Here is a 141,225-nt window from a genome sequence, read left to right as displayed (position 1 = left end):
CCAAGCCTGGGTGAAGCCCTGCTGCTGGCCCTCCCCGTGGCCGGAGCTGGTGAGAGGTGACTTGGTGTTGGTGAGCTCCAGGATGCTGGTCCTGAGCCCAGCTCTGCCAGCTGGGCCTGCTGCCCATCCCTCACTCTCACCACCACAGCCCTTGGGTCCTGCTGCACGGCTTCTGCCCTGGGAAGGACCCAGACTGACACATGACAGGGATCTCCTCAGCTCTTCTCTGCTGACATTAGTTTCAGACGAGCCTCTTGGGCGTTGATGGACACTCTCCAAGCCCAGCTGCCTGCCAAGAGCTGAAGAGGTTCACTTGCCTTTTCAGGTCAGATGGCAGCATTAGCTTATGGATGTGCGGGGGGTGTCTCCTGGCACCTCTAAGTTTTGAGGAAAGCTGCCTGCTGTTGATGAAATGAAGTTCTTTGATTCTCTGCAACAAGAAGAGCATCTGCTGCCAGCACTGACCTGAGCTGGTCTGCTGTCAAAAACCCTTTGATGGAGCTGCAGCCCCTCAGGAGTCTTCCTTTCCTGGGCATCTCTTGCCAGCCTCGTCCTAGCCTCAGATTTCACATCTCAAACCTGCAGATCTGTGGAAGTGAGGCAGCATTACTCCTTTGAACAAAGATTCCAGGAGCAAACTTGCTCTTCACCAGCTGAGTCCAGGGGAGCCATGCAGCTGGTAGCAGGTTTTTTTTTTTCCAGTAGCATCCTGAAATGAAGATAAACCCTTGTGAAACTGGCTAGGATTTTCTCAGTTAATTATTTCTAGTTGGAAATAGGCCAGCTGGGGAAGTGCAACTTTTTTGGCAGAGCAGTGCCAGCTTCTGTAAGATTTTGATAAGTGATTTTCCTGGTAGTTCTACAGTAGGGCTCAGCTAGTAAATAAATAAAAAGGCTCCAATTTGGCACAAATGCAGAGAACACAAAACTTTATTTCTGACCCCAAATATTTGTTTTCCAGCTTTTCTGAGTTAGTAACAGCTGCTTGATCTGAATCTTATCCTCAGCCAAGTCTGGTGCTGCTTTAAACCATGGTCCTACCCTTAAAACTGCTGAATTGCTGTCAATTTTGTAAGCAAAGAAAGGGAGAAAGGGTTCTTGCCATCATTTTTCACCAGGAATTTGGGGACAAATGGGTGGACTGACTTGGGGTCAGCAGGAACCCCCATGCTGCAAGCACTGGCTGTGCTGATCCTGCCCTGTGTGGAGGAGCTGATGTTTTGCTGGTGTGGTTAAAAGTGAGGATCAGGTCTAAAAAGCCCCCAGATGCTTTCCCTGTCACCTTCTAGACCAAAATACCACACACAGCTGCTGGCTTGGGTTGTGAGGCTTTCCTGGAGAGCCATGAGTAGGCCCCTATATTCACAACCCTACATCAGATTTATTATGGTCTTTCTGCTACAAATATTTCAAATAAAGCAGCTCCCCTAATTGTTCCTGCCTGAAAAACTGGGACCGGTAGTTCTCCTCCAAAGAGACAGCCAAAGCCTCTGATCCTGACCTAACAGAAAAGATGCTAATTAAAAGCTGACCTCCCATATTTTTCTTTTTGGTATATTTAACCTTAAATTCCTTCAGGCACCTCTGGTTCACTGAAGCTCGTCAAATTAATGCTACCTAATGGGAACCAGTATGGAATAACAAAGAGGGACTGTCTCAGTTTCTGACTTGGTTTCAGCTGCTCTGAACAAACATGAGGCTGATTTTCCCTGGCAATTGGGGTGCCCATGGGCCAGCTGGGAGCCAGGACAGTGGGACTCCCACTGCAATTAGCACTCAGCAGTGAAGGCTCCATTTGCTGGGGATGCTGCTGGGTTAAGCCCTGTGAATTTTGCCACCATGCTGCTGGAGGTGAGGATTTTGTCAAGGCACTATAATAAAATCCCAATTGCTGGGGCAGCTGGTGGTGCCTTGTCTGGCACAGAGCTCTGGGCTGTCCTCAGCAGGAGGGAACAGCAGCCTCGAGTCTCTGCAAGCCAGGACCAGATCCCAGCCCTGTCCTTACTGGGGGTACATGCCTCACCTGAGACCTGGTGGTAGAGCTGAAGCCTCATACTGGAACTTTGACCCTTGCACTGCTTCGGTTTTGGTGGGGACAGGGAACCCCGGCCAGCATCATGAGGGGAGGAGCGCTTGGCTCCCAGGAATCACATCAGCTTCTGGAGTTCCTGGTTCTGGTCTATTGCTCAATGAAGTAATTTGCATCTCCTAGGGCTGTTCTAAGGTTTATCCCAGTGCAATTTTGGCCGGGTGTAAATCAGAGAACCGAACTCTGCATCACCACTGAGCTGTCTTTATCTTACCCACTCTCCCCAAAAGCTGTTTTGCTCTTCCAGCCCAGCAGGCCTTATCCTTTTTCCTCCATAGCCCATAATTGGTGCTGATGAGGATGGGAGAGCCCCTTGAGCCCCTCAAGGGTTTGTTTGGTGCAGAGCTGCCCCCAGTCTCAGCTCCTCTGGAGGGATGCCTGGGGGTCCCAAGGCAGGTTGATGGGGTGACAGCCCCACAGGGCTTGGCAGTTGACTTGGCCTTGCTCAGGAGGAAAAAAAGACTCTTTGCATTTGTGTTTTGTCACCTGGGAGGGGGCTGTGACAGCAGGGACCCTGTGGGCTGGCTGGTGGCTGTAGAACACTCAGAGATCCCCATGTGGAAAGAGCTGGTGAGAGATGAAATTATCACCCAGAGCTGCCAGCATTGGCACAGGGAAGGATTTGGCTCTATGAATGCTCACACAGCTGCTTTGGATTCACCTTGCCTCTCTTTTTCTCCACGCTGTTGCTTCCCTAGTCACAACCACATCCCTTGCTGCTGCTGGCAGGGTTTTGCTCTCCCCACCCTCAGGGAAAGCCATTCCCCTGGCCCTGGAGGCACCATCCTGACCTCTCTGGGCTTGAGCCTGTTACCTGCATGGATAGTCTGATGGCATCTGACATCTTCCCTGAGCTCCTTCACACCCACCCTGCCCACTGCCCCACTCTCTTCAACAGCAGCACTGACCCCAGACCACGGCTCCCTGGGGAGTGGGAACTGGCTCAGGGGGAGTTGGCAATTCCCCCACATTCACAAACCAGCAGCTAAGAGAGTTGAGTCTGTGTGCCCCAAGACCTGAGTGCTTCATCCTCCCCACACGTGGGGGAGCAGAACACGGAGGAGGTTGGAGCAGTGTGTTAATGCCACTGCTGTGTTTAGACAGCGGCAACTACAAAGGCTCCAAAGGGACATCCTGTCCTCACAGTGGCCTCTTTTGGGGCAACTTCCCCACCGTGCTGGAAAGCAGGGGAGGAGGAGCAGCTGTGTGGCCCGGTGTTATCTGTTGGTGGGAGGCAGGCAGGCTGGCACCGCTCCCGGCAGCTATTCCTGGGGTTGGGGCCTGATGCGAACGTGCACGGCTGCGTCCCAGGGACAGGGGATGGGGGTTTCCTTGGGGGGAGGAGGTGCAGGCTGTCCTTGCAGGAGGGCAGAACACGTCCATAACCCCTCAGCCCTGGCTGTCAGCTCCTGTCCCAGCACAGTGGCTCCAGCGGTGCTGACAGAGGCGAGAGGAACCCTTATCTCCGTTTTCCCAGTAGCAAATGTCAGTGCCTTTATTTTAAGCATCCTCTATCCAAACTGATGTCAAGCAAGCTTGGAATGTCCCTCCTGATTTAGACACATGATGAAACTGAGAACCTGCAACTTGTTTAAAATGTATTTTGACTTCTGCAAACTTTTGCACGGCTGCTGCAGCAGTTGTGTTTTCCCTGGTGTGTTTGGTGGTTATTTGCCTGGGTGAGGTGGGAGAGCAGGGCTGGGCACTGCTGCCTCCACCACCTGCTCAGCTTCCTGGCCAAGCTGCCTCACCACCAGCTGCTGGATGTCCTCTGCTCTGCCCCCAGCCATGCCTGAGCCTGTCCACGCCTACTCCTGCCCGCTCTTCTGGACGGAATACGAAGGCCACTGCTACCGGTACTTCCCCATCAATAAAACCTGGGCTGAAGCCGACCTCTACTGTGCCGAGTTCTCCATCGGCATCAGATCAGCCAAGCTGGCCTCCATCCACAGGTGAGGTGTGCAGAAATGTGTCATCCCACCTGACACAGCCTGGGGAGGAAGGGAACTGGGGGCAATCCCATTCCCACATCACAGCTCATGTTCCTACACATCCCTCTGCAGCAGTGGCCCAGTCAAGGCTGATGCACAGGTCACACAAAGGCAGTAAAATAAATCCCTTTTCCTGGATGGGCAGGGAAACTGGCATAGTATTCCCTAAATTGCCCCAGGCTGCAGTTTTTTACTCTAGAAAAAGGGATAGAAGTACACGATTACAAAGGCTTTTTTCCCTATTCCGTCTCCCCCAGCTCTCAGCAGCGCTCCTCTTGCACAGAGCCAGGAAAGGAACCAGCAGCAGTAAGAAGCAGGGGACCCAGTTGCCCACGGGCCCTGTGGTAGGGTGAGTGCTTAGGGGCACTCCTGAGCATTTGCTGACATCTCCTCTTGATTGCCCCGTGCTGCTCTGTTTTTCCAGCTGGGAAGAAAACGTCTTTGTGTACGACCTGGTGAACAGCCGCGTGCCCGGCATCCCCACCGACATCTGGACAGGACTCAACGACCTACGGCAGGTGGGACTCCCTGTATCATGTGGGAAATGGCTTTGAAAAACTCACCCCTGTGCTTCCCCCCTGGAAAGCCACTTGGTTTTCTTCTTTGCCCCTTATACCCCCTTTAATTAGGAGGTGGCATAGAGTCTGTGGTGTAGAGCAACTTGTTACTTCACCCATTCCAGTCTGCTTTTAAAAGAGAAGTGTTACTAGAATTAATGGATTAATCAATAATTACTCATATCACATTTGATTACTGGATTGATAGAATGAGTATTGTACTGCTGGTCCAAGAAGAGCAAATAAACTGAAAGGTCTTCAGTGTCAAACATCACTAAGTTCCATTGCTCTCTTATGATCCTCTGTGACTTTTGAAAGCTGACATATTGGAAATATATAGTCTTATATGTTAGAAAGAAAAATTGAGACCCTAAAAATTGTTAGAAAGAAAAAACGAGAGAGTCTCATGTCTGCAAATTTTTTTGCAGATACTGGAAAAGGAATGGAAAATGAAAAGGAAAATGAATGCAGAGCTGGGTGGGAGTGTTAAAAATATATAGATTTAATTTCTGGGCTTCCCCTGGTGAGAACACTGTGAAACCTGGGGCTGTTCTTGGCAGGTTTCCAGTTGTAAAACCCAAACGTGCTGTTTGGGCTTTGCTGAGTGGTGTCTGTCGGTGTCCCTGGGCTGTGTGGCACTGGGGATGGGGTGGGGTCACCATGGAGTGGGCCTCCCACCCTATGCAGTCACAGCCCTGTGGTGACAGCCTCTCTCCACTGGCCTCGTGTCAGGAGGGTCACTTTGAGTGGACAGATGGCTCCTCCTTCGACTACCACTACTGGGATGGCAGCCAGCCTGACGATGGGATCCACTCCATCCCGGAGGAGGAGGACTGCGTGCAGATCTGGTACAGACACAGCAGTGGTGAGCGCCCAGGGCACCTTCAGTGTTATTTGCATGTCAATAAATTCAATCCACTGTGGCTCCTGCTTTTCTGAAGAGTTTGCTGGCAGGCAGGATTTGCATTTTAATTTTTTAGTATTATTTTCTTTTTTTTTTTTTTTTTTCTTTACAGTGAAAAGGTGTTTTCCCTTTCACCATGTACATACATACATACATGCTCATCTTCCCTCTGCTCCCAGCCCATCTCCCTCTCCCACAGTAGCAGCAGGACAGGACCATCAGCTGCCTTGAAGAATTACCAGATTTAGTCAAAGGTCAAATTTTTCCATTTCCCCTCCCACACGGGAAACCTGTGGAAACACTCCCTGGTCTGCCAGCTTTTCTCTCCCATGCTTGGGCCAGGACATCTTGCTGAAATGGAACAAGACCCTGCATGTGCAGAAATCCCACTTCACACCCTCACTGCCAGTGAGACCAGCCATGTGTGTCCAGGCCCCCCTGATGTGCCTGAATGTCCTGTCCATGGGCAGCCCTTGGATAATTTTGGGGCAACAGGACTGTGTTTGCAGCTGCCCCTCCACTACCAAGTCCAAGCTGGGGCCCGGCCTCCCCTCTCACCTCCCCCAGATGAGGGTGCATGGTTCTCTCCTTTTGCCTTTTTTCAGCTAATGCCTTGGTGGTTTTTTTTGGAGGGTAGCACTGCGCTCCTGGAACGACAACGCCTGTGGCAGATCCTTCCCCTTTGTCTGCAAGATCCCCTCCCTGGCCCTGGACTGAGGCTGCTGGTGCTGCCCACACCCCACTTCATTCTGGGTCACCTCTCCAGCTGTGCCAGGAAGAGCAGTCAGGACATGGCCTGGGCTGGGAGAGCCGTGGAGCTGCTTGGATCCCCGGCCAGTCCCCGGCTGCAGAATCCCTCCTGGGAGTATGGTGGGGATGAACCTGGCACTGAGCAGTGACAGGAGCTACATTCAACAGCAAAGGAGTCCCCAAGCCCGAGTCTGGCTCTGGATTTCACATCAACTATCAAAGCGTGTTAGAGGAAGCCAATACACCAAACTGTTAGCACCCAGTAGTAGCCGTGTGTAGGAAATGCTTTTGCCTGTTGATCTGTGAAGAGTGGAGGAAAAGTGTTATTTTCTGTTAAGTTATGCAAAATGCCTCTTGTCCATGTTATTTTTCTCTCTGCTAAAATAAACGGCAAACAGCAGCTGGAGGCTCCGCTGTCTTTCTTGCCCTGGAGTGGCAGCAATTCCCTGGGGACTTGGGGTTTCATGTGAAAGGAGTTTTCCCCCCAACCTGCTCTGTATTACAGAGGTGTGTTGGGGGGAACGGCTGCCTGGGAAAGTTCATTTTATTTTCTCTGTTTTCTGGGGTGTGTGGGGCAGCCTGTGTGCTCACCCTGCCTGGTCCCCACAAACAGAGCCCCCATGGAGGGTGACAGTCAGTGCCCACAGCTCAGCAGCATCCCCGAGCAGGCAGGGTTGGCCAGAGGACTGAATGAGCTGGAGGGCAGGTGAGGGGCTGACACAGCCTGGCTGGGGCTCAACCCATCCTCACAGCCCGCTCCTGCCTGGGGAGAGCTTGCAGTGTTTGCTGCAGCCCTGCTTCCCAGTGAGATGATGTTTTCTCCCTAAGTCCTTGCTGATGTCCTGTGCTGCACTGGCACCACAGCAGTACTTCTGTCTCCCAGGTAAATCATTTTTGTGTGCTTTGGTAGCTGCCGTGTGCCTTTTGGAACTGCTCAGGAACTCCTCCTTGGACAAGGGTGGATTTGCAGGGTTTGGGTGTAAGTGGGGCTGTGCTGGTGCCAGGGAGGGCCCCAGGGAAAGGTAGGGCTATTGAGGGGAAAAAAGGCTTCTCCTTTGGGGGACACAGCTCCAAGGGCACTGCAGGACCCAGGCAGAGGCAATAAATCCAGTGCTCCCCAGGGAACCCCGGGGTGTGAGCTCTGGTCCCTCACATCCCCTTAGCATCCAGGTGGCTTTGCAGGTAGCCCTGTCCTGGGAGCCAGGAGTCCCTTTTGTCCCTGCTCTGGCAAAGCCACAGGGGCTGACCCATCTCAGCTGCAAAGATGAGTATTGTCAGAAGCACTGTCATAAAATTGTCTGGTCCCCCTTGATGCCACCGTTTTAGAAATACAAGATTCCAAAATGAAGGCTTTCCAGAGTGATTGCACTGGATGCAATTGAGGTCAGTAGCTGAGGCTCCACTGGGAGCTTGGAACTGCTTCCTCAGATGGCAGTGGAGCTTTTGGCTAAGGTATGTTTCCACTTGGAGAGGAACTGGAAAATTTGGTGGGGGTAACAATGGTGTTGGAAGTGAAATGTGTGTGCTGGAGCAAGTTTCTAAAACAAGAAAGTGCTGTCATCCCTGATTTTGTATTTTTATATATAAAAATACTTATATAGATATAAAAATGGATAATACATATAAATAAAACTATTATTTTTATTGGATTTTTAAAATTAATATACACCCTATTCATATATTTATATGGAAAGTTAGCCATTTGTGTAGTTTTCAGTTCTGGATTTCAGCATTGGATGTGTTTTCTAGAGGCTTTTGTTTCACCTGAAAATAATAAATTATGTATGGAAGTATGTAAATAAAGCAGCTGCTTAAAAAGAAAGCTCTTGGATGCAGCAAGCCGGATAAAGTTGATGTGGTCTGTGGCAGTTTGAAGAGCCAAGCGTGGTGCAGGCCACGTCTGCTGAACTCGTGGTTCTGAGGGCAGATGCTGAGCTGTGGTCCTGTGTGGGATGGAGCTCAGCCCCAGCACAGGGCAGGGGACAGCCCAGCCCAGTGTCCCCTCGGGCTGGCCGTGCCCGAGCCTGTCCCAGGGCAGGGCTGGGGGCTGCAGGGACAGCCACCCACCCCCAGAGCTGCTGCTGCACCGTGCCAAGCTCTGCTCCAGGCTGCCCCTCCCCATTTCTTTTTCCTGTTCTTCCTGTGTCTCCTGTCCAGAGGAGCTGGGAGTTCATCAGGGCTGGGGATTGGTATGCCTCGAGCCAAACAACTGTCTTTTTTCCCTGCAAGTGGTATGAGATGTTTCAAAAGAAAGGTTAAAACCTTCCCTTGGGAAAGCGTTTGAAGACCTGGGCCCTACTGTGGTTAAAAATATTGCTAATGGGGAGCCCAGTGAAAGCTGTCACCTCCAATTTACATCTTCATTTCCAGGTAAAAAGAACTGAACATGCATGACCTGAAAGTCAGGACCAAAGTTAATAGGGGCTTTGTTTCCCAAACCCCCTGTCCTTCTCCTTTGGCTCCAGGGTCCTTACTTAAAAATCAACCCTCTGTCCTTGCCAGTGTCTTCTGTTTCACAGTAATCAAATAAAATTCGGAAAACAACAGGAGTTTTCACCTCCTTAATGAACTTCTAGTGGGTCTGGCTTGATGAAAGATGGGCCACGCCCTTTCTCTTGGCTTGGATGGTTCCAGACTCTGCATGGCCTGGAGCAGCTCCAGATTCCAGGATGAACTTCTTTATTTTTCTCTTCTCCTTGTCCCATAACCCCTCACTCCCTTGTTATCTTGAATTTCTCCCTTCTGACTCGCTCTGTGGTACAGGCAATGGGAAGAAATCTGACAGCAGCAGGACTCTGACACCTCTTCTGCACATCACTTGCAAGTGATTTATTCCCGAGGGTCTTTTTATGACACTGGTTTTCTCAGGGGTTGAACACCTTCTTTTGTAACTCATGAAAGCTGGGATGAGTGTGAACAGTGTGTGATACAGCCTGGGTGTGGAGCAAAATAGGCTTAACCCTCCTGTCCCCTGTTTCTGAGCTGTAGAGGCAATATTGCCCCCAGCCCCAGATGGGCCTGCCTGCACCTCTGACCTTTGGATTCCTTTTATTCCTACTTTGATTATTTCCTGAGATGTGCTGTTGGATACTGTGATACAGGGCGTGGATGTCACAGCTTTTGGGCACGCTGGGGCTGCCCTGGCACAGCCTGGTGAGGATTTTCCTCCGCAGTGATTATCTTGACTGCTCCAATGCCTGCTTGGGCTGTCCTTTCCTCTACTAATTGGGTTAAGATTTTTTCTCCTGTAAATGACTGGGAGAAGAAGGCTGAATCATGAGCTTTTTGTTGTGCATTTCCCTTGGATTTAATTGCTTGAGTAGTGGCTCAGCTCCTGCCCTGAGGCCAGGATGCCACAGAGTGGTTCCCTTTGACAGAGAACAAAAATATCTTGGGACCAAAAAATATGCTTTGAGCAGCTCAGAGAGTACATTACAGACTGGCTGCAACAGTGAGCCCCATCACCAAAATACCCCAAGCCACAAAGCTCTATGATAAATGCTGGTATCCATCTGTGCAGTGGGGTTAGTGTTAAATCCACAGCTTTAGTGCATCCCAAATGTCTGGGAGAGATGGAGCAGGGGAAGGTGAGCAGGATTTGGCCCCGTGCTGTGTGGGTCCCAGTGGATGTTGGCTTAACTGAGCTGCTCCTGCTGTTCTATAGGAGGGCTTTCCCAGCCCATCTCATACCATCTGCTCCCTGCTGCTGCCAGGGAATGATCAGGACTGTGGGAACCAGTGGGGACAACCCTGCTGGAAATGTATCTCCTTCTGGGCAGCCTGAGGGCTCAGCAGCAGCAGCCATGCCTCCTGAAAGAGGTATGAATCAGGCTGGGTTTATACACCCTGGAAGCTGCTGGTGTGTAATGGCACCTGAACTAATTGCAAAAGCTCAGTGAAACTTCCAGCAGCACCAGTTCCCCTCAGACGGGCTCAGAGCTGCCAGGGGCTCCCCCAGCCTGGGAGACCCTGGGATGGGGCTGCCTCAGCTCAGGAACCCTTTCATGCCAGGGCCCATTGTGCTTTTGATTGTTCCCTTTTGGTACCCCAAAAGTCTCCTCCTCTTTTGTGGCCAAGGATTTCCAGGCCTCCTGAGAAAATTGTGTTGGTGGGGAAAGCTGGCTGAGGGCCAGTACCCGTCCCTGATTGGCACAGACTCTGCAGCACAGCCACCTAAAAACAGTGGTTATGTTTTTCATTAACCACTTTGACTTTCCTGGGGCTCAGTAGCTTGGCTGGAAACTTTCATTCCTGGGTGCAAATTGTCAGAGCTGCCACTGATCAGAGGTAAAGCAAGATCTGATGGGAACACAATTCCCACTGCGGTCCCTGCTTGGAAAGCCGGTCAGCCTTGAAGGACACAGAGCCAAAGCACAGGTGACGTGAGAGAGGAAGGATCCAGAGCTGGCACTGTACATGTGAGTGCCTGGAGCTGCTCAGAGAGGACAGGGCTGTTCTGGGCTGGTGTGAAAGAGCTGATGCTGCTCAGCAATCCTGGCTGCTGTCCCCAAGCGGGGTCCTGGGCACCACGTTCCTGCTGTGCTGGCAAAATGTAGCTGTATTTGGCAATCTACCAAAAAAGTCTAGTCCAGCTCTCAGGGTTACCATGGCAACTAGATATTTGCTCATTTGTGTTTCTTGAAAATTATACTGGGCTGCTGATTGCCTCATTTGTGAAGCTCTTTATCAGGACGCCAACAAATCCCTGTTTGTCAAGGGCTGTGAGGGAGCGAGTGGTGCTGTTGTTGAGCAGATTTCTGAATGGGAACTCTGCTGGAGTGTGGGTGTGTTATGACAGCATCCCTCCCACAGACACCCAGAAACATATCCCTGGCCTAGGAGGAGGGTGCTTGCTCTGCTCATCCCCTCTGACATCCATTACTACTTGTGCCATTGCTTGGGTTAATATAAAATGTGAGTGACTTGTCATGGGAGACCACACTCAGGATGGGACGGGGAAAGGCTTGACAGGAAACTGTCTTTTTGCAAGGAAAGGATTCATAAAATATCTTCCTCTGGCTGTTTTTGAGAATCAGCCACAGGGTAGGAAGGCAAGAGGTTTAACTGTGTCCCCTGTGTTCAAGGGAGGAGGTGAGAGCCACACGAGTGGAGGGGCCCCAGGAGCAGCACCCACCCACTGAGATGTGGCTGTGATCCTGCTCACAGGGAAATAACCACCATCCTCTGCTTCCAGAGTGCACAGAGACTTGGAGGCTTGGAAAGATGCCAGCTCAGATTAAATGCTCACTGGGTTTTGGTATTGCAAAGCTGGCACTAACTGTGGAGCAGTGGGAAAGGATGATGCTGCGGGGCTGGCTAGAACTTTCAGAGGTGGCTGTAAAAGAGCATAGGGCAGGCTTCTCTTTTCATCCTGAAGGAAAAATTAATTTGATTTGGATGCTGTTTATGCTCTATGGCCCTGGGTTCCTGAAAGTCAATTGACCCACAACCCAGCAGCTGTTTCAGAGCTCAGCATTCCTTATCAAGTATTTGCTTAGCTGCAAAAAGCCACTTGCCATGAGCTCCTCTTTTGTCTTGTTGAGATAATTAAATGAGGAGTTTGTCCACATGAGGCTGTAAGACCTTCATAGGGTCCCAGTCTGCTCAGCAGTGCTGGCATGTGTGGAGCTGACATGTGGCTGCCCATGTGGAGCATGGGGGCTGCAGGACCTCATCTCCATCGTGGCCAGCTGCCTCTGTCCTCAACCACCAGCACAGGCTGCACTCAGCAGACACTGAATGTGAAGATCCCAGGCAGAGGGAGAGGAAGGAAACAGCAGCAGTATGGGTTAAAGCAATTAAATGTGGTATTTTATCAGTGTGGAGGGCAAGTGCTTACAGGAAAGGGCTGTGGCCTTTATTAATCTCCAAAGCATTATATGAAATCATGGTCCCAAATAAATGCTGAATGCAAATGATGAATGTAATAATCTGGAATGGATAGCTGCCCTGGGTTTAGATGGGTTGTCAAAGTGATTGTAATATAGTAAAATCAATAAGATTAACAACTCTAACAAAATCTTAAATGCCAACTTTGCAACCTGCCCTGTTTTCTGCACTGACTCCATCAAGGGATCAGTGGGGTTCTGGGTGTCCCTTTGCACATGATCCCTCTGATCCCCCATGTGCACTGCCCGACTGGGATTTCAGTGTTGGGGCCCCATATCCACACAGGTGAGGCAGAGCAGCTCCTGCCCTGGCAGTAACACAGTTTGGGCACCAAAAATCCTTGCTCAAATTTGATGGTTTTGGATGTATTCTGCATCTACAGCAAATTCACCCTTCATTTCAGGTTACCCTGGCCCCTTGGGTGCTCCCTGCTGCAGGCACATCCCTTGCAAGATGAGTGCCAAGGCAAAAGCCACCGGGCTCCCAAAGCATCCTGGTGCTGGTGGCTTTGGTCCCTTTGACCCTGGGTACCCCCAGGATGTTATTTTTGGGAAAGGACTGGTGAATTTTTGGGGAAGGACTAGAGAGTTTGTGGCTTTGGGTGGAGTGGGGTGAGGTGATGATGAAGGATGCTGCAGTTCTTGCACTCCTGGTTTTAGGAAGCAGCCATACAAGACACAAAATGCCTGTTAGGTTGGGATTTTTAACCCCAAAATGTCATTGTAGGCTCTCGCTGCTCATGATGTCTGGCAGCTGCAGCCACCACATTTTCTCTCCCATTACTTTCTCGATTTTTCTGGTTTAAACTGGGCAAACCCCAAAAAAAGCTGCTGTTTTGTTTGAAGAGTTCAGTGTAGTGAATGACCCATTTTTCTTCTTGGATGAGTCATGGATCCTCCTTTGAAAGATCTCATTATTAATATGCCATTTGGGGGATATGTCTGAATTTTCCAGCAGTGGCAGCAGCCTTGTCTGTGCTCACCAAGGAACTCTCACAATGAGTGGCATATGCCAAATGGCTTAATGCACAAGATTTAGTGCCTATGTACTTTTAAAGGATATTGCTTTCATGCTTAACACATTTTCTATATTAGAAAGGTATTGGAATTCTTCTCATAAGCAGGAGAAGGGGATCCCTTCCCCTTCTCGCCAAAGAGAAGCAGAAGAGGAGAAGGGAGGTATTTTTAGGTGTGCAGAATGGTCACAGAGTGGGGTTGCAGCTCAGGGAGAGTGACCACCCACCACATTTGGGGTGTATCCCAGAGCCCTGCTCTTTGATTCTTGCACAGACCTCACTGAACTGTTGGCAAAATGAGCCCTTGTGACAGATGCCCCCATAAAGGAAAATGCAGAGTCCAGCAAACAGAGAACAGTGTCAAGTTATTTTGGGAAGAGGCCAAATGAACCATTTGGGCTGTCTGAACTCCACCTCAGGTGGAGCCAATATGCCCTTTTAAAAATGTTATCTTTATTTATGAGATATATTTTCCCTAATATTTGTGGAGCTCCTGTCTCCAAAACACCACCCAAAATTGACTTTACAACTCCATTCCTAGTCTAGTGGGTACTATGGTAACTCAAGGGTACCAAATACAAGTTGACAGAGGATAACATTCCTCCCATTTTCAATTTGCTGTTTTTTCCCCTGAACTGCACTTTCAAGATGTAACTTCTCTGGAGCATCTTGCCAACACTCAGTCTCAGCAAACCTGGTGAAAACACTTAATCATGGAATCACAGAATGATGTGGAATGGGCCCTAAATATTATCTCGTTCCACCCCCTCTGGCATGGGCAGGGACACCTTCCACTAGACCAGGTTGCTTTGAGCCCACCTTGTTCTCTCCTTGTCCCACCCTGTGCAGAATAACCAGCATCGAGGTCTCCCATGGACATTTCTTCTGCAGTTGAGTCCAAATTATATGATTTTGAAGTTCTAAAGATGTATTTGGTAAGATTTACACTAAAACCTAATTTCAGGCTGATTGTATACCACAGGAAGTTGTGGTGCATTTCACCTCATTAGCCTGATTAGCTGGCTGAGCTGAACCATGAGCACTTCGTGCTCTGATGAGAATAGCTGAGAGAAACAGAGCCCAGTAGTCAATAAGGTTTTTGGCAACATGGAGATTTTGGGGCTATCCAGGTGTTGGAAAGGCCCTGTGGATAAGTGGCTGTGGAGCTCTGCTCTGCTGGGAGACTGGGACGTTCTCCTGTTCCATTGAGCTTTGCCTATTTTTCCCCCACCCCAGTCCCTTGGTTCTTGTGTATCTGCTGAAAATAACAGACCTCTGTCAATTCTGGAGTGGGGCTTGTGCAACGGGGAGAGCCTGGCCATGTTTCAGTGCTCCCTGACTTCCAGGGGGAGCATTTGGGTGTGCAGAGGTTTGATGGATGGGGGGTTGCACATGGGAGCAGAGGCCACACAAATTATTTCAACCTGTATCTTAGCCACTCAATTTAGAGACCTTTTAATTATAAATTGAGCTGGTATCCATGCACTTGTCTGCCCCAAGACTCTCAGTGTGTTCTCAGAGCACCCCAATTTAGTGGATCAATACTGATTTAGTGGATTTAGTGATGGTGCTTGCTTGGGCTCCCCAAGATGGAGAGTGCATTGTGGGCTCTGACCCATGTTCTGATTTGGGGGGAGCTGTGGGATGGCACATACCTCTGAGATGAGCAAGAGGTTTTAAAGAAGAGGTTTTTTTAAAGAAGTAGGTGGGAAGGGAGGCAGGCACAGAGCCCTGAGGGGTGGGGCAGTTGGCGCCTGCTTGGGAGAATGCTGGAATCTGCTGAGGATCCTTCCTGGCCATGTCCCACCTCAGCCCCTCATTGCTCAGGGAGCTCAAGCACCAGCTTTCTGGGGCAGCTCGTGCTGGCCATGGTCTCTTCTGCCCCCTCCAGCGTGGTGAAGTCTGCCTTGAGCTTGGCTATCCTAGGAAGCAAGGCAGAGACAATCCCATGTACAGCTTCATCAAACAGAAAATTATGTCAGATTTGATTAAGAGGTGGGATAGAGAGGGAGGAATAAACCAGCCTCTATGGTATTCATCACCCAGGGAAAGGCAGTGCTGGCAGTTTGCATCTCTGGTGCCTCCTGGAGTGCCCAGCAGAGCTGGACAGCAGTTTTCCATTGCAGGCTTCAGGGATGGAATTTTGGCCTGAAAAAAGGGAAATCCCATCTGGCTGCTCTCTGCTCTGGCAGTTTCTGCTGGCCCTGGAGAGCCGTGTGGGTCAGGGGCTGTGCAGGGGCTCAGCTGGCACACGCCTGTCTCATTCTCCAAAAGGCTGGGGCTGCTCTAGGCTGTTGTATTACAAGCTATCATCATGCAGACAGTGCAGCACATCTCCACTGCATCCCTGGCAATGTCTGGCATCAGTGTGATTTCCCCTACCCTCCTTTAGAATATGATTTTGAACAATCAGCGTGTGATTCAGCAATAAGAATGGTAATTACATGGCACAACCACAGGGTTAAATTGGTTTCAGCCATCACCAAGGACTTACTGAACGTTTGTACTCCTGAACAATTATTGTGATTTTCTTTAAATTATTTAGTCCTGAATCCAGCGTGGTTCCCTTTAGACAGGATTTGCCCCAGCTTGTGTTCGTATTGCAGTAGAGCTCACAGTGATGGTGCTGACCTGGAGCCCAGAGTGTTGCAAATGCAGCCCCTAAATAAGTTATTGAAATATGTCACAATCATTCCTGAAATGCTTCAAAAAAGGAAAAGAAAAAAATAAAGGGAGGAGAAGAAGGCAGACACAATGACATACTGATAATTCATCTATCCCTGCCTGTGACCTGTGCCAGGCTCTCATTTCTAATGTGCTGGAATGAACCAGAACATCATTAAAGACAATGGAATTGCTTCTAGATTTATGTCTTCACAGTCTGAAGTTTGGGCTGAATCACCTTTGGTACTTCAGGACAAATGAGACCATTCAGGAAAAGAGAAGGAGCTACACAAATACTTTTGGCAAGGTGGAATCTGATCTCTCTTAGTTTACCAAAGGATGCATGATTTTCTGTGGGTGTTTCTGGCTTGCACTCCCCATTAGAAAGTCAAGCAGGCTGGGTGAGAGTAGTGCAGCTCACACAGGTGAGACAGTGGGAGGGGGGCATGGTGGGATGTAGGACATCCACCATCGCTTTCCTGGGCTTCACGTGTCCCCTCCAGACACAGAGGGACACGGGAGCCCATCTGCAGCCACGTGCCAACTCCGTTATTGAGAGAGCCTCTTGCCACGCTCCGGTTTGGCGTGTGCTGTGTCTCTCTCTTTGCATCCCGAGTTTCTGAAAACGCACTGCCATATGTTGTATGAGCTATAGGCCGGAGGGGATGAATCACGGCTCCCACTGCTGAAATCCTCCCCCGCCAGGATCTTGTTGTTATTGATGATACACAGCTATTTCGGGTGAGGGTGGGGTGGGCAGGCAGTGCCGTGGGGCTGTGATCAGGCTGGGAAGGTAACCCCGAAGAGCTGGGTTGGACTCGGAGCATCTGGCACAGAAAGATTGCAGAGCCAGGGTACCTCTCCTGCTGGGGGCTCTCCAGACCTGCCAGATGGGCCCCTGGGGCGCTGGAAATACTCAGCCCTGACTGGGACCTTAATGCACCGGGCTGAGATTATCCTAAGGCAGGGCAGCTCCTGGTGAGCCGCTGTGCCCTGTCACCCATGGTGTCATCTCTGTGCCAAGTGGCTTTCCCTGGGTGCAGGCACCATGGCAGGGCACCACTGCCACCCTGAGCCTTTCCTCCTGTGAGCTGCTCTGCCAGCTGAATTTACCTGCAGCTCTTTCTGCTTAGTTCCCTCTGTTTTCACAGGGATTATAAAGCACAGCCTTGCATCTGAAAGCGAACTTCAGGTTCTTCTGTTTACAAAGTGCTGGGATTGAAGGCCGGGATCTCAGGCAGTGGCAACAGCCTGGTGGGGTCCCAAGGGAAGCCAACCACGATGGGGCACAGCAGGCTCTTGGGGATGCACCCCTAAGAGCAAAGCCAGGCAAGAAATAGGGATAGAATAGGGGGAAAAAGCAAATGCAAGCAGTCATGTGATGGATTTATTACTTTGGGAAAGACAAACACTAAGACTGAGGTTTTTCTCGGAGTTTCTCTGCTCCAGCTCTGATGGTGCACTCAAACCAGAAGTTGGTGTGCGCTGGGGGCACTGGCAGCTGCACTGTGCAGGGGACAGGAAAAGGGAGAGTCACTCCAGATGCACAGTTTGACAAAGGATGCTGTTAACTTGTTTTTTTTCTCCTCCAATAAACAGCCCGAGGATGAAGAACAGAACACTGACTCCCGGCAAACGCCTGGATGCCCAGCCCATCACCCGCTCAGGACCAGAGGGGATGACCCGGTGTCCGCAAAACCATTCCTGCCGTGTCCTCCGTGGGTGCCACAGCTCGGCGGGGACCGGGGGCTGCACGGGGGGGCTGCACCGGGGGCTGCACCGGGGGCTGCACCGGGGGCTGCACCGGGGACTGCAGCGGGGACTGCAGCGGGGACTGCAGGGGGGGCTGCACCGGGGGCTGCACCGGGGACTGCAGCGGGGGCTGCACCGGGGGCTGCAGCGGGGGCTGCACCGGGGGGTGCGGCGGGGACTGCAGCGGGGGCTGCACCGGGGGCTGCAGCGGGGGCTGCACCGGGGGCTGCACCGGGGGCTGCAGCGGGGACTGCAGCGGGGACTGCAGCGGGGGCTGCAGCGGGGGCTGCACCGGGGGCTGCACCGGGGGCTGCAGCGGGGACTGCAGCGGGGCCTGCACGGGGGGCTGCAGCGGGGGCTGCAGCGGGGGCTGCATCGGGGACTGCAGCGGGGACTGCAGCGGGGGCTGCACCGGGGGCTGCAGCGGGGGCTGCACCGGGGGCTGCACCGGGGGCTGCAGCGGGGGCTGCAGCGGGGGCTGCAGCGGGGGCTTCGCGAAGCAGCGGCACCGTCCCTCCCCACGCGGCCAGCGCTGCAGCTCCACCACAGCCACCCTGGGACACAAGAATGTCCCCCCGACGTGGCTCGGACCGGATCCCAGCGTGTCCCGCCGGCAGCGAGCGTGTCCAGCCGCACATCCGTGAGAGCGTGCTGCCATCTCTTGGCTATGCAAATCGGGAGGCACAGCCGACTCACAGCGGCTCCCGGGAAACTCGCATTGCCGGGGAAATGTCCCTTCCCACATCTGTGTGTTTTTAGCGGTGTTCCCTTCACCCGTGCCGTGAGCTGGGTGCCAGGGCAGAGCCCTCAGCACTGCCTGCGGTGACACCGTGGTGGCACCTGACAGCCCAAGCTGAGCATCCAAGGGACCACACTGTGTATGGGGACACCAGCTGCCCTTTCTTCCAAACAACATACTCAAGTGCCTGCTCTTAGTGTTTCATCCCAACACAGACAAAGATTTTCTGTAAAACTGAAAATTATTTACTGAAAGTAATGGAAAATCTCAGGCCCTCCTGTTTGCTTCAGGGGCACACTGCAATATCCAGAGCCATGTAATGAGCCCTTTCCTGGGCTTAAAAACAGTTTATTTATAACTGTTTAAACACAGTTTAAAAACAGAGTTTACAAGCAGCAAACAAGCAAACATTCTATTTTATATATATCTATATCTATATCTATATATATATTTATCTATTTTATATAGTGTTTAGTCTGTGTGCAGCCCAGGATTGGATGGTAACTACTACCACCAGGCACAACAGGTTTCAGAAATGAACTTCAGAAAATAAAATATCTGATCCCTCTCTGGTGAGGCCCGTTCAGAGCTAAGCATGACTCAATCCATCCATCCCCGCAAAATCCACCAGTGTGATTTCTTTCTAAACAAACAGATTATGCTCTGACAGCTCCAGGGTACCAGCAGCTGTAGAGGTTATTTGTTGGAATGACAGCCCTTCTTTCTCGTTTGTGTGAGACCTTATAACTCATCTGTGGTCCTTTGAAAAGGAATAGAGAAAATGGAAATTATTGGAAAAATATAAGTGAGTAGTTGTGGCTGCTGAAGCTGGATGTGGGAAATGCAACCTGACAGCTCAATTCCCACACCAGGCTGGAGCTGAGCAGCCACCCACACTGCAGAGCCATGTTCTGAACACCCCTGGGCTTGGTTTGTGCTGTGTGATCCCTTCTCCAGTGGGGAAGCATCCACCACTGGCACTCGGTGCAGCTCCATCAGTGGTTTGGCTGCAGCTGCAGCAGGGCTGAAATACCTCCTGGGAGTTCACCCTGGGTTAAGCTCTCTTTTGGGATGAATGCTTTTGGGAGAACAGCCCAGTGATTGTTGTCCTGACCAGCTATCACGAGCATGTGCTCCACAGGTTCCCCCTATCCTTCCCAGGGTGATAAAGCCAACGTTTGAGCTGCCATAAAAAAAAGATAAAAGAAAAAAGAAAAAAAGAATTGCCTGGGGAGATTATCAAGTCAAAATGTGCCAGGTATTTCGTTAATGCAGATGTGATCCATTTGTATATGATGTCTCTGGTAGTGATGTAAGCTGGTTTTCCAACTATAAGGCTCACAATAAATCACTTTTCCAATATTGAAAAATAAATTTCAAGGATGCTGCGCTGAAAGGAGATGGGGGGAGCATGGGATGGGGACCTGCTCTGAGCTAATAGCCCATTGCTCAGAATAAAAATGTTAAATTGGTGCAATTCAGGCTGTTTTTCTTGCCTCTGCCCAAATCAACAGCAGTGAGTCATCACGGCAGACAGCATCAGCTGCCAGTGCAGCTCCTCAGAGTGCAGGCTGCCGAAACCTGCTGCTCTCCTCTGCTGCTGACAGCAGCAGGACTGATCCCAGCCACCCTCAGCACCAAAACAATGATCACTCCATGGAAACATGGTTTCAGAAGCCAGGCACCCTATGTTTTATTTTCAATACCAGAAAAAGCCCTGCTCCTCTGTGGGGATGGGAGGCTGTGGAAGATTCTGTCTGAGTGGACACTGTGGAAGAGGAGCCATGAGATGGGTGGCCCACTGGTGGCCCAGTGCTCCCACCTGGCCAGTCCCACAGAGGCAGCCCCTGAGGGTCTGAGTGTCGTGGAGCTGTTGTGACGGTGATGTGACAGTGATCCCTGCAAGAGGAAGCAAAGCAAAGGTCTGCTCCTAGCCCGCCCTGCACCACCTGCACTCTGGCCACCCCTGTGCCACCACAGAGCTGCCAGAGCATCCCTGTGGATGCAGAGGCAGGGTTTCACCTCCCTACCCCAGCTCAGCCAGGATGCAAAGGAGCAGGGTCAGGCCCAGCTGAGCTGTGCCAGAGCCCTTTTGGTGCCTGCCTCACTGAGACTGGGAAATCAGGTGAGGAGAGGGGAGTCTGGCACTGCGGTGCCCTGGCCCACAGGAATTCAAGACACCTCCTGGCATGTCTCCCGATCCATAACTGGAACACCCTGCATGCACCCACTTGCACAGAGCTCATCAAGGCTGGTGGGGTCATGTCCCTTCCTCATCTGAAGGTGGAGTCCCCACCCATGGAGATAAGGGACAGGGTTCAGTGGTGGACTTGGCAGCACTGGGTTAACATTTGGGTTAAATAGTCTTAAAAGTCTTTCCTAACCTAAATTATTCTGTGATTCCATGATGAGTGCCCAAGGTTCACCACGGCCCTGCAGGTAGGAGGTACCACCAATGCTCACCCCAAAACCTCCTGGCAGGAGGACCAAGAGAGTGCTTGGCAGGATGGAGTGGGCATCCTGGGGCAGTGCCAGGGCTGCAGGCACGGTGTGAGCCCTCTCCTCCACATCTGAACACACATGGCCAGTGACTGGGGAATACCTGGGTTTATCCAGGAAAGCTGCAGGACATCGATGTCACAGAGTGGCTTTTGCTGAGCAGCTTGACATGATTTAGAAAGGAAGCAGAAAAGCCTCAGTACCTGTTATTTTCCCGGCTTGATCAGCACAGTTTAGTACAGACCCTAACACCAGCAAAACCAGAAAATGATGAGATGTGCTGGCAGGACCTGGGAAGGCTGAATTCAGTTTGCTAAAGAGGTAAATATTTCAGAACCTTTTCAAGGGCAATAGAGATGCCCTTTTACCTTGGAAGTCCTTATCACCACAGATCCTCTGCCTGTTGCTTTGGAATGGAAATGCAGCTGAAGTTAAAGGAGTAGAGCTGAAAGCTGCTGCTTCCTCCGGCCGAGGCTGCTGCTGCACACAGAGCCAGGGGTGGGCAAAGCGTGAGCCTGCATAATCCTTGCTATCAACACATCAGCCTGACCGGCCGCTCTCCGGAGGCACTCTGCCTTGAACACCAGCCTCTCAGACATCCATCAGCCAGCAGGCAGATTAGATTAATGGGATTTCTGCATCTAAAGCTGCTGCTGATGTCCACCGATTGGAAACCACTCCAGAGCACAAGTAGTTAAACAGGAAGGTGTTTCCCGTTTGCTTCCCAAAGGAGATAAGGGTACACAATAAGAGGAGCCAGAGGAGACTAAGCAGCTGAATTAACAAGGAGTTTGGTATGCTTTTGGTCTGAGGGTTACAACAGCCTCAGGAATTTGCTAATTAGCTGTGTCAGATCATTATCTTGCCAGCCAGTGAGTGAAAAAGTAATTCAGTTTAAGCACATTCTTTTTGTTTTGCTACTTGGAAGCAGGCTTGGCACTTCTGCATCTCCATGTTCCGCTGTGATGCTGCTCAGGCTGCAGGTCACGGATCCCCGGGCTCTGTGGGACACAGGGACACCCCCAGCCCCTAAGCTGTCACTGCATGCAGCCTTGCTCCTTGCTGCTGCAGGAAAGCAAAGGAGGAGAATACAGCAGAGTTTGGGGTTCTTTGGTTGGTTGGGTTTTTTGTGCTTGGGGAGGCGTGTTCAGTTTAGGTTTTGGGCTTTTTTGTTTGTTTGGGTTTTTTGCATCCAACAGGCCCCTGAATTACAACTCAAAGATGGGACCCTATGGAAGGGAATTCAGTCTTTAACTTCTTTCAGTCATAAAGGACCACATGCTTTGGATAATATTGAATTATTTTAAGAATACATCTTTGGTTTTCTGCAGGGGACACTGTGATAGATTAAAACCACAATTCCCTCTTTATGTCTGGCAGGGGCGTGCCCAAAGGGGGCTGGGTGACCCCATGGGAAGCTCATGCTGGAGCAGGCTCCTGACAGGACCTGTGGAGAGAGGAGCCCAGGCTGGAGAAGGTGTACTGGCAGGACCTGTGACCTCACAGGGAACCCTCACTGGAGCAGGCAGCTCCTGAAGGACTGCAGCCTGTGGAGACTCACAGTGGAGAAATTCATGGAGAACTATCTCCTGTGGGGGGGACTTCATGCTGGAGCAAGGGAAGAGTGTGAAGAGAGGAGGAGGTGCTCCAGGGATCATAGCAGGGGTGGTGCACAGGCACATGCTGTGGTGCACGGTGAGACAGGCTGTGTCCCTGCAGCCCATGGGGACCCACGGTGGGAATTGTCCCACACGGGACTGCAGCAGGAGCCCCTTGCTGCAGCCAGGCAGGGAACAAGGGGAGGAATTCAGTGCCGTGTCAAACCCCATAACCCGGCCCAAAGAGACTGGGGTTGACATCCTGCTCTGCTTTCCCCTGACATACAGCATGGGGAGCTCTCAGCTGAACAAGATGAAGCAATTGCTTTTGAATACATTCCAAAGCTAATTTAATATACGATGTCTGCTGGGACTGGGTGAGTCAGAGCGCTGTGATGGGACTCTGAATGTGCTGCAATTTATTTGTACTGAAGTTTAAATAAGATTGATGGAGCCATAAAGCCATTATGGTAGAGGATTCATGGTGGAGCCCAGAGGGAAAAGGAAGCATAGCAACAGGCTCTTGATTCTGTAACATCCTCCCACCTCACTGTGGGGTTCTGATGGTGGTAGGTCTTCTTTGTTGGCTGGGTTTGGGTCCTCAGAGAGCTGTGGGTGTCTGTAGACTGGTGTGGATGCCTGGGACTTGTGAGAATCACCAGAGCTCTGCAAGATCTCCCTGGAGATGAGGGGTGGCTTGTAGGGCTGTATCTAGTAGAATCATGGAATACTTAGGGCTGGAAGGGATCTCTGGAGATCATCCAGTCCAATCCCCCTGTCAAGGCAGGGTCACCCAGAGCAGGTCACACAGGAATTCATCCAGATGGGTGTTGAAGGTCTCTGTAGAGGGAGACTCCACTACCTCCCTGGGCAGCCTGGTCTGGTGCTCTGCCATCCTCAATGTAAAGGAATTCTTCCTCATGCTGAGGTGAAACTTCTTGTGTTTTAGTTCATGGTGATTGCTCCTTGTCCTGTCACTGGGCACCACTGAAGAATCTGGCTCCATCCTCTGGTACCTCTCTTTGAGATATTTATATACATTAAGTTAAAGGTCAGTCTGGATTTTCTGGTTTGATATGAGATTTTGTCAGAAGTTGGCCTTGAGGAAGAAGGCTTGCAGACCTAATGAAGTCTGAGGCCAGCACAGGGGGGATAATTGCTCAGTGGTTCCAGTGCCTTTGCCCTGCAATGAACCCCACCAACAAACCCAAGCAGACTGGAGGTTGTAGACTGCCCATCTGCCATCAATGCTTTTGGAAGCAGAGCAAAGGAAATTGGAGGGATGGTATAATAAAACTAGAAAGGATTATTGGTTTTGGTTTGCTTTTCAAAGATTAAGAAGCTCTTTCAAGTATCTTTATTTATCACCTAGATATAGACCAGCACAGACAAATACATTTATGGTGCAAGATACCACTAAAGGTCTTTCTTTATACTTCACAGCTGTGAGGTATCAAACCCTTGGCTTTTTTGTGGTGATTCATTCAAAGTTAGCTGTAAATAGCAGCAGCAAATATAAGTGAAGCTGTGGCAGTCTGCAGCCACAGGCTGGGCATCCGAGGGTCCCAGGCAGATCCACTTTCCCAGGAAGTGCTCGGTGTGCTTGAGTGGCAGGGGTGGTCAGGGAGGGTCACAACAAGCCAGCTCAAAAATGTTTACAGGCCTCCTATTTTGGCTGAACCCTCTCCATTTGGGTTTGTAGAAAGGTTTAGTGGCAGCTGCTGCCTTGACGTTTCCAATGCTGCATGGAAACATATGCTGACACATATGGTATTTCCCACCTGGAAATCTCTTTCCAAACATGAAACCTCAGCTTCAGGGCAAGGACAAGAAAGGCTGGGGATGCATCAGGATTTCCAGCTGGGATATTTCTATCACTACTGGGTAAAAAGTGCTGAAGGAGAAAGCTTCTGGATAATTCAGAGCCTGAAACTGGGTGTGTGTGAGTCACCAATATGTTGACATGTACTCATGTTAGTAAAATCTGGTGTTTGTTTCACTAGTACTGTTGATGTACAAAAGGCACTGAAATTAAGTGCTGCATGTTAAAGATCAATTAGGTTTTACTCCCACTGAAAATGACATTGGTATTTGGAAGACATGTGCACCCACGTCCCCCTTACACTCACAGGGAAATTTATGGCCCAGCTGCAGAGAGGCCATTTTCTCTGCAATGAACATCACAATTTGTTTTCTAGCTCTGCCCTTTCTCCATTTGAGTGTGTTTTTGTGTGCTGGGAGGAAGGTCCTGGAAAGAGCAAACAGATCAGTGCTAGCTGGGAGCCACCAGCTGCTCATCAGACCTTGCTGCCTTCTCCTGGGGCTTCTTTTGAGTGACCAAAGGAGCTGATGATCCACATCATGCGTGCTGGCTGCAGGTGGAAACATCACCTGCCACAAGAGCTGCACCCTGGGGTCATAACAGCGACTTAAGGGGAGAAGAACAAACACCATCCCAGGAACTTCCAAGGGAAGTGATGTGGGGTCAGTTTGCAAGGCTGGTGCCTAGGACTTTGTGCTGCTTTCTTAGAAAAACACATGAGGTGGGAGAATGTGCAGTAAAGGTGCTTGCCTGGGTTATCAAGAACACTGAGTTAAGCTGTTTCAGTTCCCAGGGGTGTCCCTGTGTGGGTGTCACCAGGTCCTGCTCATTGCTGGTGTGCCCCTTTGCTGGTTTGAAGCAGGGGGCTCTTACTGCTGAATTTGTACTCAAGCAACTTGGGCTGTAACTCCCCCAGGATCTTGGGCCATGGCTTTAAAAGAAAGTAGTATTTCAAGGAGTTAAACACATCTCTCAGATGCATCAAAGTAATCCTTAAATGTGGGGTAGCACCTGCCTGGACTTTCCTGTTCCTGCAGTTGGTGTTGCAAGGGGGTGAAAGAAGCTGTTGCTCAATGCCTGTGACTAACCAATCCTTCTTGCCCACAGCTCTTGACAGGAGCACACTCCCTTCATCCCACTTCAGCCCTGCTGGAACTTGGGGTGCCCAGCATGGTGCTCTGAGTGAGCAGACCTGGGTCAAAATGCCCCTGGGGGAAGGGAGCTGGGGGGTTCTTTTCACCCTGATAATTTCCCTGCTGTGGTTAAGGGGGCTGGAGAGGGGCTGCCATCAGGGAGGAAAGGTGTGCTCAAGAAATACCTTGCTGCCAAAAGAGAGGACAAGTGGACAGAACGGGATGATTCTTGCTGGATCTGTTCACTGGAGTGGTTTTGCACTGTGCCTCCCAAAAAAAAGTGTAGTGGCCCACCTTGGGCAGGACTGAGGTAGTGGAAAGAAGGCTCTCCCCTTGTGATGAGTGTGCTTTTAGCAAACAGGTAAAATGCAGGGCTCCTTCCTGCTATTTCTCCCTCTTCCAGACCTAGAACTTCAAACACCACTGCATAAAGTATACGGACACTTATTCCTGTGTTTTGGTTTATGTTCTCTGCCATCCCTGCATGAGGAGAGGGTTGTACCAAAACCAGACAAACTGGGTTTGGTACAGATGAGGTACAAAAGTGATTTCAGCTGCTGGCAACAACAGACTGAAGAGACGGAGGGAGGTGTGTGCTCTGCCTCGTGTTTGTACCGTGTTTGTAGCTGGCATCTGTCATTTCCAATGGCGTTCGTGATTTTGTCAGTTTAATCAAATTGCTCCTTTTAACACTACATTTGCCCAGGGGCTTCTTTCCATTCCTTGCTGTGCTGGGTCCGGATGCAGTGCGGGCAGGGAAGAGCGGGGCTCTGTGCACAGGCTGGGCGAGGGGCAGCGGTGTGCCAGGGACAAAGCCCTTTGTGGGCAGCGGCACCGAGGGCAGCAATGACAGCTCGGCCTCGCCGGCTCCGGCTGCTCGGCTGTCTCTCCTGCTGGGGGCTATTTTTAGCTTTATCTCAAAAGCGCCTCCTCGCCGGCTTTAGTTGCTTAGCAGCGCGGCGCTGGCGGGATGAGGATGGATGGAAGGGCCGGGCTGATGCACACGTGCCGAGATTTCCTTGGGGCTCCCAGCAGCTCCCACACTGCGGGCAGGCTTCTGCCCCCGCCACTGGTGTCCCCTGCCAGCAGCAGGGACAGCCCCCCGGGGGTTCTTGCATCCCCTGCCCTGCCCTCACCCCTCTGGCAAGCACACCCTTCCCGCTGGCTTTGCTGGCTTTGGGAACAGACATCAAAAAAGGGGCTTGGGCTCAAAACGCGCCCCTGTGGAAGTCCTGAAAGCACAGCCAAGGAAATGCGGTGCAATAAACCTTGGCAGGATGCTTTGTTTACTCTTCGGTGAGCCATTTTACTTTCACATGATCTGTTTTCTCTGACATGATGTAGAATTGCACGTGTCTAAAGCTGCCTACCAGGATCGCTGGTGTCTGAGAGGGGAATTATGTTTGTTGTAAAGTCAGTGATGCTCTCAGTTAGAATTAGGGCTCTTGGAAGACAAAATTTTCACAAATTCAAAACTCTGGTACTTAAACTCTATCTACTGAAATTGATCAAATCAGATTGCTGAGCTACAGATAAGTCTGTAAATACATTAAGCTGAAGAAAGATTTCTTTTAAGTCTCAATGCCCTGACAGGCTCCTTTTAAAGCAAGAAAATCCTGAAATGAGTTACTGCAGGTACAAATACAATACACAGGACTTTCAGAGACTGGTTTCCAACATGGCAGAAGCCCAAGCTGATGCACAACTGTAAGCATGTTCCATAATCTGATAAACCTGAAAAATTAGGCTGAGGCTGTCTATGCATTTTGGGGCACATCCCATTCCTGTCTGCACAAGACCCTCCAGGACATGCTGCAGCTCCTGTTGCTGCACTTGCATCCCCTCATCATGTGTGACCAGACACGTGAGGGAGTGTGTCCAAGCTGGAGAGTGGTGATGCAGAGCCACAGGGCTTTGGGCACAGGCAAAGGAGGCTCTGGGAAGAGGAAGGCAGCAAGGGTGTGCAGGGAGGGATGTTGGGAACTGTTTGATCTGGGCAGCTGAGGGAGGGACTGCAGGTCAAGGAGCTCCTTGATAACCCACTGCCTGCTTATCAGGGAGGGATGTGTTATTGCAAGGACAGATGCTATTTCAGGAGGATGCTGCTTGTGAGACAGAAGGTCTCTGTCAGGCACCAGGGCTGGCACACTGATGGCAGGAGAGAATTTCTGCTGTGTGTCAGAAGCTGCCAGGAGGAGTCCAGCAGCATCCAAACCAGAGACTGGACTTCTGCTTAAGGTAAATGATCACTGAATATCACACCCTGTTTAGTCTGGAGTAGGTTATGCTGCTGTGTTTTACACCCAGGATCCCATCTGGAGCATCTTCACTCCCCTCCTAGGCTGTGGGTAGGGATAAGAGGTGTGAGCACTATCATTCAGCATGAAAGCCCTCTGTGCATACCTGTAGTCTTATTAATTTAGCACAAAAGGCAGAAATCAAATATCAATTCAGCCCTATTTGCCAGCTTGGTCCCCAGATCATGCATTTTTAGAAAGCCGTCCTACATTCTTTCTGTAAGTGAGAGTTATAGGCTGCCACTATTGGTAAATGTCAGCCAGAAATTAAGTAGGGTGTGAGAATGGGGCAGTCATGCATTTCCTGCAGTTGATGGTGACACCAAGGACCTTTCCAGCAGCTTGTGCTACTACCCAGCTTGCTGGCAAGCTAGCACAGAGTTCAAACAGTGTGAGGGAAAGTAAAATCCAGTGCTACACAAGTAGTACACAAAGAGCTGTTTTGCTTTGGTTGTGGTTGGCACCCGGGAGTAATCTTTAATCACTTTAAGATTAAATGGTAATTTCTGAGCTACTGGAAACAGCATCTCAGGAAAATTGTTCCCTTAAAGCATGCTTAAGTGATGGAGCTTTTCCCTCTCGCTTTGTCCTCTTTAACTGATGTACAGTAAAGGATGTGGAGCCAGTTACTAAGTTGGTTTTCCAGACAACCCTGGGAAAGATGGATCTGGCAGACAGCAGCACCGACGAGTGGAGAGTGCTGTCCAAAGCAGTGAAACACAGGTGTGTTTTTGCCATTGTCCCCAAGAGGTGATGGAGAATCCAGTGCTGGGGTGTCTGTGCTCCCAGAACTCTGCAATTCCAGCCTTGTTTTCAGTGTTCTGGCACATGTCCTGGCTGAAGCAACAGTGTGTTGTGCCCGACTGTCTGCACAGGCATGCCCCGAGGTGCTGCTGGAAAGGTAATTCCTTGCCTTTTTGCTCCTGTTTGTCACATTAGCTCTTGTGACCCATCGATTACTTTCAAACATTGTGCAATGCCAATTACCTGCAAAGTGCAGGTAAAGCCCCTCCCTCCACTCTTGTGAGAGAACAGCTTTATGTGACCTCCTCCAGAACAGCTAAAACCATGAACCTGTGCTTTTGCCAACCCAACCCCTCGCTGGGCCTTCTGACGTATTTAATGAAACACTTTCTGCATTCAAATTCCAGATGCCCTTCGCTCTGCCACCTGCAGCCAGCTGCTGCTGACCTGGGCTTTGCTGCAGCTGGCTCCGGGCCTTGGGGGCTTTTCCTATACTGTAAAATAAATTTGAAATTATAAATAAGGTTTACACGGTTTAGGACAAGGTTTTATCCTACTACTTGTTTGCTTAAGGCTCTTTACTTTGGCAAGCACGTCAGGAGTGGGAAAGGAAATGAGTGTCACCATTTGTCACACATTTAGTAATGTTGCATATAGAAAGGTAAATGCCAAGTATACATATGCCATTTTATAAATAAATGCTGGCAAGGAAAGGCGATTTCTACCCCGTTACGTGCCCTTTTGGATGTAAATGTTATGTATGTGTGGTAATATTTGGCCATCTGCTGCTGACAGCAAGAATTGCACGGGCATGGCAGGAGGGAGCCCCTTCACACTGGCTCCTGCAGAAGCTGTAGCCAGGAGGGGGGACCCAGGGGACCCCAACACCCTGAGAGGCGCTGGGATCTGCTCCACATGGTGGGAGGGGGCTCGCAAGCCTCATCTGGGCTTCCTGGCATGTAAAGAAACCTAAATCCAGACTGGAGCTCACCATCTTGGTCTGTAATGGTGCCTGTGGGTGGCAAGCAGCAGCTGACTCTGCTGGCCCATGGCAAGCTCTTCCAGGCTGCTGGGAAAGTTTGTGTCTTTCAGCGGCTGGAGATGTTTGTAGGAATCCATTTGCCTGATGTCTTTGACCTACAGAGTCAGGGACCACACGTGGAAACAAAACCAGGGTACAATACCTGGGCAAGAGAGTAAATGGAGAGGTGTGAGGAGAAAGAAGGGGAGATGAAAAACCCACAGTGTGGGAAAGGTCTAAAGTAAAAGAAGGTGGGAAAGTTGGTATTGTGCTGTACAAAAACAGTTCTGTAAGGGCATGTGATTTTGCAGCGTGCCCAAAGGTACTCAGGTGAGCTCTGACAGTATCTGAGTGTCTGATCCTCCTCCCATCAGAGGGAGCTCTCAGAAGCTCATCTCTGGCACCCCACAGTAGGTACTGAGGTGGTGTTTCAGGTGGTGAAAATAGAGGATGTGACTTCTAAACCCACACAAGCATAGTGAGTCAGGGAAGGTTTCTAGAAGAGAGACCAAAAAAAAGCACAGTCATTTTCTTTTGATCTTTCCTAAAGATGTTTGTTACATCTCTTTCTGCTCAATTAAACCTGAATTTTCTCAGCACAGCCAGAGTTCTGCCCTGCAAGCCCATCCTCAACAGAGGCAGCTGAATTGTTGAACTGTATCCACCTGTGAGAACCCTGAGTCTCCAGTCTGGGCTGTGAGCTGGGAGGACATGTCCCACAGTTAGAGCTAGAATTGGGTAAGAGGTGACAAATGCATTGCAGATAATGCTGAACCGATGGAGTTCAATAGCAGTGGGGTTCCCTGGCTGGCCAGTGCTAGAGCCTCCAGCATGCAGAGCAGTCTTCAGGGTGTGCTTGATGCTGCTCTGGCCTTCTTAGGGGAGAAGAGGAAAGTCCCATCTGTCAAAAGCTATCACCTGAACCCCCCAGCCCCTGGTTCAGCTCTGGGGTCATTCTACTGCTGCAATGGATTTGTGTCAGGCAGGGACTCTGATTGCATCCGTAAAAAACATGCCTTTTTTTTACTTTCAGCTGTCATCATGTTGAAAATCACTTCTATATGTGACAGGCAATGTATTGATTCACTTCTGCTCATTTGTTTTCCAACTCAGTTTTTCATTTCACATTTCTCAGTGTCTCACCAGAACCCATTCAAGTTTGTGCTCCCTCTGTGACAGGGCACATCCTCACATTTGGCAGTTTTGGATACATTTTGGACAAGTCTGCCACAAGACTTACAGCTTGGCTTTTTATAAAGACCTAAACAATTTGCAAAATCTGGATCCAGCTGCTGTTCCAAACAAATACAGCCCAGACTTGCAGAGCTTGAGGACAGTGTGGTCGCTGTTTTGTTGTAGCACTATGTTTTTGTTCCAGTTTAGAGTGCAAAATAAACCTTCAGGAATTGGTGGAGATGTCCTATAGAAGAGCAAGGTTTTTGTGGTTTTAGAGGTATGGGGACAAATTCCTTGTTATGGGGCCCTATAGGGGAGCACCTTCCTTTGACCAAAAATCCTGTGCAATTCCTTCACCCTGTTAAGTGCAAAGCTTTATGCTCACTTTTACCACAGTCCTTAACTGTAAGTGAAAGTCTTTCCATGCACTGCTGTTATTGTAATCCTACAATAGCAATTGTATTCCAATTTCCTTTCTTATTTGATAGTTTAATAATATCCTGAGTAGCACTTAATACTGCAGTTACTCTTGCCACATCTGGTACAGAATGAATATTGATCCCTTACAAAGCTGGAGACTGGGATATTCATGAACACTTTATTTTATGCTGAGTTTGGTGTTAATATATTAACATTATATATTAATATATATAACATTATATATATTAACATAAAATATTAACAAATCTCTTCCAAATCTGTTTCTATTAAAGAAAAACACCCAGATCTCTGAGAAGCAAAGGCAGGACAAAAGGCAGTTTCACATTACTGTTTACCCTCTTTCTGCTTACCTGTAGCTCAGCTGAAGACAGCTGAGACATAGAGCCTCTGCCACTGTGTCAACCTGGGCCATATTCACCTTTATGTATGGAATCCCCTAACTTCAAGGAGAATATCTGACCTCTAAGGGGCCTGAGCCACTCCCAGAGCCTGGGATGGTAGAGGCACAGTCTGTGTGCTTGCCTTGAGAAATTGCTGAGCTGTATTTTGAGCTGTTATTCCTTGCTCCAGAACTGTCTGTGTTGCAGCAACAACAACAGATACCCCAGGATGGTGAGCTGCAAGGCTGGACCAAAGCTGACACAGAGCCATTTCTTGCCACAAGACACAAGTGGTGTATCTTTGTGGTATTGCTCACACAGTGTGAGCAAGATCTACGTCTGAACATCTGAAGACTGTCAGCTTTGCCCTCAAAGATAAAAGGCATTAAGGAAATCTCCCCTGTTTTTTCAGATGTGTTGTGTTTTCTGGGCCTGACCCATGTGCGGGGCTGTGCCCTCACACCAAGTGTGAGAACACCAAGTGTTCTGAGCTCTCATCAAGTTCTGTGGATTTAATTGGCTTCCCAGGCAGGCACCTCATGCCATGGTCTGTCTTGTTGGCAGCCTTGGACATATTTTGCCATTGTTCTTTTTCATTTGGCACACAGTATCCAGAGTAGCCAGGTCCAAGTCACTGATGACATCATGGTCTCTGGAAGAAAAACCTCCTCAGAGAGTAGGGCAGTGTGTGCAGCTTTGGGCTAAGTAGAATAAAAATCTGCTATTTTATGTAGAAAATTAAAAATATGCTCAGAAAGATCACAGGGAGTAATAACGCTGCTAGCAGAAAATGTGCTGGGTGAGCCTAAAGTCAATGTGGTTATACTTTATTTTGTCCCAGCAATTACATGTGTAGGATGAAAATTCATCTCTCAAAATTCAGCTCTCAAATTCATCCTTGTGCCTTGGTGGTCTGTTCCCTCTCACAGGGGCAAACTGTGGTCCAGAAGGATGTGCCAGGATTGAGCAGCAGCTGACCTAAAGGAAGGGAGGGCTCCTCAGCAAGCCTCCTGTCTGGGGAACCTGTCACTTCAGGACTAGAACCTGCCGAGCTCCAGGTACTCACTGGAGTTTCCCTTTTCCTTCTTTTCCTTTCTTTACTTTTTTAAAAGCTGACTGCTGGCAGCAAACTGCAAAGTCCTCTCTGCTGACATTGCTGCAGGAGAATTCATGGGCTTTTCCTGGTTTCCAGGGAGTATTGCAAACCCCAAGGCAGGGAAGAGTCAGCAAGGAGGGAGGGAGGAGGAACATGGCCAGAGCTATTCAATGGTCCTGGGAGATTTGCATCTGTCAGCTAATAAATGCAGTAGGATAACAATGGAATTAATTTTAAATCACCTAAACAATCAAAGAGCAATTACTTCATTTAATTATAAGCATGATGAGGAAACAATAACATTTAATTTCAACAATACCTCTACCAACTCAGCTATGATTTTAATTAAATTTAAAGTGACAGAACTTCCTGCATTGCAATACTCTACCTGACAATATCATGCTTTGCCTTCATCGTTCAGTTAATTAACCATGGTATGGACTTTGCTTAATATTCAGCACCTGATTGAAAAAGAAAACAATCTACACCTTGTTTTAAAATTACATTCCCAAGTCTGTGCAGCAATATCTGTTCTGAGTGCTGAAGTTCATGGGGAGAACCCAGCACTAAACTGAATGATGACCTGCTTGTCTGGGTATTACTTATTAAGAATATTTTTTAGATCCCTCCAAGTATTGTAGTTCTTCTACAGAGCACACAGCCATCTCAGGCTCTCCCTGAAGGGGCTGAGCAAGATGTGAGAGGAGTCTTCCAGTAGTCCCTGGCAGGAGTAATGGATCAAAATCTGGGCAAATAGAAAGAGACATGAGAGTAAAAGTAACAGCTGGATTTGTTGACTTCAGGCAAGCTGGTGAGTGGCACAGCTGGAGAAGCTTTGGCTTGCTGTCTCTTGTTTTTTTGCCTTTGTAGTTGCAGGTTTTTTGGGTTTGGGTTTTTTTGCTGGTATTTTTAGCATTATTCCAGTTTGGTAGCATTTAACTTTGTCACTATAATAACTGCTGCAGAAATTTTCATGAGGGAATTTATTCTTTGTGAGTATGTTTGCACTGCATGAAATAAAGAAGGCCTGAGGCAAGCTATTGAAGAACAAGGGAAAGACAAAATATTGACTCAACAATTCAGTGAGCATCATCTGCCCGCTGTGCTGAACAAGGCATGGGTCCTACAAGAAAAATCTCCTTGATCATGTTATTAAAGAGTATCTTGAAAGGCAAAGAAACAGGAGAACTGGAGATAGCTGCATGGCCTAGAGGAGGACTGATAATTTTTTAATACTTGACTTCACAGCATATGAATACATAAAATTCATACATGATTCATATAGGTATGTAAAGGAACTGCTATACCCAGACTTACATTTCTAACTCACATAAATCAGTGTTAGTGGTTTAATTTATTCTTATCTTGGTGTTTGTTGCTTTTATTAAGAGCAGTTCCTTCTGATGTCCTGAGTCACTTCAGAGAGAAGGACATGAGGATCCAGCTTTAGCTCCTCCAGGCAGCTCTCTCAGTCCCATGCCTGGGTTGTTGTCAAGGAGACATATCTCTGGCATACATCTTCTCTGTAGTTTCTCCTCTTAGTATGCTTTTCCATTGCTATGGAGACTATCACAAACTCATTTAGCAACTCCCCAGTGCCCCACGAGGAATGTGTATTTCATAACTCATTCCTCAGAACAAGGAGTGCTGTTTAATTTTTGGCTGTTCACCTGCATGTCCAGCCTGGCTATGCCAGGGACTGACTCATGAGCTGACACAGCAGGGCTCTGAGGGCAGGGCTTCATAAAGGTGTCTTCAGTGGGGACACTTTGGATGCTGAGACAAGCCTCACATGTGAGAGGTAGCCAAATGTTTGTCCTGGCTACTTGGCATAGCTCTTCAAGTCCAAGCCCCTCTCATTCTCCAGGTCTCCAGCTGGCATTCTGCTGAGTTCTGAACACAGGTGGAACCAAGAAAAATGCCTAACTCTAACAGTGCAAAGGAGAGGGAACAGAACCACTCTGCTGGGCTCTGTTGCAGGGCAGGAGAGAGGGAGCAGTGCAGCAGGGCTAGCAGGGTGCAGGGAAGCAGTGAGAGGATCTGTGGCTGGGTTTGATCAGCTCCAAGGCTGTCAGCCTCCTGATGCTGCAGATGGGCTGCACCCCCTCAGGGCAGCACCTGAGCTGGTGTCAGTCAAGCAGTGGCACTTTGGCTCCCAGGGAGATGTAGGACAGCTGAACTGGAGACAGCAGCAGCCCAGCAGTAAAAGTGGCACCAGCAGCCTGGAAGAGCCTGAGTGTGTGCACTCAAACCACTTTGGCCAGTGCAGAAGTGTAGCCTTTACTGAGAAAACCAAGGCACAAGAGAAGTTATCAATTGGGATTTACAAAAGCTGCTGCACAGGAAAGCAGTCACTGCTGGCTGAAGGGCCTGCAGCAGTGGGTTTGATCATACCAGAGTATCTTCCTTCTGAGACACAAGGGACCTTGCAAAATGGTCCAACAGGGACTTAATACCATGGAAAGATCCCTTCCAAAGTAAGCAAGCAAAAATAAATAGGGCATCCTATAAAATAAGCAAATCCCTTGCTTAAGGTGGGAATTATAGCTCCATGGCTCATGCTGAGATGGCAGCTGAGGCTGCGGTTCCCAGCTCCCTGCCCTGTCTCTCCACTCCAGTGCACAATCTGACATATTAGCATAATCCTCAATTCTAGTTTGCATTAATATGTCAGTCTATGCCCTGCAGTAGCTCAGGAGCACATAGACTGGCATTTGGCTATTGGGGCAGAAGGCCATAGCAGGGCTCTGAGATGGGTACAGTGACTCTGTTACCTTCCCTGTGTAAGTCAGAGTCCATCTGTACCCAGAAATCTGTAAGTAGGCAGACAGCCTTCAAATCTCCACTTTAGTGCTACACAGGGCCATAAATATTCAACAGGTATTAGGAACAGCTGAACATATAAATAAATTAAAAAAATGAAGTAATGAATCAATCCAGTCATTTAACAAAAATGTACAAATTTACATATTTTACTAAGGCACATGATTTCAAATGAAGTAGGGTTTGGGAAACCCAAAGGACTCACACATATCCTGTCACTTATGCAAATCACTCTCTGTTCACTGATTTATAACATCAGCTGGCTGCACATGAAATTGCTTTAAAATGCTGATGTGCATCTCCCTGATGTGTTTTGGGCTGTTTCCATGTGCCACACTGTGGCTGGCTCAGCACAACCCAGATCTGAGCTGGTGTAGGATGTGCACCCTGAAATCCCCCTCTGCATGACAGAGCCAGCACGCTTCAGCCAGCACACTCACAGGTAGTGGAGAAGGAAAAGAGGAGGGAAATGCACTAGAAATCTACCCTGAGCAGTTCATTTCAGTGAGTCTCAGCAGTGATGGGCTGCTCTGTAACTTGCTTCACTGCTATTTTTAATCTTGTGAAGTTCAAAAGGTAAAGGCTGTATTTCACTCGAACTTAGATTTGTTGTTTTCAACTTGGATCCCAGATTGGAAATTGATTATGTGGATGCAGTTAGTACACACAGAAATGTATGTATGTACGCATCACACATGGGATTGCATTTCATAGGAGTAGCTATGCCCAAACAGCATTTCCATGTGCAGCTCTGGTTCATATGGCTACATTTCTCAGAGGAACTTTTTTGTCTTATCATGAGTTTTCTTCTGGGTGTTTAAAGGCTTGGCTTGTTCCTCAGCTGTGTGTTGGTGAAAGCTTACAGCCAGGATTTATGGATTTGCAAACATGTCATTATAGGGTTTGTGGACTGGGTCTGCATGCTTGGAGCTAAATTCCATTTATCTGGAGAGTAGGTGTTTAACTAATGGTACATCAGACATGGAATAAATGCAGGGCAGCTTCTACTGTCAGTGTTTTACAAAAACATTTGAATGAATGAGCTGAGAGAACAAAACATCAACTGTTTTTATATTCAGTGAACAGAAATAACAAGGAAAAGCACCATGATGAAGCACTATCTTTGTGCATTAGTGATTATTGCAAGGTGGAACAACAAGTTCAAGGAACTGAAAGAACCAAATAATTGCAAACCATATGTTGAAAACAACCTAATTAATATCTCAAAGAAGAATTTAAAGGAACTTATGTGAAAGAAAACAGTAAGTTTATGTAACTTTTCTAGCTGAATGAAAGGCTGATCATGTTTGTTAACAGGGCTGTAATTCTCTGTGTGCACTGGCTGCACAAGCTGTGGGTAAGGAGGATGGTGGTGCTACAGGGAACTGGGAAAAGATGTAGCATAAATGTGGTATAAGAAAACTATGAGAAATAGAAGGAGAGAGATGTGCTCTGTTTAAGGCCTCATTCTGCTTCAGATAATGAAGCTTTCTTCTACCGCAGAATTATTAGACAATATTATGTTATGCTTCAAGATGCCAACCTGATCAAGGTCTGACTGTTCTAAACTTAAGAAAAAATGAAATTTCTAACTTGAAAACTTTAACATATACAGCAGTTTATAGAATAACATGTTTTTATGTGAGAAATCACAAATACTGGGGACTAAGGAGTATGACAAAATAAAAATTTCAAAGAACATGCCAATAGAGCTTGATGAGATCTGCTGTCTTTCTTTTGCTTATTTCTGAGTAAATCCTTGGAGTTTTCTCTGTAAACATACAAAAATTTAATTAAAAGAACTTCATGAAAGCTGAAAATAGCAAAACTTGAAAATTGGAGAAAAAGTCAGAAATCAGGTTGACTGGGAATAACTTGGGCTTTTCATGGACAAAGCCATATGCTATTTTTTCATCCTGGCCTGGAGATGAGTCAAAGCTGCTTTTGAAGGAAGCTGTGGTTTGTAAGGCTGTTGTTAGAGAAGCTGCAAATTGTAGTGATTTATACAGGGCACTACGGGAAGATGATTTGGTGGTTACAATGCGTGTATGTTATTTGAGAAATCAGATTCTCTTTTACATAATGCTAGACAGCTCTCCCACACTAAGCTTTTCATAGGCTCAAAGGAGTCCTTGCACTGCATGTATCTGGCAGTAAAAGGCAATTTATCCTTCTTTGATTCAGATGGAATTGTGTCATTATTCAGACACCAACCCAGCCTTTCTCACAAAAATAACATGCAATAACAACTATGCAGGTGAGATTTCAACCAAGCAGTGCCTGGGGCCTCAATTCCCCTTGTGGAGACTTTGAACCCTCTGGGGCTTGCTCTAGATAGTGCCAGTGACCGCTGTCACAGGGATGCCCATCCTCTGCAGCACCCTGCTTGCAGAAGAACCAGAGAAACTGCTGTTGCTCCCTGTGTTTACCCCAATTTTATCCACATGCCACAAGTCTAACTTGATTTGTTTTCTGCTGAGTGTTTTCCCACCCTGCTAGCATGATATCATGCAAGCATCCAGAGATGTGAAAGATTTTGTCTTTTTAGCTGGTTTCCTATGAAAGCAGAGCTTACATGGTCCCTTGGCCAGCAGATGAGTCATGGGTCCTCTAGGAATTACTTTTGGTCCCATTGCCAGCTTTGTGGCTGGACACCTCAACTCGTGAGTTTCCATAAAAATGCCCTTCAGAAGGGCTGTGAGAAAACCTGAGTGGTGCTTGAGAAATGTGTGCAAAACTGACAGATAATCTGGTTGTATACCACACGTAAAATTAGACCTACAGAACATTGGGTCAGAGCACTGAACTCTGAGAGATAAGGACCTGCTGCTTAAATCTCTCTTTCTGGACTCATGGCTCCTCTTTTTCATGCTCTGATACTGTGTTTTTTCTCATAAAGGCTGGCTATCGAGCTGTCTCACGAAGTATGACTCAAGTGACATCTCTGATCTCATCAAAGTCTTTTCCAGAGGCTTCAAGGAAAGATGGAGAGATAAGGACTTGGTAATGTTGAGATCTGGAACACATTAAAAAAACAGGTAGCAAAATAAGCCTAGAAAAAGCAATTAAAAGTAGAGAAGATTAAAGGATAAATACCTTGGGGGAGTTTACTGTATGTTTCACTTCTATTTGTACTGCACCTTTTAGACCAATTTTTCTTTTCATTTTCATAGCACTCCACTATCAGCATAAGAACCAAACTGAGCTAAATTAACAAGTTGGATTCATTACACCATTCAAACAAATTTCCCTGGGTTTATTATGCCTAAAGGCTTGATACTTTTCTGGCAGCCTCTTTCAAATTACCCTTTCAACAAACATGACATAGACTTGGGTCTGCAGAGCATGAAAATTTATGTGCGAAAGGAGTTATTTTAACAGGTGGAAATTCTCAGATTCACCGGAAAGGTGAAGCATTAAGTACACCATTAATTTTTGAAAAGAGCTTCACAGTATAATAGTCTTGTACTATTGGCATCCACAGTGAGAGATAACTGCTTCTTGCTGCAACTCTGCCTTTCTCTGCAGTGCAGTACGGCGCACGCCAGCTCTGCTCCACCACTGTGCAGCATTTCATAATGTGCAATTGCTGGTGAGCCCCGATTCAGCTTTTCCCTCTTGCAGGATGTAATGCTCCTCAGGCTTCTGCCCCGCTCTCAGGGATAATGCAAGCAGCACAAATCTCCCCAGAGCTGCCTGAACAGCCAGCTCTTGCAGCACCATGAGCTGATCTGCAGCCAGGCTGGGGCTGCAGGTAACAGAACGTCTCGGGCAGGACAGCACTGTCTCACTGAGCAGAGGAGAGGGAGCTGCTGCCTGCGGAGCACCTTGCAGTTGGTGTGAGTAAAAGCACACTTGATTCTCAGCCAGCACTGTCTACACATCAGACATTCAGCTGTTCCACGAAGTTTGATTTGCAGAGACTTTGAAAAATTTTTGTAACTGAGTTGTTATAATGCTGTCAATTTAACTATGTAACACACTGCAGGCAGACTATGACTTTTCTCTAAGGAGCTCTGTGTGGATTCCAAAATTCAGAAGAGGATTGCTGCAGCTCCCACTATCCTGAAATCAGTATGGACACTACTGCTTTGGGTTTTCTCACCATTTTTACCCTGGCTGAAATTTAACAGATATAATCTGACTGCTTGTATCAACAAAAAAAGAAGAAGAAAAAAAAATTACAATTCTACTATTTTTCCTTGGACTTTCAGGACCTAAATAATTAAAGACCTGAAACTGGTTTAGGTTATGTATTTGTCAGGTAGAAATTCCTGCAACAAGTACTCGTTTAGAAACCTCTCACTTAAATGGAAGTGCTCAGTTTGTACATTACGTATGACTGTTGCTGGTAATATGTAAATAATATCTAGGACATTTAAGGATATATACACTTAACAAACAGAAAAACATACTGTTACTAAACAGAATATGAAGAAACAGCTTATACACACAAACAAGGACTAATATAGCCCAAGATGTAATTAATCTGTGATGGGATGATGTCTGTGACAGGAACTCAGATATTTACTCACATACTGTACATAATGCTAGGAGATGTACATCTCACCTAGGAGATGTAAAATGCCTTAAAGGTGTAATAATCATAAGGAAATTCAGGAGAGCAAGTTCTAAGAAATTTAATGTCTTATATTTGTTGCACTGTTGTAGAGGAATACTGTTCAGGAAAAGATATCCTCTAAAAGACCTTGAGGAAATGGAGCAGATGGTTGCATGTGCTATCCCACTTAAATTCAAAGTGGCTTTATAAATACTCAGAAAAAATAAAACAATGTTTCCTTAGTCTTTTATACAAATAAAAGAAGGTAAAAAATTATTTTTGTTGATATTCAAATTGGAATTCCAAAACAAAATATTAACTTTTTTACACTAAAATGATTTTCAACACAAAACTGGTGGTGAACTAATGGTTCAATATTATTATTGTTATTAGAATTATTTGTACATTGGATTTCTGTATCAATACACCTCATAGGATAAGGAAAGATTCCTGTTTGGGATGAGACGAGGTAGGCCTCAATGGAGGCTGCAGCATTTGCTGCTGATGGACAGTGTCCCTGCTGGGCAGAGACCTCGGTAGATGCTGCCCACATTTTTAATGAAGAACACTGTGGGAGTCCTGGGGGAGCTCCTGTGCACGCATGGGGGCTGTGCCTGAGCCACGGGAACAATGTGTTCTGGACTGTGCTCTCAGTGCCTGCACAGATTGGCCACACATCACATGTGCTCTGAGGCTGCTGTGCCCAGAAATTAGTCTGTGGGGCCATTCAACTGAAAATTCGGTTGGTTATTGGTAGAAATTGCATTCTGCCATCACAACAGTAGAATTAGCAGCTATAGGGAGTAACTCCTCTAAGAATACTTTCTAATTTTTAAGAGGCATCCATCTGAAATACACAGACTCCAGGATCTTGGTGACTGGTACTTCTCTGCTGTACTTAAATACTGTTTTGCTCCTTGGCTTCTGTCCTATTTCCACAAGAGGAAATATCATCTCTTTCCCTCTCATTGTTGGTGATTATTTTTCTCTCAATCTGTAGCTTTATTATGGATCAGAGGGAGCCAAGGGTCAGGAGTGACTTGCAATCCTCAGCACATGCTGGTTTCTCCAGACATACTGCTTAGTAAGGAAATAAATTAGCGAGGGGTAAAAGACGCAATATGGTGCTTACCACCCTATTTCAGCACATTAAATATATACAATCTGCACTTCATTCCAACTAAAAATAACACTCAGATTAATGCAGCTTTCTTTGATATATTAAATCGAGAAATCATTAGCATGAATTATAAAGCAGGAAAAGTGTGGTTCACGGTGTCTGTCACTCCAGAGTTGTGCATTAGGATGGATGTGGGCAGTTTGGTGCAGTGGACTGAGCACACACAGCCAGGAGTGAGACAGGGCACGTATCTCCACAAGTGTCATCAACTCTTTCTGAAATTTAAGGCAGGTCTTTTAAGTACATATATTTCTATTTTGAGAGGGTCCAAATTTAAACACTTTATTTTTTAGCAAGGCTTCAGAATGTACAGCTCCTACTGATGTCTGTGCTGGCTACTCAGTATCCAAGTTCAGTACCTGAGGACTGAAATTTAGAAGGCAGTTTTGAAAATCCTGGCCTGAGCTTCCTTGGGTTTCTTAATTCCTAGTGTGATATCTGAATGGCCTTATCCATCTTTGACTGATTGAAATTGGTTACTAAGAAAATGCTATAGGAATAATCATTACTCTATCTCACAAATCTTGATGAGTTTTTAAACTAATATCTTTAATACCATTCAAATTTCACAATATAATTATCTTTGTAGAAACAAATCTAGAATCCCTTTTATTTTGGCAGCTATATAATATTTTACAGTGTTAAGGCTGTGCACAAAAGCAGTATAGAAAGATGAACATCACTGATCCGTTTTACAAATGGAGACAACTGCACTCTGAAGAGGGATCTGCATTAGACCACACAGACTGCAGCAAATTCACCACTAGAATACAGGATTTCTGATACCAAATTTACTCTACTGAATGCTCTGTCAGTGGTTCCTAAACTCTTGGTGGATGGACACAATTGTTGGCCATAGTATCCAGGTTGCTTTCTTGCGTCCCCTTGCTAAATTAATTTGAAGTGTAGTTAAAAATACATTGCTACTATTACCTTGTCCCTCAAGTAATTCAAGGTGTTTGGGATCCATTGGGATGCTACTCAGTAATGAAACTACAACAATTACCTGCTGCATCACAGGGGCAGAGGATCTGCTTGACTTAATTGGGAAGGGTCAGCAAATTTGCAGCAGGTATTGTTTCTATACTTACAGAAAATAATTTTGTGGCATATTGTGTAATTCTGGATGTCCATCTCAATTACAAAGGACGAGGAAAAAATCTGTCATGGCTCAATGAATTGATTGGTTTTTCAAAACTAATTCACTTAAGATACACAAATGCACATCAGTTGAAACTCTGATGGGCAGGAATTGTTGCATGAAAGTGGCATTTTATTGTAATGAAACCTTGTGATACAATTTTTTTTCTTTTTGCCCTGAAATTGATTTTGAAATCTCTATGTCTTGCAGGCATTGCTAACTGGCTGCAAGGCAAGGACTGTATCAGCAGGATGAGGGCTGCCCAGCAGAGTCCAAGGAGGCGGCAGGATGCCATCTGTCTGAGTAAAGACTCCAACAGAACCGTGGCATATCAGGAGGATTTCTAATATGGAAATAGGCACAGGAGAATTTCAGAAGCCTCCTCAGGTCTTGCAGGCCTAGGATATTGCAATTATAAAAAGATTTTGATCTACTCATGTCTCTTTGCTGTATATTTGACCAAACTATTATGATTTTTCATAACTAAGAAATATTCTGCTATCAGTAATTGGACTTAACAAACCAGCTAATGTAAGTTTCCAGGCCTTGCAGGAGAAATAAAAATATGCCAGAGACCATGTACACACTTCTTTTTGGGGAAATGTCCTTAGAATATCTACCAAATGGAGACGACCTTTTTTCTCTCCTCAGAATTGTCTGCCTTCCTGGTAACAGACAGGCTTTGCCAGCCCTTCCAGCAAGTGTGAAGATAGCTTTGTAGAATAGCATGGATAACCATGGAGATACACGGAAACGTATCTGGGCTTAGAAAGACACTATTTTGCTTTTGAAATGCATTTTAGAATCTTCCTGTGAGGAAGATGGGGAAATCTTAGGGGTTCAGTTAGTGTTTAATGTGGGCCTGGTCATCTTTCTGCTGATGGCTGCTGAACTTCAGACTCCCTGTCACTCCTGCATGGGCGTTGTGTCCTAATGGGGAGAAGCGTGGGGATGGGGATCTGCTCCATTCGGAGGGACCCCAGCATGGGGAGGCATGGGGCAGCACAGACAGACCCGTGCATAGGGGAGGGGGAGATGGCAGCAGGGCAGAGTCTGCCCTCCAGCCCCGCTCAGGTCCTGTCAGCCCCGGCTGCTCCCGGGGCTCCAGGCTCCCTTCACGCCTTAGAAACTTCGGCCCCGCTGAAGGGGTCGAGGCTCCCTCAGGACTTGGGCTCTGGGATCCCCTGGCTCCCCTCAGGACTCGGGCTCTGGGATCCCCCGGGTCCCCTCACAGCTGGGGACTGGCAGCTGTCGCTTCCCTCCATGTCCCGGGCACCCCGGGGCTCCTCAGAGCGCCAGGGTGCCCTCGGGGCCCGGGACACCCGTATCCTGAGGATGGGAGGACATCGTCTTAAGCTGTGCCCAGGGAAGGTTTAGGTTGGATATTAGGAAGAAGCTCACAAGGAGGATTAGACACTGAAACGGGCTGCTCAGGGAGGTGGTGGAGTCACCGTCCCCGGAGCTGTTTAAGGAAAGACTGGACGTGGCACTGGGTGTCATGGTACAGTTGATGTGTAGCAGTTGATGTGATGTTCGCAGAGAGGCTGGACTCGATGATCTCAGAGGTCTTTTCCAACCCCAGGGATTCCGCGATCCCTTCACGCTGGTGGCGTTGGGATGCCCTGGCTGCCCTCCCGCACGGGCTCCCCTGGCAGCTGAGGTGCTGTCACCGGCTCCCCACAGGGCCGGGAGCTGACACCCCCCTCACCGCCCGGGGCGGAGCCGCCGCCGGCCGGCCGCTGCCGGGGGAGGCGCGGGCGGGGGGCAGCGGGGACCCCCCGGGCGGGGACCCCGTCCCGCGGCTGCCGGAGGCGGGGCTGCCGCCCCCGCGCCCCGTGCCCGCCCTCCCGGCGTGCCCCGCGGAGGGGCGGGCGGCTCATGTCCGCCATCCCGGCGTGCTGCGCGCCCGGGCAGCAGCCGGAGCAGCCGCGGCGGCCGCGTCCCCTCCCTACGCTGTGAGACAGCAGCACCGCCTGCGGAGCGCGAGTGAGGAGCCGCCGCCCGCGCCTCTTCCCCCGCGTCCTCCTGCTCCTGCTGCTCCTCCGCCCTGTCCCGCGCCGCTGCCCGGCCGGCCATGCCGTCTCGGGCAAGGTAATGAGCCGCAGAGCCCCGGGGTCTCGGCTGAGCGGCACCGGCAGCAGGCAGCACTACCACCCGCGGGGCTGGAATGACTGGCAACCCAGGTGGGCAAGGCTGGGGCCGGGGGCGCGGGTCGCGGCTGTGAGAGCGGGGCGGGCGGCTCGGCCGGGCCCCACCGCCGGGCCTGGGGGAGCGGGGCGGCGGCGGAGCCACTTCCTGGCGGCCGGGCCTAGCGCGGGAGGGCGGGCGGGCCCAGGCGGCGGGACGGGGCCGCGTCTGCCGGAGGCGGGACGGGGCCGGGTCTGCCAGCGCCCGGCGGGGTGGGAGCGCCCCGTGCTCCCCCCGGAGCCCCCGCTGCCGCGGCCTGTAACGTGTGCGGCCGGTGGCCGGTGTGTGGCTGCGGGCAGCGCGTCCCTCCCTGCGGCCGCGGGGCGGGCGGGGGAGCGGGGGTGGGCTCGGGTCTTGTATTTTCAGCCTGTTTTTCAGCTGGAACACAGCCAGGAAAGAACTGAGGCTGCAGGAGTACTCGTAGTTTTTTGAGGGTTAACAAAATACTACATAGGTTTATTTTGTTGTATTATTTTTTTTTTAACCTCGGAAGAGTAGTTGATCTATGTAAGTTTTCACCCCAGCCAAAAATATGTTGCAAGGCTTTAGGTGTGTTTATACCTGGCACTTTTTAGTAAAATTCAAAGTTTGCTCACTTCCTTAGTTAGATGTAGAGAGTGTATTTCAGGTTTTAATTATTTCTGATATGTCTCATGCCAGTGTATTTGCTCTACTGCTCAGTGTTGCTGTTTTCAGCATCATAATTGTCATGTAGAAATCCTAAATAAATTTGATGTTTCTTGATTTTTTTAAAAAATACGTGGATTTGAGGCTTTTATTAGTGTTTTTGAAAGTTTAACGTAACATGGGACTATACTTACAAACTTTCCAGTAGAAAAAAGAGTGCCACGTGCTTGGGAATATATTGACAGGTGATGATCCTAGGCTCATGCAGTTTGGACTAGAGAAATTGGGTGGATGTGAAGGTCACTTCAGCATTTATTGTGAAAGAAGCTTTCCTTTTGCTTGAACAGCTAGCAGCACAGCCTCTAGGGCCAGTGCTAGAGGCTGTTCAGTTCTTAATGGTGTGTGGAGCATGGTTATTTATATTCTGATTTCTTCTGTGATTGAAATACTTGGTCACATAACTTACTTTTTTCCCTCACTTAAGAACTTATGATTCTCACTGGTGACATTTTCTTAGAGCATCTAGATTTTTTTGGGAGAGAATTAAAAAGACTGGTCTCTTACTCCTTACCTACTTCTTTGCTTCAGTTTTCTGGGCTGCAGTCTGTAATTCTGGGCCCTAACATGGGACCTTTCCACCTGGAAGAAATTGGACATGTCTTTGCAGTGGATGACTTCTTTAAGTGCATTTTGGTTGGATATATGAATTTGTCATGAGTTCTATCTTTTTGTCTAAAAAATACATCCTATGAGGGTTAAGGAAGCTGATTTCATCCAATGTAGTATTGCCTACAGTGGGCTCAGTAGTGTTAGGGGTGAAAGTAAGAGTGTAACTGCAGAAATGCTTTTCCTGGTGATAAGGCTGTTTTAAGAAGCTTCCTCCATGTGTGGTTCTGGTGTGTTCCCTTGTAGTCTGGTGCCTTCTTAGCTCTCAAGTACAGCTGTGTGACCTGGGCTGCTGAAGTAATTGTCCACAAAGCCACAGCAGAACAAAGCTCTGAGAGCACCAGGGAAAGTGTGGCCATCTGAGGGAGCCTCAGCATGGATAGGGCCTCATTCTGCTTCCATCACACTGTGTGATCAAGAGCTTCTGCTAAGAAATAGCTAACACCTCTGCACTGGTCCTGACACTTTTCAGAAATCAACTTTATCCTTTCCTTTAATTACTACTTCTTTCAAAAATTTATTTTATTATGGTGGGGAATACCAGGAATCAGAAATGTTCACACAGTCCCAAACACAGCACATTTTTATTTACATGCAGTGCTCCATTTTTTCACATCTCAGAAAGATTGGTGATGGGAAACCTGAGTCTACACTGTGAATTTAAGGACAGTGCAGAGGTTAAATTAGACTTTGTTGACTTGGTGTTAACTAATTTTTAAAAGTCATTGACATGCATGGTTGAAAGTTTAATGTTATATAAAACTGACAGTCTGTGTTTCTTTCATAATTTGAAATATGGTCTTGGGCAAACCTCACAACACAAATATACCCACGTGTTCTTTCCTTCCCCCTTCTGCTGGCTGTTTCATTTACTTCAGGTGATACTGCTGGTAAATGCTTTCTTGCAGGGCGTGGAAGAAGTGAAGGAAGTGGCCCAAGTAGTGAAAGCTGTAGTAATTGTAGTTGTTTCAAGTTCCTAAAGGCAAGAAAAGGAACTGCTGATACATGGGTGTATCGTCAGATGGCTTATTTTCAAATGCACTTTTTTGTGTGTATTCAAGTGACTAGATTGATTTTCATTAGTAGGTTCAGATTCCTCTCTGTTTTAAGTAATGCTGATCAGCACTGGGGCTTGTGGTGAAAACTGTGAAACTGAAAGTTGGAGCACAGAGGTTTTTTGAAAGTAAAAGTAGTTTCTAATTAAAATTAGATTTTTTTTGCATGTGGATGAAGTCATACATCAGATGCACGTGGACTGGTTTCCCAGCAGTGTGGGTACAGTTAGAGCTGTCTATGTGTTAGAGGAAGAAGTTGTCCTGTTGTATAGGGACAAATTATTTTGTGCACTGCTTTGTACAGACTCAATTAATAGCAGCACAGAAACTGTGTAGATAGATGTTGGATGGATGTGACAGAGAACAGTGAACAGTTTTTTGAGGCTTGGTAAGATCTTGCTCCCCCTTCTCCTAATCTTTTCAGCTCTCTAGACTTTTGCTTCTTTCTTTTCTTGTTGTTTAACAGATTTCACTGCATTTTCCCTGTTACAACTCTTGGGGCAAAAAATAAAATCACTTCAGTGTGCAGGCCTTGTGTGTGAACAGAGTTAATTTATTAGAGTGCTGAGAGCTAATTATGTACTGAAACAAGCAGTATTGCCCTTTGGGAGGAAATGCAGGAGTGTGAGTGCAGGTTAGCAAGTGCAGGGTGCACCATGGCATTCTTAGGTGAAAGTGTGAAAAGGATGATAAAATTTTAATTAACAGGACCTCTCTGTCCCTCCTATCATAAATGTAGGTTAGCAGGGGAGGATGTGAAAAAGTGTCAAACAACATCTTTCACAAATTTCCAGGGATGTCCTATTAGGTTTTAGTACTGAAATAACGAAAATGGTGTGTATTCTTCTACAATGTAAGTCAGTGTTGTGAGTTACTAATTTCTGTTAGCATGGTGCTTGCCAAACCAAGTTACTGCCTGGGGTAGACTTGGTGAGACAAGACAGCAGAATATGGTCTCCTTCCAGGTAGCTTGTGGCCTAAGCAGGAGAGCATATTGGCTGGAAGTTTGTAACTGAGGTCATGTAAGTACCCTGTCTTTAATTACAGACAGGTTGGGAGATATTGGCAGGGAGCAAAGAAACCCATTAGACCAAATGGCCAGGAAAGTGCTGTTCAGAGCAGTGCTTTTCACATGGCTGTGAAGGGCAGAGGCATGTCTTCTGCAAAAAGCAAGCACTCACTGTGGAAATTGTCTGATCATAATGCTGCATCCAGACTGTGAATGACAAACAGGTGATAGTAGCAGGTGCTGTGTAGAAGGAGAGTTGAAACAGACACTCTGCTTGTGCTGTGCTTGCATGTACAGCAAGGTACCTGTAAAATGCTTGTTAGAAATAGGCTGAAACCTCAGTTTGCACAGGTGAGAGACCTGAAAGTTGGAAACATAGAGGTGTTTGAGGATGTTGCTGTGATTACCTAAGAGTGGGTGTAGAGTCATGTGGGGTGAAAGTGGATAAGACTTCTCTATCTTTTCAGGGGTAGCTGAGAGAGAGGAGAGCAAAGACTGAGAGAGAGAGGGAGAGAGAAAAGTGGTCAGTGATGTTGAAGGCAGCTTAAAGAATGATATGCAGGATCAGTTGTAAGGTGCCATTGTGAAAATATCAATGGAAACCATGGAAAGAGATTCAATGGGCTCCATGTGGGAGATGCTGAACAAGAATGAGTTCAGTTCTGGAGTTGCAGCCATAATTCTTGATCTCCTTTCACATTTGTGTTAAATATGCTGATAAGCTTGGGAAGGTGTGAGATCAAAGAGTTTTTTTGGGTTTTGGTAAAATGGAGGAGCTGAAATTTGTAATGTAAAAACCTTTGTTTTTAATGTGAGGACAGGAGAATGAGATGTGAGAAAGATTAAAGAAGATGAAAGTGTCAGGGGGAAGCAGAAGAAGCTTGGAGTGCAGACTGTTTTCCATGTAAGAACAGCCATAGTAAATCAGACCAAGGGTTTAGCTAGCTTAATATCCTGCAGCCCAAAATGTCTGTTGGAATATATGTATGGAAAAAGAAGAGGATGTATATATGCAATACCTTTCCCTGACATTCCCTTGTAATAATGGCACTGTGGGACAGAACAAAATTGATCTACTGTCTAAGAAGGGAGTGACACGGAATCAAGAGATGATTTAAAATCCTACTGTGATGGCAGGCAGATGTCCAGCAATGGAGATTGCAGAATTGCAGTAGATAGTTAATTAGTTATTTCATGAATAGAAAACACAGCCACTTGTATTTTCTCAGTACAGGAGAAGAAGCAGAAGTAGGCTTTGAGGTGGGATCAGCCAGGCTCTGGCTTGGAAGGGTGGACCAAGTGATGGGAAGATCATGGCAAAAGGAAGCTCTGCATGCCAGTGGCAGAATAGTCAGAAACTTGGTGGGAAGCTGTTAATTTGGGTGAATACAGTGACTCTTTTAAGTTTTAAATATTTTACTGATAAAGAATTTCAGGAATGAAGAATTTATCTGCATTACAGCAAATAAACTTGGCAAATAGAGCAAATAAGCAAGTATAATCAACTGACTTGAACAATAATGGAGCTCACACAGTAGAGTTGTCTTGGAGTAGATCTTTCATGTAGGTCCTGTACTTGGAAGTAGAATCAAATAGAATAATTAAGTGATTTTTGTCTCAAAATAATGTCCATATGGCAGGGTTGTTCTGAAAAAGCTACACATAATGAACAGTATACACCAGATTGTAGCAAGTTTCTTGGACAAAAATTCTTAAGACTTCCATATAACTAGAGTAACAATATATTCTTGATTGATCTATTTTTCCTTTCTTCTAGATAAAGATTTTCTTTTTTAAACTAGTAGGTCTCAGCCATGCTCTCTTCAGTCAGACAAATTGGCAAGTCAAATCATACTGATACTTTTGCTAGAATGAGATAATAGACTTATTTTTGAAAAATCTTTCCTTCTGTATGCCAATGGAAAAAAATAAGCAGCCTTCTTGGAGAGGGAGGACACACTAATGGCCATATCTGCTTATTTAGGTGGGCAAACTACTTTATTTTTCTGATGGACAGAGGCGGGTTTAAAATCACCCTGCAGAAAACTGAATGCAGTCTCTTCTGTTTAAATGATATTGCTAAAACAGTGTCTGCAGCTAGTTGGTGATGATGGGTGATCTTCCACCAGAACCAGACACAGGTGCAAACTCTCATGTGAGCTTTTGAAGTACTTAGCTTAGTCTCCATTGGTGAGCTTTTCAGGAAGAAGTAATACAGTGTAGTTTCTCATAAAGTATCAAATAAGCTTTGGAAGCTACAGTATAAGGTAATCCTAGTCATGTTCATCTGTGCAATTTCCCATTTTGACTTTGTCTAATATAGCATTTGTATTTGAACTTCTGCTAACGTCATACATAGAGACTCTATTAATGTATGATGTTTGTTAGGTCTGTGGCAATGTCAATGGATATAACTTAAGATTTGTTACGTATGATAATGCTGAGCTGGAATTCCCTTCCCACCTGAGAAGTGGCACGTGTCACTGGGCAGCTGGAAATGCACAGGTCCATCAGGTCCTTGGCTCTGCTTCTGCTGTGCATCTCCATGCAAGCGGCTTCCTGTTGGAAATCCTCTTTCCAAGCAATATGGACCATAGCAGTCAGTTGGATCACAGAACATCAGCATCTTTCTAGGATGTTTTTTGTCTCTGCCTCATAAAGATAGCCAGGAGTTTCTGTCCTGTCTAAACTACACATTTATCGTAGTGGGAACAGTGTTGTCAGTGGGCATTATTGTCTCTTAAATTGATATATAGGAGAACAATTACATATTTTTTACTAAAATTGGACTCACCTTTTAGTTGGTGATAAAGTGTGAGCAGGTTAGCTTGCAGATAGCTGTTCCAGAAGCCAGAGTGAAGTGAGTGTGTGGGTTTTCCCAGGGAAACAATAGGCTCATGTATTTTACCACAATGGAAAATTTTACGAAGCATTCAAAGGCTGTCCTGTGGGAAGTGGGGTTAGCTGAGAACATGTGTAGTCATTCAGTTCATAGGGATGCACAAAGCAGTGTTAAAAATTATACATTTAATCAGCGTTTCTTCAGACATAGGAATTTCAGCCTTAATGGTTGACAATTGCAGATGATTCAGTTTACAGCACATTGCCTTAAAAAAAATTATGCCCTTTGGGAAGGTAAATATAAGATGCCATCAGTACTTAAATTGGCCAGCTGAAAATTTGTCAGCCTGTTTCATTGAAAGGCTAACATAATTGCTCAAAGTGAACTGGGAGGTTTTAGGACAAGGAGAAGATCTGGGGTCTCTATGTATGTCTGGAAATTTGCATATGATTTGGGCACATTTAAAGTTCACACCATGTGAAGGTACAGTGAAGAACTTCCCTGTTCAGCATAGCTTAGGTGAATGATGATGGCACAATCAAATAAAGATTTTTACAATCCTAGTTAACTTCATGAATAAAGACTTAATACTAAGGTTTTGCCTCTAGAGTAGCATAGCCCATTTTTTAAATAGTCCAAGCAGGTGCCCAACAAAGCAGTAGATGTGATGGCACAGTGAACACTGAATGAGGAAAAGTGTCTTGCTGTGTGTATCTAAAAATGAACTTGCTTACCATGCTAAAGGGAATAATACCTGCCAGGCAAATCTAATATCAACTTGCCCTGTGAGAACAGGGGAAAAGCATAATTTTCTTATTGTTCCAAATTGATAATATAATGTCTTTTAACATTCTCAGGAGAATAAAATGTGTGTCTTTAATTCCAGTTGATTTTGCAAGTGTTGGTGCTCATGGTATATTCCTCTTCCAGTTGTACTGTGGCCAAGCTGTATTGGACAGTAGCAAGCCTTTAGTACTGCTTAAGTAACAACTGCTTATCAGAAAGTTTACCTGTGTTTCTCCCTTTTGGCCTTGAGATGTATTTGACTCCCTTTTCCCTGAATTTGTCTACCAGTTCTAATCACAGTGTTCCCTTGAAAAGTAAAAATGAAAGATCTTTTCTTTAGGAACGTGTGGTGGTTATCCTTGCACAAGCTGTAGTTAATTTACAGGAATGATCTGTCCTGCTTTTTAGTTAAATAATCGAATGAACTACCCAAAGCTTTAAGTAAAAATAGTAGATCTTTAGAGTTTGCATGGGGAAAGCTTGCTGTAAATAATCTGAATAGTCTGATTCCAGATACACTGGAGTTGAGTGTGATTCTGCTGACTCTCCCTTTGCATGGGTATTGCTTTATTTGTTTTAATGTCAACCCCCCATCATTGCTTGTAAGAGTGCATTTAAAGTGATTGGTTGAGTTTGTGTTCTGAAGTCTCATGCATGCAAGTTTATTAAAGTCCTGTATTTTTAAAAATAAAACCACTTAGTGTGTCCAGGGAGAAGAGTTGATTTAATAATTTTAATCTTCTTCCTTAATAGTTTAGTCTGGGCTATATCAGTTTTCTGATATGGGAGAAATTTAAACATAATGCAGATTTTTTTTAAAACTTGCCTTTTATCTGCAGGCATTTACTCATAAGGATCACAGCTCTTAATTTACCTTTCAGTATTTTCACAGTAAAGCCTGCTTCCTTGCTTTGCAGTTTTTATTACTTTGTGATTTTTGTGCTGATAATCAGTTAAATTCTAATAAGAGGGTTCATGTTGCTCAGTAAGGCCCATGGCATATTATGTAAATGTTCATCTGTGGGTTAGTGATGACTTTCACAAATGGTAGGCACTGTATCATCCAGCTGTGGTACATACCTGGACCTAGTTGTATTTTGTTACCTCTGGGAAGTAATTTTTTCCTTGTAGAGACATCCAACTGAAGAGACTTGAGAAGGTCATAAGAAAAGGCACTGGCACACTAGAATACATTTCCTTTGCATGTTGCTGTGATAATGAGTCAATTCCCATCCCCATGTGAATTTAAGGCCACTTTTTAAGCAGCAGGTTAGACAACTTTTTTGATGCAGGGAAATACATTTCGGATTGTAATTTAAATATGTTGTATTTATAAGTGAATGTGGATCCCACTCCTGTTATATCCCTACATAAAAAAAAATATTTTTCTCTTTGTAGAACTGACAGTGCATCAGCTGACCAAGACAATTTAAAATATTCTTCATCCAGAGATCGGGGCAGTTCTGCCTCCTATGGATTACAACCCTCAAATTCAGCTGTGGTGTCTCGGCAAAGACACGATGATATCAGAGTCCACACTGACATACAGAATGAAGAAAAAGGTACACAGATTGCTGTTTCATGTATGATTGTGAGGGGACATTCAGGGAAAGGCAGTAAACTGAAACGGTGGAGAAGTTTTTGTTTTGTTGGTTTTTTTTTCTCCCCCCAAAAAAGGCAGTGAGCTGATTTGTCTCATTGCCACAGTATCACTGTTTTGGGAGATTTGTCAGGGATCAAAGAAATGTTGTGGTTGATGTGAATACTGAGAAAAATATGCAGTTGTGTTAGGAGAAGAATGCAAGAGAAGACTTGATGTGTGAACAGATAAAGTACTTTTTTCTGAAGAATAATATTCTGGTTGTGTCTGGTCTTCAGGCTGCGATTTCTTCCTGAATAGTCTCCAGTACTTCTGGTATTGGATTAAGTGGGCTAGTAGACTGATCTGTTGCCTGTTGCAGCTTTACTGCACCAAACGGGAATCTTTCTTTAGTAATCAGATCTATATTTTTATCATTAGTGGCATTTTCTACTTTCATGTACCTCAGTCTGACTTCATATAAATCATGTGATGTGCGATTCATACATTTTTACTGGTTTTGTTTTTGTTGTTTTCACTTTTAGGGTGGAAATAGTATCTATTGAAAATAGCTAAACAGTCAGAATCATGTATTTTCTGTATTTATGAAAAATCTATATTCTCATTTTTTTCTTTCTGTATTTGCCAAATACAGATATCAAATTGGAGAATTTCCTACTTGTGGAGTCACTTTTTGACTGTGTAAATCATCAGGCAGGTCAGATTGAAAAGAAAAAATTGCACAGGAATAGTCATGTGGGAGTTTTTGTTCAGGAACCTAAAAAGTATTTGAACTCCCCCCACTTGTCTGGCCTATGACTGACTGTAAATAATTGCTGTATCTTCGGGGAAGTTACAGCTGGATGCAGATTAATTTTTTTGTAGTTAGAAGGTAGTGTTAGTAGGTGGCAGAAGCATGAAGCATGTTTATCTGCATAGTTTGAGAACCTTAAGTTTTTTTTACTTCAGTAGAGAAACTGCGTACGAAGTGAGTGTTTTTGTCTGTCTGCTAATGTGGAATGTTGTACTGTGTTTAACACAGACTGGCATAGGAGGTTGTTCTTATAATTTGAAGGGTGCTAGTATTTAAAGAATGTACTACCAGTGCAGTGAAATAGTAAGTTTTGGACAAATTCAGAAAGGTAATTTGTGAAGTTGCTGGGAAAGTGTTATTTGAGAAGAAAAATGTACCTGGCTCTCCCTTCAGTATTGTATCTTGCAGGGCATGTCTCTGCTAGCTCAGCACTTTGTGCTTTTTTGTTCAGGTGACTTGAAAAGAGGTGATTAGGATATTCTAACTATGAAACCAAGTTCCAGGTATCTCTGGTTCATTTTTGTTACTGAAGAAATTTGTAGGCTTACAGATGCAGAATAGTTTCTTTGTTTACTAAGATTTTTCAATTAGTCTGTTGGAGTCTGCCAGCATGGAATTTTCATTTGAGAATTTCTGTTCTGGCTTCCACACACCCCCTACCCACCTCCCCCCATTTCTGGTGTTGATAATAAAAACTAGTTACAAATTGATAACTTCTGGAAGTTTTTCAGGTTTGAAAACCTCCAAGAATGTGACTCTTATGGTCAGACTCAAATGCATTAATTCCTGTTAGAAGTTACTTCCTTCATAGGACAGTGTAGGTTTGTTCTGACAAAATAATGTGAAGGTGACACGCTTGCTAGTTTATGTTTAAAAACTGAGCTGTAAAAAATAATGTTGTAAATCTAAATAGACACAAACTATCTTTACTGTAATTGTAGTTAACCAATTACAAGTGAGACTTTGCACAGGGTTTTCTGTAATGGTAGGGTAGCCCCATCTGTATAGGAATGCACAGAAATGTATGCTGGTGATTAGTATCTGCTTTTTATCGAAAGATTTGCCTTAAAGAAACACTCTTTGCATCTCCTAAGGTCCAGGTTCACCTCAACGTTTGAACTTACTTTTATCAATCCTTTAGTCTCATTAGGCAGCCTCATACGGGGATCCACCTCTCCTTTTCCCCAGACAGTCTTTTATACTTGAGGCAGGTAGACTTGTGGAAATATCTTTTCTGAAAGAAATCTTGCGTATTTTTTGTTCTGGGTTCAATTTTATTAGTTGATTCTTCCCTGTCTTGGACAGGGACGGCACTTGAGAGATCCTCCTTGGAAGCGAGCTCTAATACATTGAATGACAGATTGAGCAGGCTCAGGGGAGAATTTTCACTTGTCTACAGTATTGAGGGGAAGAACCTGCCTCTCAAAGTGGTGTGGCAGGCTGGAAAAGTTCCAGTCTCAACATTTGAGTATGTTTATTCTTGTGGATCTAGGAGTAAGATCAATTGAATTACTCAAAATTATGCTTTTATTTTCATGGTTACTAAAGATGTATCTTAAGTGTGAGAATGTAGAATTGAGATTAATTAAGGATGATACCAATATTAATGAAAATATTGACTTTTTTATGTTTAAGGAGAGTTGTTCAATCTGTGCAAATAGATAATATTTGTCATTTCAAAAACTTTATTTTCTTGGCCGTTTTACTTAGCCTGTGTGGTGGATTCATAGCAAAAACAGAATGGATATTTCATTTGCATAAAGGAGCAGGTAAGTAAAAATATTTAGTCATGTGTACTAGCAGTTTGACCTTGTATTTTACAAAGCCTTTCATGTCAAAGTAATAATAAGAAAACATTAAATGCAACAAAATTGATGTTAAACTTCATGGCAATAGTGTTTTTTTATGTACTTCAAAAAAGGACAGATGTTCTAAACCTGGAAACTTACAGGATATAACAAAACATTGATGCATGTGGAAGTGAAAAAGGAAGCTAATTTGCTTATGAATTGAGTAACTCACAGCTCACCACCTTGCTGAATATGTGGCCTGAGTGCCTGTTCTAATGTCACGTTGGTCTGTCCACAGGTGGCTACAGTGTCAATGGAGGATCTGGGGAAAATACTTATGGTCGGAAGTCGTTGGGGCAAGAGCTGAGAGTTAACAATGTGACCAATCCTGATTTTACCAGTGTTCCACATGGGAATCGTGCTTTAGCCACAAAAGACATGAGGAAATCACAGGGTAAGGACATCACTGATTTTTGGGAAGAGGATATCTCTTCTGGCAACATTTCTTGTGTTCAGAATATGAAGAGAAGTTCACTATGGTTAGGCAGTCTGTATGGATTTTTTTTTTTTGTGATACGTGATTAGATGGTGTTGATGAAAACTTGTTTTATCATCTTTAGCAAGTTTTACTGTTCCTTGTGCTGATACTTCCTCCATAGGTTTGGCAGATGTCTCAGCTACCTGGCTTAGGCTGTCAATCTTTCTATTTCCTTTAGATGGCTTTTGAACCCTTACTTAGGTTAGCCAGATTTGGCAACGACATCTCTAAGAACGAGAACTTATTTTAGATTTGTTGCAGATTGATGCCTGAATAAAAAGTTGGTAATCAATGAGCCCCAGTGTGGGAAGAGCAGCAGTGGTTGGGAGCAGCTTAGCTTTCCCTGTTCTCCCTGGGCTGCAGGACAAGCAGTGATCACCTCCTGCCAGCTCAGTCACTCTGTGTGTCCTCCCGAGCCTGCCACTGCTTGTGCTCCCTCTTGCTCAGCTGGGGAATAGAGGCCAGGGAGGAGCTGGAAGCATCCTAAGAATGTGGGCAAGGTCTTGGGAGATGCAGCAAGAACAAATTTGGAGTTTCAAGAGGGTGCAGGAATGCTGGGCTTGTGTTTTTGAGGAAGAAGGCTTCACTCTTCTCACTATTTGAGGTTTGAGTCACAGTTTAAAAAAAAAAAAAAGAAAAGAAGTTATTCCAAGCATTTTTGAATGAAAATAGAAACATTATGACTAAGCACTGTCACTTATTGCATCACTTAGTCTAAGTAGTAGTTGAGCCACTGGTGAAAACTGCCTGCTTTATGCCAGGCACATTACAAACATGAGGACAGACTGTTTCTTCTCAATGATTAGTATTTCAGGGGAGTAAAAAGAATGTTCAGTGTGCTTTGCAGGTGGAAGAACTGAGGTGTAAGTGGTGACATGACTGTTTCAAAAATGGGATTTTAGGAGTGGGTTAAACTCAGACTTTATAATCATATTCTGGTGTCTTAATATAAAATTATTTTTATATTTTATAGTCCTTTTTGTGTCTTTCTGTGTAGAGGAAATAGAAAACCCTTCCAGTAAAAAAACTTTCTGCCAGTACTAAATAATAGTTAATTCAGACTGTTCTCCTGGGTATGTGACCATCTTTTTAATCCCTAAAAGGTTAGGATATATAATTTTGGATGATTGAAGTTGCTCCCTATGACTTGTATGTTTTCTCTCCTTGAGATGTCAAATTTCAAGAGAGTTTCCTTTTGAACTTGGCTGTCTTCATTGTTGTAGGTTTTAGCGAGTAATTTTGGTTTTTCATGTATCTTCTTTAAAATACACTGGGATAATGTTACAACAAGATTTTGGGTTTTAAATTCTTTGATGTGTTCTTGTTAGTATATTCATTAAACAGTTTTAAAAATAGTCTTTTGTGAATTAGCATGTGGCTGAGACCTTGGTGAATTTTCACTAAGTGGATGTTGCAGGTGTTTGTTAACTAGTGCTTTGATTAGTGTAGCTTCAGTCATGTTGCTGGTTAGTGTTTTTTGGTTCTGTTTTTTTCTTAAAGTTATAATTGTGACTTGACAATTAGCTGACACTTGGGGAGTAATGCCAATGTAGATTAGCTACTAACTGAATAAAGACAAAGCTGCTTTAGTCACATCAGATGACTGATGTCTAGCAGAGTAGAGCAAAAAGCTGTCTGTACCTGTCTTGGATTTTCTCACTGAAGTAATGTTGACTAAGAAAGTCTCATCATGTTACATGAATCCTCTGGATTTGAACCACCATGAAACATTTAAAATTAAATTTATTGAAAGAAATTTTGCTTAGTTTTTGCAAACAAGGGAAATTATTTGTATGAATTCATAGGTAATTGGTCCCTAAAGCAGGTAAACTGCATTGTGACTTTGTCTGGTATCGAGTGCTGTTGGCCAGGTTTAATGAGGTGTTTTCTTAGGAAGGTGTTCATTCTCCCCCATTATGATCTGCTAAGTGAACAGCCAGGTCCCTCTTCACACTGGGGGCTTTTTGTTCCTCAATTAAAAGAGCAGATCTATTTTCATTTTCAAAGCAGAACCCTGCTACCTATCAGAGAGAAAATACTGTTTCTTTGTAGTTGCTTGAACTTGAGTCTGCTTCTTTGCTTCAGGAAGCAGCTTGTTTTTTCCACGAGGTTTTCTTGAAATATAATTTTTTGAGTTATTTTTGTTTATTCTGTCAGAAGTCTGATTTAATTTTACCTCACACTTTTTTAGTTCTCTTTATGTAGAAGGGAACTAAGTCCAGGTTTCTGCGTAAAGTAGGACAGTTCTGCTTAGTTCTGAATGAGTTCAACACAGATATTGGACTGTCCACATGAAGAAATTAAATATTTTGGTAGCTAAATTTGATTTTACATTTAACATCATTTTTTATGAAAGTTTAAAACCTATCAGGATTTATTTTTAATTGTTTTCTCAAATTACTATTATGAGTTACTGATTCCACACATACATGTATTGGACAATACAGTACTGTTGATTAATGCTGTAGGAAAAAAGAAATAATTGCTTTTTCCAGAGCGACCGTTGTCTTATTCTGACGAGTCTCGACTGTCAAATCTTCTTCGGAGGATTACTCGGGAAGACGACAGAGACCGAAGACTGGCTACTGTAAAGCAACTGAAAGAATTCATTCAGCAACCAGAAAACAAACTGGTCAGTATAGCATTGGGTATTTCTTCTCTTATAAAACTGTTTTTTTCAAATCTGAGTATTGGGATATGTCTGCAAGGATTATCTTGTGTACAAAGCATTTCTTTCCCAAGAAAGAAGAGTGTATTCCTGGATTGTCTGTCTTGTTTCCATAATTCAGGAAATGTTTTACTAGGATGTATTGCCTTAAGCTGAACTGAATGCTTGAACTGCAGGAATTAACATGGCATGCGTGTGGCTTTCTTTGATTGCTCTTAGTAATAGCTTCTGGATCCCTCAGAAAAGAAGCAGAGGGAAAGAGAAGTAAAGTGTTGTCTTGTTCAAAAACTGTTTCTGTATTTTTAATTAAAAATACACGGGTGTTTAGTCTTGTGAACAGCTCATCTTAGAGCCACTCAGCTTTCTAACTAAACAGCTCTGTTTGTGGATTCCCCTTCCATGGAAAGAGAGCTAAGTAAATCTTTGTTTTCATTACATCTTTAGGGTTTTTGGTGGGTTGCTGAAATCTCTAATGTCAAGTGTTTTTTAGGGATATGAGGGAAGGGAAGTATCACACTGTGGGTATAAATTTTTAATATTATGTATTTCAAAATGAAATATTAAAGAGCATATTGTCTGACATATCTCCCCTGCTGTTTTGGAAAACTTAGGAGTTCTCCAAGTACTGAAAAAGCAGGAAGTGATGGTTTAATATCCTGACACTCATTTGCAAGCCATACTCTGATACTTTAGCTGCAGGATCTATGTCTGTCCTTATTTATAAGAAATTGGTTTATTTTCTCATTGTATGCTAATTGACCAGTGATAACTGTGCTCTTTTCCAAAGGACGTGAGTCTTGAATATGGCGAGTGTTCTAGTCTGTGCACCTAGGTGTAAGCAGCCCCTATGCAAATCTAGATAACACTTCATCTTTCCTCTTGTTATTACAAGGGTTTAGGAAGAAATGCTTTGCACAATTATTCTGTGGTTATTTTTTTAGTTACTTCCATTACTTCCTTAAGGTTTTCCCCATTTTATAATTTTATTTTGTTACTGCATTTTATTTAGGTTTATTGCTATCTCAGAATATACTGAAATTGTCTTTCTAATGTCTAACTCAGTGATGACAAACTTTGTTAGTGGCCAGGATATTAAAAGGCTGTCACTGAGAAACTTTTGGTTAAGCTTCTCTGAGCTCACTAATGAGAATAAGTGTCAAGTGATATCAAGGCCAAGGCTTCATAATGGACAGAGTTTAACCTAGCAGTAGTTCCTGCAGGTCTTTACACTACTTAGTATAGTTTAACTGAGTTCCTTTTATCTTCAGGGTTGAAATATTAGTTCAAAGTAAAGTAGTAGAAGTCAGTCACTTATTTAATGGAGTCCTGCTTTAGCTTCTAAATCATAGAAATGCTTTTTCCTTTTTAGCCTGTCTTGCGGGTGCCAGAAACACTTTCAAAATGCCCTTGTGAGTTCTGAGGGGTCAAGCATGTGGATCTCTATCCCTCCACTCTCAAAAGCATAATGTTGCTCAAAACTTTAAACAAAAATTGGGTACCATCCACTGTGTTAAAGAGGAATATCTTTCTGAAGAAAAGAGAATAAACCTTTTTATTAACTTGTCAAGAAAACTTCCTGTTAATATGTTATGCAGTTGCAGCTAATGTGTGATTTTTTCAATGTGCATATTAGGATAACAAGTCTTTCTGGTTATGTTTACTGAGAAGCGCTGTGTCACCAATAACGCTTCATCCCCAAAATTGTATTCCATTTCACTGAAATTAAGGATTGCCTAAGTAGAAACTTCAATACTTCAGATTATATTATGTTTTCCATTAAATTTTCCAGTGATACAATTGATTTGTTAGTATTAGAGATTTGGTCTTCAGTAGATGCTACTCATGAGCTGTGTGATGAGTCTTCCATGGTGATGTAATGTTATCAGCAAGAACTAAACTTGGAACAGACCTTGATAGCAGGCTGCCAGTATTTTCATGGCTACTGTAAATAAATATCAAATATAACATCTAGGATAACATTGCAGTGTTGCTTAATATAGTTCATGCTAGTCTGCAGTGGCCATGGCAAGCACAATGGCATTCTCTGGACAAGGAGAACTGGCAGTGTTGTCTTTAATGAGAGTGTGAACAGGTAGTGAAGGCAGTATTGGGCAATTACTTGCTTATGCCTTTTATGTATCTTCTATTGCAGGTACTTGTTAAACAACTGGATAATATCCTGACTGCCATTCATGATGTGCTCAATGAAAGGTAAGCTGGAAAAATATTCTGAAGGGGAAAATAATGACAGCATTATGTTTGAAATACAGAGGGGAAAGGTTGAGAGAAATTAATTTGTCAGTTTTGCATGGGTGTCCCATTGCAGGAACAGAATGAAATTAGGGGAGAGCAAAGACTCTTAGGCATATCAACAATCCTGTTGGGCTGTCTAGAGTACACCTCCCTTGGACAGGACATGAAGGCACAAGTGTGGTTTTGATGCTGTAGCTAGTGTGGTGTCTCAGGTGTGTTCAGTCAGCTGGTGGAGCTGTGCGCTGCACTGGGGGTGTAGCTTCCAAAATGAAATAAATTTTTCCACAAGCTGTCTCATTTACATCCAATTAAGAGTGTATGAAGAGGATTCTGAGGTTTGTGTGGGCTTTTAGGTGCTTAGGTCAGTGTTGTTTCCCAGAGTCAGCTGCATATTAAGAATTATTTCCATTGGCTAATGTATTGCAAGTAGAACAGCATACTTTTATTCAAGCTGACTTACTCCATATAAATAATATTTCTTAGAATTTTACTTTAGCTTTGCCACAGCTGCCAATAAGTAGGAGAGAAGCAGCTTCATTTCTGCATATATTTTATTTTGCTCTAGAAAATGCTTTATTTTGTTTATGCTTCTGTTCTGCTGTCATGGCTGGAGATCCCAAGTTTCTTTTTTTTCTTTCCAAAAATACAGTAGCAAATTGCTTCAGGAATTGAGACAGGAAGGAGCTTGCTGTCTTGGCCTTCTTTGTGCTTCTCTGAGCTACGAGGCTGAGAAGATCTTTAAATGGATTTTTAGCAAATTCAGTTCATCCACAAAAGATGAAGTTAAACTTCTTTATTTGTGTGCAACCTACAAAGCACTAGAGACTGTAGGAGAAAAGAAAGCATTTTCATCTTTAATGCAGGTAAGACTACAAGTTAAAACGTGATTATTAATTACTTTCTCAGTGCAATGCTTGAATGAACTTTTTAAACTGGAATGAACAGTAAGTAATGCTATATTGACATAATAAGTAAATATCATTATGACTGGGAGGAAACTTTCTGACTGAATGGGATTCTTTGATTCTGGTTACGTTAGGAAAGAATGACAAGTCTTTGGAGGATGATACGTATTTTGATGCTACTTACTAGTATTTATGGCAGATCCAAGAAAAATAATCTTGATGAGACCAAAAAGAGAACTAAAGTGGAATGGCACAAAACCCAGCATTTTAATTGTTTTGTGCTACCTGCTATTTACATTTTCTCACTGGAATTGTGGATAGATCTGAGAAAGGAGTAGGATGTGTGCAGACAAGATGAAGTTCCCATGTTCAGATTCTAGGGTTTATTATTTTGGATGTAGAACAGCTATGACCAGGTCTGTGCTCAAATTTAATAGTTATTTTACAGAGCCAAAAAACTTCACAGGAAAAATGGGACTTAAAATAACTCACAGCTTTTCTGTGGCTGAAGAGCTAAAGTAAAGTGTTCCCTGGCTCTGCCAATATCAAGCAAATGCCCCCTTGAAGTGATAATTTTCATTCAGTGTATGTGATGCTTTTTACATTTTGTTCCTGCAGAAGAAGTGGAGTTCTGTTGATTGAATCAAAATAGTTTGTTACAATGTGTTCTCTCTCACCTTTTAATGAAGTGAAATGTCTGGTGGCTTTGCTTTACTTTTCAGCTTGTAATGACCAGCCTGCAGTCCATCCTAGAAAATGTTGATACACCAGAATTACTGTGCAAGTGTGTCAAGTGCATCCTTTTGGTGTCTCGATGCTACCCACACATTTTCAGCACCAATTTTAGGGTAAGCTTTCTTTATATTTTCTATTTTCTTTCTACAGTAGAAATGTTGGTGCAGCAAACTGAGTAATGACTCTGTTTTCACAATTGCTTTCCAGGACACAGTGGATATACTGGTTGGGTGGCACATAGATCACACTCAGAAACCTTCTTTGACACAGCAGGTCTCTGGTAAGTTTGGCCAGAGGAGCTCATGGAGAGTCTCAGAGCCTGCTCTGGCTTGCAGATGTCAGGGGTTTACTTACACCAGTCTGGTTCTACTGACATGGAAGTTGACATAAAACCAAATTGAATTTCTGGCTACATAGCAAGATACTTTGTTCCTAACTTTTTTAGCAAGTTTCCATTTGCCATTTTATGCTAAGTCTGGAAAAATGGGGTGCTTTATTCAGGGTACATTTAAACACCAATTGTTTTCTGCAATATTATAACCATCTTTAATAAATGTATAGATCTTAGGATATCCTGTGTGAAAGGATACATTTTTTCCTAAGTACTTTTAGAACATCTTTGTGGTAAAGATACTGTACTGGCATTTGAAAAATGGGGAAGTTTTTCCAATAGCTTTATCAGTTTACTTGGGAGTTATTCACAGCAAGTTTATTATGTTTCTTTTGAGATAGTCCTAGATTCTGTCCTTACTGTTTAACTGCTGTGGGGCAGAACTGAACCTTAAAATGATTTTTGCAAAAGGACAAAAGAGGGAGATACAATTTAGTTTAAAAACATCTAGTGTTAGTATTTTCATGTAGATGACCTCTTAGCTCAGCAACTTTTCCCTCAGCAATATGCAACTAAAATTTAATGATTATATGTCACCCTATATTAATTGGCTTGGTATTTTTATACAGGATGGCTGCAGAGCTTGGAGCCCTTTTGGGTGGCTGATCTAACTTTTTCTACCACACTCTTGGGTCAGTTTTTGGAAGATATGGAAGCTTATGCTGAGGTAAACAAGACTTTATGGTGTATACCAGAGTTAACTGTTATGGTATTCTTAATAAATCCACAGCTATGATTTTTATCTCAGATTTTTATATTATTACTTCTGTTGAAAATTAAATTACATGGGTTTCCTGGTGAAAATAGGACCAAATTATGGACTATTCTTCAGTCATGTACAATGACCAACTGCACAAATACTCATAAACTATTTAATTAGTATCACAACCAGGCCTTTAGCCACTGTCGATAGAGAATATCATATTGTAATAAAACTACAAACAATTGACCAAACAGGAATGCTTTTATTTTTGAAGAGCTGATGTGAAGACAATTCATGGTCTTTCCTTGGTGTTTTCTTTAATTGTCCAGCCTCAGAGTGTTTCAGAACTAGTAATTGTTGGGAAGAGAGGAAATCTTAGTACTTCAAAAGATTAATGATAAATCTGTCTTTTTAAAATAAAGCAGCAGATTATATGGTGCAGGAAATCATGCAGCAGGAACTGATGGAAAACTAGATTACATTAATTTAATGTACTTAATTTTGACTTTGTACCCTTTGTTTAGTTAACAGGGCATGAAGTTTATCTGATGCTGTCATTAAAGGAAAAGCTTTGGCATTGGCAGGGGGAGTGCTGTCTTTTAAGGTGTATGTGCTCATATGAATATATACTTATAGGTAGTTTATACTATATTGTATATGTGAATATGCAGGTCCTGTAGGTAAAATTGTACCTGGAGGACAATTAGTTTCACTCAAAGCAGAATCAATAATTTGGTCAGTGTCCTCCTGTTACCAGGGCCTTTGCTGGGGCAGCTTTAGGATTCCCAGGGCAGAGCAGTAAATCACTGCTTATCAAGCTGGCTGCTGCTCTGGTCAATGTGTGTATTCTTAGTCACGGAAGAGTTTTAAGATAACGTGTGCTAACATGGAGGAGGTGCTTCCAGCCAGTGTGTTTATCTCACAGTGGGGTAGACCAAGGCTGCAGCTCTACTAATGAGATCAGCACTTCTGGGAATGTTCCCAGGCACTGGTGCCAGCTGGCATGGAGCAGTCTCTTAGTGAACTCTTGGTCTCCAGATCAACATAGTTTGTGTGTGTGGTGGGAATGGCCAGTCAAACAACTTTAGTTTGGGGATGAGAATTTTTTGGAAGAGTGGTAAAAGTGTGCAGACAACTGTTGTAACAGTGCAGCAATACAGATGATCATGTTCCAGAGACCAGGAACTTCATAAGCCTTAAGTTTAATTTACAAGATACAGTCTGAGTACTTGTTCTAGTGGCTAAACTCATTGCTACTCTTAACTTCTCATTGTCTTTGTGTGCCTATATCCCACCTTCGTATGTGTGTGTAGTTAAGAGATATTGGATAAATACATCTGTAATTGGATTGCATAGTTTAATGTCTGGAAAAGAGATAAGTATTTGCAATCTCCTGTTTTGATATGTTACCCATGTGTAAGTTAATGATGTGTGCTGATACGTAAACCTTGTGTGCTGCAGGATCTCAGCCACGTGGCTTCTGGGGAATCGGTAGATGAGGACATTCCTCCTCCCTCGGTGTCGCTGCCCAAACTGGCTGCACTTCTGCGGGTGTTCAGCACTGTGGTGAGGAGCATTGGGGAGCGCTTCAGCCCCATCAGAGGACCACCAATTACAGAAGCTTATGTAACTGATGTAAGGACTCAATTTGCTTTGGTTTCCTTTGTTGCTCACCTGTTTTGTCACCATATAGCAAGGCCATTGACTCAGTTTATTTAGGTTTTACGATCGTTACATTAATATGTATATTCTTAGTTTTGAGTAAGTATGTTTTTTCCAAGAAATATTCTACAATAATTTTATTAAAGTATGGATCATGATAGTGGCATATGGGAGTCATATCAGAAACTAACCCTTTTAGGCATTTCATGTGGCTGGGTTTGCTGGTTATCTTTGAAACCATGCTGCTGTTTATTCAGATAATTATGTCACTGTAGAAACTTTGAACTGTAGATAGGAGTTTGATTTTATAAAATGTGATGGTTTTTATTCCTGTTGAAATTGTATCTATTATATCTGATAGCAAACTTCTCTAGCTCTATAGTATAGGATGGTGTAAACTCAGAATAAATATTATATAATATGTTAAGTAGTTGCTATAGTTCTGTAATGAGTGAGGAGATAAGATAAAAATTCCTGCAGTCAAAGTCTTGTGGTTACTGGATGACCTGCACAGCTGGAATTTATGCCCTTGCAGAATTTTGTGAGGTACACAGCTTCTTGGGTAAATAAGTGTATGGATTTCCCAGCTGAAGACAAGACAGTTATGTAACTTCTGCCTTAATCTGCAGAGGATTTTTGTGTTGAAAGCTCAAGAAAACTCCTCTGTCTTTTGCAAGGGGAGTTCTGTTGATGTTAGTTGGAATTGAACAGAACTATCAATAACAAATGTAAGTTTTGTAGGTCTCTAACTAAATTCTCTGACTGAATTGGAAACCAAGCAGTTGAAAGCTTGTGTTTTTTCTTACACTCCTGAAGTGTAATTCCAGGATGACATTATTCAGAATAGAATTGACCAAGTTGCAGAGTAGGTGATGGGACAGGATGTGAAATGGGTGGAGTACAATTAAATACCATTTCTTTTTAATGGAGTTTAACTCTGCTGTGTTTTTAATTTTGCAGGTTCTGTACAGAGTAATGAGATGTGTGACTGCAGCAAATCAAGTTTTCTTTTCTGAAGCTGTGCTTACAGCTGCCAATGAGTGTGTTGGGGTTTTGCTTGGCAGCCTGGATCCCAGTATGACCATACACTGTGACATGGTCATCACCTATGGATTAGATCAAATGGAAAATTGTCAGACCTGTGGCACTGACTATGTCATTTCAGTCCTGAATCTGTTGACACTGGTTTGTACATGTTTTTGTTGTTGTGGGGGACTAGAAAAACAGTATTTTGATTAATCTTTAATAATTAGTTAAAAATTCAGGTAAAGTTACTTTTGTTTTTATCCCCAGATTGTTGAACAAATAAATACAAAACTACCATCGTCATTTGTAGAGAAATTATTTATACCAGAGTCTAAACTACTTGTTCTTCGTTATCATAAGGAGAAAGAGGTAAGAGTAACTTTTACAGGTGTATTCCAACAGCTTTCATGCACTTCCTAGAATATATTAAGCTGTAAACACAGCTCATCTTAAATGTGTTTTAGTCTAACTGAATATCTGAAACTTCTGAAAAGGCAGATATAACTACTTCTTGGTTTTAGCATTTAGATTTGATAAGAAATAGGTAAGTTTGCCAGTATTCCAGTTAGAGAAGTCCTTAGTTCATCTGTCTTTGATACTCAGTGTATTAGGTGGATGATCAAGAAAATGATTAATAGATTCTGTAAGTAAGATGTACAGGAAATTGAAGATAGGTATGTGTATCAGACTAAGCTGTTCGTAGATAAAGAAGAGTGATTTCAAATTCTGTGTTGCTGATTAGTATATTTTATGATTTGTTCTAATCAGTTATTGCTGTAATTATGTTCTCAAGGTTGTTGCAGCAGCCCTTGCTGTATACCAAGCTGTATTGAGCCTGAAGAACATTCCTGTTCTGGAGACTGCTTACAGGTTGATTCTAGGAGAAATGACCTGTGCTTTAAATAGTCTTCTCCATAGTTTACATCTTCCTGAGGCCTGTTCCGAAATCCAGCATGACTCTTTCAAGAAGCTTATATCCAATGTGGATAACGCCAAGTTTGTTGTTATATTTGACCTCAGTGCTCTAAGTACTATTGGAAATGCTAAAAACTCATTAATTGGGGTGAGTAAAAACTCAACAGATAGTTCATGCAGTAAGTGTAAAAAATACTTGATTAATTAAAATTAATGTATTATATTAGTAGGACACTTATGTATAACTAAAATGATCATATTTGTCTCCAAACTTCCTAAGTTTTAGAAAAACTTTTAGTATTAAAACTTAGGTTTAAACAGTGAGTGGATTGTATCTCTGGTTGGTGCATAATGAAAAGCAGTTGCAAGGGAAGAGCGTCTTATCAGGTTTATTAAGGATTTAATGCTAAGATGATAATAGTAATTGCTTTTGAAACTCAAGACAGATAAAAGCAGCTGTAGTGTGCCCTTTAGTAGCATATCAGCCATAAGAAAACACTTCCCAAATCTTTCCCTATAAAAACCATAAATTACTTTTAACAGACTTCTAAAAAATGGGGAAGAAAACAGTCACTATATAATAGAGTTAAATTACTTCCTGTGGGGAAAAAGGAAAAGACATTAATTAATGGTGTGAAAATTACAGTTAAATAAAGATCCGACTTTTTATGTTTCTGTGCTTGTGTTGCAATTGTGTTACAGATGTGGGCCCTTTCACCGACTGTGTTTGCACTGCTGAGTAAAAACCTGATGATTGTTCATGGTGACATAGCAGTTCACTTCCCTGCTGTCCAGTATGCAGTGCTCTACACATTGTACTCACACTGCTCCAGGTATGAGCTTTCATCATTCAGCAGTATTTTAAGAACACTAAGATGGACGGATCTGAATGGAATATGTTGTTGGAGGGATGAAATTAAATATTTATTTGTTGTTACAATCAAGCTTTTTCCCAAGCTTCCTTAATTAGTTTTTACGTTCATTAATTGCAGGGAAGCTGTATCTCAGCCAGGAAAGCATATCCTGACTTAAAGCTGGCCTTTTATTCAAAGGCAGATTAGAAATCTTGTGTTTGAATAGAGAGAACCGAGGGAGAACTCTACTGAAAGTAAATGAAGGAAGATTATTTACTATTTTACTTACTGAGAGATCTAGGAGAGGTAATGAGATGTAAACAACAGATGTAATTACATTCTAGACTTTATTAATACAAACTGTTGTTAAAGTAAGGGAATATACCAGTTTAACTGTTACTCTTTACATTCTTAGCTGTAGTGATTTTTCACTAAGCATTGGATACCAGACACAGTTGAGAAAAGGTTACTGGCCTGCATGGGCTTATGGCAAGTGATAGCTTTGTTCTTTTAGGCTAGAGATCAAAATATTTGGATTTTGACATAGAGTGGTTTGTGTATGTGTTCATTTAACTTTTGCTGCTGAGTGTTGATGTTTTCTCTCCTCCTGTAAAGTTTAGGGAAGTGCCTCTAATCTTGGGGTAGAGTTACAGTTTGTTTTTCCTTGCCTTTTCAGGCACGACCATTTCATATCCAGTAGCCTCAGTTCTTCCTCTCCTTCTCTGTTTGATGGAGCAGTTATAAGTACTGTAACTACAGCAACAAAAAAACATTTCTCAATCATACTGAACCTTTTGGGGCTACTGCTTAAGAAGGATAACCTTACTCAAGATACCAGGTAAAGAAAATTTTCTTAGAAATTGGGAATTTTTTTTTTTTTTTGTCTAGTAGAATACATTAATTCAGAAACCAGGGTAATTTGAATTTGTAAAATTTGGGGTAAATTTTACCAGTCAAATGTTTGGAATGTTTTCAACATTATTAGTGAACTTGTGGAAAAAAGTAGCTGCTTGTTTTTGTACATGAAAACTAGAAAAGTTGAAACCATCCTAAGATCTGTGCAGTAGAAGCAGAGCTGTCAAACTTTACTGAAAGGGTTTGCTCACTGAAAGTATCCTTTTGCAATAGCTGCCATCCTGTATTACCAAAATGCTGTGAGGGCTGGGGACATCTTTAAAGTTATTTCTTAACTTGTTTAAAAAGTGTGAGCTGTGGTGTGATAATGATATGCAATGTGAAGTAGTTTAAGTTCTATCAGGAAGTACCTTTCTGTAACTGTGTAGAGTGACTAAATTCTTGGTTTTTGAAGGAAACTACTTACAACATGGGCTTTGGAAGTGGCTCTTCTGATGAAGAAATCAGAAACATATACTCCGTTATTTTCTCTCCCATCTTTTCATAAGTTTTGCAAAGGACTTTTAGCAAACAGTAAGATACTGCATAATTTTACTTAACTGTCTTTTACATTTCAAAACTAAGTACATAAATAGCATTGTTCCACTGATAGTAGCAACTGTGCTTGTTTCATTTACTTTAAGGATGCTTCAAGGTTGTATTGTGCAAGAACTTAATGCTGTTCTATGATTTTTTTTTAAAGTGGATCCCTGCCTGTTACTTAAACAATTAATTTTCTTAAAATGAATTACAGTCTTAAGAGATTTGACACATCACTGACGTTTTTGGTAGATGAATTTCCCAGTCACAAATAATTATTTATCAAAAGCACTGGAACAGTTCTGTGATGTATTCACTTCCAAAATCTGTAAATAATATGGCTATGAATGCAGAGTAGTGCAGAAGTTACCTAATTCCAGCAAGAGTGACTTTTTTCTCCTTTCAACTCCTTAATTCAGCACTTCTGGAAGATGTGAACATTTGTCTTCAAGCATGTAGTAGCCTCCATGCCCTGTCTTCCTCCCTTCCAGATGACCTTTTACAGAGGTACTTGCACAGAGTTCTGTATGTTACTTGAATTATGCTGAAAATGGAGATATTAACACCTCTTTCTGTTTTGGTGTTTCAGGTGTGTTGATGTGTGTCGTGTTCAACTAGTCCATAGTGGTGCTCGTGTGAGACAAGCTTTTGGAAAACTTCTGAAGTCAATTCCTTTAGATGTTGTGTTGAGGTAGGTTGCTCAGACCAACTTTAAGTGTAAATTGTGGATTAGTTTCTTCAGACATACTTAACCTGAAAAAATAATGCTGGTGGACTGTCATCATACTGTCTTAGTTCAAAATCAAAAAGCATGAGCTTACAGTGGTAGTTCTGGGCTGATGGTTGGGCTTGATGATCTTAAAGGTCTCATCCAATCCTCTGTGATTCTAGGTATCTTGCTATCCTATGCTTTTACAGGTCTAAGAACAGTATATTGTACACAAAGTAATCAATAAAACTGATAAGTTGTGCATCACTTCTTGAAGCAAACACTGAATACCTGTAAGCTCTATGTTATCCAGAGCTTCAGCAATATTATGTCCTATAATTTGTCTTGAAGACCTGAAGTCTGAAAGCAGTTGGTATTAATACCAAAGCACATAATTGGTGCTAGTCATTGCCTGTATATATATATATATATATGTATATATATAGTGTGTGTGTGTAATTCTCTTACACAGCTTTTTTGGTTTATCAAGTACGTTATAGCCTGGGTTGTTTTCCCTCTCTTCCTGTAGTAACCGTACCCACACAGAAATACAAGAAATATCTTTGGCTATAAGAAGTCACATGAGCAAAGCTCCAAGTAACACATTCCACCCACAGGATTTCTCTGATGTCATTAGTTTTATTTTGTATGGAAACCTCCACCGGACTGGGTAAGAACTTGTAGAACTGAAATCTATGAATGTTGAATTTTAGTAAACAAGTCCATGTTATATTTAGTTTAAAATTTGTAATTATCATTACAAACTACATTGCTTTACTTTCAAACATTTTTATACTTTTAAGTATTTATAAATGTCTTACATACACACCTTTTGGCATATTTTCCTATATACTTTGCTGCTTTTAAGTTAATTTTGTGAGAGATTTGTTTGTGAGCAATAAGGAGATGAAGTGGGTGCAGTATAAACTTGTTACCATGTGAACTTGTTCATGCACTGATATTTTCTTTCAGGAAGGATAATTGGTTAGAAAGGTTATTCTATAGCTGTCAAAGACTGGATAAGAGAGATCAGCCAACCATCCCTCGGAACTTGTTGAAGACTGATGCTGTGCTGTGGCAATGGGCTGTCTGGGAAGCAGCTCAGTTCACTGTTCTTTCAAAGCTACGAACTCCTCTGGGGAGAGCCCAAGATACATTTCAAACAATTGAAGGTGAGGTAAAAAATACACTTTATTTTAATGTGATGTTTTGGTAAGGTTGTGAAGCCAAGGTGTTCATGTCTAAGGCAAGAGGCACAATGGCTTTATTTTTCAGTCCTTACAGATTTTAAAGATGCTGCATAATTATTGTTAACTTGTGATAGATTTTGAGAGATAGCATTGCTACCATCTGGTAACTCTTTTTTCCCCCTGTTTTGGGAAAATGTGTAGGTATTATTAGGAGCCTTGCAGCCCACACATTAAACCCTGATCAAGATGTCAGCCAGTGGACTACTGCAGACAATGATGAAGGACACAGTAGCAACCAGCTCAGGCTTGTTCTCCTTCTGCAGTATTTGGAGAACTTGGAAAAATTGATGTACAATGCATATGAAGGATGTGCCAATGCCCTTACCTCTCCACCCAAGGTTTGTCTCTCTTGCAGTGCTGATGTGGCTTGGAACAGTCTATTGAATGAACAGAGTTTTCAGGATTGTTCAGTTCTTAGCCATGTAATTTCAGAAAAACTTCACAAAGTTTGAGACTCTTAAAAAACTCTGGCTTTGACTTTGGTGTATTCCTACAGAACATGTTAAACCAGGCTTTGTTTCTGGAGTACCAGCTTGTATAGGGGTACAAATCCAGCAAGCCTGTAGTACCTCTGGTTTGTAGCAGTCCCTTATTTGTGTATTGTCAGCAGCCCTATTATAAAGTAACAGTTATTTAAAGCTTTAATTGCATTTTGGGAAATGTAGTAATTATTTATAAGCAACATACCCTGTTGTGTAATTCTAAGTGCAAAACATTTTTTCACTGTTGAAATAAGCTATTTAATTACCAGACTTTGATGTGATAGTAATACATAATTTATAGTTCATATTAAGACTTCTCATGTGCTGGGCCAGTTGCATGCTGCATGTGATTTCAGTCCATTTACATTAATAAAATTAAAGATTAATTGAAAACTGGAGAGAAGAAACCTTTCTGCCTTTGATATCAATCTTAAGTATTTAAGTATTTTGGTTTTTGCAGAAGAATGTTCTTGTGAAACTTCTTTCCTGTCTCTGAAGGTTATCAGGACGTTCTTTTATACCAATCGCCAGACATGCCAGGATTGGCTGACACGGATCAGACTTTCCATCATGAGAGTTGGATTGCTGGCTGGCCAGCCTGCTGTGACAGTCAGGCATGGATTTGATTTACTCACAGAAATGAAAACTAATAATAGTATCTCTCAGGTACTCCCTTTTCTGTAGACTATTGCAGAAATATTCACCGTGATATTCTAAAAGAACTAAGCTAAGGCAATCAGTAGTTACTAAACCAAGTGCTATGTAAAAGAATGAGTTATTTAAAGCCACATTTTTAATTTGTATCTTTTTATTGTGGTTGTGATACTGTGGATTGGAGGTTAGGATGTACTGAAGATGAGGTCAAATACTATACAGGAATGAATGCTATAGTTCATTAACAGTTTCAGTTGAGCAATTTCTAATTTAGTGGAAATCTTGTGAAGCTGGTGCTGTATTAGTGTGAGGCCATCCCAGGCTTACAGTAGTGTGAGGTCTTTGCTTACCTGGGGTATGAGGAGAAGTAGGGTTGTGTCATGGGGGTATCCTTCATCTAGCTAGCAGCTAAGTTCAGGGGTGGCATGGGTGGATAAAGTAGTTAAAGCCTTCTTGAAAAGGTTGGGATAGTTTCTTCAGTACATGACTTGATCTGCTTAAATGTTTTACCAGGGGTGGTTAGATAGATATTTGTTACTTTGTGCTCCCTTTCTCACAGAGGTACAAAACCACTGCACAGTGATTGCTAACCATTGATGTTCAGGCTGTGGATTCACAGCATAAACTCTTTCCTTGGCTCCCCTGCTTTTCCAAAAGCAGTGCAGTGGATGGATACAAGGAGCACTTGTAGATGTATCTAATGAAATACTGTTTCACCATTTCTGAGATATGTGGCTCTTGAATTAGATGAGTTTTGTTAAATAATGTTTTTGGTTTGGATTTAGGGAAATGAATTGGAAGTGACAATTATGATGCTGGTGGAAGCATTATGTGAGCTTCACTGTCCTGAAGCTATTCAGGGCATTGCTGTCTGGTCTTCTGCTGTAGTTGGGAAGAGTCTCTCCTGGATCAATTCCGTAGCTCAGCAAGCAGAAGGGCGGTAAGTTTTCACAAATAACTGGATGCTACAAACTTGGATGTTCTTTCCTTCTATGGGAGGTTCTGTTTCTTTGTCTTCTAAACGGTGGCACAAGTCAAGGCTGCTGATGAATTTCCTTGTCAGTTATAGTCAGTGAAGCTTTTCAGAGATGTAATATGTATTTAATCAGTATTCAGCTCTACTTGTTCAGATTAAAATTGTGACAGTCAAATATAAAATTTATTTATTTCTGTCTCTACTTGATTTGAAGTTGACATTAAAACTTTTACGGACAAGATTTTATCAAATGCTATAACCTGGAAACCAGCCAGTAAACTTGTATCCTATCTTAATCCCTTTCTTTTGCTCAAGGTGATATGAGCTTTTAGAGTATTGGGGTAAAATAATGCTTGAAATCTAGTCTATTTACAAAAAAATCCCAGCTTGGTTCTTTAAGATGCTGACTGAATTACTGAACTGTTGTAGGTTTGAAAAAGCAACTGCGGAATATCAGGAGCATCTCTGCTCCATGACTGGAGTGGATTGCTGTATCACAGGCTTTGACAAGACTGTTCTGAAGTTGGCCAATTCGAACAGTGTGAACAATGCCAGCCCAAAGCATTCCTTGAATGGTCAGTGTTTTCTTTTTAAGAGACGTACAACTGTTTAAATGTGTGTGCATAAAATGAGAACATTGAATGATGCAGCCATGGTAATGTCTGACTCTGAAATCTGAAAACCTGTTTCTGTCTGCAGTTAAACTGAACCACTTAATGCCCTTGAAACCAATATTATGTGTAGATAGGAGGGTTTGCAGTACTGAGGTCTAGCTGAATGAAACTAAAGGTAATAGGTAAAATGTTCTGTAAGTTCCTAGTTTAAATCTAGTTTATTTTAGATCATCATAACTTAAACCTTAGTGTTTATGACATAATTGTATCATAAGTGCACTAGTTACTCATAGGTTTTTAACTAAGACTTGATTGCAGCATTCTGTTTCATCTTTGAAAATGAACCTCCTTTGTTGCTAATTTAGTTGTTTTGTTTTTCTGTTTTGATGCTCCTTTAGATATGAACTAAATTTTTTCAAAACCTCATTTGAAAAGGTTATTTTTTCTCTCAGAACAAGTGTCAGTGGAAGAATACTGTAAAAGTTGTGTAACTATTTAATGATTTTTTTTTTAAGTAAGAGGTTTTTTTTTGACAAAAGACATAGAAATAATGTTTGAGTAATAGAACTGCTGTTTGAAAATATATATTTTTGTGTTTATATAGCATTTCTTCATTTCACAGGAGAAGCTAGAAAAACTGTTCTGACTAAGCCAAGTGACTCTTCACCTGAAGTGATAAACTACCTGGGTAACAAGGCATGTGAATGTTACATTTCCATTGCTGACTGGTCAGCTGTTCAGGAGTGGCAAAACATGGTCCATGAACTGAAGAAGAGCAATAGTAATACCTCAATCAATCTGAAAGCAGATTTTAACTACATAAAGTAAGGGTATAATTAATTCATTCAACAGTATCTTAGAGTTCATTGATTTACAACTGAAATATTAAAGTTTTAATGGATTTAAAAAATTGGGTGTCAGTTTCTAAGTAGAGGCATGCAAAGAAGAAAGGTGTGTTCTTGGGAAGGTGAAAACTTGTCCAGGCATTGACAGATGAGTGAAGAGGTAACATAATTCTAAATAGCTGCTGTAGCTTTCTGGCTGCTGAGGCTGCTTAGTATTCAAGAAAAAAAAATCTACCATTGAAGAAAAAAGGTATCAAATTTATTCTGCTATACTCAGCAGAAGATGAATCCTTTTGTACAACCTAAATAAAAATGTATTTCAGTGGTTCTTAACAATATCTTAATCTACTAATTTAATGGAAAAAGTATAGGAAAGAAGTGGTCTTGGCTGCTGAATTTTTTAGTTTTGTTTTTTCTTAAAATGAAATTTAGAATTGTAGCTTGTGGATTTATTTCTTGACCTTTGATATTTTTCTGATTCATGAAAAAATACTTGTGTCATTGAATAGACATTCAAATTTTAAGGATAGTTTATTTTTGACAACTTGATTGCTTTCCATTTCTGCATGATTGTGGTAAAAATAGTAAAATCCTTCTGGCTGAAATATCTTGACCTGAAAATAAAAGCACCAAAGGAAGCAGTGGAATAAAATCTTGCAGGTCAGAAAAGGCTTTTTTTTCAGAGAAAGGGGCTCTTATTTCCCTTTGGTACTGGATTGATTCATTTGGTGCAGAACTAGTGCTTTTTATTGATGTATGTGATAATTGAGATTTTTGCTTAGAATTAATCATTAGTGCTCTGTAGTATTTGGAGTTTGTCTTGAGTCTTTTTGCTATGTAATATACTTAGCAAGTGGAGTGAAGTAAGAAATACAAAAATAAAACTATAAATGTTGAATTGCAGATCTTTGAGCAGCTTTGAGTCTGGACAACTTACTGAGTGCACTGAACAACTAGAATTACTACCAGGAGAAAATATCAACCTGCTTGCAGGGGGATCCAAAGAAAAAATAGGTATAAATGCATAAATTAAATATTACTTCAAATGCAAATGTAAATATTTCTTCATGTGTCTGTCTCTATAAATGACTTCAAAATGCATTCTCAGATGGTGAAACATGATAGAATTTGGCAGTTCTAGTTGATTTCAATTGTTTAATCTCCATGTAGACATGAAGAAGCTCCTTCCTAATATGCTGAGTCCTGATCCAAGAGAACTTCAAAAAGCAGTTGAAGTACAGCTTTTGAGAAGTTCAGTATGTCTGGCAACAGCTGCAAACCACATTGAACAGGAGCAAAAGTGGCAGTCAATATCTGAGTAAGTTGAAATGTGCTATGAGTTAATGTAATACACTGTGAAAACCTGTTCCAGTTTGTTAAACATAACTTTATGTAAAGCTGCAGCATCTATGCCAGTTTCTAGCTGTTTTATAAGCTTACTGAGGAAAAATAAGCTGATGTTTAACTTGGAATTCATATACTTTATAAAGTACTTGCGTTGATTAAGTACTTTTGTGTGTCAGCTTAATAATAAAGTATTGTAACATACCTTGTATGATACTGCAACACTTTCTCATCATCCTTTTAAAGATACTGAATTTTTCTTCAGCAATTTTGATGTCACTGTTTACTCTTCAAGTCTAGCTAAAAAAAATGACTGTCCTGATTCTTTAATTTCAGAAATCTTATTAAGTACTTAAAGCAAACATCGCGCATCGCTATTGGGCCTTTGAGACTTTCCACACTCACCGTGTCTCAGTCTTTACCTGTGTTGAGCACTCTTCAGCTGTACTGTTCTTCTGCTTTGGAAAACACTGTATGCAACAGGCTGACATCAGAGGTAATTCTGTGTGTTTAAAGCCTAAATTGGGATCATGTCTTTTGCCATGACATTGTGGAGTATTGAATATAAAACATACATTAATTGTTTTAACTGTTAATCATACTGTAAAAAGACCTCATGTAGTTTTCTAATGTGCCTTGACCTATGTTTTTATAAGTCTACATCTCAATTGGACTTCTCCATAGTTGTAAATATACCTCTCTTTCAATTTCACTTTCAGTATTTTTGAAGTGTTCTTGATAGTTGGTTTTTAGAGTGTTGGTATTTCTTCTCTGAATACATTTTAACACACACTTAATTTACTTTCAAAGCAACTTAAAAAAATTCTAATAAAAAAAGTCACTTCAGCAATTAAAAACTAAATGTCAGACTTCAACCACTATGGCTGTTCTAGATGTCATTTCTAATCACATTGTTCAGAAGACAATTCTGCTTGATTTTGAGCAGTTCTTCGTGTTGTCTTCTCAAAATCAAGCATAAAACATACTTCATTTAGTTAATGATAAAGTGTGGCTACTAATATAAATAAGAATGTTTGCTCTAAAAATCATCTTTGGTTTTAATTAATGTAAATGCATTGTAGTAAAGTCTCTCATGACAACTGTGCATCTTCTTGCCTCTTCCAGGACTGTCTTATACCTCTCTTCAATGAAGCGTTGAGGTCATGCAAGCAGCATGATGTAAGGCCATGGATGCATGCCCTGAGGTACACGGTGTACCAGAATCAACTGATGGAAAAGCTTAAAGGTGTGCAAGCTCTCATGGTGTTATGAAAAGCAAATGCAGAATTTGAACTTCAGTTTTCTGCTGAAAGCAGCAGCTGTGTCTTTTTCTATTATTTAGATGGAGTACTTTTTAAAAGCCATGTTTTTTCCTTCAGGTGTTTTGGTTTACTGCTTGTTGTCTTGATTAGTGCTGTGATCTAGACAGTGTCAAAAAGAAAAACAACATTCTGAAGTATTTAATAGTTGTATACTTCTCTCCTAATAGCCCCTTACTTGCTCATCACTTCATACTTCAGCTGCTTTCACTTTTGAGCACATCAGCATTTTGAGTAATGGGTCTTCACAAACAGTCATGTAAGCCGTTTAAATGTGAAGTATGTTAAGAAGTAATGGGGGAGAAAAGTTCTGTCAGGGGACAAGTATGTTTGTTAACTAAGAGGAATGGTTATAGTGGGGAAAAATCTTTTGCCCAGCTGATAATCTATAGATATAATTTTTGTTTGAGATAGGGTATATAAATATTCTAGGCTGAAGTGAAGTCATCTAAATTTCTGAAGCAATTTTTACTGGTGTGCACAACACATGGGGCAGAAATTGTGTGTGTCAAACAGTGATTTAATACTTTTGTTTACAGTATTTTGCTCTCCTTTAGAACCAACAGTCCCAATTAAAAGCCATCTAATGGAACTGGGCTTAACAGCAGCAAAATTTGCACGGAAGCGAGGAAACATCGCCCTGGCTACACGACTGCTCGCCCAGTGCAGTGAAGTTCAGCTGGGGAAAACCACCACTGCACAGGACTTAGTCCAGCACTTTAAAAAATTATCTGCACCAGGTCAGATAGATGAAAAATGGGGTCCTGAACTTGATATTGAGAAAACAAAGTTGTTGTACACAGCAGGTGAGTGTTATATTGTAGTGACTTGAGCTTTTTTTCATTATAACCAGGCTAATTCCCCTCACCTTGAAGAAGTCACAATAGGGCAGTACCATTAGAAACTGATTTCATCCCATTAGCTGTTGTCTGAGTGTTTTCACAAGTATTTTCATGCTTGTCATTCTACAAAAGACAATTTTCTGTGTACAAATACATTGCTCCAAGCTATATCTGAATGTGCTGAATTTTGGAGTTATTTTAAATAATAGCATTGTATTGAAGGTCTGCTTTTCATGATATGCAGGTCAATCAACACATGCCATGGAAATGCTGAGTTCTTGTGCCATATCTTTCTGTAAATCTGCCAAAGCCGAATATGCAGTTGCTAAATCTATTCTCACACTGGCTAAATGGATTCAAGCAGAATGGAAAGAGATCTCAGGACAGTTGAAACAAGTATATAGAGCTCGACAGCAGCAGAATCACACTGGCCTGTCTACCTTGTCTAAAAACATATATAATTTGATTGATCTGCCAGCTGTTAATACACTAGAAGATGAATATCCTAGGATTGAAAGTGAATCTACAGGTACATTTGTTCTCATTGTTCTTTTTTACAATTAGTTACCGATAATTATACCTAGGGATAACACCAGTTATACTGATAAAGACTAAGTGCTCCATCACTCATGTATTTGTTTTCCTAATACATGTGTCAAGGGTGTGTATTTTGTGCAATAGGTAACTATCCACAGTGAAAAAACCCAAACACCTTAATAAAAATCTTTCATATTTCTGGCACATTTTTCTCATTCAAGTAATGGTGGCTTGAGGAAGAAACTGGGATATGTTTATTTTGTATTGAGGCTATCAGTTATTATCCTGTGTGAGTTTGCTTTCAGCTTGTGTATTTGCTAAAGTTTGAGGTAGATCTTTCAGGTTTAAGCATGGGCAGGATTTATGTTATGAAGGCCCCCATATGTGTGAAAATACTTCAGGTTTTTTCATGATCTTTAATCTATACTTAATCTGAACACTTCTGCTGTTGCAGCAGAATGTGTTCTTATTCCTAATTTCTAGCAGACTTTTCTTAGGATGTTAAGATAAATTCTGTGTTTCTTTAAACCTAGAATTTTAAAATAACTTAGTTCCTCTCATACAGAGTCAGAGTTATTGTAGAGCTGTTGGTGAATGCTAAACAGTAGGTGCTTTCTGACTTGATGGCAAAAGAAAATACATTAATAAACACAACCACAGTGCTGTGGGTACTTCACAGAAGTCTGCTCTCTGGAGCATTGTGCTCCTTTGGAGGTCATGAGTTCCTTGCCTCAGTTCCACCTGTCTGTGGAAGAGGAAGGAATTGTAGAATAACAGCAGTGGTTGTTTGGTAAATGGAAACTGGGCTATATTTTGAAGCAGTGTCAGAACTGAAAAATAATTGCATTTGGAAAATTTTGCACTGTTGGGTATTAATTTTACTAAAAAGATACTGTATACCCATTATTTTTTGGTGTTGTTTTCTGTGGTAAGGAAGGCAGAAGGAAGTTTTACACTGTAACGCATATTACTCTATTTATCCCATCACAGTAAACATTGGAGTTGGAGAACCAGACTTCATCTTGGGCCAGCTGTATCACTTGTCTTCAGTACAGGCACCTGAAGTAGCCAAGTCTTGGGCAGCCCTTGCTAGCTGGGCTTATAGATGGGGCCGCAAAGTAGTTGATAATGCCAGGTAAATACAGCCTGATGCTTGAATTTATACAGCACAATTGGTTTTCTTAAGATAAGCCTTATCTGTGTATTTATGATTACTGTTGTATATGGTCTGAGGTTTCATGTGAGTGGAGAAATGAATATTTTCTTGGTTACTTGCCCTCTGTAAAACAAAACGAACCTAATTCTGGGATAAAGATGATTTCTTCCTTCAAGAAGTTTTATATATAGAGTTGCAATAGCTCTACAAATACTCATGTAATGGGGATCAATAATTCATTAAATGTTACAGTCAGGGAGAAGGTGTTCGGCTGCTTCCCCGGGAGAAATCTGAGGTTCAGAACTTGCTTCCAGACAACATTGCAGAGGAGGATAAAGAGAAAATCTATGGGATTCTTGGGCAGGCAGTGTGTCGGCCAGCTGGGATTCAAGTAAGTGTAGATTTATTTGTTTAAAATAATTGTTCAGCTTCTGCATGAACCTTATTTTCCTCTTGCAGTTCATGTTAACTCTTGTAAGTGTCTTAAAGTTAAAATTCAGACAGTACAAGAAACCATCTGTTAGCTAAGTGGTCACACACCTGTTGGATGAGCTATGGTAATGTGATCAAGTAATGCAGTTGCATGAGTTGCTGGACAAAAACTGACTTAGGAACTAAAATTGCTTGTAGAAATTGTTGGAGAACTTAAGCAAATCTGCTTTTTCCCTTTATTTGCATTTAGGATGAAGACATGACTCTACAAATCACTGAAAATGAGGACAATGAAGAAGATGATATGGTGGATGTGATATGGCGTCAGTTATTAACAAGTTGTCCCTGGCTTTCAGATCTTGATGAAAATGCAACAGAAGGATTAATTAAAGTCTGGAGGAAAGTTGTAGACAGAATCTTCAGTCTCTATAAACTGTCCTGCAGTGCATACTTTACTTTCCTCAAACTCAATGCTGGTCAGGTTAGTGTTCATGTTAATGTGGAAACCAAGTTAGAAATTTTTCTAAATAATGATATGAACTATATACTTAGAGGAGTATTTCTTTGTTTCAAGGTTCCACTTGATGAAGAAGATCCCAGACTGCACTTAAGAAACACCTCTGAGCAAAGCACTGATGATGTGATTGTGATGGCAACCCTGAGACTATTACGATTGCTTGTGAAACATGCTGGAGAACTTAGACAGTATCTAGAGCATGGGCTAGAAACTACACCTACTGCTCCTTGGAGAGGTAAGTATATGTTATCTAGGTGTTAAAATGGATTTTGAGGTGTTTTCCCTAAATGCAGAGAGTGGTTCATTGCACTTCGATGAAATTTTTATTTAAGTGAGGAAAAGAGATTGTCTTGTATTAATTGATGTCACTGAAGATGTTGAAGCCTGCCATGCACTCTGATTGTAAAGTAGTTAAGTAGCACAGATTTTGATCTCCTCCTTTTCCCCTACTTGAAGACATAGGAAGGAGAAAGGAGATGTGGTTTCTGAAGTATTACATCATATGACCACTAAAAAACAAGCAAGGTGGATTTTTTTCTAGCTGTAGTTGAGAAAAATTTGTGACTAAAGCCACATGTTTCAGAAGTGGTTGTTTGTCACTACACTGCAGGTTCTGGTTGTTCAGGGACTTTCCCTCAAAGGTTATGGAGTTAGTGTGGGAGGCAAATAGGAGGAGGCTATCTGTTGTAAAATTACACTTTCTTTTGGATTTTTTTGTAAATTAGTAAATTTGTACTTCTTCGTAGAAATTTAGTTTTTTTATATTCTCCTGATGCAAAAAACCCAACATCCTTGTGTAGAACTAAAATTTTATCTCATTTGAAGAGGAATGAAGTGAATCAGCATGTTTCCTTTTCCTCTTTGTGCAGGTATTATTCCCCAGCTTTTCTCCCGCCTGAATCACCCAGAAGTGTACGTTCGTCAGAGCATTTGCAACTTACTCTGTCGAGTTGCTCAGGATTCTCCTCATCTCATCCTCTATCCTGCAATAGTGGGAACCATTTCACTTAGCAGTGAATCCCAGACTTCGGGTATGGAGAAGAGAAAAAAGTGTTCAAATAAACTTAAGCTATTACATTTTTATATACTGGATAGGATGATACTGAGGTGTTTTTTTGTTTTCTCTGTTATGGTCTTAATATTTTTATGAGGGGATCTCACTGATACCCTTAATCTGATTTACCAGATTTTGCATATTTTTCTTATACTTCACCAGTACTTAATGGGGTAATAAACTAAATAAACTGTGGAGTGATATATCCTACTGTAGCTAATATTTTATCATCTGTTTCTAATTTAGGAAACAAGCTGCCTTCTGCCATCCCTACTTTGCTAGGTAATATTCAAGGAGAAGAACTGTTGGGTGGTGAATGTGATGGAGGGAGTACTCCAGCTTCCCAAGAAAGTAGTAAAGATGATACAAAAGCTGGATTAAATGAAGATCAAGCAATGATGCAAGATTGCTATAGCAAAATTGTGGAGAAACTGTCTGCTGCAAATCCAACAATGGTATTGCAGGTAAATAATCCAAATGTATGTTACTTGGGTACTTGAACCGCATATATGCAATTTGTATGTCTTGGGTGTTGGCCTACTGAAAGTTTGTTGTGTCTCTTGTCTTTTTTCAACTTGTTCTTCTACTAAAACAAATCTGAATTTTAGTTCTTTTAAAAAGTGCATCTTGCTTGATTCAGGTTCAGATGCTTGTGGCTGAGCTGCGCAGAGTTACGGTTCTCTGGGATGAGCTTTGGTTGGGAGTTCTCCTGCAGCAGCACATGTACGTCCTCAGACGGATTCAACAACTGGAAGATGAAGTCAAGAGGGTCCAAAACAACAACACATTACGGAAGTATGTGTTATGTGTTCAAGGGATAATCATAACAAATGTTGGTTCTTGGGGAAGTATATAGTCAAATGAATCAACACTGGTGTTGTTCCGGAGTCCCCACTATCCCAGCTGCTGATTTGTAAGCCTGGGACCTTATTTCAGGAACATCTTATGCTACAGCTGCTTCTCCAGTCAAATGAGAGAAACAGTCTACCTGTGAATCCATGTTGTGATTTCTTTAGTAATAACATGTTAGAACCCAATGGATATTGTATTGTGGATGATGAGATCCTATAGTTCTCGATTTCCAAGTCAGATGAAATGAGTATAAGCATGGTGAAGGGTGTAATCTGTTGAGATCACTGTAAATGAAGATATTTGGGGCAAACAGAATGCCTTAATCTGCTTTTAGTTTTCAGTGTTGAGCAAGTCTGTCCTTTTCCCTCTCTTGGGTTCTCCTGTGAACAGAGTAGTGGAAGAGCAGGTCCATTCACTGGGCACCTGGCTAAACTTAAGAATGCCTCTTGTATCCTGTAATCAGGACTGACATGGAATGGGAGAACAGAATGATCCGAATGTCTCTTCTACTTGTTGAGGATGTACCACACTATAAATAAGTAGTAGTAAAGAAGTCCTTTATTAAAGGAAATCAGTTGCTTAAAGTGGTTTCTGCTCAGAGCCTCTAATCAGGGTTTCTGGTGGTGAACAATGAATTTCAAATGTTTTTTTTTTAAAAAAAGTGGTTCAGAGGAACATTTATACAGTGTGGAATGAAATACTCTTCATTTTAATATGCTCATAACTGAAGACCTCATTTTAGAGAACTAAAAATTTTTGTGAGTTCTTCAATGTCTCATTTGTTGTTTAATGTTATCATTATGAGAACTCGGTTTTATGGCATTAAGAGCAAGTTTTTGTGTGGTTTTTTTATAACAGAGAGGAGAAAATAGCAATCATGCGTGAAAAGCACACAGCTCTGATGAAGCCCATTGTGTTTGCTTTGGAACACGTGAGGAGCATCACTGCAGCTCCTGCAGAAACTCCTCATGAGAAATGGTTTCAGGATAACTATGGAGATGCAATTGAAAATGCACTGGAGAAACTTAAGAATCCTTTGAATCCTGCTAAACCTGGAAGCAGCTGGCTCCCATTTAAAGAGGTATTACATGCAAGAGGAAGAGTACAGTGTAGAGACACTTGCTGTTCTTGCTGCACCATGTGCTTGACCCTCTCCTTCTCTTGCTGTTCTTTTACCATAGCAAAATTGCACCTTGAAACTTTCTCCTCAGCAGCCAGCACAGGCAAACTGGGCACTAAAGCACCAGTTTTTCCCTGTAGACAGTGCTATTGATTGTCTGTTGTTTCATTTCCACCCATTGAAATTACATTTTCCAAATCTTGTATCTTCTTCTGTCTGGGATGCTGTCAGCTTTGGGAGCAGGGGGCTTTATTTCTTTTAAATGCTATCTTTCTGAAACTCTGCTATTTGAGTTTGGTTGATTTAAATTTGAACAAATTCTATTTATCTAAGTGTAGTCCTTGGGCAGTGCAGCAGCCTTCAAATGATCAGCCCTTCCCAGAGGTCCTTTGTCAATTATGTCATCTTCTTAGTTTGTGGGTCTGAAGAGAAAATATTCACTTGTCTATCACCAAGAGCCAGCTTGGTGTTTTTAAAACCTTGCTAGGCAGAACTGAGGTTTTACATGCAAATAGACCTCTTTTCCTTGTACTTCCTCTTCTGCTTTGCAGAACAAACAAGCATTCAGATACATAAACAGGCGGCTGCCAAGTGCTGCTACTTTAACCACAGCTCAGATATCTATAAATATGGGAGCAAACAACATGCTTTTGAGGAGCATGATTTGCTGTGACTTTGGTTCTTACCCACTGCACAGGGTATATTTGCTGCATAGAAGGTGTTGTTTAGGTTTTGTAATCTTCATCCTGAACTGTATCTGGATTAGCAGCGTGGCGAGGATGCAAGGAGGTTTAGGAAAAATCTTTGTTTTCTGGAAGATGACCTCTGTTAAGTGCAGTTTGATGGTGTTTTTGTTCTTACTGCCAACTGTTAAGGTGAGCATCAGCCTAAAAGAAAATTCTTTGGAATAGGTAATGCTGAGTTTGCAGCAGAGAGCACAGAAACGGGCCAGTTACCTCTTACGACTTGAAGAAATCAGTCCTTGGTTGGCTGCCATGATGAACACTGAAATAGCGCTTCCTGGAGAGGTGTCCACCAGGGACACAGTCACCATCCACAGTGTGGGCAGCACCATCACCATCCTGCCGACCAAAACCAAACCTAAAAAGCTGCTTTTCCTGGGTTCAGATGGGAAGAACTATCCCTACTTGTTCAAAGGTAAGTAACAGAATTTTTCTCATACCTCTCTCATACCTCATACTGTCTCTTGTTACAAATTAGACTGTATAAAAGTTAGGAAGATTGCATGGTGCAATTCTAGTTTTATTTGCCTGAATGATACAGAGAAAAAGGAGTTTGAAGCATTTGCCATCTCTCTTCCCTACTTCCTACTTCACCAGATATTTTTCAAGGAGTTTTGCCTTGTGAAACTTTAAGTCAAATCCCTTCTTTACAAGGCTTTCATCAGAAGCAATGCTCTGCTTGCATATTGATAGGATTAGCTGGGTGCAATTTTCCAGAAGTTTAATGTACCCCCTAAAAGAAAACTTTAGAGACTTCTTGTTTTTCCTGCAAGGGAAACGCCTATTTATGTTGTAACTATTTTGTGTACTGCTCACACAGCAAGCTGGCATAAACTGGTAGGTAAATGCCATGTAAACACTATGGTTTAGGCTAAACAGCTCATCCTTAATCTACGTATCATGAAGATATTCATGGTCTGAAATGTAGTAGGTTTAAAAAATTCCAAATTTTGAGCTTTAGGAGAATTTTTTTCATCTAGAAGCTTAATTTTAAACTAATTTATTGCAGGTTTGGAAGACTTGCATCTAGATGAGAGAATCATGCAGTTCTTATCCATTGTGAACACCATGTTTGCCACGATCAACCGGCAAGAGACACCACGGTTCCATGCAAGGCACTACTCGGTGACACCTCTGGGGACAAGGTCAGGCCTCATCCAGTGGGTGGATGGAGCCACGCCTTTGTTTGGGCTTTACAAGCGCTGGCAACAGCGGGAAGCTGCTTTGCAGGCACAAAAGGTAACGGCTCTGTTGTGTGCTAAGTACACAAGGCAGAAGAGAAATGCTTATTTGGACTTGTTTGTGATTCTAAGTCACGTAGTCTTACAAGGATTGTGTTTTGCTCATAATAATGCAGGAAGGTTCTGTGTATTCGTGTAACTTGGGACTTCACCAGAAGTCAATAAAATTGCCTCTCTATTATTTATATGTAATTACAGTATGTAGCATAAAAATGCTAGTCTGGCATGATAATTCAAGAGAACTATTTTTTACAAATAGAATTAATCTTGGTTGAAAGTATTTTAATTCTGTATCTTGTTTACTCATTCTCATTTCATTCTGAATGCAGTTTTTGCAGTTACATTTGAGATCTACTTTGAGAGTAGAATTAAGGCCAAAACAATGTTTTCAGTTTATTTAGACCTTAACTACTGAATTTTGAAAGCGGTCTCTGAGCTGTAGAAGTCATGCTCAGTTGAGGCATTGATTTCATGTTTTATTTTCACCAAAACTGAATTTGGGATATGTTTTTGTGCTAATACCTCAACTATCATTTTTATCTCTTCTAGGCTCAGGACTCTTACCAGACCCCTCAGAACCCTGGAATAGTTCCTAGACCCAGTGAACTTTACTACAGTAAAATTGGACCTGCTTTGAAGGCAGTCGGGCTTAGTCTTGACGTGTCACGTCGTGACTGGCCCTTGAATGTCATGAGGGCTGTTCTGGAAGAGCTGATGGAAGCAACTCCCCCGAATCTCCTTGCTAAGGAGCTCTGGTCATCGTGTACCACACCAGATGAGTGGTGGAGAGTTACACAGGTGAGTCATACCAACTGTATTTCACATATGAGAGGCTGTGGTTTTAATGGGATGAGGGCCAACGAATGCCTGAGATGTGGTACTTGTGAGTTTGGAGAGCTAGTGCTGCTCTGAGTTTGATGAAATGTTGGTACCTGTGCCTTCTGGAATTAAAACACAGGTGTAGACCAGATAAGTCTACATTATTATACTAGAATTATCAGCCTAAAAAATGAAAACTCTTTTAAGATACCATCAAACAACAAATAGAAAACTGCTTGGAATAAGTTGGGCTTGATTTGTTTTACACTTACACTTGAAATAATGTTTTAAGATGGTAGTCAATCCAATGTGTTGGCAGAGGATTCCCACAAATAATTTTTTCCTGAAACTCTCTTTTAAGTCGTATGCAAGATCCACTGCAGTTATGTCCATGGTTGGCTACATCATTGGTCTTGGAGACAGACATCTGGATAATGTTCTTATAGATATGACTACAGGAGAAGTTGTCCACATAGATTATAATGTTTGCTTTGAAAAAGGTAATTTAAAAAATGCTATATGTTATTCAAATAAAAGGTTTTCTTTCTTGGTAATTAAAAGAAACAACTTAATTTTTTATCTTAAAGGGAAGAGCCTTAGGGTCCCAGAGAAGGTTCCATTCCGGATGACGCACAACATTGAAACAGCACTGGGAGTGACAGGAGTGGAAGGGGTGTTCAGGCTTTCTTGTGAACAGGTATGGTAGGAGATTTGAAAACTGAGGGCCATCACTGGCCAAATACTGTCTTACTTAACTTATTATAACTTTTCTATTCTACATTCTGCTGCAGGTTTATAGAGCCTTCTTTCTGCTGTGATTTTAATTGGACTTACTTTAGTTATATCCTGTAGTAGGTATTTAAGAAACATGAGATTGTCTGATAAATGCACATGCAAATAGTGGCACAACTAAAATATAGAGTGGAAGGGCGACTTTTAGTTATAGATTAAAATGTTATGATTTTCCTGATTTTTTTTTTTTGGTTGGGATGTTTTGCTTGCTCTCTTCCTTTGGGACTCATCCTGTATAAACATGACAGATAGGGGTTTTTTTTTAAAAAAAAAGCTCTGAAGAAGGGAGATTCTTCCTCCTGAAGTGTCTGTGGCTTGTGCATAGTTTGTATGGAAGGCTGGGTCTTGCTCCAGCTGTATTTGTACCCGGTGTGGTGGTCTTCCTCTCCCTGTAGTGGTTAGGGATACATTATGGATTTCTGTTCCTACTCAAGTACAGTATTTTGCATCTAAGTTTTCACTTCTGCAAGGATGACACAGAATCAGAATGAGTGTTCAAAATACCATGCAGGTGCTTCATATTATGCGGCGTGGGAGAGAAACTTTGCTTACACTGCTGGAAGCTTTTGTTTATGATCCACTGGTGGACTGGACAGCTGGAGGCGAGGCAGGATTTGCTGGGGCTGTCTATGGTGGTGGTGGCCAGCAGGCTGAAAACAAACAGAGCAAAAGGGAAATGGAAAGGGATATTACACGGAGTCTCTTTTCCTCGAGGGTGGCAGAGATAAAGGTGAGTTTACTACAGTAATTTCTATTTTTAAACCAAAGTAGGCTTTGTGCTTTCATTTTATTTGAATTTTGGGAATGGGGGAAGATACGGGCATATGTCAGCAATGGTTAATGAATTTTATTGTGATAAATTGAGTTTGTATGAAGGGAAGTGTTTATATTGAACTTGCAAGTATTTAATTCTCAGTTTCTGCATGCTTAATTCTAAAGCACATTTTAGTGCTTTGTCTGAATCTGAACTAGGAGAATAAAAATAGAAGTTTAGAGAGCAGTTTAAATAAAGAATGTCTGCTAAGATTTGACTCTTGTAGCACTGGAAGCAGTGCTAGATGAATAGCGTTGAAGGGTTAAGTTCTGCCATATTTTACTTTCTCTTGCCCATTTGATGTAGTGCAGTTCAGTAACATCTATGTCTTGATTGCAGGTTAACTGGTTTAAGAACAGAGATGAAATGCTTGCTGTGCTGCCAAAACTGGACAGTAGTTTAGAAGAGTACCTGAACCTGCAGGAGCAGTTAACAGACGTAGAAAAGTTGCAAGGAAAACTACTGGAAGAGATAGACTTTCTGGAAGGTGCAGAAGGAGTGGATCATCCCTCCCACACACTTCAGCACAGGTACAGAGGAGCCAGGAATTCTGTCAGAAGTCTCACAGTTCAATACAGATGGTGTTTTAGCAATGTACTTATGGGTTGAATGTTAGAAATCTGTATATGAGTGAATAGCTGGGTAAAAGCTATTCTTGCAGTAAGCAGGTCACTCCTTACTACTGAAATCTTTTCCTACTGAATAATCTTACTTATGTCCTGAGCCTTCATCAATATAACCTGTGCTAGTCCAAGTTCCACACTTGACTCTTAAGGCAAGAGAGGAAATGTTCTGAATGTGGTGTCCCATCATAATAATCAATATAAGGGAGCTATTGATAAATAGTGCAAAGATCTTTTCTTCTAAGTTTCTAGTTCTTTAAGTTATTTTTGAAGGTTATTTGAAATTAATCAAGTATTTCAGAATTGTATGAATAGGCACAGACATTAATTATTTTGTAAGAAAATGGAATTAATAAACAATACAACATTTTTAGTTTTATGTAATTGGTGAGAACATGTTCATTTTCTGGTTAACCAGTTGTATGTTCAGTATCGTTCTATATTCTATGATGTTAAGTATTTTCTTTCTTGTTGCACTTACTTGATTCTGTGGCTTCAATAATGCAGGTATTCTGAGCACACACAGTTGCAGTCTCAACAAAGAGCTGTCCAGGAAGCCATCCAGGTGAAGCTGAATGAGTTTGAGCAGTGGATAACCCATTATCAAACTGCGTTCAGTAATTTAGAGGCAACACAACTTGCAAGTCTGCTCCAAGAAATTAGTACACAAATGGACCTAGGTACAAAAGATTATTTCTGGGGGTGATTTTAATGGTTTGAAAATAACTTGAGTTTAATATCAGGAGGCATTATGAGTACCCTCTAAGTTAAAGGCAATGATCTGTATGTAATGAATTAAAAGAAAGAGGCTTCTTCAAAGGGTGATTTAGAGCACTTCAAAGTTTCAGTGCCAAGCTGCCTGAAGGCACTTGTCCATCTTATCCTACCTGGGCATGAGATTCTCTTACCTTGTGCTCAAAATTCTCAATATGAGTTATCTGTTCCTTTATCACAAGTAAAAGAAAAAATAAAAAAATTGAAAAGGTGTTCATGCTCAGTATTTGTATGGTATAAAAAGTGTCTCAGACATGTCTTCATTTTTAACCTTCTTTCTTAAAAGGTCCTCCAAGTTATGTCCCAGCAACAGCTTTTCTGCAGAACGCAGGCCAGGCACATCTAATCAGTCAGTGTGAACAGCTGGAAGGAGAGGTTGGTGCTCTTCTGCAGCAGAGAAGATCTGTGTTAAGGGGTTGTCTGGAACAATTGCACAACTATGCAACAGTAGCTCTGCAGTATCCAAAAGCTGTGTTTCAGAAGCACCGAATAGAGCAGTGGAAAACCTGGATGGAAGAACTCATTTGTAACATGACAATAGAGCGTTGCCAGGATATCTTTAGGAAGTAAGTTGGCAGAGAAACGACTCTTTCAAAGAACGTAATTTTCAAGCTATTACTCTTAATTTTATCATTAAAATAAATACTTTTACAAGGACCCATCTAATTATAAAGCAAGCTAACATTAAGTAGTAATTATAGAAATTTGGAGTAAATATGAGAAAAACTGCTTTAAAAATACTGTTCCAGAGTTTAGTCTGTGTACTTCAACATGAAAATCAAGTATTGTCCTGTAATGAACAAATGGAGAATTAACCATTGTGGCTTCAGGGTAGTGATAGTTTGGGTTTTAGAAACTTCTAGTATTTAAAAATCAATAAGGAGGGATTTTTTTTTAAAATCCAGTAGATTTTTCAAGCAGTTTCTGGTTCTTTTTTTCTTCTAAAGTCAGGCTGTTTCAACATTATGGCATGGCTTAAAAGATCTAGATTATATTTGAGCATTTCCTCTGAAGTCTTTCTTTTTATCTTCTATTTATTCTTTGCTTCAAGGGCAATTGTCTTATGTCCATGCAGATAGGTGTGGACTATGGTGCATTTTAGGACCTTATGAAAGCATTGTTAGGGTAGTCATCAACCTCTTGTGGTATTTAGAGTTAAGGAGTAGGTGTTACAGGAGCAGTTCAAGCATGGAGTGTTTTTCCCACCTATGGAGCAGAATGCAGTTTCCTGGGCAGTTCAGAGGGGAGATGTAGTCGCTGTGCCTGTGCTTTACAGGTATGAAATGCAGTACGCGCCTCAGCCCCCGCCGAGCATGTGCCAGTTCATAACGGCCACAGAGATGACGCTGCAGCGCTACGCAGCCGATATCAACAGCAGGCTCATCAGGCAGGTGGAGCGGCTGAAGCAGGAGGCGGTCACCGTGCCCGTGTGCGAGGAGCAGCTCAAGGAGATCGAGCGCTGCATCAAAGTTTTCCTGCACGAGAACGGCGAGGAGGGCTCACTGAGCTTGGCCAGCGTCATCATCTCTGCTCTCTGCGCGCTGACCAGGTGAGTTCCCTCCTGGGAACTGTCCTGTTGGAAACAACAGGAATATTCAACAGTGTAATTCTGTGAAGAGTGCAACAGCAGGCACATTGTCAAAGTGTCTCAATTCATCTAGGCGAAACCTGATGATGGAAGGTGCAGCGTCCAGTGCTGGAGAGCAGCTGGTTGATTTGACTTCCAGAGATGGAGCCTGGTTCCTGGAGGAGCTCTGCAGCATGAGTGGGAATGTCACGTGCCTTGTGCAGCTGCTGAAGCAGTGTCATCTTGTACCCCAGGACTTAGATATTCCAAACCCCATGGAAGCATCAGAAGCTGTTCACTTAGCCAATGGAGTATATATCTCACTTCAGGTGATTCTTTTATGTTACTTTTCCCTCCATCCTTCAAGGCTTCAGCAAAGTCATTCTTAATAGATTCTTCCCCAATGGGCTAAATGTTTGTGATGATGCTAAGATTTTCTCCCTACGTCTTGCTCCTGATTGCTGTGTTTAATTGAGCTGAACAGGCATTTGCTTCTGTCATTTACATTTTTATTGGTCGAAAGAAACCGTTTTGATCTATATATGACAAATTGTAAAAACTGCTGTCAAGTAACCATGAGGAGGAGGTTGGTATCAGCTTTATAGACACACCAGCTTCATGTCTCCTTTTCATTTTTCTGTACTGCTAGCAGTCCAGAACAACTTCCAAACTGTTCAAACTGTGTTCTTTCTGTTTTCTGCTCCTCTGAAACTCTACTGACTTTCACCTGAATCAAATAGTTTCAAATAAACTCAGAAAACCTGTTGTACGGGCCCCTGTCTCCAATATTGGGATGGAGAAAAATGCATTTATAATTTTGTGGTTCAGAAATGTTTCCACATTAATAAAACAAACAAAAACCCCATGAAGGACAGTCTGAGTGAAATATCTGCTGAAGATTGATGTGCTTTATAAACTGTGGCTGGTTAAATAGATTTTTGAGGCTTTTGGCTCCATTGTATTATTGTATTTGAGAAATACTTTCCTCTCAAGCTGCGTAAGTGCATTTGGATTTTCATTGCTCTATTTTTCCCCTCTTTGAAGTTGTAACATTTCTGACCTGTTTCAGAAATGTGCATGGCAGCAGTTTTTCTGCATTGCCATGGGGGTCTTTCACCCACATATTATTGTCCTCCCTTGTGAGCTCTTAGATAAGATGTACTCACTGCTCAATGGGCAGTCAAGATAACCAGTCTTTTTGGTATGTTCCATCTCCTTTTGGAGACAGAGCATGTTGGTTCCTCTGCCCCCCCTGAGCCTCTGCTGAGGATGGCTGTCAGGTATTGCTGCTGATGCTGTGGAGATGGTTGTTGCTGCGTTGCTACAGATGTCAAGCTTTTGACTTTGTATAGGGTTTAATGTATTCCTGATTTCTTCAAAGTTTGTCAAAGAGTAGTCTTTTGATGCTTGGCTGACCACCATCATGTTACATTTCAGATAATGTCTGCTGCATGGTGGTGTAGTTCTAAAATGACAAAAGATGTTGCATGTGATACTTTTTGAGGGAAAATTTCTTACTTTTCATACTTACTTTCCAACAGGAATTGAACTCAAACTTCCGACAGATCATTTTCCCTGAAGCACTTAGGTGCTTAATGAAAGGAGAGTATACTTTAGAAAGTATGCTCCATGAATTGGATAATCTTATAGAACAAACAACAGATGGAGTCCCTTTGCAAACGCTGGTTGAATCACTGCAAGCCTACTTACGAAATGCTGCTATGGGTATAGAGGAGGAGACACACACTCATTACATTGATGTTGCAAGGTAAATCATCTTTTTTCAGTTTAGGTGTGAAAGAGTGAAGCCTGAAGAACATTAGTTTGTCTAAAATTATTTTTTGTTGGATATACAGGCTTTTCTTGACCAAGAATACCTTAAGCAGAGTGCAGGGTCTAAAGTGTGCACTTGTTTCCTCTCTATGTATTTATATGTTTATCCGTATGCATACACAGAAATATGGAGCTGTGGCAATTTACACTTACAGCTGCTTACAGCTGACTTGTGGTAGTCAGTTTCTTCCAAAATACATTGTTGTGGTTTTGTATTTGAAGTTAAAGGATGCTAAAAATAGGAACTAGTTCATTATTTTGTGGGAGGAACCTGTGAAAAGGAGAGCTTGTAACTGCGGCACTCCTCATCAGGAGGTTTGATGAGCTGCTTTTGCTTAATGAGTCAGTGACTTGATTAAAGCAAAATGAGACAAAGCAGTGAGCAAACAGAAAGACTTGTGCATCTTGTAATGTGGGACAGTACATTTCTGGATAGGTGCTTGGTACACAACAACCCAAAATCTTGAGCCAGTTGTGGTGGCTCCATCAGTGGTACAGTGAATCTGTGGAATCAGTCAGTTTAAGAAAATACTGTTTAGTGGGGACTAAGCAAAACCATGTAAATTTTTTTCTTTTTTTTTTTTCCTTTTAAGAGTACTTCATGCTCAGTATGGTGAACTGATTCAGCCAAGAAATGGTTCAGTTGATGAAACTCCAAAAATGTCAGCTGGTCAGATGCTTTTGGTAGCTTTTGATGGAATGTTTGCTCAAGTGGAAACTGCATTTGGCTTATTGATTGAAAAGGTATAGATTTGTTCTTTTTGGAGTGCTGTTTGAGTCAGAATTAGGAAACCTTAAAAAAAACAAACTAATTAATTTCCTTTACATTGCTCAGCTAAACAAGATGGAGATACCTCTTGCTTGGCGCAAGATTGACATAATTAGGGAAGCCCGCAGCACCCAAGTTAACTTCTTTGATGATGACAATAATCGGCAAGTTCTGGAGGAAATTTTCTTTTTGAAGAGACTGCAAACAATTAAAGAATTTTTCAGGCTCTGTGGTACCTTTTCTAAGACACTGTCAGGTAAGTAAATGTTATCAAATATTTATTATGCCTTTATCCACTTCTCATCCTGTACAGAATAATGTAAAATGGTCACTTTTGCTGTAACTTACCCTTGATCTGTGGTAAGGAAGCAGAAACTAAAAATGAATTCTCGTGCTTCTGCTGTGTTTGTAAGTTGGGTATTATTCTTCTGGTTGCATCAAATTTTTCATTTATAACAAAAATAATTTTCTTTCCCTTTTAAAGGAATCAGTTCACTGGAAGACCAGAATGCAGTAAATGGACCTGTTCAAATTGTCAATGTGAAAGCCCTTTACAGGAACTCTTGTTTTAGTGAAGATCAAATGGCCAAGCCAATTAAGGCTTTTACAGCAGACTTTGTGAGGCAGCTTTTAATTGGCCTTCCAAATCAAGCTTTGGGGCTGACCTTGTGCAGTTTCATCAGCGCTCTGGGTGTTGATATCATTGCTCAGGTAGAAGCTAAAGACTTTGGAGCAGAAAGCAAAGTTTCTGTGGATGACCTGTGCAAGAAGGCTGTGGAGCACAATATCCAGATTGGCAAGTTCTCACAGCTGGTGATGAACAGGGCAACAGTCCTGGCCAGTTCCTACGACACGGCCTGGAAGAAGCACGACCTGGTGCGCAGACTGGAAACCAGCATTTCCTCCTGCAAGACCAGCCTGCAGAGAGTGCAGCTGCACATTGCCATGTTCCAGGTGAGAGCCCAGCACAGGCTGGGCATTTCCAGATTGGTCTGGGAAAAATGAGCCTGAGTTAGTGTCTGAGCACAGCAAACATGGTATTTTGTTGAATAAGTTCTAAGGTCTTTTAATGGACTTCATAAGCTGTTTTGTTTTAATTATTCTGTAAATATATAAGGAACAGTGTTTTTGCTAGCTTTTTTTGAAGACTAGCTGCTTTACAAGAAGCAAATTCTGCAACGTATAAATTTTTTTGAATCAGTACATGTAATTTTTTTCAATAGCCATTAAGTTGTTTTTTTACAAAATAGGTCATTCACTGTCTTTCTTACCAGCAATGATGTCCTGTTCTCCCCCTTTTTCTCAAGCAGATTTTGACTTTAAGGGAGGAGATGGCTTAGAACAGAGGGTATGAATTGCTGAATGTAGTTTTCTACCTTTCCTTCAAAGTTTTAATGCATTGACTCTCTCCTTGCTCCACTCTTTGCTTCATTAAAAATACAAATAGCTGCAGTATCAGTCCTGAAAAATACTCTTCTGAAGCTTTAGATGAATGCCACTGTGAACCTTTACACAGGTATCCAGTTATGTTGTGCTATCAGTGATCTTTATTGTATAGTGATTTGTATGTTAAGGGACCAGGCTTTCTCCAGGTTAGTTAAGAAACCATTTCATAGACTGGTAAGCAAAATTGTCTCAGTTTTAATGTATCACAAGTGAATTGTTTCTGAATATTGATGGCTTTTCCTTTGGATCAAAAAGATGTGTATAACTCACTTTTACTAAGTTAGTGGACTGATTAATGGTATAAACATCCAAGCCAGCAAAACATAATTTGCAGCTACTTGCATGATTTAATGCTCTCTAATGATTTAGAACTTTGAACTTTGCTGGTACTGTCTGACATGCAGCCCTTTTAAGTGCCCATACTTATAAAGGGTCTCAGAGCACTGGAATTGCTGTTAGTGATGCAAAGTATTTTGTGCTGAGCAATATCAATAATCAAGTGTTGCTGTTACTTCCTTAAAGTGGCAGCACGAAGATCTCCTCATCAGTCGCCCCCAGGCTATTTCTGTCACTCCTCCACCTCGGTCAGCAATTTTAGCCAGCATGAAAAAGAAACTTCACACACTCAGCCAGATTGAAGCTTCCATTGCAACGGTCCAGGTATGACTGTTTTGGGGAGGGTTGTTCAGCAGCACATCCAAGTGTGACCACCACAAACCCACCTGCCACCTTCAAATGATGTTACTTGGCTTGCTGTCTCACACAAATATATGGGGGTATTGTCACTGATCTCTTTCAGTCTGTCTGATGGATACTGTTACATTGTTTGATTTTGCTGTCTCATCCAAAACGTTCACTGTGGAATAGCAATAAATCTCTTTGAAGAAAAATACAAATCTGTAAAAATACCTTCCTTTCTGAAGGCTGGTAATGCTCCTTTTATTTAAGTTTGTCTGCCTTAAATCATCCTTACTATTGTTTTTGCTAGCTAAATGTCAGAAGTTCCCTTTGTAGAAGTGGGAAAATTAATTCTGTGTGCTGAGGTTTGTGTGTTGTGGCTTTGCTCAGTATTTTAGATTTCTTTGGTGCCAGTAACATAGAATGTTTAATTGCTTATTAAATACTGCTTAGCTTCCTGAATTTTAATTTCCTTTTTCAGTTGTGAAGGTACTGTTTGTAATAATTTATTTAATTATTAACAAAATAATGGAGGGACTCCTATGATGTTACATAATTCTTAGTCTAGAAATATGATTACTTTTGCGCTTTTTTTGACGAGTTAAAATCTAGACAGGTTGACTTTCTATAGCAATCAAATCCAGTTGTGATGCGTACTGGAAATAAACTTTTAAACAGCATAAACTAACATTTGTCAATCATAAATGCTACAGTATTTTACACATATGTGCGTAAAAAAGTGTCTGCATATGTTATATATGCATAATTTATGTAAAGTTAGGCTTAGAATGCTGTGTATCAGTATGAATTATCTATATGATTTTTTTTTCTTCCCCAATGCAGGAGAAACTAGCAGCACTTGAAGCAAGTATTGAGCAGCGTTTAAAATGGGCAGGAGGTGCTAATCCTGCACTGGCCCCAGTCTTGCAAGATTTTGATGCCACTATTGCTGAAAGAAGAAACCTTGTACTGAAAGAAAGTCAAAGAGCAAGTCAGGTACTACAGATAAGTACAGTACTCTTGACTCCATGAATGTGTTCACTCTGCATTTCCTACTCGAGGTTTATGTAGAAGATAATTTTCTGCTCTGCATCCAAAGAGCAAATGTAGATAACCAAATACTTCTGGGAATCTCACTTGAAAGCAACAGAAATAATCTTTGTGAGAATTGCTGCAGGGTTGGATGACCCTGGGATGATACTGCTACTGTAACAGAGCACTATCTGTGTGTTTAAAATCCTCATTTAAAAGCACATGAAAAAAACACTGTTTGTCTAATAGGCAGTTGAAATGGAATATTTTTTCTCACTATTGCTTTGATTTTTCAGGTTACTTTCCTTTGCAGTAATATCATTCATTTTGAAAGTTTACGAACGAGAACAGCAGAAGCCCTAAATCTTGATGCTGCATTGTTTGAACTCCTCAAACGCTGTCAACAAATGTGTTCCTTTGCATCCCAGTTCAACAGCTCAGTGTCTGACCTGGAGCTTCGCCTGCTGCAGAGAGTGGTAAGCACAGGGCAAAGCAAAACATGAAACGTTTCAGAATCACTGCAGGGAGTTCTCAGTTTTGTCTTCCATTCTCAGTGTTATGTGTACCTTCAGATGGAGTGTGGCTACAGAATTTATGCTGTCAGTTAAACACTTGGCAGTGCCGTCTGCACAGCAAGTGAATTTTAACTCTGGCTACAGATAAAGAAATGTTTCTGTTATTTTTAGGGCACTGGTCTCGAACATCCTATTGGCAGCTCTGAATGGCTTCACTCAGCTCACAAGCAGTTGACCCAGGAGATATCTACACAGAGAACAGTACAAACAGAAAGAGAACAGCAAATAGAAACAGTTTGTGAAACAATCCAGAATCTGGTGGATAGTATTAAAACTGTGCTCACAGGTCATAACAGACAGCTTGGAGATGTCAAACATTTACTGAAAGCTATGGCAAAGGTATGCCTGAAATATTCTTAAATTTATTCCTCAAACCCATGTCAGTACAGCTTAAGAAAAATAACAGTTGTAGCTTTGTGCTTTGTACAGTATGTAGAAACAGTAAAATGTTTGTGCATATGGAGATCAAGATATAAAGTTCATGTTTAAGAATTCATAAAACTTTCTACCATTAGCCTTAGCAGGCTTTGGTTGAACTGAACTTTTTCTCTATCTTGGTAGCTGAAACATTGAGTTTATAAATCCTTTTGGTTCTTAATCTGTAATTTTTTTTTAATTTTAAGATTTATTTCTTCATACATAATTACTGAAAATTATAATTATTTGTAATCAAATGACAAACTGAAGGGCTAAGAAATGCTCCACTTTATTCTCTTAGCCAAAATACAGCAGTTGACCTTTTTGCACATCTTGGTTTCAGGATGAAGAAGCGGCTTTGGCAGATGGTGAAGATGTTCCCTATGAGAACAGTGTTAGGCAGTTCCTGGGTGAATATAAATCGTGGCAAGATAATATTCAGACAGTTCTGTTTACATTAGTTCAGGTTATGGGTCAAGTCCGCAGTCAGGAACATGTTGAAATGCTGCAGGAAATAACTCCCACCTTGAAAGAACTTAAAACACAGAGCCAAAGGTAAGAGAGCTACTCTGTCTCAGGTGAGAAAAGGCATTTTGCATACCTGTTTTCATGTAGCAGGAACACATGGGGCACATACTTGATGATTTTCTTAGAACTCAGAAATCTTCTTGCAAAATTTGAATTAATTTAATTTTTGGGTTTTCAATAAGTAGTTGCATGAGTATTTATCAACTCCATTATATTTCCCAGTGTCTACAATAACCTGGTGGGGTTTGCATCACCCTTGGTCACGGATACAGCAAATGAATGCTCCAGCCCAACTTCAGCTGCTACATATCAGCCAACCTTTGCTGCAGGTAACACTTGTAAAAGTACAGATATGAAACCATGAAACAGGAATTGATATTAGAGGGGGGATCATAGCTCTTACTGAACTTCAAAATGCAGACAGTTTGCGTAATATAAATAAATTCTTAGCAGTGGAATAAAACTTCTTGTTTATGAAGTGAAATTAGAAAATGGAAAGATTAAAAACTGGTGCAGAATTTAAAATACATTTGTTCTGAAAAACGGATAGGTCTATTTGAGATGCATTTAATTGTGAATATTTCTTGCCTCTATAATATGCTATTATTTTGAAGACTTTAAGCACTTTTAAACTTTCTTTACAGCTGTACGGAGCAATACAGGGCAGAAAACTCAGCCAGAGGTGATGTCACAGAACGCAAGAAAGCTAATTCAGAAAAATCTTGCAACATCAGCAGATACTCCTCCAAACACAGTCCCAGGAACTGGCAAAAGTGTTGCTTGTAGTCCCAAAAAGACAGCCAGGGACCCTAAAACAGGAAAAGGTAAATACAAACCTTAAAAACCCCAACAACCCTACCACTGACAGCAACAACAACAAAAAAATACCTCAGTGGGTTTCTGTGCAGAAATATCAAGTAGCATTAACTTTATTTTGTACCTGTAGCTGTGCAGGAGAGGAATTCCTACGCAGTTAGCGTGTGGAAGCGGGTCAAAGCCAAGTTAGAGGGCCGAGATGTGGATCCCAACAGGAGAATGTCTGTGGCTGAACAGGTGAGTTGAAAATAAAGTTCCAGTCCTGGTCCTTGCTTTAAATACATGCTAATTAGCAGGTGTGTATGCTGAAGTGTGCCTTCAGGGCTGAAATCCTGTTGTTGAGACTGAAATCCTGGGGGTTCCTTTGGGGGTGGGAGCTATTGCAGTGCAAATCAAGGTTGTGACTGCCTTGTATTGCTGCATTTTTTTTTTTTTTTTTTTGTTTTTTGCTGTCATATGCTTTTGTTTTTCATACAGGTTTATGTAAAACCATGAACGAGATTAAACTGCCTTTTGTCTGTCAGTAAGCTAACATTCATTCCACAGCTGCTGATAGCCAGGGAGAACACGAGGTCTGTACAGCTGCCCAAGGGACAGAACTTGTCTGTGTTCACTAACATAACACAACCACTCCTGTCTCTGGGCAACAGAGTCAGGGGACACAGTTGTCCATGTCTATTTGAGAACAGTGTGGATACTTTTAAGACAGGGGCTGTGAAGGAGATGATATGTGATCTTTTTTTGCAGTACAGCTTCCTGTTTCTTCTGTTGACTGCACGAAGTTATGTCTACAGTTACTTTAGATTTTTCTCAGTGAAATATTTGCAGGTGGCATTCAACAGTAAATTCTAAGATCACTTAAATACTTTAAAAATTCTAGCTTATTTTTAATTCCTTGTTTGACCTTTTTAATAGGTTGACTTTGTGATTAAGGAAGCAACTAATCTAGATAACTTGGCTCAGCTGTATGAAGGTTGGACTGCCTGGGTATGAGTAGGGAGACAGCAGCTCGGTCTGGTTCAGCGAGGTCAGACATCCACCAGAATCAACTCGGCCTCAGGCATGCGTAGCCGCACCACAGTCGGTGGTGATGCATACTGGGGCTTAATCTGAGGAAACCTAGGAAATCTCGGTGCACTGGGAAGTGAATCCTGCAGGATAGCTGCACTCAGGGATACGCTAAACACAATGGTCTGCAACCCCCACGGTCAAGGGTGAAAGCTCACCGCTTGAGCAACACGGTTTGTCTTTCTGCTACGGAAGAACTGCAAACGTGTCTGGGGGTCAGCTGCAGAAAGAAATCAGGATGCTACAAACCGCAGAGTGATTTGGAACTCAATTCCACCTGACCCTGTGAACAATTCAGGAAACACCGAACCCTGTTCAAAGAAAAACAGAAAAATGGGGCCATGAAGAAATCACAGCAAGGGCAGATTTGATGCATTCAGATTCTTGTTCCTCTTGTTACGTGGCAGCAGTGCTGGTTGAGTTGACCAGTTAGTATGGGAAAAGGCTACAAAATGTAAACTTCAGAAATGGACTGAAAGCAAAGAGCTGTACATCAGATACACGCTGCATTGGAAGAACTTCTGAGATAGAAGAAAAAGCCTTTGTTCTCTTCTCCCTTTCCTCTTTCTTTTCTCTCCTTCCTCCCAGCCTCTCCTTGCATACACCCCTCTTGGCTTATTCTTGTAGGTTAGGCGTACTTCCAATATACTTTTTATTTCAAGCCTTCTACTTCACAGTTTAGTCAAATTAACAGCTTAAATTCTGTTTGGTAAGCAATTTTTCCAAAAGCACTGAAAATATAGAACATCAATGATTACTTATGAGTTGGATGGTCAGATGCAAAATGTAATTTTGGTTATTTTAAAGTCATTTTTGTGATTCTATTATGTACAGTTTCTCAAAATTGTCACTGTGCATTTAAAAGTAATGATTCCTACAGGCATTTGATTTAATGTGCACTTCCCTCTGCTTGCAGTGTACACTTTTTTGTAATTCAAATTGTCCCTCCAATCTCATTCTACTGTGATTGCTGTAGTTTCTTTCGTACACGTAGCTAATCCAATGTAATCTTTACCTTTTTAAAAACCAGGCTAGAGTATCTAGTAGAGTTTTACATTGTTGATGACAGATAAACAATAAAGTGATGTTCTGGTGGAGGTAGAGTGATATGCTTTTTACTTCATTTTCCTAATCTTTTTAGTTCACACTTGTAAATTCTAGTGCTTCACTTCATAGGGGTATACGTATAATCCAAGAAATGAAGGACTCTCAAATTTTTGTTCAACTAGATCTGTAAAGATTTCTGCAAAGTAGTTTTCCTTTGCCATATTTCTTCTATAGATGGTTGTTCAGTAATGCATCCATAGGGAGTCTTCTACCAAGGTTTTTTAAAATCAGTTCTCAAAGTGTGATTATGGTCAGAAAAGTCTCTCTTAAAATGGCATCATCTTCCTTAGGTCAAGGTCCTGCTTGTCTGCTGGTTGTCTAAAAGACTTCTTGCTTCATTTTTTAAGTAGGACACCTTTAGGAAAAGGCAACTTCCTTTTCTTAGAGCAAACAGACTCCACAGAATTCAGTTACAACTGCAGAATTATAAAGGTGCCGATAGCTAAAGCAGAAATGCACCCTGGCATTCTGAACCCAGATAAATTCATTGTAGCTCTGTATAAAAAGTTTCTCTTTTGTAAACTTGGTGATTTCATTACGCACAGTTGCTGAAAAATGTGGGAAGATCCTTAATGCCATTTTAGTCACTTTTCAGAGTAAAACCACACTTTCAATACTGCATTTTCTCTGTCAAAATCCAAGTATTAAAAGATTTGAGCCAAGCCCACTACTGGCATAAAATTAGTTTAATTGAAAGGGTTTTTGCAGCAGTTCATCTGAGTAGGAAGCTTGGCTGGTGATTTTTTGGATAATGCCGGCAAACTTCTGTTCCTTTCAGTATTTGCACTATGCTGACTGCTCTGCCTCCGCAGTAGGTCTTAGAATTCACTTTCTCCTCTGTTGCCAATTTTTTGTGTACATGCACTTTGAAGTGTAAGAGTTTTCAACAGTCGTATGGCCTTCCTTGCACTCTGATTGCCTGATTACCTCTAGGGAAGTCACAGGCTTTGCATCTAACAGTGCCCGTGCAAACGCATTCCACTGCCGCTGCTTCCTGACCCTCTGCCGCGCGCGTCGCAGGAAAAGCTGTCGGAATGTTGCAGTGAAGAACATTCATACGCAGAACAAGACGCTTGACACTGTTGGTCCTTTTCATTTTTCTCCAGTTAAAAATAACCTTATGAACAATCTGTTGGAGAAGTGTAGTGACAGGAGTGTGTTGTACCTGCTGTTTTGTTTCTTGGAAGCTGGGGGGAAGGGAGGGGGTAATGCACTCACCTGTGGCTCATGTATTATACCTCTGCCATCCAGAAATGAAACACTTGTGTGGAGATGGGTTCTTACTGCGTAATTTAATAAAGTTTTAAAAAATAAAAAAATATGTGGTTTTAATTTCCTTCTATGCAAATACTGTGTGATTGTGAAAATTACAGGGAAGAATAAAGTGCTTGATACAAACACATACAAACCAAACCCCAGAATAGAGGTAGATCCTGCAGAGATTTAAATTTGCATAACTAATGCAAAGGAGACAGCTCAGATGTGCAGGAGCTGGTGGGAGTGTCACTGTCAACTTGTGTGCTGACGCATTTTTCTTGGAAATGTTGACAGTATGGGAAGTTGGTACAGTCTAGATGAAACCTAAAATTCAGATTCTGCTCACACATCCTGCATAGTAAATAAGACTGTGTTAGTTACATTCTCTTAAAAGATGCTTCTTACAAAGACATAAGGGTACTTCCTTTATTTTCAGTAAAACTGGTGTTTATTTTCTCTGCAGTGAAGCACACCTACAATAATGCAAGTCTAGAATCACCTCTCTAAATACACACAAACCAGCTGAACCTATGGAAGTCAAACAGTTCAACTGATGGCAGTTTTTTGCCTGCTGCTTACCTGCAATAAATGTTTACCAAGGGACCATGCTATAAAGTAATTTCTCAAAGCTGAATTCCACATTTGTTCAGCATTTTTGTTAACCCCTCACAATTCTATAGGCTCATGGTTGAGATGCCCTTTGAAAATCGAGCTGCTTGTTTGCCTCTCTTCCTTCTCCCGTTTTGTAAAGCCAGGATGTGCACATGGCTTTGCAAAATGAGTTGCTGGGATGTGTTGAACTGGAATCACTATTGGTGTCCTAGATTATTTTCGTAGGATAATGGTACTGTCAATACAACAAATTGAAAATGCAGCAGATCTATACAGTTAACAGAAATTAATTTTGTACTTTGTAGGGACTTCATGATCTGGTTTTGCTTTGCAACAATTAGTTTTGCCCTCAAGGATTATTCTATTTAAATAGTAACATTTTGTCTGATTTTTTAAGTGTCTGTAAAAGACTTAAGTCCCCCAAGTTGAAGCTCTGTTTTTCTAAGTGCTGTAGTCTTTAAGGTTAATTTATTTCAATTATTCATCAATATGTTCTGTGGCTGGTACATTAGCTATTCTGTTTTAGTACCAGTACTTCAAAGGCTTCTTTGCTTTCTTTTTCCTTTTTTTTTTCCCCTAGTTTTTCCTAAAATTAGCAGACACACTTTATACATTAAAGAATTTGACTAGGAAAAAAGTTTGAGATGGCACTTGCCATCTGTGTGTTTGTTAATGTGGTCCCAAATTATAAAATGCGTTTATTTCTTTAGTGAAGTTGTGAGTACACTGTTAACATTTTTAGCTAAAGAATTTCACAGAAGTTACAGACATTAATACAGCTAATGCTGTGTACATAAATGCGTAGCTGATCAGAGCAATTCTGCCATTCATCAGGCTTATTTTTTATTAATAAACATAATAAACATGTATTGGTATGCTGAAAGGGTGGAGGCTTGACCTGTAAACTTTGTGTGCCTGTTCTAAGTGCACAGAGCAATTGCACTGCCCCTTTTAATGGTGTTTTGAAGCCAGCTTGGGGATTTAATTTTCTGTGCATCTGCTAAGAGAGAATCTTGGTGCAGGAAGGATTGATCCCATTGCAGCATGGTCTGTGCCATGCATTGCAATGCAAAACATTTGGGTGTAGCTCAGGTAAGGTACAGGAGGTACTGAGCTGCTGCTGATCCCCTGCCTCCTACACTATGGCTGAGATTTTAACAATGGAATTTATAAATACATGTGTATGTAGGCATGCATTTTTTAATTTGGTGTGATGCCTCACAAGGCCTGGCTGCTCAGTGAGGGTGGGCTGGGCAGGTGGCAGGGCTCTGCCCTGTTCCGTGTTCCGCAGTGCAGTGGCCGCTCTCTGGCATTTCTGGGCTTGAGAGCACCCAGCAGCAGTCACCTGTCCCTCTGCCCCTCTGAGTTATGGAGCACCACTTGACAGGAGGGAAAGGCACCTCTGCAGGCCCTCTGGGATGGAGAAAAGCTGCAGGGGCACCTGGCTGGGGAGCTGGTGTTTGAAAGACTGGCTGGAAGATGGTGAATGTGATGGGCTGGAGATGATGGCAAAGCCTGCTATTTCCATTGGTAAGTGCTTGGGATTTTTGTGGTGAGAATCACATAAACAGATGAAACCAGGAGCTGGCTGATGGTGTCTCATAGCCAGAGCAGTGTTGCTGCAGGGCACTGCAAATATCCATAGAAACTAATGCATCACAGAATGACACAATGCTGAGGGGTTGGAATGGACCATAAACACCATCTAGTCCCAAGCCCCCTACCATGGGCAGGGATATCTCCCAGGACTGAATCTCCCTGGGCAAACCTGTTCTCAACACCCTCAGTAATGAATTTCCTCCTAATATCTAACCCAAATTTCCTCTCGTTCAGTTTGTACCCATTCCTCCTTGTCCTGTCACTACAGCTCCTGATGAAGACACTGGAAGGTTGCTGTGAGGTCATGCTTCTGTATGGCTCCATATTATTTTAAAAGACTAATAAAATTATTGCTGGCATCATCACTTATGAAATCATCTTTTGTGTGAGCTTTGCTATGGTAAAATTACAGATACTGAGGGTGAACACCATTTATAAGTGTAAAACGTTACACAAAAATACTGTTAGCTTTTAGCGAGCTTTTAGCGGCATGTGAATGAAAGTTACTCAGTACAGAATCTGTTCTTTACATACACTCTAGGGTGAGTGAACCTGTGAGCGCCCTGTGAAAGACCAAACCATTCAGGACAGACATATGTTTGCTTGCAGTGTCCTCCTCAGTCCTTCTCTTTTTTTTGTCTCCATCAAGCTGGTGCCAGAGTAGTTTTGGTGCCTGAGATGTTTTCTTTGCTCTCATTATAGCCTTGCGTTGCATGGTGATTACGCTCATTAACACACGTGCCTGAATCATTTAGAAAGCTGAGTCAGAAACAATATTTATATCCCAGTGCCTTTCTCCTGTATTTATTCCCATGCTGCCACAAGTTCTGAAGGCAATAAAACACAGTGTTGGGCTTTGATGCTACCAGCAGCTTGCGCAGTGCTGACGGGGGCACAGCTCGGGCGCTGTGTCCAGCCCAGGGCCCCTCTGCTCGGAGCGGACAGGGAGGGGCTGCAGCACATGAGGGAGCCTCGGGTGACCTTAGGAAACTGGTCAAAAGGAGCCGGCCGGGCTCTGCTCCCGGGAAACAAGCGGCAGAACAAGGGGACACGGTCTTACTGAGCCTAAGGGTGGTGTAGGTGGGTTAGATATTAGGAAGAATTTCTTCACGGACTGATTAGATACTGGAACGTGCGGCACATGGAGGTGGTAGTCACCGTCCCTGGAGGCGTTTTAAGAAAAGATTCGACGTGTGTCGCCATGGCGCAGTTGACAAAGTGGTGTTCGGTCATTAGCTGCACTCAGAGGTCTTTTCCAACCCAGCTGACGCTGAGAGGTTTTTGCGGGGTTAGCGCGGCTCCCCCGGAGCAGGGCACAGCTCCCCGTGAGGGCCCGCCGCCGCCTCAGCCGCACTGCGGCGCGGGAGGGGGGGCGCGCGCACGGCCCGCGCGGTTCGAATCACAGCAGCCAACCGGCGGCCGGCGGGGCGCCAGCACTGACCAATCACAGCGCTCAGGCGGCCCACGGAGGCTATAAAAGGCGGCGGCGCGGGGTGGCGGGGGAGGGCGTGGCCGGCGGTGCGGGAGCGGCGCAAGATGGCGGAGGGGGACAACAACAGCTTTTACCAGCTGGTGAGGGCGGGCGGCCGCTCGGGCCTGCTGGGGGCGGCGGCGAAGCCGGGCCCGCCCTGCCCTGCCCTGCTATGTCCTACCCGCAGCGGTGGCTGGCGGGGGCCGCTCGGCCCCGTGCTGTGTGACGCGGTTTGGCTCCGGGGGGTTCGGTGCGGGATCGGCCGCGCGTGGGGCGGGCGCGGCGGCTGCGCTGCTGCTCGCGGGCCGAGCTCCAGCAGCGCTTGCGTTACCTGACCTGTGGGCTTACCCCGACTGTGTCTGTCCGTGTCTGTCAGTCTGTGTCTGAGTGTCGGTCGTGCGTCTCTGTCGGTGTCGAACGCCGCAGCGATACGGGAGAGCGGCAGGCTCTGGGTGATGAGCTTAACTAAACGTGCCGAGATAGGTTTGGCTAGTTAAGTAAACGCAAGGATACATAGGGAGTTATGCCTCATTTGGTAAGCGGCTGCCGTGGGAAATGGGAAAAGCGCTGTAGGAGGCTGTGGAGGGGCTGGAAGCGTTTGAGCGCTGCGGTGCTGCGCACCCAGGCTGGGCACAGGCAGCAGCTCCAAGAGCTCCGAGCTTGGAGGGAAGCACCAGAGTTTGCAGAAAGTCCACGGAACTGTATTGTCCTTGTTATTCTAGTGGCGTCGGAGTTCTCATTGGAATTAAGTGCAGCACGTAGATGAGAGTGAAACCTGTTCTGTTACCTCTGCACAGCAGACGTGCATGTCTTCATGACATCACCTGTAACTGCTCGGGCAGCAGTCGGTTCTGTTCACGGATTACCTGAGTTTTGTGGTCTCTGAGATGCCATCTCCCACTGAGGGGAGACTGTTAAGCTCTGTTAAATGTGGAACACCTCAGATGAACTGCTTAACAAGCTGTTGGCAGCACAGGTGGGGCTTCCTTGCAGGAGAGGTGTAGGGAGCAATGTAGGAACCATATAGGAAGTGGAGTTTAAAGGCTGTGTTGGGCAGACAGTTTCTGAGATAATTTAATGTCTAAATGTGGGCAGTTGGATAACCATACTGTGGATTCTGAGTCTTTATCCATCTTCCTCATAGTAAACTGGCATTGAACAACACCTAGAAAGCTTCAGTTTAATGTGGTAGAGTTGTCTTGGAAAATACATTTATTTTTAAATAGTTCTCATATTACAGTTTTCCAGTCATTGACACTGAAAACTTGAGAGGCTTTAGTTAGGTTTTAAAACTTGAGTTTCTACTATTCTGGGGGGATGGGATGTGGTAAATGGGAGAAAAGGAGAAAACACCTTGTCAAAGTCTGGGAGAAGGTATTGTTTGGCCTATACATGCTGGTAGGATCTTAACTATTTAAAGGCATCACTTCTAGAAAGTCATAACTTAGTACAAAACTCACGTTATTATTACTAATTTAATTACTTAGAAAGATTTGTGGCTGGGATCTTTAATTATCACACTGGTGTTTTTTAGCTACTTCAGTGTGGGAATTGTTTTGATGCTCTGGGTAATAAAAGAGTTTTCTTCTCTTTTTGTGTAGGCTTCTGAAACTGCAAGCTTGGAAGAGCAGTTGCAAGGATGGGGAGAAGTGATTTTGATTACAGATAAAGTTCTTCGCTGGGAGCGAGCCTGGTTTCCTCTGGCATTGATGAGTGTTGTTTCCTTTTCTTTCCTGTAAGTACCTTCTGGAGGGAGCCTGCAACATCATTTTATCTTCATGGCTGGTACCAAGCCTATTAAGAAAATTAGTAGGACATCTGGAGAAGTCTGATAGAAAGGCTTTTACTCCAGGATCTTTCTTAAATGTGTGAACTTTGTTGGAAATTAAAAACAGAAGAATTGAAAACAGGAAGTAACGTGAGTTACATCCTGCTCAGAATGATTTCTGCAAAATCTGTTTGCCAGCAGCAGCTGCTGGGGTTTTTACTGTGCTCAGCTGAATGTTCTTCAGTGGTGCATTCATGTGCTGCCCTCATTCTTTGTACCCTGCTTCTTAGTCAGATCTCATGATCTCCTTTGGCTTTCCCCGCCCCACACCAACAGCAGCATCCTGACAGAAAACTCGTTTCCATCGGGCAAAATATCCTCTTCTGCTTCTTTGCTGTGGTGTTTAGGATGAGTTCATTTTTTTTTGCACAGGTAGGGCTTTTTTTATATTCTCTGTAATTTCTTTTGAGAAAGGGGAAAAGGGAAGAATGCAGGTAACTTCTAGTCAGTGGAGTGGAAGGATGTTGGCTCTCTGATTGGAGGTGCTGGAGGCACTTGGACATGCCTTTATGTAACATGGTGGTAAAGATGGCCTGACTGCCTTGCAGAGACAGCTGTTCCTGCCAGCTGTGCAGTTTGCCAGTTGTATCTGCTCCTGCAGTAAGGAGAGAAATTACAAAAAAAGATGTTGAACCAGGTGAGGCAGGGATAATTGGTCTTTTGGCTAATACAAATTTTTTTTGTCTTCAGGGGAGATGAGGAAGATGGAAATCAAATGGAAGCTGAAAAGTAACTTTCAAAAGAAGTAATTGTGTGAAGTTCAGGGTATTCTGTTATAAATTCTGTGATTATAGCAGGAAAGATCTTGTGTTGAATAATGGAAATAAACTACTTCAGGTTCTGAATTCATCAAAATGACCTCAAACATCCAGCACAGTAGCACTCTGCAGATGTACAGAACAGCCCCGCTCTGGACTGGGTCATTTCTTTTGTTTTACTGTTTCAGTGTTCAGGAAGTTCTGTGAAGTACAGTTGAATAGCAGAGGGCCCAGCTGGTGTTATCAGGCACTTAGGAGATCAGCTGGTTCTTATCCAGTTGCCCTTCTGCTGTGTTTAAGTGCTGGCAGACTGAGTATGGAAAATGCAGCACTGCTTTGAGTGGAGATTGATGGCCTCTTGTCCAGAACAGGTTTGGCTGGCTCTCCCAGGAGAGACAGCAAATGACAACCTCTAGTGGGTCTGAGTTCTGTGACTTGAGCAACAAAATTAGAGCTTTTACTCTACCTGGTTATTTCAGATGTTCACTCAGTCATCCTCATCCCTCAATCAGTGTTAAGTTCACTGTGTGTTAATTTCTGAGAGAATAATAATGATGAATTTTTACTTCTACTGAACTTTTTACCTGATTTGCTTGCAGCATATTCTTATCTGGTGTATTAGAAAAAAAATGCATTTCTTGTAATTTTGTTTGAGGTTAGGCAAGAGAGTAGGTCTACTGTTGGAAGCTGCAAGCCAGTCTGAAGAAGTGACTAAGCATGTCTAATATTTAACAGCTTGAGCAGTCAGAAATAATTTCTCTTTCTGCAGGATGATCTACTATTTGGACCCATCAGTTCTCTCAGGCGTCTCCTGTTTCGTTATGTTCCTCTGTTTGGCTGATTACCTGGTTCCTGCTCTTGCTCCTCGAATCTTTGGCTCTAATAAGTGGTGAGGAAAGCTTCAATTGAAACGGTTTCTTGAGTGTAATTATGATCTTTATCAAAATGGATATCTGATTTGCAGATATCAAATGGTTACTTTGTAGAGTCATTGTAGTGAGAAATCAGTAATCTCTAGAATACATGAGGACAATAGCAACATGCTTTTTATTCTTTTTTTGGAAGATAACTACTACAACATACCTTTATTGTTCCTTTTCTTCTGGAAAAACAAGATTTTTTTTTGAGAAGTAGGCACATTCTTTACTCTCTGTTAAGCATGCTAGTTAGTTCTGCTGGACTAGTTTTTAGTAATTAATGGATAATAGATACTAAGAAGTAAAAGTATGTGGAAAAGTATTGATTGTATGTTTGGAAAGTGGCAATAGTAAATGTGATGAAAAAAGAGAAATGCAGAGAACATGAATGTGACAGTGGTTGAAACAGATTTGAACAAAGGCAAGGCTTGTATAAAAGCAGTAACTTGAAGAAGAACCTAATTTGAATAAAATTTTGAGTTAAAGGTGAATTTTAGTGTTATCTACTTTCAGATGACTAATGGATAAATGTTCTTATGTAGATATGCATTATTTGTGTGTATCACACTGGTATCAGATAAGGTCAGTCCTTGGTTTGGATGTGGTTGTTCTTTGGGAGTCAGTTTAGCAGAGTCAGCATACAGGAAAATTACATGGGCACTTCTGTTGCAGTGCTCAGAAAGGTATCAAACTAAGCAAAGGAAATGCCAGGATGAGCACTGGGTACATTTTTACTGCTGGAAAAATGCCATGGGAGATTTTCAAAAATTTTAAATTGAATCTTGAATTCTTATTTCTGGCTTTTTCCCCTCCCTTTAATAAAAGGACCACAGAACAGCAGCAAAGATTTCATGAGATTTGCAGCAATTTGGTGAAGTCTCGCCGCCGGATTGTTGGCTGGTGGAAGCGCCTCTTCACTCTGAAGGAAGAAAAGCCTAAAATGGTACTGAGTTCTAGCAATTAATCTTTATTGGCTTAAGATTTTGTCTGATTTAGCTTTGTCTGAAGTATTTTAACAAGGCACATGCCTGAATGAACTGGAATTCCAAACCAATAATGGGCAGTTCTGGCTGTGACTTGATACTGGTCACAGATTTATTCAGACCTGGAGTGGCAAGATAAAAGACTTCAAAATTTGCTGTTCAGTGCAATTTAGAAGCACATCCTTGATAATAAAGACACTGAATTTCTCTGGATTAGTTAATTTTTGGAAACAAGCTGTTTCCAGTGTGCACAAACTGTCCAAAGAACTGGATCTGTAGTAGTGTGTCAGCTGGTACATGAGCTACTGAATCCCAAGAAGAGCTTTGGGTGCAGCATTGGGGATGGCACAGTCTGGCACTAAGGGATATCTGGGCAAAAAAAAAAAATATGCACCCTCTCTGGCTGATGGTGTGAAAATAAGCAAGAATATACAATTACAGATCCTGTAATCTCAATTTTAACACACCTGTGCACATGTGTGGAAGAGCCAGAAAGCTTCATGTTAGTTTTAAGTGTTGAAGTATTGCCAAATACTAAAGGGAAGGGAGAATCCTCAGCAGGTCTGTAGTAACTCTTTCCTTTTCACTGCTAGTACTTCATGACCATGCTCTTCGCTCTTGCTGTGATTGCCTGGATTGGACAACAAGTTCACAATCTCTTTCTGACCTATCTAATTGGTAAGTGTGGGCATGCGAAACACAAGGAACTCTTGTTAGCTGCCTGAAATGGATTGAGACTGGTAGAAGTAATTTTTGATTAAGTGTGCTGGGATGTTTTTGTTGCAGGATTATGTTTTTTCAAGCAATTAATGGGGCTTGAGTGAAGTAAAGAATTGTAGAGTGACAGAAGCTTTTTAAGGGAGCATTAATTTTTTTTTTCCTTCTCCTCTGTAGTAAGTTTCTTGTTACTGTTTCCTGGACTAAACCAACATGGGATCATCACAAAGTACATTGGAATGGCAAAAAGAGAGATCAACAAACTTCTCAAGCACAAGGAAAAGAAAAATGAATGAAGACTTAACTGCTGTTGATTCTAGCAAAAGGTTTCTTGGGAACAGTTTTGAGAATTAATGTATAATTAAGACAATAGAAGTTGTATTGCTCACTGACTTTTTTTTTTAATTGGCTCCCTGATGAAGTGAAAAAGTCACTCCAGCAACTGCTCTGGTTTTGTCTCTTGCTGTGCTGTGTAGGGTTCTGCAGCCTGGAGCTGATCCTGTCTGAGAGATCCTTTCCTTTGATGTATGAAGCTTGTTACATGTCTTCATCAAACTAAGAGACCCTGTGCATAACCACCCCGACAGAGAGCTGTAATGCCTGATAGGATTTCTGTTATTCTATTAGTTTTGCTGATCATTAATTGTGGCTGCAGCAAGTGTGAGAGGCAGTTCTGAATGCTGATGCTTCTTGGAGGCTTGTTACAGGATCCTTGTGGCAGGAGGACAATTAGCTGAGTGAGAATGGCCGTGGCTGAGGGTGCCCATATAAAATGGGGGCAGAAAGTGGTTCCATTGTCTCACCAGATCTGCTTTTGGCTGTGTGTACCTGGGAGTGTGTTGAGTAGGGGTCTGGAATATATCAATTTGTTGTTCAGTTATTTAGCTGTAGTGTAAACTCATTGCACTGAGACTGTAGAAAATGAGTGTGTGTAACATTAACAGCTGATTGTTCTGGAAACTGCTGTTGTCATGGAGCCTTGTAGCACGTTTGGTTTAATGAATGTTTGTCTGTACACAAAATCACTCTGAATATGCTGAGTTTGACTCTGTAAATAAGCCTGAATTGTTTGTGCTTTTCTATGATCTCTCCCTCCTTTTTTAAAACTGAACTTTTTTTCTTTAAAAAGCTAAAACCTGTGTTAATGTTTTAAAAGTTTACTGTTTTAAAATGAACTCTATTCAGTGTCTATTGTAACTGTTGAATAGGTAAATACAGACTAAAGAGAAACTACTTGAAGACTTGCTCCTTGTCAATGTACAGAAAAGGGTGTCAGTGCATTTTTCAGTTACGCGGGAGGTGTGGGAAGGGTTGAGGGAGTGCGGTGCTGAGCGGGCGGCAGCCTGTCGGTGGGAGAGCGCAGTGTCCCGGAGCTGGAGAATACACTGACACCGGCCTCGGTGCTGCACGTGTGCCCCTTTGGAGTACAGACCACAGCCCATCCATCAGCCGGCTCTTTGCTCACCGTAGCGCCGTGTCGCGGTGTCCCCGTATCGCGGTGTCCCGGTGTCACAGCTGTGCCGTCCCGGGACGCCCGCTCTGCCCGGCGGAGCGCAGCTTTTTGTCCCTGCTGCCCCTCCGTACGCACGCGAAGCGTCCCCGTTTCTATGGAAGCCGGGCGGTGGCGTCGCTCCGGAAGTGCAGCGCGGGGCCTCGGCCAATGGGGAGAGCCAGGCTTGAGGCGCGAAGTCTCGCGATATCTCCCCCTGCCGATGGCCCTCCCATCACCCCGCGCGGCCTGGGCTCTTCCTTTTCCGCCATCGCGCTCTCGGTGAGTGGGGCCGGAGCCGCGGTCGCGCCGCATCCGCCCCGTCCCGGCGCCATCCGAGCCCCGCGCCCGCCCCGTCCGTGCCGCCGGGGGAAGCGGGCACCGCCCCACCCGCCTGGCCCGGTTTGAGCCGCCGGCACCGGTCCTGGCGCCGTCCGGAGCCCCCGGAATGCTGGCAGGGGGGTCGGCGCCTCCCGGCCGTGGCCCCGCGCTCCGCAGCGATGCCCGGGCCGGAGCTGTGGGGAGCTGGGCCGGGCAGGGCGCGGGGCAGCCGTGGGGTTGCTGCACCGTAGGGCGTGCGGATCGTGCGGCGGGGCCGGGGAAGAGGTAGCGGAGCGCGGGGGAGCGGGCGCGGTCGGGGCCCGGGTAGGAGGCGGCCCCGGCGCGGGGGGCTGGCGGGTCTCGGCCGGGGGCGGGAGTTGGCTCGCGCGGTGTCGGTGTCTCAGTGGTGAAAGTCCTCGCGTGCCACACGATCTGCCCCAGTGCCCGGGACAGGGACACCCCTGGGGACGGTGCTGGCAGTGCCCGGGGTCTGTCAGAGAGGGGTAGCAGTGCCAACTCATCCCTGCCGTGATAGGAGTGCTCCGAGGCTCCTTTTCGCGAGCATCCGAGAGCTGCTGCCGGGTTTCCTTTCCGCAGTGTTGTGTTTGTGCATCTTACAGGTTTATTGCAGATCAGTGAGCAGAGCAGCATCTGTTGATTTAATACTGTGTAGGATCTCGTTATTGCACAGGAGTGGTATTTGCAGCTGGGTTTTAATTTGGTTTGAAGGTCAAACCGATTTTTCTGGGGAGATGTCACATTGCTGACATGGTGTCTGGATGATGGTTTTGGAATCGTGTGTTTGCTTTGATAGAGTCAAGTTTAACTGTGTCAGATTTCCTGACTTTTTATGGTAGTGGTAACTCTTCTTGATCACAGCTGAGTGTGTGACTTGGTTCGCTTATTTAGCTTGAGAGTGCTTTTTAAGTTTTAATGCAACTTTCTGTCAGTGTTGGATCTCTTAGATCTAAAATTAACTTGGGAAGAAGCGCTGCTCAGTATTTGTGTGCTGAAGAGCCGGTGCAATACGTGCTGCTCTCCCTGCAGGCACCATGGTGCGGATGAACGTTCTGGCTGATGCTCTCAAAAGCATCAACAACGCAGAGAAGCGTGGGAAACGCCAGGTGCTCATCCGGCCGTGCTCCAAAGTGATCGTCCGCTTCCTGACCGTGATGATGAAGCACGGTGAGTCCCGGCCCTGCTCTCCTGGGTGTCCGGGGGTGCTGCTGGGGTAAAAGAAGTAAATCAAGGTGCTTGAAGTAGCTTGGTGCAACACGGTTCATTAGTTGTGTTTTTGTAGCTAGGTGTTTTATTTGTCTTTGACTGCTGGTCTCCTGCAGGTTACATTGGTGAATTTGAGATAATTGATGATCACAGAGCTGGGAAGATTGTTGTCAACCTCACAGGCAGACTCAACAAGGTAGGATTTATCTTCCCAAATTCAGTTCTTTAATGCAGTGTTTAAATGAGTCTTTATTTTATGTTTGTCTGCTCTGTTTCTAAAAGAACTGCTTGTAAAGAAGGTGGTGTTTGTTGAATCTGTGTAAATAAGAGTAGCATGGATGTTACCAGTTAAAAGGGTGGTTAATTTGTCTGGGTTCAAAGTGATATGGGTCGCTAATTACATTTCTTTTAAACTGAATATGTAAGGTACGCTTTCAGGGAAGCCTCCTTGCAAGTGCTGTGTATTTCTCTCTCTTCAAAGGCTTTCTGTCTGCCTTGTGCTTTCTCAGTTTCTTTGATATTTAAGCTATCTGGAAGACTTGTCTTAAGAGATAGGAGCTGAGTTGGTTTCCAGTTGATGTTTGATACCTGCAGATGTGGAGAAGACAAACCTTTCTCCTGCTGCCAGGTGGGCTTTGCCTGCAGTGAGGGAAAGTTGAATGTTACATTAATCGGTGCTTGTGAAGTTCCTGGGGCATATGAGGCATTTGTGTATGTTTTGGAAATTTTTAAATCCTTATGTCTCAAACTACTGAGCTGTGTAGTTCTGTGGTGACTTGCTGTGCATCATTGTTTACAGTTAAGCTTTTGAAGTGAGAGTTGGCTCTTCAGTAAAGAAATAAAAAAATTACTTGGTCAAAATATGTTGGGGTATGATATGATAGGAATAAATACGCCATCTGAAAATTGCATGAGTGTATAAGGCAGGTAATCCTGACACCCCCAAATTACTGCAGCAATTACAGTGTTATGTGTCTGTAATAAATGATGTAGGTCAGGTTTGAGAGTAGTGTTCCTTGAATTCTTCCAGGATGATTTTATAATGGATCTTCCAGGCTGATGGATATAGTGTTTCTCTCAGTCATTGCAACAAGGGAATACTTGTTTAGCACATAAAAATGTGCATAGTGCAGGAAGGTTAAGATCATTGGAGCCAGTGAGGTTACTGGTAGTGATGCCTGGTGGTCTTGGTCAGTAATACAACTATCTTGAAAATTTCAGTAATTTCTATGCATGTTAATTTCTTCCTGGTTAAAGTTTACATGGGGTTTATTTTGTGTGATGGTTAGAGGTAGAATATCCCTGAGCAATCTCAGGAATTTTGCTGATGTTACAGTGTGCTTTTGTGCTCTCTCAGGTGTGGGCATTACTTGAGTGGTGTAGCTTGAGCAGCAGTTTAAGGCTGTTCAGGTGAGGAGGAGGGAGAGAGGCTGAGGAAGTTAACAGGTGTGGAGTTGCTGGGTGGGAGGGTCCCAGGTGGGAGGAAGCACCACTCATCCTGTGCTAAGTAAGGGAGTGTGTGACAGCACTTGGTAAAGTTCTTTAGGCAGGGAGCTGGGATCAGAGACGTGCAAATCCATAAAGTTCTTCGGTTTGTAATGGAATTCTCTTTTACAGTGTGGTGTAATCAGTCCCAGATTTGATGTGCAGCTGAAGGATTTGGAAAAGTGGCAGAACAACCTGCTGCCTTCCCGTCAGTTTGGGTGAGTATGAGGAAGGGTGTTATGTGTAAAACTGTTAACACTCACAAACTGCCTGAGTTAGATTCACATGACACCTTTCCTCTGATCAGCCTGGATTTAAATTCCAGTCTAAAAATACATCCTCCATATAAATGCCCTTTTAAACCAATTTCAAAGGGTCACTGCTAAGCAAGGGTCTGTTTCTGCTTGGCTTTGTTAAAATCCTTGTTTCACCATTTCACAGTTTAATGGAAAGTAGGACTTCTCATACTTGTTTTGTTTTTATGAATGGCCATTTTTAAATGGGGAAGGAGTTATGTAGGTTACCCGGTCAGTGGAAGTAGATTGTACTACTTGAATTCATATGTCCAGATCCTGTGCAAATTAATCAGATATGAAGTGATGATGGACTTAGAGCCTCTGTTGAATCAGTCTCCACAACACAGGAAATCTTACTATTATGCAGTGTATCTTTTCTTCACAAAGTGTACAGAATCAAGAGCTGGAAGTCTCCAGGGCCTCAGCCAGTCTGTCCTATCAAAGGAGGGATTAACAGTTGTGTGCTGTTTCTGTTCTTAAAGCTCCAGCAGCAATTCCTGCTTCAGCTGGCCCTGTGTAGCTACTCTGTGTTGTCACTGGGATTTTAAGACAGAGGTTCTCAGACACGGAGCTGTGTGGGTGAGGTGTGTTGGTAATGCAGATGTTGGCATTAGCAGTGACAGCAGCTGCAGGTGCAGATCCTGCAGCAGGCAGTGCTCAGCACTGAGGCAGAGATCCCAGCTGAGGAGCTGTCTGGCACTCTGGCACCTCTGCCTGCACTGGGTAGCAGCATCTGTGGAGGACAGAAGTGGACTTGGTCTAGAAACCTGTCCAGCACTGGGCAGGGACAGCCCAGTGGGAATAAGCAAGGAAAGAGGCAAATAGTTGGAGCACAGAAGTTGTCACTGTGCTGTGTGTGCTGCAGAGCTGTGCTTGAGAGAGGAGCTGCTTTTGTACTGTTGATAATGAGATCTCACTGCACTGGGCCCTTTCTTACAGGAACAGGCCTTGCTGTTGTAACAGAGATGAAGTTGCCAGCTCTGCAGCAGCCTGAACAGGATGATGAACTGACCATTTGCTCTTTCTTGGCAGGTATATTGTACTGACAACCTCAGCTGGCATCATGGACCATGAGGAGGCGAGACGAAAACACACAGGAGGCAAAATCCTGGGATTCTTTTTCTAAAACTTGTAAAAAAAGAGGATACTAATAAATTGTTCAAATGGACTCTGATGTTTCCAGTCGGTATTTTAATGACTTCAAACACTGCCTGTGATAGTTCTTGTTACAGATCTTCAATAGTGCTCAGGTTCCAGCTTCACTTCAAGTGATGTTTGGGTTCCACACCATCCCTGGTCACAATTCTATTTCTGTTAAGGATATAATGTACTTCTAAAAGTTACCACTGGAATGGCAGTTTGGGGTCACTGTACAGATCTCAGCAGGAGAGCTCTAGTGTTGAACTAATGCTAATCCCAGCTGTCCTGCACAGGCTCACCTCACAGGTGTTCAGTACATCCACATCCATGTGCGATTCTAGAGTTTCACTTTTTGGCTCAATAATAGATGTCTTGCCAGAAGGTATTTCCTGTTAATGGTTAAAAAAAGTTGTGGGGTGTGGGATTCTGGAATAATTAAATGGTCAAAGTTTGGTTTCAGATCACAAACTTGTTCCACGTCATAGAGTGAAAGGAGTAACTGAGGTTGGGAGGTTGAATAAGTATTTTCCTTCAAATCTCTACTTAGAGAGTGTTTCAAAACACCAGAATTTTGGGTAGAGTAGTCGCTGTGCAGCTGCTTTGTATGTTGGCACATAGAAGCAAAGCTGTTTGAGATTTCTTCTAAGTTTTCAGAGTGAGGAAATAATATTGTCTGAACCTACAGGTAGGGAATATTTAGTATTGAATGAGTTGGTGTTTGCTTCAAGCATGTGACAGCACAATGTCCTTGATGCAGAGAAATCAGATGTTTTTCAAGGCAGTACATGGAGCAGTACAACTTGAGTTGGTAGAGGATGGGAAGCAAGCTGGGCTGATGGCATTGTCCTCCAAAAACAGCTGGAAGTGCCCTGCCTTATTTCACTTCTTGTTTGCAGTCTCACCAGGAAGGAGCACATGGAGATGTAGCAAGCCTGTTTCAACTCAACCAGCTGGTGAATTTGTGGTTCTGATACAAACAGTTGGAAACTGAGTTTTCCTTCTGGGTGATGCATCCCCTTGTCAGCTCTGTACAGTTGCTTGAGCCGGAAGTGTCATGCCTTGAAGGTGATACTGCATCACAAACCTTGGCATGGAGGCGACTCTTCAGGCACCAAGTCTGAACTCAATAACTCTGTAACCTCTGTTGGTTCAGTCTGTTACTCTTTATGGAGAAAAGGAGAAGGTGATACTGTAAAACAAAAGGCCTTTGCTCTGGACAGACTGCAGTGTGTTTGATGTGGTGCTTCCGGAGGAGCATGAGAGCCAGCAGAGCTTTGAAAGTGCTTGCAGGAAATGTGGCACCAGTGTCCTAACTTGAGCCTGGCTGAGAAGAGCAGGGGCTTTGCCCCTGGTTTACCTGCTGGGTCACAGATGTGATGGTTAAGGTCACAAAGTGTGGATTGGAGATGGCATTGAAACATTCAAATGGGATCACTGGTTCTCAGTTGGACTGGAAACAAATGTGCTTTGATGAAGATACCTTCACTGAGTTAGAGTAGTTACAAAGTCAAGAGTCTGTTTCAACCCCTATTTTGTTGTCAAATTGAGTTATTTAGTGACAGGTGGGGTTTTTCCTGTCCATAATGGATTTCATTCTGCAGTATCAGGCACTGACACCTGAGATTTTGTACTTCTTGCTCAGAGTAACTGAAGATTTTATCAAGATTGCACTACTTTTTATAAAATGTTGATTTTTATCAAATCTAGAATAGAACATGTTTCTTATACCTAGTAGAAGAAGGCCAATGAGAGTTTTAAGGCAAATGACAGTTTTAAGGCTTCCTTTAGATGAATTTACTATGGCAAGTTTTCTGCTAGTTTGGCAGCTGTTTTAAATCAGTTTTACACAAGATGTGGTAGTTTTTCTGACCCAGCTTAGCTGTGTGTGTCCTTTACTCCCACAGAAACTCCTGAGGTAACAATTTCTGATGTTCTCAGTTGACAGATCAGTTGGGAATGAACTGTAAATTTATTCCACAAGCCAGCCCAGCAACTTTTATAGAATTATTAAATGGAAATTAGAGCTCTGATGTAACAAGAATGCCTTGGAGGAAAGGAAGCAGCAGCAGAAGCACCTTTTCCACAGTATATCTACAAAAGTAACTGCATCCAGGCTTACCACATGGGGAAGCTGCTGTGGCTGGTGTGAGTTCCTGAGGTGATCTCTGAGCTTGCACTTCACTGGTGAGAGCTTTACTCCTCAGCTGCTGGCTGAGAGCCATAAACTTTGGAAGGTGGGCTTGGGAACTGTTGGGAGAGATCATGACAGCACAACAGCTTTAACTGGGTTTGCAGGAATTCTTACTCCCAGACATGTTTAAAATCTGAAAGTGGTGTATTTTTAACCTTGGCGATGTTTAGTGGGCTAAGGGCATGTATATGCCAGTTTGCAGGTAAAAGCATTTTGGGTAAGAAAAGGATTGATAGAGGTGAGAGGGGAAATGGCACAAAGCCAAAAGTGCAGAGTGAATTACAACAGGTGGTCAGGGGCAAGTGTGAGTTCAGAGAAGGGGTTTGGTCCCTGTGGGGCAGAGGGAACATCAGAGATGGAGTTATCCCCTGTGGGACAGAGGCAGCTGACTTTCATGGGGGAAAACTGGCAGGGTGGGCGTCCCCTGAGGAAGCCCCTGAGTTACCAAGTTTTGTCCTGGTGCTGTCCTGGGTCCCCTGTGGTCCAAGACAGAGCTGGAGGCGATGGTGTCATCTCTGCCCTGCACACCAATCCTGAGCCCTTGCTCTGTACCTGCTGCTGTGGAGCAGCCACTCACACAGAGCTCTGGAGCTGGCCTGCCTGCAGCCCCTTCCTGCTGCTCAGCTGGCCACAGGCAGTGTCAGCATCAATAGTCCAGTCCCAGGGGGTAGAATGGGGTCAGAACTTAATTTAGGTGTGAAAATGAGTAAATTGGAAGTAGTTGAGAGAAGGTTGGTGATGCCCCTGCAAGGTACAGCCCAGTCTCACCTCTGTGGTCAGATCAGTATTTCGGGGTGCCGTTGCTCTGTATGCCATGGCTTAAGAAGAGGATGAAGGATGTTCAGTCTACCTGCCTGCTGTGGATCCAGAAAAACACCTATTTACTGGTGCATGAGAAGGTGTCAACAGAGGGCAGCATCCGACCTGCAATCACTGGGCGTTGAAGGAGATGGCTGGAGGAGTATCCTGATTTCTGTGCCCTGCTCCACAATGAGAGTTTTTTCTGTCTTTGATGCTTTGAGCCTAGTTTATTGGAGATGAGAATAAGTGTGGATCTTCAAGATACTGCAGCAGGCTAAGAAGCCTGGTGTGTGACAGTGGCTTCACTGGAAATGCACTTTTTCCTCCTCAACCTTTTATCGAATGCTACTTTAGCTGATTTAGATTTAAGACAAGGCTATGCCTTACTGCTAAATAATGTAAGTATCCATCTCTCAGTAAATATCTGGATGGATTTAACCACAGTCTAGTCTGGAGAACTATTCTAGTTAAGGGGTTTCAGAGGCTGGTGGCCTCCATTTTTGTTCATGCCTCTGATGTTTTCTCTGCTCAGGTGCTGCTCTGTATTAAAGCAATAATGTGCTGTAATTTTCCTGGTCCTCAGGACAGCCCATCTAATCAAGCATGTGATGGAGCTGGGATCAGTGATGCTGTTGGTATGTTTGTGCTGGGGCAGGATTAAAATTCTTAGTCTAGTTTAGTTACATTTTATTGAGACTTTTATCTGCTGATGCTGCACTTAATCATTGTGTATGCATTTCTATGACATGGTTTGCTTTTGGACAAGGTGCTCTAGTAGGGTATGTGACACCTCCCAACTCTCAGACAGCTTTTTTAACAGACTAGGGGAAATTCTGTGTGAGGGCCATGGAAATGGAGAGCATTCCTGCTACTCTGTAATCCATTGCTATTTCTTCTTGGACCTTTGTAATTTATGACTACTGGTTGATTTTTTTAATATTTAATTCACTTGATTTATTGTTCCCACTCTGTGAGCAAACCATGTTACACATTATCCAGAAAAGTCTTTTTCTAGGAGCTTGCAATCCCCTGCCTGTCATCTCTAGATGTCTCTCTTGCCTTAATATAAGAAAATATGAAAAAGGCAAAAGTACTGAAATACTTGGTATGATCTTGGGTAGAAATGTTTATGTGCAACACTCCTCCATCCTCACCTTCACAGCTAGGTTAGACTGGCCCCTTAGGTTGGGGATTGGCCCCTTCGTTTGTGGGGAAGAAACGTGGCACAACCATTCTCATTGTTTTTCACTGATGCAAGGTAACTCTGCTTTCAGCTGGAGCAGGCTGTGAGCAGGAGGAGGCAAGGGTTCTATCTGGGAGTAGGGGAAAAGTAGTCGATGGATGATGTTAAAAGAAAAGTTGCTCCTGGAGCCCACCTCTGGGCACTTAGTCTCACTAGCTCCATGGATGGAGCTCAATTGGTGTTTGGTCCACTGTTCTGTTTGTGCCAGTTTAAAAGGCAAAGTCAAGCAACGTAAATGACAACTTTAGTTTTTCAGTATCTTCACAAATCAGACCTTTAACCATGAGAATGAAAAAAAAAAAAAAAGGGGGAGAAATGAAAGGTTATTTTTTCCTTTTCTCCCTCCACCTCTGCAGTTCACATGGATGCTTGTCTCCTCACTTGCAGTATCATGCCCAGCCCTGTTCCTGCAATGCAGGATCCTTGCACATGAGCCACATGTCTGTGTGGGCTGGTAATTAGCACTGGCCCTCCTTCAGTCCCTGGGATTCCTTCCTTAGGGCAGCAACATTAGCCCCTCTGTTAAGCATCTGCACTGCTCGAGTCTGAAACCATTTTTACCTCACTGGAGCAGGCTGTGGGTGTTGGAGCCAACTGCACACCTCGTGGTGTTCGTGCTGGGACCTGTGTTTGCTCTGTTCAGGATGGGCTGATGGATCTGTCCCTCTTGGGCAGAAGCCAAAGCCTTGCTTGTTTTCCATACTGGTGGTGATTTCTGACTCGGTTCTATTTCCAGTTTAACATTCTAGTCCAGCCCAGGTAGCAGGAGTTGGGGTTTTATGTGAAGCTTTGTGTACTGTTACATCAGGTGAAAGAGATGTGTGTCACTGGATTCATCTGCAGGCAGGTGTTTGCTCTGTGAGGGAAGCAAAAATCAGGAGACTATTTTTAGCTCTGAAATACTTTCCTTGAATGACATTCAGTCCTTGCCAGCCTTTGATGAGCAGAGAAATAATCCCAGAGGGGAAGAGCCGGAGGTGCCTGGATCTGTGCTGGGCTGCTGGCAGCTCCTGGTGTGGCTGTGGGAGAGCTGGGACAGCTCCTGGGACAGTTCCTGGGACAGTTCCTGGGACAGCTCCTGGGACAGCTCCTGGGACATTTCCTGGGACAGTTCCTGGGACAGCTCCCGGGACAGCTCCTGGGACAGCTCCTGGGACAGCAGCCACCAGCAGTCAGCATCTAATTCAGGCACTGGCTGAGAGTGAAGTGCTGGAGTGCAGGAAGGTATCTGAGCATAAACAAAAATGATTCTGAGCCCATTTTGCTGAGAGAGACATTGTCCTTCGGAACAGGATGTGGGGTTGAGAGCCACAAGCCCATGGCACATCAGGAGTCAGCCCCAGGCCAGAGAACCCACCTTGCAAATTGCTAAATTACAAACCCAGTGCTGGTGGGTGGTGGCTCCAGAAATAGAGATAGCACATAATGCTCCCTGATAGCTGAAATAAAAAGAATTAAACTGTACAAAAGTGTGCTTTAATTGCTAACTCTCTCCTGTCTGCTTATATCACTAGAAATAAAGGTCTCCTCTTTAGTGATGAGCAGTTCCAGGCAGAACAGACGTGATGGGGGAAACATGTTTGGAATAAATACTGATGTGAATGACACTTATTAGCTACAGTGTGGCATATTTATTTCTCTGTAGTTAGCATAATAGCACAGCTTGAAATGAGAAGGGTTCTTTACTTGTATCTGTGTGTGTGTGCATAAAAATAACAATGGGTTGTTGTGGGCAGAATGCAGATGATTCTGCTGTCTCTGCAATTAGCACTGGTGTTTGGGTGGTGTCAGCTGCTGTGGCAGTGAGTGAGGGGCCCAGGCATGGCTGTGCTTTGGGCAAACCTTCCCTTCTTCACGTCAAACGGGACAAAAATGAGAGCAGCACGAGTGGCCACTGGCTCTTCTCTGTCTCAGTGCTCGCCAGTGGCCTGCCCGTGGTGGCTCTGCTCTGCTTTTGGGTGCTGCAGAGCTCCTACAAGGGCAAAACATCCCTTGCCAGCCTCCCCAGGACTCCTGGCAGGGTGACCACAGCCAACAGCCTTAACTGGAGTTGTGGCTGGGGTGGGAGTGGAAACATTCTGATTATCTCACAGGAATTCAGCCCCAGGTGTGAGGGTGACTGTGTGACAGCTCTATTATCTCCTGAGGAGCCAGGTGGGGATAAGGTTGGCTGCTGGAATGTGCAGGTTACCTTCCCTCTTGCTGATGGGAACCTGCCCTTCTGAGCCTTGTCCTGCTGCTCTGCAGTTCCAGGTGCCTGCTTGGAGTAGGGATGGTGCTGGGTGGTGCTGCCTGTGCCAGGGTCTGCCTTCTGCCATGGGTTTGGCGCTTCTCATCCTCAGGGAGTGAGGGCCTGCAGTACCTTTAAAAGCATTGAGCAGTTCAGTGAGGGCACCACACGCTGCTGTTGCCATATCCTCCCCAAGACCCTGGAACAAGGAGGGAGGGAAAGCTTTGCTGAGTCTGTGTTGGGCAGGCACTGCCAGCCAGCACAGGGAGAAGGGTCTCCCTGCAAGAGCTTCCAGACAAATCTGGCACGTGAGTTGTTCAGTGGGCATCATCTTCACGTTGTTGCTTTGAAACAGCAGTTTCTCATCTCTTCTGCATACATTTTAATGTAAGAATAATGTGTGGATATGGACAATCTTGCACTTCTACTGTCCTGCTTCAGCTTTGAGCGAAGGTGTCTGGTGGATTGAACTGCTGCTTGGGGAAGGGGAGACAACAGGGCGGGTAGACAAATAGACTGCTAGAGCCCTCTTTCCTTAAGAAAAGTCATGAGGCATTTCAAATAAGAAGCCAAGGTGTGCTCAGGTTGGCTGTGAATGCTGAGCACTGTCCCAGGAGCCATCTCACAAGCCTTTTCATCGAGGGGAATAATTATACTGTGGTAAAAGTGTTTACTTGCTAGGTATTTGCCTGTCTTATTGAACTGTATTCTTCCACTGCTGAAATATAAGATGAAAAACCTGTGAGTAACAAACTTTCTGTTCTAAACCTACTTGATTGAGTGCTTGGTCCAGAAATACCATAAAAGTGCCAGACCAGAGCTTGAAATATCTCATTACCAGGTGTCAGGCTGCTTATAACTTCCACTCTGGGATTGTTGAGGATTTTTTTTCCTGTTGGTCTTTTAATGAAAATGCCAAAGGGGGAAAAACTATTACAAAAAAATAAAAAATGCTGCTTTGATTGAAAATAAAAATGCTGAGGCAGCAGCAACTTTCAGTAGTGCTTGCTCTGTTGCATTGCCCTGACACAGATTATTTCCCAAGCCTGGGGGATGATGTGAGGGTCTGATATGGGCACAGTCCTGCTGGCTTTTGGTGTGTGGGAGGCATTGCAGAGCTGAGAGATGAGCAGGCAGTTAATGTCAGCAGAGGGAGCTGACAAATTGGCAAGGAGGGAAAACTGCCATGCTGAGGTTACAGTGCTGGCTTGGCTGAAGTCAAACAAGTGTCTCCTGCAGAGCGCAGCAGCATGACCAGCTGGAACTTGCTGGATCTTTTGTGGCTGCAGGTGACCTGTGGCAATGTGGTGGCACTGTTCTCCTGCCCGTGCCTTCTCTTACAGGGCTGTCTGCTCGCCCAGCTTTGGGTGCCCGTGCAGTGGGAGATGTGAGGGAGCTCATGGCACTGCCAGCTCTGTGCAAACTGTGTCAGAGCAGTGGGGCTGCTGGGACCTGGGAAAGGTGGCTGAGGGAGCAGCTGAGCACCCAACAGTGGTGCTAGGAAAGAGGCGTGGGCAAGGCTAACACAGAGTGCTACTGGAGAGGTAGGGAGGGCATCTCTGTCTGAAAGGAGGAGGAAGATGCTTAGTTCGAGTTGGAGATTCATGTGGCACCTCAATAAACCTCCTGGGGTGGAGCAAATGATGCTCTAGAAGGATAGTTTTGGCCAGGTCCAGCTCATTCTAACTTTGGGTGGCATCAGTGCCTTTAGTCCTGGGCTTCAGCAGTGCTTCCCTGTTGCCTGGGCATTTTTCCAGTGGGGTGGAGGATCTCCATTCCATGCTGGAGAACATGCTGCCGAGGATGGAGGTGCCACAGCTTGTATATCAGCGCTGGAACATGCTGGCTGCTGGGAGCCTGTGATCCCCTCGCTGTCTGTCAGGAGCTGTGCCAGCCTGGGACACACAAACAGAGGTGCTTGAGGACACCAGGAAACCACCTGGGGAGGCCACGGTGCCCCAGAGCAGCCTGCATTCCTGGGGGGTTTCTGTGGTCCTCTCCAAGGCTGAACAGATTACTCCTTCGGGCCTGCCAGGGACTGCAATCCCCTCCTTTTAGGAATGCCGGCACTTTCCACAGCAGGGAAAGAGAAACTTGGAGACTTGGCGAATGATTTGCAACAGTTAAAACTACATGAAAAGCATCTTGCATGGAAAATCAGACAAAGCAGGAAAAACAGCAGTTACCATCAATATAAGGCAGCTGAAATCTCTTTCTTGGAGATAATCATCTCTGACTCCAGCAGTAAAAATAATGGACAGAAACTGGAAGAAGCCAGAAAACATGGTCGTGGGAGTGAATCTCAGCGAAATGAAAATTAAAAACACAATGAAAAGCATAGAATTGCCTTAAGTAAAAGCAGCCGGCTGCCCAGAGCAAGGCCCGGGATTATCTGGGAAGCACATGGGCTGTGGGGAGCGGGCTGGGCTGGGGGCTCAGCTGGGGAGGGCACGGGGGAAAGCAAAGGGCCCGTGCCCAGGCTTGAAGCAGATGGAGATTTCAGGTTTTCCTTGCAGTCCAGGAGAAATTCAGGTCCTTGCCTTTAGCACCCAGTCTGAAGGATAAAGCAATTTATGGCCTGTTTGAAGGACAAGGGCTGATCCTGGCTCCGGCCTGGATACTCGGCCCTGAGCTGCTGCCCTTTACTGGGCAGCCTGTGGGGATCTGGCCTTCCTCAGCAAACCTCCCCACGCTGAAGGGCCGTGCAAGCCAGGCCCCATCCAGAGCTCCAACAATGGCAGGGAAGGTTTTGGCTGGCACAGCCACAGCAGGCTCTGCTGGCCCAGAGGGGCAGTGTTGCCAGCTGGGCCGGTTCAAGAGCAGCCCATGGCCATCGGCATTGTCCCCGCTGTGTGGGGACTTATGCAAATCAGAGCCACAAACCGGGGCTCTTTATGCTGCTTCCTGCTTCATTTAAAAATAGGTATCACTTTTTAAGTGCTACAGGAGATGCACAGCCTTTTATCAAAGGATGTCAGTGTCTGGTGTGAATATGTATGTCTTTTGACTATTTCAGGCTGACCTTGATGTGTTTGTTATGCTAAGTGTCATAAAAATCAAACTGCTAAATTAACTAGCTGCTATTTCCACAACACCAAGGAAGCACCTGGGGCCCTTTTGCTCCCTGTAGACAATGGCTGAGGGAGGCTTATGCAACTCCTGCTCTGCTGGTGGCTGCTCTCTTCCAGAGCTGGCACGGTATTTTTAGATGCAAAGGAGAAGTGTCTCCTAACTATATGCTAATCACATTTTCAAAGCTTCAGCTGATATTAAAATGATTCAGCCGTCCTGAATTCACATACTTTTGTTTGTTGCCTTTTGTACGCTCTGTGTAGCTTTTCATATGACTGTGCCTATTTTCAACCAAAATCATGGTTTGGAAGCTGCAGTTTGACAAAGGATGTTTTTATCCTTTTCTGAAGATCTTTTGAGTTATCCTTAGCCCCAGCTATCTGAAATAGAGATTCATGCATATATATTCTCTCTGCAGGCAAAGAACAGAGGCAGGAGTAGACTTTACAGCTGTGATTCTCAAATTTTATTAAAGGGCTGCCTGACCTTCAGGGGAAAGTATTTGAGAACCATCATATCTGATGCTGACACCCTGATGTTCATTTATGGCCAAATAACTTCTTGATAGGATTTTTTTATTAGTTTTACTTGCCCTTTTGTGTACTCTCTTGCCTGATGGGAATGTGCTCTCAATAAATGTCTTTGTGTCTGTCTCCCATGGCACCCTCGGGCCCATGCTGAACATGGGTCTGAGCCCTTGTGGCTTCTGCCCCATCAGTCTGATGTGGTGTGTGCCAACCTGAGGAAAAAAATCACAATAAAATAAAATAAAATAAAATAAAATAAAATAAAATAAAATAAAATTTAAAAAACTCTTTAAAATAAAATAAAAAAATAGTCTGGTGAAATTAGTCCTTTTCTTAGCCAAAAGGTGCCACATACTCAGCCCAGGACATTGTCTGGTGCTCAGGAAGGGTCCTCAAATTCAGTCCAGCACACAATGAAGTCACCAAGTACTAATAGAAACAGGGAATGCAACAAGAGAGCGCTACAGCTTTTCCTGCTGGGGACTGCAGCTCAGAGCAGGGTCCTTGCTGGTGGGGTCATTGGGAATGAAGGGGAGGTGATGGGAAGACTCAGCTGGGCTTTACTGGGGCTCCTGAACCCAGCTGAGCTTTATTGGTGCTCCTGAACCCCGTTGGGCTTCACTGGTGCTTCCAGGCTCAGCTGGTGGGGCAGAGGAGGGCCATGAGGAGCTCTCCACAGAGGCAGGTGATGCTTTGGGGATCCTCACATGGGATGGTACTTCTAAAACTTTGAAAATGGCCTTTCTGTGGCCAAGAAGCACCTGGGTTTGCTGTTCCCTCCCAGGCCACCTCTACCCATGGCTGAGGGGACACTGGGCCCCTCTCCCAGGGATTTTGGGATCTTTGCCCTTTCCAGGCTGCTCTCCTGGTGCCGTGTCCAGCCTGTGGGCTCAGATGGGCCAGGCATGTCTGGAGAACCTCACTGCTCCTGAGGAGGTTGGACTGCTGGCCCACCCAAGGTTTAAGGGGCTGCAGGCAGGACCCACCAGCCCTGCCCAGCTGGAGCTCCCCCATTCCTTCTGTCCCAGCTCCCCATTCCTGCTGTCCCAGCCCCTGCTGTCCCTGTAACTGAATGCTGCTGGAGGATCTGTGCTGTGCCTCCTCTCTTCCCTGCACTGCTCTTTTTCTCCTCCTCCTCTTTTAATCCCCATCTTGCTTGGATTCAACATTTTCATCCTGATCTTCAAGGTCCAATGCAAAACGCTGCCAACAGCTCAGGAAGCTGGTCAGATTTGCATTTAGCATATTTAAATATTTAACATATTTAGGGTTGAATTAAAGCAAAGGGAGACAAAATTTGGAACAGACTGAAGAATGAGAGTGTGTGCGCATGTACGGAGGAACAGAGGTGATGTGTGCAGATACACAGGGAAAATAAAACATGGGAAAGGAGACAGAGAGAGCCTGGGCCTTCTTTGTTGCTGTATCAAGCACACTGTGACTAATGGTTATAATTTCCCATACCCCCCCACCCAGTACCACAATAGAAGAAAAAAACCTAATTGTCATCTGCCACCCACTGTTTGTAAAGCTTCTCTTAAATAGTTCTTATGTATTGAGTTCAGCTGTCAAAAGGAGCAGCTTTTTTTCATGGTCTGCAGAATGCATTTCAGTATGAACACAGCTCGATGCAAAGGTCACTCCATCAAAAATGTTCCCCTCAGTAGTGAGCATAATGGCAAAACCCAGCATTTTGCAGTCTATTCTCACCATTTTACTTGATATTTCTTAAATGTTAGACAGCTGGAGATTTAATTCCCTTTGATGGGCAGAATTTGAGGGAGAATGTTTTGTAGTATACTTTGGGTTTCCCCCTCCTCTTTGCCATGCTGCAGTATGGGCTCTTTAATAGCTACTTATGTCAGGTAGTATGAGCCATAAAAAGAGCAGGAGACAGAGGAAAATTGCCTATTGTTTTTCAGATTGGCTATCGTTCCTTAGGATATCAGTGTGTGTTCCTGTGTGTGCCAGTGTTTTAATAGTAGCTTGGATTCAGGATGCCTAAATTACTCTCCCTGTCAGTGTTTCCATTTACTTCACATGTTCCAAAATGAAGGGACTCTGGGAGACAGCCTACAGTGTGAGGGAGACCACAACAGTAAATGTCACTGGAGCCCGTAGACAGGGTCACACAGCAGCAAGAGGGAGGGTTTCTGCTCACATTTCCCCAGGAGCTGGGGTTAGGCAGATGAAAGTTATAATTACAAGGGTGCCTGCTCTGTGTGTGTACTCTCCCACACAACCTGGCAGAGAAAAATAAGACATGGTCAGACTGTCTTCTGCTGGACACCTGAAACTGGCTGTTACATCTTCAAGGATATAACTTGCATGTTTCACTCACATTTTTACAAAAACTTTGCTATGTTATTGAGTTGTGGAGGGGAAGATTGGAAAAGGTTTGATTTGCCCCTAGAGGAAATGTTTCCTGCTGTTGTGCTGCCTGGATTAACCCGTGGTGACTCTTGCCCAAAGGCCTGTGTGTAGACCATGAAAACAGTGCTCTACATCAGCTCCTACCAAATATGTGTCGAGTGATCTTGTTGGAGCAGCTTCTGAGACAGCAGGGACAGCTGGGATGATACCAGCACCACCTTATCTACAGGAGATACAGCCCAATACACCCTGAACAAATTCTCTGGTGGTACAGGTGTTTTGTTTTCTCAGCCGTGCATCAGAACAGAAAACTTCACATCGCTCCAGGCCTTATTCTTCTTGTAAATGTTAGTTTTCCCTTTTTTAAAGGGCAACTGTACCACATGTAAAAAATCTTAGTTACAAGTGTGCTTTGAATGCAGCAGAACCTGCTTTGTTCTGTTGTACTGGCAAAAATGTCTTGACAGGGACAAGCATTGAAGTCCTGGCCTGAATAAACTGGCCTGGAATTAGGCAGAGGATGTTTTGCAAGAGTGTTCCAGCTCGGGAAAACTACAGACTGGTCTCCTCTTGCTTCTATGCCACCGTGCACTCCAGAGAGCTCCTTTGTTTTAAGCTGGGTTGTTCATGGCTGAGTGACAGGGTGAAGAGTCCTTACTTGGTCTTGGGGCCCCTGTGCAGGTGACAGTGCCACGAGGTGGCAGTGGCCACCACACAATCTCTGGCCAGAAGCAGGATGTCCAGGCAGTGCATTTGTTGAGCTCTTAGCTCTATAATTTGAGAGTGGGAGAACAGTCCAGCCCCTAAATACCAGCTGAAGCACTGCTCTACTTTATAGTTGTCCTTTGACTCTCAAGTAGACCCTAATTCCAATTTCTCCATTCCAATATTTTTGAGGACCTCATCAAAGTCAGGGTGAGAGGAGACCAAATTCTTGATGACCTGTGCCTTGCTCTTCTGTGTGCACCCTTCAGAGCCTTGCTGCTCCTGGAGGGCTTGCTCCTGTTCAGGCTGCACATTCCCTGCAGGATTATTTTGGGTGTTTAATGTAGTTGTGCTATGCTTTTTCCAAGATATTCCATTTCTGGCTGACATTTTGCTCTCCTTTGCCTGGGCTGCCTGGGATGGACAGTGGAAATTGTAGAGCAGATGAAAGCTACATCACTTGGGTGATGGTGACTCCACTGCTTTCTCATAGGTCTCTGCATCTGAAGGGGCAGAGAAATTTTCCTGCAGTTTGCTGGGACAGAATTTTAGAGTAATAGAATCTTTTAGGCTGAACAGAATCTTTAAGATAATTGAGCCCGACCATTAACCCAGCACTGCCAAGTCCACCACTAAACTGTGTCTCCCACACATCTTTAAATAACTCCAGCAATGGTGACTCCATCATTTTTGTGGGCATCCTGTTCCAATACTTGACAATTCTTTCAGTGAAGAGATTTTTCCTAATGTCCAACCTAAAACTCCCTTGGTGCAACTTGATAGAGACATCTTTACCATGCAGTTGATATTTTTTGCCATCCTTGGTGTAACCAGTGTAAAGCAAGAGCCAGTCTCTCTAAGGAGAATGGCTGAGAAGGACAGGATGGCTTTTGCACTCTGCTGTCAAGTTACTGAATAATCTGATGGCAGGCCGGGAGGGAAAGAAGGCAAGAATCACCTCTGTTGTTTTTCTGCTGATAAATCAAGCACAACAGCACAAAACTCGATAAAGCACTGTGACATTTTAGGTAGAATTTTTCACATGGGTTAAATGAGTTACCCTGCTGTGGTGGGAGGCCTCAGTTTCCAACACGGGACTCTTGCTGTGACATCAGAGGGGCTGGTAGATTCTGTGTGCCATGGATTTCTGTAGGCATACACCCCATTTCGTGTTCCTCTCTGTAAAATGGATTTTGCTTCACCCAGCATGGTGTGAGGGTAAGTTTGTTGATGTTCTTGGGGTCCTCATCTATTTTTGGGAGAGTGCCATGAAAGGCTTGAATGGCAAATTCTTCCTGTCAGAGCATAACTGTAATTAAACCATGACAGACAGGCTTATTATTGTTTTTTCTAACCTTGATTTAACAAATCGTGCAACGTGGTCTGCCACACATCTGCTGCTCTGTGCCTGCTGGGGAGGGTGGACACCTGGTGTCAGTGGAGGAAGAGTAACGGAGTGGAAACAGCGGCATGGCCGGGAATTTCCTTTGAAGGGAAAAGCCCTGCATGGCTATTTGTGAAATGCTGCAGCATGGGTAGGTTTGTTAAGCAAGAGACACTGTAAAAGCAAATAACTGCAAATTGGCCAAGTGCTGGATGAGGATCTGTGAGTGGTGAGAGGAGAGCTCACCTGGCAGCAGCTGTGGCTGTGTCACATGCTGGTGGCTGCTCGGCAGGACACATTTGTGCAGGGTACCTGGTGCTGCTGCTCCTCGGTGCCAGACATGAGCTGCTTCTCTCACATTGTCTTGTGGGCCGGAAAATGACACGCTGTCATGTGCAAGGACCGTGACTGGCTCTGCTCTCCTGAAGCTGAAGGCAGGAAGGGGAATGTCCCCTTGTGGACAGAGTTGGGTAGGAAGGGGAAGCAACTGGTTGGAAGAAGGATGGATGCCAGAGCACTGCATCTGCCAGCTTGGACACTCGAGTGTTTGCAACGTATAAATCATGGAAAATGTGTGTGCTTTTCTCATTGTGTCAGAGTCAGAAAGCCCTGACCCAGCTGGAGGAAAATAACAATCTGAACAGAGATGTCATCAAGCAAGATGTTCCAGCTCGTTAGAAAACAACTTACAGTATGCTTGAAAGGCGCCTGCAATGCATAAAAAGACAGGGCTCACTCTTGCACTGGAAAATCTAAAGCAGAATAGACAGATATGACCTCATCTCTTCATGCTGGAAAATTACTGCTTCTTAACTTGATGTTCTTGCCATCCTGAAGCAGTTACTGGGAAGTCAATGATTTAGGAGCAAGTGTAAATGTGGCTCAGCTGCTTATCTAGTTGCAGAAGTCTCTTGGTTGTAAGTATGTGTAATGAATGGAAAAACAATTGAACAAATAATATTGTCCCCTTTTTTTGCTGGCTCTTCCAGGAGTCTAGAAAGCTTGGAAGGGAAGAATTTGAAGTGAACTGTGTTGCCTGACCCTTGCATTGAAGGCAGCTGTGGTCTTGCTATTCAGAGTACACACTTCTGCTTGGTGCCCTAGCAGTCCGCTTGGGCAGCACATTCCCAGTGACAGACACTGCCACAGTGTCTAGGAACATGAGCCAGTTCCATGATATAGGCACAGTGCACATTTTGGGGATGATCTAAGTGGTCTAGCAGCAGATGGCACAGATGGCTGTATCTGTCTGTCCTCCCCTTGTGCCAGTGCAGAGTACCAGGCTTTTGCTTTGACTGCAGAGCTGGTGCAAATGCAGGTGGGCTCTGCTCACAGGCTGTGTGCTGCTGGCAGGGGACATCACTTTGCTTTGATGAATCGTTTTTCTTTGTTATAAACTCTCTTTTATTTGGCAACTTGCAGCAAGAATTGGTGAAACTCTTGAAAACTCTCAGAAGATAGGTAGCATGCCCAGTTGATGTTTAAGTAAAGGTTAAATTAATGTGACTGCCCTCTGTGCAGTGTAGTCCACATGAGCAAAATCTAGGGGACAGGAGAAGGCCAGGTATCTCCTGTGAGACCTGGGTTGCAGATCAGAATAGTAAATGTCTGAAATAATCAAACAGAGCTGGACTGAAATGTAGGTCTTGTTCTTCCCAACTGTTCTACATGTCTACTGTCTTCAGTGTCTGAGTCTCACTAAAGCTGCTGGGATTTCAGTGCAGCAGTTCTTGGCCATATGCATAGCTTCTAATTTTTCAGATTTAAGAGGGACTTGCAAGATTTATGAGGGAATGTGAGATCTTTCAGCAGGAAAAAAAGGTACAGAGATCTAAACCAGAATGCAGGGTATCTGGGTTTTTTTTACATAGCTTATATTTTCCTGTTTAAATGCAAATATTTGTCCTTGACACCCTGCTTGAGGACAAATAAAGTGATTGCTCCTTGTGGTTGTGCTGATTTTCTCATTTGAGTCTGCTGCTATAATGGCAGTCAGATTAAAAAAAAAAAAAGGCAGACAATTGGGTGGAGATGGGATGTTAAATGTTGTGGAGAGCATGGAAACCCTGTGTCAGCCCAGAACTTGTAAAGGGAAAACCATCTCTTAGCAGAGACAGCTTAATAGGCTTGTAAAGTCTGGCACCATCAAAACCACGATTTGGGTTTTATCAAAGCATGGCAGTGGAGCCTTGAAAAATGACAGCTGTATTATCTGTCTTCAGATCATTCTGAGAGCAACATCAGGAATAGGCTGGAAACAGTTCAGGAAATAATTTTATACTGAGGGTTTGCTGGGGGCAGAAATGTATAGGGAAAATTGAAATGAAAGAATTAATAATAGTATCAATAACCTTCCTACTGCAGCTATCAGACGTGACATGAAAATGACTTGAAAGTTGTCATCTACTGTGTATTTTATTCCCATCAGGAAAATTTGAGGGATGAGAGGAGAATCCAAACAAGGCAATTAGAAGACTGGAGCAGGGAGAAGACTGAGGAAGGGAGAAATGACTAGTGTGGAGAACCTTTCAATGCAAATTTCCCTGCCAGACACAGAGGCAGGGCCAGATTCTGATACAGTGGAGCAAGCATGGAAACGTGCAGATTTATGGAGTGGCAGCAGGAGCTGCAGTGTCAGCTGGTGTGCACAAGGGTTTGTGCAAGATGCTGATTGTTGTAGCAGAGGATATAATGCAGCTCTTCCTAGAGGTGGGTCCTAGAGGCTGAAGATTCTAGCTAGCGTTTCTCACTCACCAGAGAAATGATTTAAAATCATTGGAGTCATTGCCAAGATCTCCAGTACTTTTTCTGGGCTCTGGACCAATCCTGCTTGGTGCAGTCCAGTTTGTGTGAGTGTAGGGGATGGTAAAATGTCCTACTTTTTTTCTATCACTGTATGTTGACTCTGAGCCATTTGTACTCATTCTTTTGCTCCAAGACAACTTGACTCCCAGCCAGGAGTTCAGTGTACTTGTCTCCAGCTTGGGACTCTGAACCCAAACTAGAATTGTCCATAGCTACTGGAAAAGAGAGCCCAGCACGTAGGTTAAACCACTTATAAATGATGGCATAACGGAGGCAGCCAAGCTCTATTTCTGCAAGTGACATAGTCAACTAAGAAATGAAACTGCACTGGAAACGCTCCCCTTCCTGTGGTCCAAATGCTTTTCAGACATTACCTAAGCCATGAGGCTGTGATGGGACAGACTACTGTGATCCCATTTGCTGGTTCCAGGTCATTAATGTGCAGAGGAGAAGGGATTCAATTTTCAGACTTTCCCAGAGACAGCAAGTTTCTACTGGACTTTATTTTCAAACTTAACCTGTAAATCGTGCAGAATCGATGTTTTTTGACCTGTATTTAGGTGTATTTTTTGACACATAGCTGGCCAAACTTGTGGTGTTTCCAAGGGAAAGGGGAAGAAATGAAGCTTGCAGTCTCCATTCTCTGAATTAGCCGTTGTATGTCTGAGAGGAGCTAGTGAAGTAGAGAAACCACTTGCAGGAATGATGGTAAATGCCAAGGCACAGGCTCAATTGCACAGGGCTGAGAATACAACAGTCTTTATATACAGGAGAGAAAAATTATACCTTGCTTGTCACTTTAGGAAGCTGGTCATTACTTTCTTTTTTGTTCCCAGAGCAGTCTCTCTAAAACTAATTGGTTATTCCTTAGTAATGGAGACAGACAAGAGGTTTATGTATCAGGTGGAGCACGGGCACTGAGCTGAAGAGCAGGTCCTGTCTCTGCTGCAGGAGGTGGGCTGAGGGCTGCCAAGCAGCTGGGAGTCACTGGGGAAGCAGGGGAGCAGTTTGACAGCAGGAGGGAGGTTGGACACCTTTCTGCAGCTCAGCCCTGTGCTGTGCTGGGGACAGACCCTTGGGGACAGACCCTTGGGCTGTGCTGGGGACAGACCCTTGGGGACAGACCCTTGGGATGTCCAGCCCCAGCCCTGGCCTGGGTGTGGGAGCCCCAGATGTGCTGATGCCCAGAGCTCTGATATGCACAGACACCCCTGAAGGATATTTGTGCTGCTGGGGAGCTGGAGTTGCTCGCAGGGAGAATGTGGTGTTCTAAAACAGAACAGGGCTTTCTCCATGACTATTCCTGTTCCTGTAAGCCTGGCATAGAAGAGAAAATGCCTTTGCAGGGGAAAGTACTCAATGTATTCACTGGTCACAGTGTTTGGTGGGCTCATTTGCCAAAGTAATCCATGCATGCCCAGAGTAAGAAAAGACTGCTGTGGCACTGAGTCTGTGATTCTAGGTCCTTTCTCCCTTTGAACATTTGCTTTTCTTCTGCAATCTGTAGTTGGTTGAGACTTATTCAAAGGTAGCTTCAAAAGATCAAAGGCAGATGCAGTCTTTATAGCATTCATGCCTCTGCCATTCACTTTATGCAGATATTAATGAGGTGTGTTTTATATGGCCTGACATTCATGTCTTTCTGTTCACCCTAACAAGATTGTTCTGCTGTCCCTCTTCTTTTAATAAGCAACAGAGTCTCCAAGATCAAGTTCTAAAAAGATATTTTTCCACTTGAAGATTATCAGGAGCAAAACTAGGGATGATAATTTTAAAAGGCATAAACCACCAGGATCTTCTGTCTGATGCCTTCAAAGCAGTGCATTCTCCTCTGCCTTGCCTACTCTGAATTATCACAGGTTTCAGACTAACACATAAATTTCTTGGCCTTTTATCTCTCTAATTGTTTTCACAAGTTCATTAATGATTTTGCAAAAGCTGTAGTGAAACTAAATGACATGCTCATAAACCTTTAAAGGGGAATATACCCGTCTGGTGATGGGAAAAGTCTCATTAGTCTTTTCAAATCGCCCCCAGCAGATTTTCCTGCAGATTCAAACTTGTTAGGTGCATAAATATGCTTCTCTAATTCAATTGGCTGTGCTGACTGTGTGACAATTGAAGTTTGCTCTGCTTTTAAGTAGCCACCAAAATCAACTTTTTAAGGCAGATGCTTTGAGAGCCAGAGCTGCTCTGAAATCTGAGGGTTTTTTTTTTTTAAATTGGTGGAAGTTCTTGGGCTACTGAAGTCACCTACACTTTTCTTCCAAGAAAATCCTGCGCTGGCTTTTTGGAAGAACACTGGGTTTCTCACTGAAATATTGAGGTGATGATGACAAAGCTTTTGCAATATATCTTCAGGGCTGAAGATGGTGTGGGATTTTTGCTGGGACTAGGACTAAATGATGTGTTATTAATCACCATGTGATAAGTGGTCTCTGTGATATGTTCTGACACGTGTGGCAGGGCGGGGAGGAGAGCTGGGTGTGGATGAATGCAGCTGCAGCACCTGTGGGGAAACGTGCAGGGTGTCCCAGGGGAGACAGCCCAATCCTCAGCCAGCAGGGCCCCGGGCACGCTTGACCCCACCAAGGAGATTAAGGAAATTAAAGCTCTTTCTGAGATTTCTTCTGCAGGCCTTTGGGCATCATCAGTGCTGGGAGGGCCAGGCTGATGCAGTGGTTTCAGCACCACAGGACATGGGGCAAGGGGAAAGGCTGGCCTTGGCCGAGGAGCAGGAGGAGGACAGGAGCAGTCAGGGTGCAGATGAGCCAAGGAGAACCAGGGCCAGAAGGCTCAGAGCTTCTGCAAAGCACTGGGGACACCCTGAACTGCTGGAGCAGCACATCTCCAACCTCCCTCAGCTCAAATCTCTCTGTGCTGAGATAAAGAATGAAAATTATTTTCAAGTCTTGAGAGTGCTTTCCTTTGAGCTCATTTAGATGAAGATATTTCTACCACACAAACCTTAATTGAAGTATTTGATTTCACTTTTGTATGTGGAGTTAATTTATGTGACATGATTAAAATATGTGTTATTTATACAATAGGAACTTAGAACTGGAGTAGACGATTAAAACAACTGAACAGCCTCTTCTGAAATTCTAACTTTACTTTATCCTTTGACAGGATATTCTAGTTGAGTGTTTTTGAAAGTCAAGTTAAATACAAGGAGGCATTTTAGATAAGTACATTACCATGCAAACTCTATTTTATGCCTGACACTAGAGGTCAAAAATTTTGATTGGTGTAAGCAGAGGATACTGATACAAGTTTTGGGCCATATTGCTCACAGTTATCTAAATGAAGCTGAACTGTCTGGTAGGGTTACTTCAAAGGGGTGAAGCCCCCTCTGGCTGTGTTCCTTGTGAGCTGTGTTGTCACCTCTCCATGTGAAGCTACTCAGCACCACTCTGGCATTCTCACTTCAGAAGGTGAGGAGACCTCGGTGATGCAGAGGAAAACAAGCCTCTTTCCTCAAGGAAGCAAAATAGACACGTCCAAGCTCAAAACTAGAAACCAAAATGCATCGAGTCAGGTTTGCCTCATTACCAGTGACAGAGTGCTCAGCATGTAGCTGAGAAATCCATTTTCAGTAACAGAGAGCACAGCTGTTATTGTACCTGTGTCATACAGGCCTCTCTTGGAAAGGGGATTCAGCTGTAGCTCTATTTTTAAGGCCTCAGTTTGTGTGAGGCTTCACTGGCGTTGTAAAGGCTGTTTTTGGTGGCTATCACCGACAGCTGCTGTCACCTGCACTCTTGCACAGCACTCTGTGGGTCACAGCAAAGCACAGCCATCAGCCCTGGCCAGCCCACAGACACAGACACATCTACTCAGTTTAACCTCACTCCATGGCAAAAAGCAAAGCCTCTCCTGGGGTTAAGTGCTCGGCTGGAATGTTTTGGGCTGGATGCTGCCTGTGCAGGGCTGTCCTGGCCATGGTGAGCTGAGCAGGTGAGCTGCAACCTGCCTGTGTCTCGGCATCCCCTGTAGGGTGGTGCCCAGGAGGGCTGAGCACAGCGGGGATTCTCCTGCTCTGCAGGGCTCACAGTGCTGCTGTCACCACCTGTGCTGTGTCACCACTTGTGCTGTGTCACCACCTGTGCTGTGTCACCAGCTCTGCTGTGTCACCAGCTCTGCTGTGTCACCAGATGTGTGTGCTACTCCCCACAGCTGTCCCGAGAGGGTCAGAGCTGCGGCCATGCTCGCCCCGCACATCCCGGCTCAGTTTCATCAGCTGGATGGTTCTGATTGTGTTCTAATTCTCTGCAATTAGAGTAGGAACTCAGTGTTTTTCAGAAAGGGAGGTCACAAGGAAGTACTTGCTCCTCCAAGTCTCCCAAACCGGATTTTGCTGGGGACTGTCTGAAACTGCAGAAACAGGATTCAAAGTTTTCTTTTTAAAATATGTTTGGCAAATCTGCTTGATTCTGCAATAGAGCATTCAGGATCATTGATGACACTCCTCAAAGCTTGTTGGTGTTGTTTGTTTGTTTGTGAAAATGTTGGTCTTGACCTGACTTCTTGGGATTAACTAGGAAAGGGGAAATGTACTTTTTGTCTCTTTTTGTCTTTTTTTCCCCTTGCAGAACAAGAAATGTTTCCCCCACAAATCTTTTGAGCTCTCATTATCTGAAAGTCACAATTTCCAGTTACTCTTTACCTTGGGTATTTTAGTTACTTTTCAGTGCCTAGCTTTGGTTCATTGTTTTCAGTTTCTATAACAGCAAGTTTCTCCTTTCTGACAGCACAGTTGTGCTGCTGCATTGCTGAGTGCAAAGTGTTCTGGAACCTTCACATAGGAGGTACATCTGTGTGGAAAGTCCTTCTGTTACACATGAGAAATTAATTTGCGATTAATTAAGTTGTTGGATGAATTCCTCCTTTGTTCTGTCTGAAAATGGCCTGTGAGGAAATTGCTAAATTCTCAAAAAACTAACTTCAATAAATCGTGAGTTTCTTCCCTAAATAATTCCTGGTCTGACCAGAACAAACAGTTCATGATGTGCAAGTGGAATTCATAATTTCTTAGTTTCTCGAGTGGCTAATATATGGACCGAGGTTCCCCAGTCAGTGTGAACTGCAGGTAGCAGAAAATAGGACTCAAACTTGCTTTTAATCTGTGCTTTAATACTGAGATGTTGGGTTGTGACCTGAGTTTTCATTAATTTGTGGGTCTGAGCCCAAAGAATAGAGGGGTGTGGTGTTTAAAACCTGCCTTCAAGGGGATATTTGCAGAGGGCAGGTGGCTGCCTGCGAAGAGGGCTCATGTGCTGGGATTTTAGGGGGGTGGGATTAGTCTCTGGCAACAGATAATTTTAAAACTCCCAAATATTACAAAGGGAAAGAAAATAATTTGGAGATATTCTTTGGTGGAGGAGGGGAAAAGAGCAAACGAGAAGTGCTGTGTAGCCGAGCTACGAGGCAGCCTCGGGAGGGGAGCCAGGACAGACTGGCCACGTAGCTTGTGGTGGTGCTGGTCAGGCTTGTGTGGCACAGCACCCGAGTGCCAAGTCACACCCAGCCTGTCCAGCTAGGAAATATTAGAGGAGCTGAAAAACAAATGGGAACATAACAGCAAATGTCACCAGCTGTGCCAGCAGCTGAAAAGGGCTGGACTCAGCGCTGTGATGCTGGCAGCCCTTTCTGCCTCCTCTGCAGCCACAGCTCCTCTGTGCTCCTTGCAGGCAGCTGTCAGGTGAATCCATCTGAATTCCTTCACTCCTGGGATTTGGAAACACCACAGGA

The 141,225-nt window shown here is 43.5% G+C and overlaps 4 protein-coding genes across 7 annotated transcripts in view; all 4 read left to right on the top strand.

The window, feature by feature from the left end:
- The window catches only part of CLEC19A (C-type lectin domain containing 19A), a 7,897-nt gene extending 1,515 nt beyond the window's left edge, over positions 1–6,382 (top strand). The window contains exons 2-5 of the mRNA XM_005523166.2: positions 3,876–4,041; positions 4,505–4,598; positions 5,370–5,502; positions 6,179–6,382. Coding sequence (XP_005523223.1) covers positions 3,876–4,041; positions 4,505–4,598; positions 5,370–5,502; positions 6,179–6,258 — 473 coding nt within the window. The 3' untranslated portion in view covers positions 6,259–6,382. The remainder of the gene's footprint in view (positions 1–3,875; positions 4,042–4,504; positions 4,599–5,369; positions 5,503–6,178) is intronic.
- Positions 6,383–44,170: 37,788 nt separating this feature from the next.
- SMG1 (SMG1 nonsense mediated mRNA decay associated PI3K related kinase) lies at positions 44,171–103,365 on the top strand. Of its 3 annotated transcripts, none has more exons than XM_005522922.3 (63): positions 44,171–44,445; positions 52,833–52,996; positions 55,916–56,071; positions 58,651–58,787; positions 60,976–61,034; positions 61,726–61,939; positions 62,704–62,829; positions 62,924–62,996; positions 63,677–63,774; positions 65,272–65,445; positions 66,433–66,657; positions 66,766–66,867; positions 67,292–67,561; positions 68,116–68,246; positions 68,944–69,105; positions 69,577–69,695; positions 70,121–70,208; positions 70,291–70,392; positions 70,940–71,080; positions 71,383–71,582; positions 71,802–71,998; positions 72,641–72,808; positions 73,582–73,736; positions 74,202–74,347; positions 75,009–75,210; positions 76,136–76,245; positions 76,402–76,549; positions 76,912–77,071; positions 77,701–77,821; positions 78,452–78,700; positions 78,981–79,265; positions 80,264–80,408; positions 80,682–80,820; positions 81,112–81,342; positions 81,436–81,613; positions 82,248–82,409; positions 82,679–82,896; positions 83,073–83,227; positions 84,143–84,365; positions 85,316–85,562; positions 86,157–86,386; positions 86,938–87,186; positions 87,569–87,707; positions 87,795–87,904; positions 88,511–88,729; positions 89,153–89,343; positions 89,944–90,116; positions 90,497–90,776; positions 91,487–91,759; positions 91,872–92,106; positions 93,319–93,545; positions 94,204–94,354; positions 94,446–94,635; positions 94,864–95,333; positions 96,348–96,485; positions 97,347–97,499; positions 97,832–98,011; positions 98,222–98,449; positions 98,871–99,082; positions 99,278–99,384; positions 99,700–99,879; positions 100,002–100,108; positions 100,787–103,365. In XM_005522922.3, exons 1-63 carry the CDS (start codon positions 44,357–44,359, stop codon positions 100,862–100,864), a joined length of 10,989 nt encoding a protein of 3,662 aa, XP_005522979.1. In that variant the 5' UTR covers positions 44,171–44,356; the 3' UTR covers positions 100,865–103,365. The 3 variants fall into 3 exon arrangements, with proteins under 3 accessions (XP_005522979.1, XP_014108053.1, XP_014108054.1); XM_014252578.2 differs by having other exon boundaries at positions 78,434–78,700; XM_014252579.2 differs by lacking the exon at positions 52,833–52,996 and having other exon boundaries at positions 78,434–78,700.
- Positions 103,366–107,018: 3,653 nt separating this feature from the next.
- ARL6IP1 (ARL6 interacting reticulophagy regulator 1) lies at positions 107,019–113,421 on the top strand. 2 transcript variants are annotated; one of them, XM_005522920.2, is made up of 6 exons: positions 107,019–107,086; positions 108,587–108,720; positions 110,341–110,460; positions 111,314–111,431; positions 112,065–112,149; positions 112,366–113,421. In XM_005522920.2, exons 1-6 carry the CDS (start codon positions 107,051–107,053, stop codon positions 112,482–112,484), a joined length of 612 nt encoding a protein of 203 aa, XP_005522977.1. In that variant the 5' UTR covers positions 107,019–107,050; the 3' UTR covers positions 112,485–113,421. The 2 variants fall into 2 exon arrangements, with proteins under 2 accessions (XP_005522977.1, XP_087920482.1); XM_088064356.1 differs by lacking the exon at positions 107,019–107,086 and adding an exon at positions 107,494–107,520.
- Positions 113,422–113,857: 436 nt separating this feature from the next.
- On the top strand, positions 113,858–118,171 carry RPS15A (ribosomal protein S15a). Its single transcript, XM_005522919.3, has 5 exons — positions 113,858–113,959; positions 115,046–115,183; positions 115,339–115,418; positions 116,840–116,925; positions 118,036–118,171. Exons 2-5 carry the CDS (start codon positions 115,051–115,053, stop codon positions 118,127–118,129), a joined length of 393 nt encoding a protein of 130 aa, XP_005522976.1. The 5' UTR covers positions 113,858–113,959; positions 115,046–115,050; the 3' UTR covers positions 118,130–118,171.
- The last annotated feature ends 23,054 nt before the right edge of the window (positions 118,172–141,225 follow it).

This window comes from Pseudopodoces humilis, chromosome 18 (genome assembly GCF_049639895.1).
Source record: "Pseudopodoces humilis isolate 2021_Gansu_Grassland_sample_001 chromosome 18, ASM4963989v1, whole genome shotgun sequence".
NCBI classification, from domain to species: domain Eukaryota; kingdom Metazoa; phylum Chordata; class Aves; order Passeriformes; family Paridae; genus Pseudopodoces; species Pseudopodoces humilis.
This window is presented reverse-complemented; position numbering and strand designations above follow the sequence as displayed.

What these genes read in the sequence shown, in the direction of transcription:
- ARL6IP1 (XM_005522920.2), top strand. Translation starts at nt 107,051, where the DNA reads ATGGCGGAGGGGGACAACAACAGCTTTTACCAGCTG. An exon ending in GTTGTTTCCTTTTCTTTCCT is followed by an intron (nt 108,721 to 110,340) that starts GTAAGTACCTTC and finishes CTCTTTCTGCAG; the next exon opens with GATGATCTACTATTTGGACC. An exon ending in AGGAAGAAAAGCCTAAAATG is followed by an intron (nt 111,432 to 112,064) that starts GTACTGAGTTCT and finishes TTTCACTGCTAG; the next exon opens with TACTTCATGACCATGCTCTT.
- RPS15A (XM_005522919.3), top strand. Translation starts at nt 115,051, where the DNA reads ATGGTGCGGATGAACGTTCTGGCTGATGCTCTCAAAAGCATCAACAAC. An exon ending in TCACAGGCAGACTCAACAAG is followed by an intron (nt 115,419 to 116,839) that starts GTAGGATTTATC and finishes TCTCTTTTACAG; the next exon opens with TGTGGTGTAATCAGTCCCAG. An exon ending in CTGCCTTCCCGTCAGTTTGG is followed by an intron (nt 116,926 to 118,035) that starts GTGAGTATGAGG and finishes CTTTCTTGGCAG; the next exon opens with GTATATTGTACTGACAACCT.
- SMG1 (XM_014252578.2), top strand. Translation starts at nt 44,357, where the DNA reads ATGAGCCGCAGAGCCCCGGGGTCTCGGCTGAGCGGCACCGGCAGCAGG. An exon ending in CAGAAGCTTATGTAACTGAT is followed by an intron (nt 65,446 to 66,432) that starts GTAAGGACTCAA and finishes TTAATTTTGCAG; the next exon opens with GTTCTGTACAGAGTAATGAG. An exon ending in TAGTACACAAATGGACCTAG is followed by an intron (nt 90,117 to 90,496) that starts GTACAAAAGATT and finishes CTTTCTTAAAAG; the next exon opens with GTCCTCCAAGTTATGTCCCA.